Here is a 144,179-nt window from a genome sequence, read left to right as displayed (position 1 = left end):
AAAGAGAGCTTGGGAAACTGTGTTACTACTCTTCCTGTCTGTTAGTTGACGGGCCATGTTTCCTCTCTTGTGTGATAAATTATGTCTCTTTTTGACGTAGATCTGCTATGATCAGTTTTTTCCCCCCTCTTTGTAGTGCGTTATTAACACATCTTACCCCTCCCCTTATGGTTTTTCCTTACTGCTACACTGTGTGATCTGAGGCTTCCAGATGTGCTTTGCACTCTGGTGATCATTACTGTCATAACAGTAAAGGGCAGCATCATTAACCTCAGGCACACACACACACACAAAAAACACACTTCTCTCCCATGCCTCTCTCTCGCTCTCTCTGAGGAATTTATACTGAGGTACAGCTCAGCTTTGACACAGAAAGCAAGGACGCCATTTTTCTTCTGAAATTTTCATTAAGTGAGCAGTTGGAAATGATGAGTTTCTTGCTAGAGCCAGCACTCGCTAGCTCTAGCAAGAAACTAGCTCTGACTAGCTAGCTTTGCCTTGGAAGACAGGAAAGCAGCTGAAGTATTGCATGTTTTATTTAGAGCTGGAAAACTTTTAATGAGTGATGTTTGATTGTATTAGTAACACAAACTTTGCTGGAAAACTTGGATATTCTTAGTTAAGGTTATTCTTCTTGGGTGCTTGTTTCCAAGTTCATCCATCCATCCATCCATTCGCTACCGCTTATCCTTTTCAGGGTCGCGGGGGGCGCCGGAGCCTATCCCAGCTGTCATAGGGCGAGAGGCGGGGTACACCCTGGACAGGTCGCCAGTCTGTCGCAGGGCTAACACATAGGGACAGACAACCATTCACACTCAGATTCACTCGCACATTCACACCTAGTGGCAATTTGAATTATCCAATTAACCTATCCCCACAAGCTGCATGTCTTTGGACGGTGGGAGTTCCAAGTTCATATTTGAGCCAAATAGCAGTTTGGCAAGAATGAAGATGTTGACTTGGACAGCTTTTTCTCTCTCTCTTTCTCCCTTCTTGTAATTCTGAACTACAGGCCTTGTAATAGGATCACTGGATGTTAGGCAAAGGTCTCTTTGGCATCAGCTCACTCCTTAAAAGCACACATCCTGTGTGTAACAGATTTCTCCGACCACTCCAAAGGCGTCTTTTTGTGGCGTCTGCTGGGTTCAGCACTTGTGATGTTGTTATTGCTGCCGCTGTGTTTTCTGCAGCCCCCAAACCACTCAGTAGCATATGATGGAAAGAGCGATTATAGTCCCCTGCAGACAAAGAATCTCATTTAATAGATTTTAGAGCTTTTTGTCGTCTTTCTCCCCGCTTCGTCATCTCACAGAACATGTGTGCTTGTGGTTGTTGAGCAACTATTTTTTATTTTCGGCACAGTTTGTGTGTCTGTGTATGTGTGTGATTTATGCATATAAATTAGTGTGCAGTGGTTTGTTTTTCTATGCGTGACATATTGTACATTAAGTATCTATACGTTATCTCAGCAGCACAGATGCACATGGGAAAGGTGCAGCACCAATTAGTCTTCTTCTGGCTCATCAGAGCGAGGAGTTCCACACTGGGAACTGTTAAGTGCGTTCCAGCTTGTATTAATGATACCCTGTCTCAGTGATGACGCCCTCTGGACTAGTATTGAGAAATTCCTGTTTTTAATTGCATAAGCAATTACTATGGTTTGTGATTTTTACAGTGATTTGGTTAATATTAAATCATGCATTTAAATGTGAGCTCACTCTCTCTATTTAATATGTTTGGAGTTTTGCAACATAGTCATTTCAAAAGTACAGATAAATTAAGTCTGGAGTTTTTTGTGGCTTTGGAGACTTTTCATTAAAATTATGAAACAAAACAAGTTGGACACACTGCTCTTATGTTTTTATCTTCTATTATGGCATACCTGGTTGAACACCTTTTCACTACGATTTAGTTTCAGTTCATTGGTAGTAATTGGGCAAAACCTTAAAACTATGAGGCAACTCCTTTAGACTTAAGCCATAAAGGTTTCTGGACTGGTCATTGACCATCTGACAACCACCGGTCACTAGGGACAAATGTTAACCAGCGATTGGTTGCAAACTGGTTGCTGGAAATTGCTGCCAGCCACTGTAAATTCGATTGCTAAACCCCTATCAATGTAGGCCTAGAGACTAGTCAGTGGACCTCTTGGTAATCACTGGTCAAAGAAGTTTGTATTCCAGCTGGGGAGTGGTTGCTGATCGCAAAAAGGTAAACGGTACTGTACATTTGCTTCGGTTGCTAGTAGGTTGCCACAGTTACGAATAGTTTTCATCAAATATGCCAAGTTGACTGCAAACACTTGGCAGCTACTTGCCAAGCTATGGTAAAACTGTGAAAAATGCACAACAAATCGGAACTGGAGAACACTAACCTTCTGAGTTTAAATGTTTAGACCTAACACTCTCCATTTGCATGAGATGTTCATATTAGGGATATCTGCTCACACAGCCAAGATACCAAAAACAGTGAAATATCTTAGAGTAGTCTGGAGCCTCAGCTTTTGGCTAATAAGCATTACTTTGTGATCATTAGTATAAGTTTTATATGCACATCATGTTTAGGACAAGCAGGGGCCTAAATACTTAATACCTTAATTTAACCTTACTGTTCATTTTGGACTAGTATCAGTATGTTCATTGATGTCTGCATATCTGTATATCTTTAAGTGTGGTCTGTGTATCTGTACACTATGTCAAAGTACCTCACTTTTGCTTCTTTTTCTTTCTTTTTTCCTTTTTTCCACAGTACATAAATCCAGCGCAGACAGAATTAGATACTGCAAGTAGAGAAAGAAAGGCATGCAAAAATTGTAGGCTTTTACACTCATCGAGGATGTTGAATTTAGAGAAAACAGGTTTTACGCACACCCAGAAACTCCTCAGAGAAGATTGAATTCCCATCGCCGGGGTCTGTTGTCTACTTTTCAGCGGCAAGTGGAGTATCAAAATCCCAGCAGTGCTCTCAGCCTCGCCTCTCCTTATAGATGGAGTACTGTAATTAGATTTCTTTGCTCTCCTTCTTCTCTCTCCTCCTGCAAGGTTTATATTCTACATTAAGGATGAGCTCACTTACACACTGGGATGGATGAATGTACAGACACACTTCTCTGCTGCCTTTGTTCACCTCCAAACCTGTTTACGTGTAGAGGGGGAAAAAATAACCCAACAAAATTAAAATACAGAATTTCATTGGAATTCCCAGCATTACTAGCGGCTGAAGAGTTGTACAATAGGTAATTAGAAGCAAAGATAAGCAGTGTATTGCTCTGCATAGCCTCTCTGTCTTTCACAGTCTCTCTCTCTTGCCGTTGGTTGTCTTTATCAGCAAGGGTTTTACTCTGTTCAAAAGTGAAGACACATTTATCACCCACTGGGAATTTGATAAGAGGGCATGGTTAAGCCTTTAACCCCATTGTTTTAATCATGAGCCTGAGTAATGCTCTGCCTTTTCTGTTTCTTGCTCTCTTAGTCTGTCTTTGTCTCTTTTTCTAACGCATCCAAAGGTGGAAGTTGTTAAGGATGTAGCACTGGGATTTCAGAATGAATACCAGGGCTGCATAGGTCAAGATGTATCATTTCAGGTACTACTGCACTGAAACAGAATCCAGGAAAGGTAGTGCTAATAGCATAGTGAATGGTAGAACTACTAATAAAGGGCAGACTCTTTTGACTTGTCAGTGGACGCTTCAGCTAAAAATTGTGTTTAGCACTGATTATTTGTGCTGAGCTACCATAGGCTTTCATGTCACCCCAGTGCTGCTGCTCTGTGAAGCTGTGGGAAGTGAGTTCCCACTATTAAATTCCATTCTTTTGAATTCTTTTGGTGACAGAGAAAGACTGGACTCAGAGTGGTCAAGCTCATAAAATAATCTTTATTTTACATTTCCAGAAATGGAGGCCTGAACACACGAACACACACGCTCAGGTCTGAATTCTTGCCAGCTAAATCCGTATATATATTTCTGCACTGCGTCACACCGACACACAGATTACTTAGTTCCGCTTTTCTATACTTCCTGTTTCTGCACAAGACGTGCAGTCTACTCTGTGACTTTTGGCCTACATTCTAACTCACAAGGGCGCTTTCCTACACTGGGCTCTATAAAACAATATAAACAGAAAATAAGCATTAAGAATATATGTTTATTTCCCCCTTTTAGCTAATAAAATTAGTTAACCTAATTAACTGACTTCCTCAATAACTACTGTGAACTAAAAACAGATATAATTAGCTTTTTCTGGTAAAAGGTCCTAGATTATTTTTGTCAATCTTTGGAAACGGCCTCTATAGAGTTAACCCATTTCCTCTTTAAAACTTACTCCTGGTTTCTTCTCCCCCTTTAACGGGTAGAGCATATCCGGCCTGAACACTGTGTTTGGGCAATTTACATAACATAGAAATCCTGCAAACTATTACTAAAGTCCCTCTCATTACTCTTCATTACTTTTATACTCACATTATAACCTCTGTCTAACGAGCTTTTAATTTTCTATACAACCTAAACAACAAATTTTCTGAGAGGTTTCTCTGTGCTTCTTTTGACTTCCCCTTTCTGGTGGTTGGTTCCTGGATTCTCGCCAACCCCTCCGTGGTTTTGCTGTGGTTCTGGAATCAGGAGGACAGGAGAAAAAACACCTCTCTCTGCTACGCCTCAATAATCAAATATGTTCATCAATTGTTCTGTTAACTTTTCAAAGTGAGTTCAAAATATCATGTTCTGGGCTCTATCATTCATATATATATATATATATATATATATATATATATATATATATACACACACAGATGCAAAAGTTACAGTTAATGACAATGGACGGTTGAACAAATAACGGCTGGCTGCGTCCACTGTTGGTAGCTGATTTTTTTTTTTTCAAGTTTGGGTTTTATTTTATTAAGTTATTGCTCTCCCTCCTTGAGAATTGGCAGCATCAAAGTCTTTCAAGTGACTTTCATCAACCATTTAGCAATTCCTGCACCTAATCTGAAGCTGTCTGTGTTCACCCTGTGATAGACTAGCTACCTATTAAGGGTGTGCCCTACCTTCCTTTTGCCCTAAGAGAGGTGGGATAGACTCCATCCCCACTGAATTGGGGCAAGCAGTTAATAGGGAATATAGATGGATGGGTGAATGCATGCACTTGGGTCATAGAAACTGCACTTATAGACTCGGTCAAATCTCTTACAGGTTAAATTTGCCCCAAAAGCCATTTAAACCCCTTTTTGCCCAGCACGTTCTAATTTTATGTGCACAGTTTCAGTTCAGTTTAATTCAGTTTTATTTCTGTACCACAAACTCCCAAACACCGTCACCTTTAAGGGCTTTATTTGTCCGGTAATAACTCTACAACAATACATTGAAACCCCAACAATCACACTTGGTGATAATGGGAGGAAAAACTGCACCAGCGCAGCAATGCAAAACAAGACGTTCTCTTGTTTTTTGGCTGTCGATTGGCTCTTGAGTGACGGGGGTAGGACAGAGGTTTGCCATCAGTTTCTAACCAGGAACCAGGATCGATTGTCACACACATTGCATGTATAACAGCAATCGCTGATTAATGGTGACTGCGTGCCTCCAGTGTCACCAGGTCTACACTCTCCTCTGTGGTTGTGTCAGGGAGGACACCTGGGAGCTTTAGCTGATGGTGTCCAATTGAAAATGTAGATACATCAGCAAACCCAAATGTCTTGTCTCTAATCATGCTGTTCACCAAACCTTTGTTTATTGCATTCTCTTTCATTCACCACAAGTTTTCTTCTTCCTTGCATGCGTTTGCGTGTTCTTTTTCTTGTTTTGTTTTAATCCCGTGCCAGTGTGTAGCTGGAGGACACAGGGAAGGGGATGCTTCGTGGTGACTAATGGCTCAGAGTGATTTATGGGGAACCAGAGCTGTAAGATGCTTCTCCATGCTACATCATTTTGTATCCCTCTGTCATGCAAATTATCAACAGCTTCTGTTTCATGATGAATTATTTCCCAGACCTGCACTTTAATGACAACCGCCCTTCAATACAAGCGCGCATGTTGGATGTTCACTCCTACGCATTGCCATTCTCACAGATGTGCAGATGACAGCTTTGTTCAGAACTACATTCGGAGTTTGTGTCAAAAGAGAACGAAGGAGAAATGGGAGAAAGGTTGGAAGAAAAATGATTCTCTTGGAGGTTTTAACCAATGGGAGGCGATTGAGTGGCAAATGGGAACTTGGCTCGCAATTAGCGAATCCAATCTTGTAACCTGCAAATAACCAGTGATCAAGAGATGAAAGGGAGATGATGGAAAGCAAGAAGGGGATGAAGAGGAGGAGCGATTGATAGAAAGATCATAAACATCAAACCTAATTAGTGTGCACTGATGTTTCCTTACCTCTTTTATTCCATTATTACGCGGTCAGCATCTTATTAACATTTTAAAAGCACAAGGCTCTTCAGAATATTCAGATGGATCTAACCAAATAAGTAGCTCAGGTGATTACAGCATAGACGAGTCATAGCACAAAATACAGTGCATATTGGAATTCCAGTCTCCTTCCTGTGCATTTTTCTGCAACCCCTTCAAATTTGCATTCAATATGTTTTCATCACTCCGGCTGCTTACTCTGAGCATTTCCTGCACAGTCCATCCCCCACCTCTCTGTCTCCCCCCATCCTCCCCACACTCCCCACATCCGTCTGTCAAACCAGAGTCCAGTCTCCACACGGGAGTCTTTATCACAAAGAAAAGCACAAAAGACGTGGTGCTGTTTGAAGACTGACAGGTAAATGGGATTTCCACAGAGACCGAGACAAGACTTGAAATTATCAGCACAAAGAGCCTGTGTTTTCATGAGGGCACCCACTTAGCAAGAGAAGGAAAGAATGCAGCAAAGCATGGCAAACAGACAAAAAAAAAGTGGTGAAATTGGACCTAATGTTCCTATAGTAAATGCAATACTGCTATTTAACATCCTTTGAATGCTTACTGCTCTTCCTGTCACCATATAGCTTCACGGGAAACTCAAGACAATTCGACTGAGCACAGTTTTATGTTCTATTTGTGGCTGAATGGGTTTAGTGTGGTATTGTCAGTGGAAGAAGGAGGATTTTTGTTCCCAATATATCTCAATGCCTAGAGCCATGGCACCAGCTAAGGGTTTACATCCTACCAGGCCACCCACGCCAATTTAACTTCGAGGCACTTCGGATAACAATCAACAGAAGGTGATACGCAACTTTGATTGGAGTGAAAGGAAGTGGAATCAGTAGCGCATTGTATTTTGTCATTGTCAAATCAAGACCATTTGCTCAGAAGAGTGCCAGCTGTCATTATCCTGGAGACAGCAGTAGCCAAATGCAGTGTCTGGAAGTTCAAAAGCTCTCCAGTTTTTATTACAGCAGAGGATTGCGGCTCTTGTTTGCTATGGCGTCCCCATTCTGGTTGAAGGTGGACAATTCATGAAATCAACTGCTGTGTTATTTTTTAAGACTGCCTGTAAATTCATTGCTGGAGATTTGAAACACTGTAGCTTCCATTTCTGGAGTATGTTTTCAGGCATTATGTGGAGCTCCTATTTGGCCGTTGTAGAGACTATTCAATCTATCATTTTTATCTTTTTATCTGTGTAGGTTTGCAGTCATATAGGTCATGGTTGTCTCAAAAAATAAAAGAGAGATGGTTTCAGAAAGTATGAAAGGCTTTCTATGTCCACCTGGATAGGGCGTTATTAAACCTATAATAGTGGTGGCCTATGACACCATTATCAATTATAATGCAATCGCAGCAGGTAGCACGTCTTCAAGAAAGTTCTAAAGAAGTTAATTTATCTTCAACTTAAAAGCACTTGAAATCAACATGTAGGGTTGGTCAGACATGAATTGAAAACGGCTTGTCTTGTTGGCTTTGATCACTAAGAAAAAGGCATGTGAGGCAAGTTGTACAAGGGTAGTTCATGAACACTATTGCCTACCAAATCCACAAGTACACTAAGGTCTGAGGAGTGTAAATTTCATCATGGGACAGCAAGCATGAGCGTTCCTGCACATATCCATGTTCCTGCCTGACCGTGCACTCTCATCCACGGAGACTTTATTTTACAATTCAACAGCTACACATGCACCCCAGGCAATGAACTTCAAAGTTTAATAGGAATGACTAGTCGGTCATGGTTTCCCAGCTCTCCGTGGATGTGTCAGCGACAGAGTATAATTAAGGTTTAAATCAGGACTGGTAGTTGAGACATAACACACTCATAGTGGTAGAAGAAACTGTTGCCACATGTACACCATAGCCCTAAACCTTTCTCTCAGTCAGATTGGACATTTGCCAGCTTTAACTTGTCAGTTTCCTAGTATATCAAACCTCAGTTTGAGGGCTGGTTGTACAGCTAATAGTTCAGTGCATTTACCCACTAATGGATGGGCATCGTGTGTGGTGCTTCCCGAAGCTTTATCCAAGTAGTCTCCTAAACTACACATATTATTTACAGTAGTGTGAATATGTCTGAAGCAGACTATTTCCTGCTTCCAAAATTGTCTGAAGTTCAAATGTGAAAACTGCTTGATAGTCAGTGACTGAAGGAGGAATTCAGACAGGTTGTGTCAGGACAGAACTACTACTCACTACTATGACTTATTGGTGATGTTTAGTTTATTGGTTAACATGTTTTATACCAGTGGGATGAATGATTGGGTAACGAAGCAGAATGAATGGTTTATATGAAAGGAATCTTGTGAACTATTTTTAAAGAATTTGAAATAAAAAAGCTTAACTTTTCATCTAGCGCCATTACCATTTCATAACCCAGCCTGCAAGTACAAAAATACAGAAAAAAACAAACAAAACCTTTATTGGCAAATGTTAACTAGCATTTAGCTTGAAGCATGATATTTAGTGCCATTAATTGTTAATCATACCACAGAGAGCATTTCAACCAAGTTTTTAGTTGTATTTCTGAAAAAACAGATAATAGTACCATAGCTGTGTATGTCTAAATCGGCTTAAATGGTTGATATGACTGCAACTTCAGTACATTCTTGAAAAGCTGCTAACTTAGCTGTGAATTTGTGTCTCCACTGCTAATTTCACTGCTGTTGCTGGTGCTAAATGGGAACGTCATGCCCTTCAACTCAATCCTGAAGTGGTTAAATTGTTTTTGTTTTTTTTCCCACCTTCCAGACATTCACTTTTTGACAGACAATTTCAAAGGTCAGCTTCATCCTCTGACTGCATTACAGAGACATTTTCTCAACGCCTTTATTCTATTTTTTTTCCCCAGTTATTTATCTTTTATTCATACAGATAGTCTTTTAGAGATTGAAGATGCTTTTCTGTCTCAGACAGGCCATCTTTTTCTCTGAGTGTTTTTTTAGCAAACAAGGGCCCGAATGGAGTCTTTGACTTCTAAAACCACATAATGATAGTTCTGTGAAAGGGGTACACTCAAACGAATTCGGGTCAGGGTAGGTGACTGGGGCTTATCTAAATTGTTTCTATGAAATTGGTTTTCCTCTGTGAAAGCCACTGGAACAATCCCACAGGGTAGGCTGATCCATTTCCAAAACATCCATGTTTTCTATTGGACCACTTCACATCAAATCTCAGCTATTAAAAAACAGCTTTTTTTTAGTCTCAGCTTTTAAAAAAGAGCCTGTTGTATGTTGGTGTCCTAAAAGAGGTCTGATAGTCGTGCAAAAAGACTTGTGTGTTTCAGTGTGAGACTTGATCTAAGCGACTCGGACTGGGTGATCCATACCACGGTCAATCTCATTTGACCTCCAGAGCCCACTTTGCTTAATCAGTGTCACCACTTAACCGTACCCTGACCAGTTTAAAGGGATTCTCAGGAGTGCTTTAGTTGGACTAGAACAAGATATGCATCTAGCCTCAGTAGCCTCCATGACGCATTACTGAGAACTGTCTTGATGCATTCTCAATCATCCAGGAAAGTAAATCTCCAAAAGTTGATTCTGTTCATCTGGTCGTAGCGTTTTGTGAGAGAAACATTTCGTCACTCATCCAAGTGACTTCTTCAGTCTCAGCTGACTGCAGGTTTCCCCAAATCTTATAATTTGCATAATGACTGAAACCAGCCCACTGAAGGAACAATGGGCTGGGAGGTCAGTTCCTTAATCTTAATTATGCAAATTCTCATGACAATTGACCATTGATCAATGGCCATGAGTACCATTCACAGAGAGTTGGGGAATGGCTGCAATCACAGCATTGTAAGATGGCGAAAGATGTACCCTTAGCCCCCCTCCTCAATTCAGAGATGGTCTTTCCCTTTTCACGTAAATGGCCTCCTTGACTCCGCGCTCAAACCAGCGTTCCTCCCTGTCCAAGATGTGTACATCCTCATCATTGAAAGAGTGTCCACTGGCCTGTAGGTGTAAATAGACTGCAGAGTCCTGGCCTGACGAGGTAGCTCTTCTGTGTTGTGCCATCCGCTTCGCCAAAGGTTGTTTGGTTTCCCCGATGTATAAATCCTGGCAATCCTCCTGGCACTTAACAGCGTACACTATGTTACTCTGTTTGTGTCGGGGGACCCGATGCTTGGGGTGGACCAATTTTTGGCGCAGCGTGTTTTGGGGTTTAAAAGCCACAGGGACCCAGTGATTAGAAAAAATGTGTCTCAACTGCTCCGATACTCCTGACACATATGGGATCACTACAGGTTTTCACTTGGGCAGCGGTTGTTCTTCTCTCATGGATCGGCTGGAGCTTTCTTTAGGTGCCTTTCCAGCTTTGACAAAAGTCCAGCTGGGATAACCACATTTACTCAGGGCCTTCTTGATGTGCTGTTCTTCTGCCTCACTGGCCGCTGTGTCAGTGGGGATGGTGTTCGCTCTGTGTTGTAGCGTCCTGATGACACCCAGTTTGTGCTCCAGTGGATGATGAGAGTCAAACCTTAGATACTGATCCGTATGTGTAGGTTTACGGTACACGTCAGCTTTTAGATGTCCCCCATTACTGATGGAAATCTCACAGCCTAAGAAGGCTAACCTGCCACTTTTCATATCCTCCCTGGTGAATGTGAGGTGTCCGTCCACCGAGTTAATGTGATCCGTGAAATGTGGTACGTCCTGAGATTTGATTTTCACCCAGGTGTCATCCACATATCTGAACCAATAGCTTGGTGGTGTTCCAGGGTAGGATAGCAAAGCCCTCTTTTCCACTTCTTCCATGTACAGATTGGCCACGATGGGTGAAACTGGGGAGCCCATGGCACACCCATGTTTCTGCCTGTAGATCTGACCCTTGTATGTGAAGTAGGTGGAATGAAGACACAGTTCCAACAGCAAACACACTTGGTCGATGCTGAGAGTGGTCCTGTTGCTGAGGTTGGTGTCATCCTGTAATCTCTTACGGACTACCTCCAACGCTTCCGTGACTGGGATGCAAGTGAAGAGAGATGTAACGTCGTACGAGACCATGGTTTCATCTGCCTCCATAATGACATCTCTCACCTTCTCAACAAAATCCAGGATGTTCTGGATGTGGTGTTCAGAGCTGCCCACCAGCGGGTTGAGGATCGAAGCCAGAAACTTGGAGATGTTATAGGTGACAGAGTCGATCATGCAGACAATCGGTCTTAAAGGTGCTCCCTGTCCAGATGAACAGAATCAACTTTTGGAGATTTACTTTCCGGATGATTGAGAATGCATCAAGACGTTTTAACCCACTTTGGTGAGGACTGCCTAAAGGTTGTACGTCAGTATGAGCAAACAGCATGTAAATGGTAAATGGCCTGTATTTATATAGCGCTTTACTAGTCCCTAAGGACCCCAAAGCGCTTTACATATCCAGTCATCCACCCATTCACGCACACATTCACACACTGGTGATGGCAAGCTACATTGTAGCCACAGCCACCCTGGGGCGCACTGACAGAGGCGAGGCTGCCGGACACTGGCGCCACCGGGCCCTCTGACCACCACCAGTAGGCAACGGGTGAAGTGTCTTGCCCGTTGCCTGTAGTCCTGTAGTTCCTGTAGTCCGCCGTCTTACGGCGGACTACAGGAACCACCTGAGATTCAGCCTCAGATGCCGACAAAACAGGAGTACTCCTAAGGGTCTGCAAATGAGCTCTTCAGTTAAGGCTTCCGGGCAACAAAAATCCTCCAGAGGGCACAGCATCAGTTGCTTAATGAACGCGTGAGGCAAACAAATTTTACCATCGACATGGTAAAATCTCAAGAGAAGCGGATCCGACAGAGACTGAAAATGGTTTTAGATGAGAATAATAAAACTGTGTTAAATAATTGATACGTCACCACAAATGCAACACTAAAAAAAGCAGAGTGTAATAATAAGGAGCGATAATCTAAAATGAAGCACACTTGGGAAGCTTTAGGGTTAGGAGTAAAATTGGGCTTTGGCACAGAGCAAATGTGAGTAGGACCTTAAAGTCAATCATTTCTGAGATTTTTTAATAGAAAAATAGAAAAGAAAATACTATTCACAAATATACATGGGGTAGTCTGCATTTACATAATCCAGCAAGTTGATGCATTCTTATAAAGTTAAAATGACAAATACAAATACATAGGAGTCGGCACCGGTTTGTGGCAGCTACCATGTTTCCCAACCATATTTGAATAAAGTGGCGGGGAAAGACATCTCCTTTGACTAATTGTGTTATGTCTGTGGCCACATTTGTAGTAAACCAAAAGGTGGAGGAGAAGAGAAGTTATGAGTGTTTGCATGCTGTTGAGGTACATTTAAATTTGTGTCTGCACCTTCACACTCAAGATATGAAGGATCATACCTATGTTTTATCATCTCAGATGGGATTGATTCCCTTCACCAAAGAAATTGGCATCTTAATAAAAATCTCATTCTCTTCCTTCTACACCTCAAGCCTCATCTCCAAAAATGAAGTCAGGCCTATAATACACAAAAACCTGCAGACATGTGCTCATTTATTCCAGATATTTTTAGAATGACTTATTGTCAGCAGATTAGACACGTGACCCTCCCGTCTCCAGATAGCTGACAACAACAGCTGTTTATAAGCTAATATTGTGCCAGCTAATGTTAGGCTTGAGTTTTCTAAAAATCACAGTTTCCCCCTGATAAACAGTTTGATCACATTCTCACATCTTTTGAGCGTTTATTCATTAAGCATTAGAGCAAACAGTGTCCAATAGGGGTGGGCGATATAAACGATATACGATAGAAACGATATAAATTTGGCCAACGATAGAGATTTTGACTATATCACTGTACCGCGATAGCGCATGTTGATGATGTCATCAAGCTGCGCCTGTTTTGGTCGAAAGCATCGCAGCAGCTACAACCAATATCATCTGCAAATTATGCCGGGCGACAGTCATAGCAAAGAAATGAAGCACTTTTGAAATATGGGGAAAGCCAAAAACTGCGCTTCCTCCACTTCCGTAACATTGATTCATTAATGTTGAATTCTCTCACATCTGTTCTATTCCCATGTTGTTGCAGTATATTAATAACTAACCTCGTATTGTGGATGAATAATCTCAGTTCTCCTGACTGAAGTTTGGCCCGTGTATAGCATCCTGCTATGCGATTTGTCCCTAACCACCAGAATCCCTCACGTTAACTTTTATCAAGTGGAAAAAAGTTGGCGTTCATCCTCCAGCTTCACTGTGCTAATGTTATGCTAACATAGCTGTGTCGCTAGCAATCACGTAGCACAACATTATATACCAAGTAGTCAAACTTCAGTAACCCTGCAAACACCACTGCTGTTTAGTTTTCTGTCTTCATTTATGTTGGAAGTGATAGCAGAGCTGTACGTTTTAATTAGTTTCAAAAATTTCTGTCAGAACATGGTATGTCATGTTTACGTGCAAACTAGCGAGCTAACGTCCTGTTAACTTGTAACTCCGTTAAATTTAATAAATTCTATTTTCATGGATGCCTGGATGTTAAACTTGATTGTTGCACCCGATAAAGCAGCAACGCTGATGATTTAATTAAAGATGAAAGAATTTCGACCGTTTTTAACTCTGTGTTCGTTTGACTTTTGGACCCAGATTGCTCCGCGAAGCTCCTCACTACGGCAGCCGTAATGCTCTGACAATCCATCAAGCAGTGCGGCTTACCAAAGTTGTACTAAAACATTTTTAACAGATTTCTGCACGCCAAAATCGGTTCGAGGTCAGTAAGCACAACCAGAATTCATACATAAGGCACACTCTCGATTTTTGAGACAATTAAAGGATTTTAAGTGTGCCTTATAGTGTGGAAAATACGTTATACAGAAGAAAAGAATATATCGCGATATATATCGTTACCGCACGTGCTTCAAATTATATCGCGATATGGATTTTAGGCTATATCGCCCAGCCCTAGTGTCCAACAATTTCAGATCCACTTCAAAGATAATCTCACTAATATCAGCTATTAACAGCTAACAGAGTCTAACAGTAGCTAACAGCAGCACAGCAATAACAGCTTACCAACAGTTCAGCATATCCTCAATAACTCACCTCAGTATTGTCATTGGTTAGCTTCTCTGACTCATTGAACCTTGTCTCAGAGTTTTACATCCTCCTCCAGACTAAATAATAGTGCACTCCTATCACTCTGCATTCACAGCTGAGGTAAACAGCTTACATAAATAGGGAAAATTCCAGGGCAGATCTCTGGACTCTGGAGCAAACAGGAGCAGAAACAGACTGACCACCGCTGTACATTCTAAATGTAATGTTTTTGACTGCCATATTTTTTGGACCATGAGGCCCACTGTCTATGAACGGGTCTGTTTTCATACACAAGGCGCATCAGATTATAGGGCGCATTAACCTCCTACGACCTGGCGTCCACATATGTGGAAATCACATTTTCGGTTGTCTAGACCAAAATATAAGCTTTTGCTCTACAAGGGCCTGATATCCACTTACGAGGACGTTTTACTGCCACTGTTCTATCGAAATTTACAACGAATGTCCTCACCTCATTTTTCTCAAAAACAAAAATCAGGTAAAAAATAAAATCTGGTAATTCTTTGGTTTTACATTCATCAGGTCCCAAACAGCCCAAATAGCAAATAGAATTTAAAAATGCATGCCATGAAAGAGTTCGGATTTGAGGTTAATCGAAACAAAAGTCAAATGTTATTCAACTGATTCTTCTTGCTTCCTCCACTTCCGTACCATTGATTCATTAATGTTGAATTCTCTCGCAGCTTCCTCGTATTGTTCATGGATTATCTCAGGTGTTCTCCTGACTGAAGTTTGGTCCGTTTACAGCATCCTGCCATGTGATTGCATTTCTCACTAACCATCGGAAACCCTAGCGTTAACTTTTATTGAGTGGAAGAAAGTTAGCGTTTTGGACCCAGATTACTCCGAGTCAAAGAGGGTCCTGACTACGGTAGCCGTAATGCTCCGACAATCCATCAAGCGGTGCGGCTTCGTAGCTTTCCAAAGTCGTACTAGAACATTTTTTGACAGATTTTTTTAGTTCCGTGTACTACATACAATCAGTTCAAGGTCAGTAAGCACAACTAGAATTCATACATAAGGCGCACCGGATTATAAGGCGCTCTGTCGATTTTAAGCGTGACTTTATAGTGCGGAAAATACGGTACAATGTAACATAAATCAGTCATGAATCAGTCATCTAACTTTTACTAAGGTTTAATGCCTCTACAATGGTCTTACTATAGCTTTTGTAAAAAATGGCTTTTCTAATAGTAATGTGGACTACAGAACATCACTATATTAATATATCACAAATGTTTCACATACATGTGAAGGAAGCGCACTGCTGCTGCGTGGTGTTTTGCGGCATGTGTGGGATACGGATCATCAGCGATGTGGCGACAGAACTCAGACGCACTGACACATGTACATATGCACACTTACACGCTCCCACACACTTTATTTAGCAGCATTAATCATGGTATCTTTGGAAGTTTCAGAGGAGGTTCAGAGAAACCATTTCAGCTTCAAAAAGATTTTTTTTTTCTTCCCTGCTTTCTCCCGCTGGTTCATTCGTCATTATTATTACAGGATTAATCCTCGTCTCTCACTTCTTCACTATTGTCGTCTTAGCGTCTTCCTCCCACCATCTCATCTTTCTAAAGTCTTTTTTTTCTGAGGTGATGAAGAAGTCGCATCTCTCATGTGGATACTGTAGCAAATCCAGAATTTCCACAGTCGGCCTCGATAACTGAGTCATCAGGTGATGCAATCAAACATTTCCCCTGGTTCACACTTCTGTCACTTCTTCGCTTTGTTGTCATTCATGGGGTCTGAATAAATGTAGATGAACTGTATAATTTCTTGTGGGATAGATATACAAACACTAGCATGGGAAGCCTTCAGCACAGAGCACACACATACTGATAATCATACAGAATAATGAGTACATGCTTTGCCCTACAGTCAGAGAGGGCATTTATGGCCTTTCAGCTCTTATGTAAAACACATTAAATAAAATAACAAGGACACACACATTTGCAAACACAGGACTAGACAGTTCTGAGCCTGCTCAGTTAGTCGGTCACCTCAAGAAGTGGCAAGGTTACATGAAGGCTGGTATTCCTGGGCACACAGATATACACACATTCAATGAATCTGTGTGGTCCATGACGATGTAGCTGCAGGCCCACCCACAAGTCACTGAAGGGTTGGACACACACGACGCTGCTCCAGGTTTTTATTGGAAATGAATTTAGCCCAGGCATACACCCATACAAGCCTTAAATCATCCATTCTCATCTACGGCAGATTAATTATTTAATGGTCCATCATGTGCAACCGCTGTCCTCTCACAGCTCTGAATATTAATACAAATTTAGGTCACATTTGTATTCTGCTGCTGTTTGATTATGCAGAATGGCGGACTTGATGATTCAGGGCAATTTCACGGTGCCGACATCGAAGTAGTATCAGCGGTGGATACATGAGAGCTTTCTGGGAGGGATCTTCCTTGTCTTTGTTGTGCAGATTTCTGAGACAGACCGATGTCTTTCTCATGAACAGGCTGAAATTTATCCTCTTTTGTTGCCAGTTTTCATTATTTTTTTGGCCGGGTGTCTCTCCAGAGATGAGGCAGCGAGCAGCCAGACTTCCCTCCATGGAAACACTTGCCATTGGAAAATAGAGCAGCTCGCGTTTTCTGCCAAAAGGCGGCTGTAAACTAATTTCAACCCTCCCTCTCACCTACACGTACGTGTGCAACTTGCAAACACAAGTACATTTAGCTCCAGAAAATTAATTCAGGGGTTTGAAGTATTGAGTGAAACATTCAGGATTTACAACCATCGTTTTTTTCACAGTCCCCCATTTTAAAGTTTAATTTCACCTATTAACTTGACCACAAATTAGTTTTGAGTACTTTGAGGCTTCTTCACAGGCAACTAGTTTTGTGTCACTTAGCAAAATGTGATGAAGTGATTGATTTGACCCTGACAGAATGTTTCCTGCAACTCCTGTGTTGCTTTCGCTTTGGATCACTGTGCACTGTTACTATGGAGCATCTCCAATCACCTTAGCTGCGTTTGCTTAATCTGAGCAGACTGTATAACTCTAAAGCTGCTTGTGTCCTTGGAAACAGTTTTTATAGTTTGTACCACATCATCGATTATAAACTTTTGACAGATTCCCTTTGGAAACCACAAATACCAAAGTCGTCACACTTGCTTCTCAGTGTTTTACAGATGACGATTTATGGTTGCCATTGTAAGCCACTCCATGGAGTCTTCATACTTTCCTTGATCCTTGATCTTAGGCTGGTGTCACATACATCTAGAGACTGATTGGTGACTGGTTGGCGACTGGTTGGCATGGGCAGCATCTAATATGTCCTTTCTGAGCTCCATGTTGTGATCATTTTTGATCATACGCCACTGTGTTTGTCCACGGCCATCCAGCATTTTGTTTTCTTAGAATGTACTGTATTGTTAATGTGACCACTCCTAATCTTCTCTGTTTTCTCTGGTGGATTTCTGTTGTTTTTTTTAAGCCTAAGGATAGACTTTTTCACTTGTACTGAGAGCAGATTTCAAATGTAAATACTACATTTGGGATCCACTTACAACCTTTTAAGAGTTTTTGAATCAATAATCCAATTACCGCTGGTCCCCTGACCAAAAATAATTACTTCAAGCTCAGGTTAAGCCAGTATTCATTCTGAGTCTTTATTCGTTATAGAACTGTAGCTTAAATATTTTTGGAAATGTCTAAAAATTTGGGTACCTACTGTATTGGACCTTATTATATCCTAATATTAAAGCATTAATCCAGTGACAAGTGTCACCTTATCTTTTCTTATCTAAAATTCTCCCCCTCAAATTCACATTCTGACCTTGTGTTTACCCCTCGCTCAAGTGAAAATTGGCCAGAAATGAGAGGAGCTTGCTTAAAAGTCCAATTGTTTCTCCCCACAAACGAGAAACAAATTTGTAGACAAATACAACCTTCACACAGAAAAACAACTTATCTTGCACCCCTCATTCAAACTGAGGCTTGTTTGGCATGCCATTTTAAGTGTGCATTCATTTCAACTGAAGTGACACAGCATGACTGCCGCAGGGCCAAGCCAAACCCTCACCATTCTATATAATGATGCTGTTTGTAATTGAAATCAAATTGAAAATCGTAACCACCCTAATGAAAGTTTCCTATGTGACAAGTGGAAGCTTCCACAGTTTGCTTTTCCGTCTGTTCCTTTCTCTCATTTCCTTCCTCCCTTTGTAAATTTCCAGTTTTGAGTCTTTACATCATATCATATTTTTCCTTTTTTGCCCCTTTTTTCCTGCTGTCCATCACTGATTCTTTACCCGATTCATCTCACCTTTTAGATTATTCTGCTTTTATTCCCTTGCTTTTTTGTTTGTTTGTTTGATCATGCAACTACAGTGGATGATCGCAGAATTTTGTCGTTGGTTAAGAAAAATCCATTCACAATAACTAGCCAAGAGACACTGTCAGAAATGCAAATACAAAGGGTTTATATCTAGGTGCAAACCACTGGTTACACTCAAGAACAAGAAGACTAGATCAAATGTTTCCAGAAAACACATGAGAGCCTCCACAGTCCTGAAAAAACCCAGCTAGCACTGCACTATGAACGCATACTGCAAAAGCAACCCAAAGAGTTTATGAAGGCCAAGTCATTCGCATGATTTCAACGCAATAGAGCATCTTTTTCATTTATTAAAAACAAAACTGAATGTAGAAAGACCCAGAAACAAGCAGCAACTGAAGGCATCTGCAGCACACAGGCCAGAGAGGAAGCTAAAAAAAGTAGCAAGCAATCAGTCAAGAGATGTTGCTAAGTGGTATATAAAATACAATGCTGGGAAGCTATTAAACAGTGACTTTAAAATATATATATATATCATAGACCTAAATGATGCCACCCTATTCCTGCCTTTTCAGTGATCGACGCTCATGACACATTTGGCTGCTTGTGCTTGTTAAGGATTGACCATGCTAAATATGCCCTCAAAGACAATCTTCTACCAGCCATCCAGCAGTGATTCGGTGACAATCTGTGCATTTTCCAGCATGATGGAGCACCTTGTCACAACGCAAAGGAGATAACCAAGTGGCTCCATTTTGCATCCATGGCCAGAAAACTTTCCAGATCTTAATCAAATCTGTAGTCAATCCCCAGAAAGCAGGTGGGCAGGCAGAAGCCTACAAACTGATCTACTTCAAGCACTGATAAGGCAGGATTGGTTCATCTAGAATTTGACCCAGAAGCTAACGTTCTGCATCCCACAGAGAATTGTAAAAGTTATGAAGAAGAAGGATCGAGGCTGTAAATAGTGACTCTTTGGATAAATGTGATTTATTTGCCAATAAAACTCTAAAAGCTGTGAAATATTTGTAATTGTTTTTCACCATATCATAGAAAAATGTTTTTAAAAAATCTAAATAGAAATTCATAATTCAGTATCAGCCTGAAAAATCTAATATTGTTCTGCCTCCAATTTATTGTAAATTCAGCATCCCGTACCATTCACCACTACCTCTCTGTCCCTCCTCGCTGCAGGGGTGAAGGCGGTTTTCTCCGGTCATTATCACCGTAACGCCGGGGGCTGCCACGGTGGCCTGGACATGGTCGTAAGCTCGGCCATCGGCTGCCAGCTGGGAGAGGACACCCACGGAGTCAGGGTGGTGGTAGTGACTGCAGACAACGTCATCCATCGCTACTACAGCCTGGAGCAGCTGAGGGCTCGAGGCTTAGACGAGGACCTCAAGAAACTCCTGCAGGCCTGAGCGAACACTCAAACAACGATGAAGCTGGGTGTTTTGTTAACCGACTAGTATATTTTACATTCAGCACATTGTTGCAACGTGCTACAGTATTATGAGATCACTTGTTCTAATCAGACAGGAGATTTATTCTTATGGTCTACCAGACCCAGATTTGGGTTCTCCAACGACTGAATCATCAAAAACTCTGTTAATTTCATCAAAGTGAAAACAACATAATTTAAATAGTTATGAGAAGAAAAGCAGTGAATTCAAAGCCAGCAAAAATGTCAGTCACAGGTAGTCACGTGTACAGAATCTTCCAGTTTATGTTGTCTCGACTGAATGTTTTCTTGCAAGCATCTCTTGGAGGGTTAGATGTTATCTGTGCTTCCCACTCTCCTAAAAGCGCCACACAGATCTTTGAATGTGTTTTAAGACTCGTGGGTTCTTCTATTGACAAGTGCAGTCCTCCTGTATCTGAAGTAGCATCACATCCTCAGGCACTAGCTCAGTCTGTCTGTGCGGTCCAGTGCATGTGTTATGTGTGTGACTTTGTGCACATCCAGAGTTTTCCATTTTTAAAAGAAGATTCCAACTTAAAACAGTGAAGCGGGCTTGGGCTTTGTTTGCTCAGTTTCCCTTTGGAACATTCCAGAGGCATGATGGGAGATGTAGGACACAACAAGAGTATGTAAAAAGGATGAGACTGAGGGGGGGGAAAGGTCCACCTCAGCTCTTGTTTCTTTAATGTAATCAGTTCAAAATTGTGAAAAGTTGGAATTTTCCTTTTAATGTTCCTAAATTGTCTTCTTTGCTCTTCCTGCAGTCTGAAGCCTTTTTTGGACATCCTATGCAATCTTTAACATCACCTTATGATGTGTGTATGTGTTTTCTGTTTAATGTTGTACATCTGTCATCTCTTTGTTTGTAGCCCCCCCCCCCTCCCTCTTTTTAACAGTTATCAAGAGTCTTTTAATATAAGCTGACCTCACAGATTGTTCTTTATCATTGTCAACTACAACAAAACTGACAATCTTACTTTTAACTAAGACTAGTTTTAAGCTTACTGGTTTTTCATTGGCACAGTAAACAAATACACCACCATGTGACCACCTTAGAATAAAAAAAAAAACAGACTTGCCCATGTTTGAACATTTATACAGTTGAGCTGCAGCTCTGGCTCAGGTTTGGAGAGAAAGTAAACAGCGAGGTTGATATCTGTGTGATAAAATGGAAAAACTGCCAAACAAAGAAGATGTCCTGGCCAGGACTTCATGTTTCATGCTGTAGTCGTTGTTTACAAATGCAGAATTTAGATTGAAGCTTGATTTTCATTTTTAATTCCAGCATAAGCTCGCCACAGACATGCTAACTTGCAACCGAAACCTGCTCAGATGGGAGTGGACATTAAAGCTCCACTCTGCATATTCGCATTCATATTCATACGTCTGTACAGATTACACGCTGCGCTACTTCATGTGCTCATGAAGGCAATTTAAAGCCTAGCGTGGTGGAATGGTGGACCTGCCACTAACAAGGGAATCTAAATGAATAGGTGATTACACAATGTAAATAAATTGGATGGCAAAGGAATTGGGACCATAAATAGTTTCTATAATAACTCGTGATTTAATCAGAATCTCTCGAAAAATTTAAGATTGCTTCATATTACCCATGAATGACTCTGTAGTGCGAGTGCTGCAATATCCACCCGTGGCTCCCAGTTACGATTTTATTGAAGCATAGATCAAACTGACTGTGATTTTCTCACGCTGTGATGCGGCTCAGATGAAAATATTTCATCATTAGGCTGGAGCTTGAGTCGAAATTTAGGATGCGGCAGCTCACACTTCAAGCACACCTAGTTCGCTTTAATCCGCACACGTCAGCGTCTGCGCAGCAAACCAGACCCGGAGACGTAAATAAAGAAATGAAGTGCAATTGTCCGATGAAAGCCAAACTTAAGGAGGTGTCAGACCGATGATGTGACGGTGCTGCGGTGTGTCCGCGGGAGGAGGAGGACAGTATTTCCTGACCGTTTAGTCACAGCGTTAACGCTCGACTCCCTGCAGGCTTATTTGGGAGCCAACGGTCCTGGAATTGTCTTTTAAAATGGACGTTTCTGAAACTAAATGACTTTCTTTGTGAGCCCTAAATCACTCTACTCAATTACACTTTCCACACACAGACTCTCACACTCTCCCTGACCGACTGGGAACCTAACAGAGTTGTCATGGCAACCATTTAGCAACACATCTGTGTGTGTCTCGGAGAGAGACTGCAAGTGTCGGAGAGAAAGTCTACTTACTCCTCGTGTGTGTGTGTGTGTGTGTGTGGGTGTGTGTGTGTGTGTGGGTGTGTGTGTGTGTGTGTGTTCGTTCGTGTTCGGCCCTGGTCTGGTGGGTACTGTAGGTGATTTTCCATCGGCGATGTGATCACTGACCTCATTTCACACTGACGGATTCGGTCTCTTTTCCAAAAAGTCGGCGTGCGATAGAGGGAGGAGGCGGCATCTGAGAGGAATGGATAATGAGTGTGATGTGTGAAAGACGACTGAGTCTATCTCCTTCATTTCCTGTCTGAGAAGGAACCTTATGTCCTTATCTATTTTTATATCCTCCCCGGTAGACGAGCTCAGCCACTTTGTTCTTTTATCTGTTTTGAGGATGTGTGTCTAAATTTTGTTTTTGTGCATGTTTCTTCCATAAATGTGTGCGTGTGTGTGTATATATATATATATATATATATATATATATATATATATATATATATATATATATATATATATATATATATATATATATATATATATATATATATATATGTATGTGTTGGGGGATGGCATTACACAACTTTGACTTGTTCCTGTGTTAAATTCTAACGAATGACCATACTGAACAATATTACTGTGACAGCCAATTGTATTTTTATAATAAATGTTGATTTTTCTCTAACAGTGACTAACTCTGTGATTTATTTTTTTTGTGTGTTCATTCATTTGTAGCCGTTACCACTTTACAAGCTCAGCTCACACAAACAATTTCTCATGCATGTGTCTAAACGGCAGTGAGATGTAGTGTTAATTTGTATTATACAAGAACTTTGGACACTTCTGAAATCCGCTCCCAGGAAACAACGTTGAGCCATCTCTGAACTCCTCCTCTTATATTTTAGACTTTTATAACCAAGATAGGCCAGTTTCTTTTCGTAAACAAGGCGTATTTTTCTTTTTAGGAAGTAGAAATAGTACACGTAGAAAACGTTTTAAAGGTGCACAGTCGATGGCTACTTTGTTACACGTGTTCAAGTCCTAATATCAGCCAATCACATGGCGACAACTCAGTGCATTTAGCCACGTCAACATGGTCAACACGACCTGCAAACTTAAATTCCATTTATTCAGAAAGAGGAAGAAAGATAATTAAGTAGTTTTGAATGTGGCATGGTAGTTGACCCAGATGGTACCAGATGTTGATCTACTGGGATTGGAATGGACACAACCATCTCTAGGGTTTCTAGAGAATGGTCTGAAAAAGAGAAAATGTAGTGAGCAGCCATACTGTTTCAACCTGATAGGAATGCAAATAAGCACTCATTACAAACAAAGTATGCACAAGAGCATCTCTGAATGTGGAACATATGGGCTGCAACAGCAGAAGACCACATCGGATGTCACTCTTAGCTCAGAATCAGAATACTTTATTAACCCCTTAGGAAATTATGTCCTCACAGTTGCTACAAGACAGAACAGTAAGTAACTAAATTAAATGATACAAAATATTACAAAGTTACAAAAAGAACAAAATAGCTCCAATTATAAATATCCCAGTATCTTATGCAAAATTAAAAATATATGTAGTTGGCGCTGAGGGCTCCCTCTTATTAGATTGACTTTGTAATATGCGTTTTGCGCAAGTTTACAAATATCGAACAACAGCAGACTGGAAAACATTAACTGGTCTGATGAGTCTGGATTTCTTGTGCAACATTTGGATGGTAGGGTCAGAGTTTTGTGTAAACAATATAAAAGCATGGCTCCAACCTGCCTTACATCAACATTCAGGCTGGTGCTAGTGGTGAAAGGGTGTGGGGGATATTTTCTTTACACACTTTGAGCTCCTTCATACCAAGTGAGCGTGGATTAAAACCCACAGCCTACCCAAGTACTATTATTGACAATATCCATCCCTTTATGACTGCAGTTTCCTCATTTTGTCCTGGCTGCTACGAGCAGGATAATGTACCATGTGACAAAGCTCCAATCACTGGACTCTGATGGCCTCCACAGTTATCAGACCTCAATCCACCTTTGGAATACAGTGGAACATAATATTCACATCTGGATGTGCAGCTGACAAATCTGCATCAACTGTGCAACGCTATTGTGTCATCATGGACCAAAACCTCTGAAGAATGTTTACAGCACCTTGTTGCATGGATGAAACAAAGAATAAAGGCAGTTCAGAGGGCAAGAAGGGGTCCAACTTGGACTAACAATGTGTCCCTAATAAAGTGGGCGCTGAATGTATACTCCTATAAAACTGTAACGTTTAAGCAATGGTTCACTAAAGCAGATCTAGGTTCAGTCTAGAAGCAATGTTGGTTAAATTTGCCCCATGATGGAGTTGGACAGCAGGAAGCAGGTGCTATCTGCGCACTAATCCAAAAGGGAACGTCTCAGCTAGTGTTTTGATTTTCTGAGAACATCTCAGCTGGACGCCACCTGGTGACGTTCTCAGCATGCACATCTTTGAGGGACAGAGGATGTTACTTGGCAACTCTTCAGAGCAAATTGAGGATATTCTGAGAACCTCCAGAGGAAGTCATAAAGCAGAAAATTTATATCATAATCAAAAGAACACTTTTGATAAGAACTTCTCCAATAATCAGTGAAGACACAGGATGTCCATCACCTTTAGAAAACACCAGCTTCTTTATAGCGACTGAGATTGGTGCGGCTATATCGTATTTTTATCGCCATCACTGCCTGAAACACATTCTAAGAAACACTTTTCTTACCTTTTAATCCACAAAAACCTTGGAGTTGTACAGCTATGAACAAACTTTGATTACAGCACTGACCAATTCAATCCAGCATTCAAGATATTCCTCAGACTGTGCAGGCCTAACTGAGACTGAATACATGAACCACCTCAGAATATATTGATGACTATTCTTCTTCCTCTCCAGCAAAACTTCATCCAATATGACCTGCAAACAGTTGCACATTTTTAATCAATCAATAAAAAAGAAAGCGGAACAAAGGGATGAAAAGTTAAACTTTAGCGAGGGAAAGGTCAGCACAATAACATCAGCAAAGTCTTGTTTATTTTCCTTGTACTCCTTTTCATTAAAGTTTGCTTCTCTGCTGGTCGTCCATGCAACCCCCTGCGGCGGCTCTATGCACCACCAGGTGTGCCTTCCCCGCAGGTTGAGAGCCACGGCTCTGCAGGGTCTCTGCATGAGCACAATCGTGCCGTTCAGGTCGGAGCAAATGAATGTCCATTTCGGGCGGTCTGATTGATGTGAGATTGAACCCGCCTCGAGGACTGGTTATTTATGACATGGAAGAAAATAGAGACCCAGGGCGACATGATCGAGCAACGCCTCGATTCACATGAAAATGTATCAGACATATCGACTGTTCAAATTCTTTCTGAGTAAATATTAGAATCTGTTACTGCTGAAAAACAGACGTCATGATTGTGTGACAAGGTGGAAAACCACGCATATGAGCTTGAGCGACAACATTTTTTACATCCAGTGTTCTGTCGGGTTGAAGTCAGGACTCTGCGCAGGCCAGTCAAGTCCTTCCACACCGAACTTGCTCATCTACGTCTTTATGGGCCTTTGTTTGTGAACTGGTCATGTTGGGAAGGTGGGAAAGCGCCATCCCCAAAGTGTTCCCACCAAGTGTGGAGTATGAAATTGTCCAAAATGTCTTGCTATGCTGAAGCATTAAGAGTTCCTTTCACTGTAGCTAAGCGGCTGAGCCCAACTCCTGAAAACAACCCCACACCATAATCCTCCTCCACCAAACTTTACACATGGCCCTATGCAGTCTGAGAAGTATTGTTCCCCTAGCAATCGCCAAACCCAGACTCATCCATTGGTTTGCCAGACAAAGAAGCCACTCCAGAGGACATGTCAGCGTGCTTCACACCAATGCATTCTACGGCTCAGATCCAGCTGCTCAGCGATACACACTGTTCTTGTGCTAATCTGACGGCCACATGAAGTTTGGAGGTCTGTAGCAATTGACTTTGCAGAAAGTCGGTGATCTCTGCGCACTACACGCCTCAGCATCTGCTGTTTCCGCTCTGTAATTTTACATGACCTACAACTTCATGGCTGAGTTGCTGTCGTTCCCAATTGCTTCCACTTTGTTATCAAACCACTAACAGTGAACTGTGGAATATTTAATAGTGGATGCTCTAAATAAACCCCTAAATTCGATGTAAAGTCAAGTAAAAACTTTTGGCCATATAATGTATAAACAAGATTAAGGGATGTTATAAACCCCTATGCCATGTTACTTTAAAATACCCCTCATGGCAAAATGTAATCCATGTTTTTGTGATGTACACTGATCCAGTATTTAAGAGTACCATTTAAACATAAATACCCATTTTTAACCTTTCCACAAAGCAGAACCATGCCTGGCTCAAAGGGAAAGGTGAATAATGATGATTGTAATCCATCATTTTGTAGTTTAATCTCAAATCCGGGGGATCATAGACATACCACGTCAGCAGGGATTGTGCTAAAATGTGGTATTTTCACATGAAAGTACAGACACCTCAAACGTAAGTGGAATTCTAGTCAAATATTCCAAACATTCCTCACACAAAGCTTTTAGTCCAATACTTTTATTGCTTTTTTGTTGCTCAGTGTCATTTCTTTGAAATAATATAAAGACTTTTACACAGACACACAAAGTTCCCATAGGATGGCAGCTTTGTGTACAAATGTGCTTCCTGCTCAGTTCCTACACATTTGTTTTACTGTGACAGAGTGACAGATGAAAGCTAGTTCCTGTTTCTTGATGTAAAGTGCTGTCACAGTGTCTTGGAACGCTTACAGGTGTAGAAAAGAAACACACACGTACCTATAAAACAGACTACACGCTCATTGAAGCCTTTTCCACAACACTGTTTTTCTCACACGAAAGCATATCAGAAGTGGGCGTAGAGGACGCGGGTCATGGGTCACTTGCTTTCCAACACCCGTGAGAATCTTACATGCAGGGTGACAGCGTGAAATGGAGGGGTGGGGCTGACATTTCAAAAGTGAGAACAATAAATCACCAGGGGCACACTAAAGAGGTTATTTTATATTTTGGGTCCTAATGGAATCCAAGAAGTGATCATTACATGGTGGCAAGAATAATTTGGCCGTCCTCCGTGCTGTTGGATGCGCGAGGAAAATTACAAAGCAGACAGAGCATTAGGTGAAGCAACCAGTCGGCAAAGCAAAGAAACGACATTCAGCTCGGCACCCTTCATCACAGTTCTTACGCTCAAAGCGGTGACAGCCGAGGCAGTTAAATTACATGCTCCCATAGATAGGGCTCTCATTCCTATTGTTGTAATGAAAAAAACTAATTTCACAACACAAATCTTCTGAATTATAATACTCGAGGACTTAAATCCACGTTGTTTGGCTCTCTAAAATTACTTCATGCGCAAGTCTGAAGGGACTTGCAGTAAATGGGAGATTTGTGCTGTAAACAATGAGAGCACTGAGAGTTTTATCAAAAATTAGACCCAGACTGAGAATTGCTCTCTAAAAGGATTTGTCTGGTTGTGGCATACGTCCTGATAATTGTGTGATATGATTATTAGCTTAAAAGAAAGCGGTTTGTTTGAATTAAACATCTGGTCACGTCTGCTCTGCTCCCAGGAAGGAACCTTTTCATTAGAAACAGCTACGTATTACCCAGAAGCTCCAGTTTAACCACATAACTCAGCAGCTTTAAAGAGACAGCTACTAACGTTTTGGGTTTGAGAGTAAATATACATTGATTAGGGTGTAATTACATTTTTAACAAACTCATGTCTTCCATAAACTTAAAATTAATTAATTAAAAATAGATATGAGCCGGTTTCAGGTTGTGGATCCACTTAATGGTATTTCATGTATTTGGATAAAGATGGCCACATATATATTATTGCCAAAGGCAGAAGAGAAGAGAAGTCATAAGCATTCACGTGGTGCTTTATCACCTGATAAGGGTGCTCTTCACCACCAAAGCAAAAGCGTGAAGGAAAGAGACAATGTGACCGGCATCTGGATAAAACGTCATCCCCTCCTTCCTCACCTTGAGCCTCATCTCCTGAACTGAAGGCAGGGCTCTAACACACACAAACATACATAAAAAGGCTTTTTCTCTACGTCCAGCGAGAACCTCATAAATCTGGGAAAAAATTATGTTTTATTTTTATTGTAGAAACAGGTTTATTCCCAACATTCATTCTCCTTTCTGTGAATCAACACTTACCAGTGAGCTGATGGGAAATGTAGAGTTGATGTAAGATTTCAGGCCACATAGAATAATTTGTTTCACTGTTGCTGTGCAAATTGTGTCCACAGCAGCCCATGAATGTAGATGTGAACATCTACAACTGAATGACAATAACGTGCTCAGAAGATGGTGCAATATCATTAAACCTTGTGTATTTAATGTAAATTATCAGCCTACTTGCATCCTCCTGCTGCAAGTATGAGACTTGGCTCGGAAAAGGAGACGAGTACGAGAACAGAGATGCACACACTTGGCCGGGCTCCAGTATCGCCACCACTTCATTTCTCCACGCTGTCCACAGGTGTTGGGGGGCAGGAGCAAATGAAACTTGGCGTATCGAATCATGGCCTGACGTCAGGGTGCCACCCATTATGGCGGTGGGCCCGCTGACAGCGCGAGCCATCTGGGCAGCAGAGAAGCGGCGACAGGCCCATCCATTCCTGTGTCCTGCCCTCTGGGCCTGCAGCCAGTGAGACAGACTGGGAGAGCTGGCCGGGATCAGCGCTCCTCGCTCGCTCACCAAGCCGAGGCGTGTTTTGATGGTTCTACAAATCACTGGGGTCAAAAATGAGCACGATTCGCTTTATTTAATGCGACTGTTTGGTTTCACCCACTCAGTTTGACCGGTCACAGATGTATCCCAACTGTTGCATTAATGCCATAAATAATGTTACTCATATTCCTTGTTTTCTTATTTCTCTGATATCAGATGAGACACAGTAGTACAGAATGGCCTGCGCACTGCTTGATTGACCGCAGCTCCTCAAATTCAACATGAAAATGCTTTGATACACCTTAAAAGATATGCCACATTTGGCCTTATTACACGTCTACCCCGCAGTCACGGCAATGAAAGTCTGCGAGAGACCCCGATGGTGGAGCAGTGAAGCAGCAACAATAGCAAAGACAGTAAAGAAGTGTGCCAGCTTGGCTAATCATGGTCGACAGTGGTGTACGTGCACGTAACTTAGTGAGTTCTGTGGGTAATATTTGAGAGGTGGAGACCGGGTGTGATGAGAAAATTAAAATGATAATTGTCTTCCTTCCTGAACTAAAAGCTGCCGTTTTCTCATTCAAGTTCCAGAGAAACGTTTTTGAACCCAAATGACTCACTTGAAGCAGTCCATAGAGTATACTAAAAAGAATTATTTTTAAACCTTTGTGACATGTGCCCTGCTGGTAAGTCAGGGAGCGAGACGTCGAGATTTTTCCAAAGTCTCAAAGGTGCTGTGCTGTTGCCAGACAGCTGACAAAACCGGTATTAAACTAGAGTGTGCTCTAATTCAACTGTCAAACTTCGCAGCCGTGCCGACGGTGTGGTTCTAGGTATGGAGGTGTTGCCTCGTCACCGGCTTGTTTTTGGTTTCTCTGTCCAAAGCATAATTGTGGGGTAGTTAAGTCAAAAGTTGTTGTTTTTTTTAAAAAACTCTCTGCCTCATCGTCTAGCCGTAAGTTGGACTTAGAGATGTGGCTCAGTATACAAGTACATAAGTATAGTATCAGTATAAGTATGAAGTATCAGTATGAAGTTTCTAATGAAAGAGTATCAGTGGGGTGCAGTGGGGGGGACATTCAGTTCAATTAAATGTAGTTTTGTTTATATAGTCCCAAATCACAGCAAGAGTCATCTCAAAGTAAAAATCCTACAATGATACAGAGAAGACCCCTGTATGCCATCACTTGGCGACAGCTGAAAAGAAAAACTCCCTTTTAACAAGTAGAAACCTTCAGCAGAAGCAGGCTCAGGGAGGGGCAGGAATCCTCCATGACTAATGAGTAAATTCAGAGTGGTGTACAAACACACTGAGAGTGAACAGGAAATACTCAGTGCATGATGGGAAGCCCCCAGCAGCCTATGCCTAAGTGAGAATTCGGGGTCACCGGATCCAGCCCTAGCTGTAAGTTCTATCTAAAAGGGAAGTCTAATAACAGTAGAGAGGATGGGCCAAAATTAGCATTCAGCTGGCAGCTACACTGCGTCTGTACTGTCATGTTTTTTTGCACCCACTCATGGTCTTCATGTGTGCAACATGCACCTCAAGTGCTCCCCTGACTTCTGCTGCGTCTGTGCTTCATGCACTGATTTTGTAATTTTGTAAAATTCTGGGTTTCAAAGTGCAGATGTCTGGTTTCCAGGCAAGCTTTGCACTTCTACAGAAACCAAAAGTACTTCTTTAGACTAAGATTAATGCATGGATTTGTGCATGGGTACACCGTTAAAATCAGATCAGACAAGATCTGATCGTGTTTTGTGTCAGCTAATTGCTGAGTGATGTCGTGGCTGAAAGTCAGAGATGGAACAGGGGGCAACAGGGAGATGGTAACTGGCAGGGGTTAGCTGGATGAAGAACAGACTGGCTGAGGGAGCAGATTGGCAAGTCGGGGATGAGAGCACACAGGGGCATGCCGAGTGTGGAGCAGACGGGCTGGGGTCAGATGAAGCTGGGCTGACAGAGGATCAGGCTGGGTCACTACTGATCTTGAACATGAGCAACAGAGTTAAACTAATGCTGGGTTCAGAATATGTAGTATCATCCAACTTATAGACTGACACAGACAATGTGGGATTTTAGTTTAGGTCGGAAAAGACTACGTTTTGTTTATTTTGACCGGTGTGTCATAATGGGATGAAAACCGATGCTGAATCTGGGACACTTCCCAACAGAAAGACTAGCAAGTTCGAGTCTTTTGGGGTCATGTGACAGATCTGTCACTTCTGTGAAGCTGACCAATGTGAAAAGAGAGGCTCCGCTAACAGTCGACTGCCGCTCAGCTTTGTACAGCTGTAAATGTGGCAAAGCTAAAGAGGAATACTCTTTTGATTCCTTTCCTTTGAATCTCCATCCATATCTCAAGAGTCATGAAAGGGAGCAACGTGTGGTCAATCAGTCCCACAAAATGCAATATTTTTGAACGTTCGGTTAGTAGCCTAATCTGATGCACTGACCATATCTCTAATCTGACCTTGCTCTGAGACTCAGAATAATAATGGATTGGATTTATATAGTGCTTTTCAAGGCACCCAAAGCGCTTTACAATGCCACTATTCATTCACTCTCGCATTCATACACTGGTGGAGGCAAGCTACGGTTGTAGCCACAGCTGCCCTGGGGCAGACTGACAGAAGCGAGGCTGCCATATCGCGCCATCGGCCCCTCTGGCCAACACCAGTAGGCAAGTAGGGTAAAGTGTCTTGCCCAAGGACACAACGACCAGGACAGAAAGCCCAGGGATCGAACCGGCGACCTTCCGGTTACAGATATGCTTCCCAACCCCCTTCCCAACTATACACAGTTATAAAGGCTGAGGGCTAAAAAGAAGAAATAAATAAGTGATGAGTGTTTGAGAAGCTGGCGTTAGATATCATGAGCGAGAGAAGACAAGCAGAATGAAAGACAGAAAGGGCACGACCATAAACATAATGATGGAGTGGACCAAGGCTATTTTTCATAAACCACCCATTCTCTAGATGAATTCTTAACATTTCTTATATTAAGATAAGTCAACACAACGTACAAATTTTCATTTCAGTCTTTTAATTGTATTACAGGCACCGCAGTTGCAGTAGTGAACATTTTAGCAGCGCTGATAAACCTGTTTTTTTCCTCTTGCTGGTCATTTTTAAAAGGTCAAATCACCTCGCTGTTTCAAGTCCATACTTCAAGTTATTAAACCCGCTGTTGCTGTTTTAAAGTCAACCTCTGACAGGAAAAAGCATAGAGATGAGCATAGTCGTGGAGCAGTGTAACTACAGAGCGATAACAAAGTGCCAGCTGACCTGGGATCAGCACACTGCCAACTTCTGCGCATAATTCTAACATAACAGCGCTTGCAAGTTGTGAACATGAGAAACTTTCCATGTCTGCCCTCCATCCCACATGACATGAGTGCAGCACTAGACACAAAAACAGGAAGTGAGCCATATGTCTGCAACAGTCACTGGTTGGATGAGTCCTCAGTGTGCCTTCTGCATGTGCTCACAGCACAGAGGGGACATACTGTACAGTATGGAATGATGCTTAAGGCAAGAGGCAGGAGTCTATTTTCCCTAAAAAGATGTTTCCCACTAAACAATCAGCAGTTGCAGGTATGTGTTTGTTAAGTCAGCTTGTTGTCCTACTCATCAGCAGCTCTTTCTATCTGCCTGTTTTGTCATAGCCAACACAAAGTGTTTTTTTTCTCTTTCGTTCACTTAGTCAGATATGGAACAGAAGGCTCTCTGTGACATTTACCCACAATACTGTTCTTCGCACCACCACCAACTGGACTCCCACTCTCTTTCAAAGTGAAGAAGGAAGATTGTTTCAACTAGCCACCTGCTGACTAAAAATGTCTGAGTGCTGTTATTTACCAGCACACAGGATGTGAACGTAGTGGCTGCGAGGCGCACGGAGACAGCAGTGTTTCATCAGGACAATAAGGAGCACCTGCGCCCGCCTGGCTGCAGATCTCCGTACGTGTCGGAGTTGCACCGAGAGCGATGTTTGTGAGTCCGAGACAATGAATCGAAGCAGCTGCACGAAACTGAGAAACATCCACTTTAATTGCAGCGTAACGAGGGCAAATATTTCAAATGAAAACCAGAATTCATTAAAGCTTGGAAGGCATCCCAGAAGAGGGGTATGCTGGATCATTGAAACTACCGCTGCACCTAAATACCACAGTCGTGCAGAATTTGTGCCCATCTGATGTGCAAATCTGGCCCCGGCCTCCTGCGATTCCTGTGATCACAAAACCAAAGCTATATGTTAAAGTTAGCTCAGTCGCAAAGACCGGCCACCTGTTGAATAGCCATTGGAGCTAAGCAGCATTTTCACACATTAATGGACACATAAACTCCCAGAACTAGAAGAAAGCTTTTCAAAGTGTTGCTATACTGACGCCTGTGCATCAGTTTCAGAGGTAAAACCCACAGTGTTTCCTGTGAGGCTTGAATTATATGATCACTTTACCATTTAAGGTACTGTCAGACAGCTCGACAAGTCAAACTTTAAGTGTCCACAGCGTGTCTTTTATCCTGTCTCCTTCCCCTCACCCCCAGATGGCTGCCCCTACCTGAGCCTGGTTCTGCTAGAGGTTTCTTCCCACTGTCACCAAGGACTTGCTAGCATGCGGTCTTCTGATTGTGGGGTTTTTCTCTGTATTGTTGTAGGATCTTTACCATACAATATAAAGCGCCTTGAGGTGATGAGGCGCCATATAAATAAAATCTAACTGATTTGAAATGAATTGAATCAAGTACTCAAATTAGTCTACAGTATGTAGTAGCTCCTGTGTTGAAATGTGATCACTAACTGCAGCATGTATCTGCACAAGATCTTTATTACATAAAATATCTCAGTTTCAACTCAACTTGTTCCACTAATTTTCAGTTCTATGATTTTAATTCTTGGACTCAGCTAGAGTTAGTTGCAGGAGTCATGTTTTATTTACTTATTGAGCACCGATGTTGCACTGTCTTCGGGTGGCTGTAGCTCAGGAGGTAGAGCAGGTCACCTACTGATCGGAAGGTTGGTGGCTCGATCCCTGGATCCTCCAGTCTGCATGCCAAGTATTCTTGGGCAAGATACTCTCCGATGCATCGGTCGGAGTATGAATGTAGTTAGAAAGCACTACATATAGAGAAAGTGCTTGTGTGATTGGGTGAATGTGGCATGTTGTAAACAGTGCTTTGAGTACTCCGGGATATAAGAATCAGTCCATTTACCATGATGAAGATATAGATGTGCATGTTAAATACTTGTACATATATATACTGCTTTTTGTTACAAGCCTCAGTCACCCAGCCTCCTGCATTCATACAAGCACTTTTTTCTATACCTGCACACTCCATGGATACATCAAGGGAAACTGGGGGTTCCTTGTATTGCTCAAGGATAGTAGCTGGGGAATCAATCCACCAACCATATAATTGGGAGACAAACTGCCCAACCTCCTGAGCCACAGCTGGACTATTGTTAGGGAAGAGGGTAGATAGAGTATATGTGTGTTTGTGTAAATACTTATATCTAGATAGATACCCATATGGAAAAGATATATATAAATCTTATAAAGTTTGTATCTGTCTTGTGTGAAACTTGTATGAAAAGCATATAGGAGTGAAAACAGATATAAGATCCCTTGTAAAATTATATAATGAAACTTGTATGTTTTGGATACTTACTAAAACAATGTATGAAAGTAATGAGAAAGTGGCCACTTTCATGAGTAAATCATGTAAGCCTTATGTGATTTACTCATGAAAGTGGCCACTTTCATGAGTAATCACATATAAGTTTTTACTATTTCTTTTCCATATGGGTAGATACCCTTATGATCCTAAGTATCAGTGTCAGCAGTCTCAGAAGTCACATCATTTCTCACAAACAGCATTGTGCCTTGTTTCTCTCTTTTTTTCATCAGCATGCTGCAGTTGCAGAGGCAGATATATTTCACATCAAGTTCAGCGTTCCTTCAGGCCACTGCTAACTAACTTAAAGTTTCTTTTGCCAAGCAAAGCTATTTGTAGCATGGTGGCCATTTCGCACTGTCATCACAGCACTCTGCCTTCACTAGTGTGTCCCCCAAGGAGCGGCAGAGTGTAACAGCTGAATCGAGGTGAGCACGTCTCAAAACTGCCTACCATCCCCCAGGACGCACATATGGTCTCATACACACACACACACACACACACACACACACACACACACACACACACACACACACACACACAGTGTTAACACGCTTAATTATATTAAGAAGACACACACATGAAGGCTTTATGTGTACAAAAAGGCACACACATATAAAGCCAGGTAGACATTTTGACTTCGTGTCTATCAGTCATTCAACACCTTTAGCTGGTTTTAGCACATGGCAGCCCATCTGCCTACCATTATTGTGGCTTTTGACATTAATGGAGCCATTTCACTAAGCAATAAACTGTAGGGAACATTAACGCCCAAGATGCACACTAACAACACACTAAACTGACGGCTGCTGTCTTGCCGCGCATCGTTGAAAGCGCCTCTAGGGCGAGGCATTGAGAGGCGAGGTTACAATCATTCTAGATATTAATATACCTCAATTTCTCTGAGAAGGATGAAAAGAAGAAAAGGTCAGACCTAATGTACTTGCTCAGTCAGTCACATTTATCAACAGTAAAAGTAGTAGAGCCTGAGTCAATGGGAACATGTAGAAAGCATGGGGAGCAATGGGAATAATAAGGACATACACCCCAGGGAAACGCTGTACTTAATATCAAGCCTACAAGTTAGCCTGCTTTTCATTTTGTAATCCACAAATCTTCATGCATGGTTTCACTCTTATATTTGCTATTTTGTTGGCAATTTATATTAAATCACCAAGGACACATGTCTGAAAGACAAATGTGTCTGAAAGACTTCAAAGTAGCTAGTCCATCAATCAAAGTGACCACATTATTGCTATTTGGATAATCTGTTTAAAACACTATATCAGTCATTACTTGTTATTATGTTTTTATGATGATAATTCATCACTTGTAACTTTGCTTGAAATCAACAAGCTTATGAATTTGACATGAATCCACTGTGAGCTGTGTAAAAGTAATTGCTTAAGGACTCTTTATAACACCTTGATGGCCAAAGCAAATGTCCATATGTTTGTATTCAATTCAGTTTAATTCAGTTCTATTTATATAGTGCCAATTCATAACAGCAGTCACATCAAAGCACTTTATGTTGTAAGCCAAAGAGACCACAGTATTATAAAGAAGCCCAACAATCACATGACTCCCTATAAGTGGTCTATCTGATATCCCCATGTAGCTGTTGGTCCTGCATCATCATCATGTTTATCCAGGATCAACATTGCAATTTATCAGTCACATTGTTCTGATGTCATACAGTCCCAATTAAAAGTTTAAGACCAATGAAAACTCAAATAATCCTATTTTGCATTGTTGGCTCATCTGTAAAACAACCTGTTACAGTTTAAGCGTTGTTTTCAATAAATTGCATGTTTTGTCTCATTCCCAATTCTTCTTGTTGCACGTTGAAGCTCTACTTGGAACCTTGTTAAGATCCAACCATGCAAAACAGGATTTTTTGCCATTTTTCAAGTGGTCTTAAACTTTTGATCGGGACTGTATCTTTGAAATGTGGAGGAACAAGAAAAAAAGGATTAAAATGTTTCTATAAAATGCTCTTCTAGAACAAATTGAAAGCATTTCAGGTTTGTTCTTTATTAATTTATACAATATCATAACTATATTACCAAGTTAAGTTTCCTGTTTGTCAGATTTACATTACTGAGGTTTGATAGTGATAGCTATTAATAGCATCAGCTAACTTTTTGGCTAATGCTAACTGAATGCTCGGACAACATGATTGGTCAGTTGGAATATTGATCCTGGAACATTGTTATGATGGAACAACACAGGAGAGAAATTTTTACCCTATGAGCAAGGACTTGGTGAAAGTGGGAAGGAAGAGCTCTCTGTTAACAGGAAGAAACCTCTGATTGAACCATGCTGAAAGAGGAGTGGCCACCTGCCAAGACCAGCTGGAGTTAGGGTAAAAGAAGAGAGGAAAGAGAAATACAGAGAGTGAAAAAGATGAGTGAAGGAGAAATGCTCAGTGCATCAGTAGAGCATCCTATTACAATGAAATCTTTGTTGGGAAACTTTGATCCTGAAGTTCATCTGGGTTTTACTTTGATATGTGCCATCCACAACAACAAGCAGTTTCAGTGTTGTAGTTGATCTGTGCACACGTGCATGCAAGCGTGTGTTGTTTTCCATTTTAAACGATGCCTCTAGATCCCTCTGTGTTTACGGTGCTCATGGCGGTGATTGCATGCCTTTAACATGTTGCCATTTAAATTTAATCCATCCTTGTAATTACCGCTACCATAAGCAAAAATAGAGGCAGAGTGATTAAAACAAGAAAATCCAATCAAACATGCTTCTTATGACTGAACGTTCACTGATGAGGTGGCGGCTCCACACATAGGGATATAATACGGTAACAATTATCCTGTCAAATACACAAACACAGGTCTACGCGTATACACTGTTACACAGACACACCCCATACAAACAGCTGAACAATCAAACACACACAGATACATAAGCACTACAATACCAATTAATCCAGATATCTTTTCCCACACAGGATCTCCTTGGCTTTCATCCTTTTCTCAATTAGACTGAACTTCCTACTGTTATGTTAGTGTTTGGATTAAGAGGGATTATGGAGGAATGTTTGAAATCCTCCTTTGCCTTTGACTTACTGCATTGGACACTTGACAGCTATCTAGTTTTAATAAGTGTGTATTTCTGTGTGTTTTTAAATAATTCACATATACATCTTTCCTAAATCTTCCCTGCATGGTAGCACCTCGACTGACACATTAAATACACTTCATCCACACCTTGCACCATACTGCAGCCCTTCTTTTTAGCTGAGATATATCCAAATGAGAATATATGTTTGGTTTTTTTTTTAGATGTTTCTCATGTGAACTTTGTCCATAGTTTACCTCCTTTGAGACTCTAGAAATAGGTTTCAGTCTTGAAAATCCATATATATCTAAAGACATTTTCCCCATTATTTAGTTAGGCTTGGTGGCCTGAATTCAAATTAGACATACACTGCAGCTCTTTACATTACTGATAATGAGCAAGCCTGGTGGACTTCCAAAGTGATTTTGTGGATATGAATAAAAGATAAAGGTACCAATAAAATTAATAACTTCACTGGATGTTTGCCAGGGCATGCAGTTGACTCCCAATAGCTGTTAGTTTGCTATTCAAAAGGAAAGGAAAGCCACAAAGAAAAGCACAGGTGTTACAATTTACGAATGGCTTAAGTGCTAATAAACCTTGTGAGGCAGCTTGCACAATACTAGAGAAATAGTGTGTGCAAGTTAGATAAATGTATACCTATGCAGAACTTTTAAAGCCTTGAATTGGTATTTTGACTGTTTTGACCCTGTTGGATTCTTTTTTTAGACTAGGTATGACTGATCAAGCTAGAGAGTTATGATCTGAGGTTAGAAGTGACTAGCTCAGTAGTTCTCCAAAAGTTGATTCTGTTCATCTGGACGTAGCGTTTTGTGGGAGAAACGTTTCGTCACTCATCCAAATGACTTCTTCAGTCTCAGCTGACTGCAGTGTTCCCCAATCTTATAAATTTTGCATAATTTGCATAATTAAGATTAAGGAACTGCCCTCCCAGTCCATTGTTCCTTCAGTGGGCTGGTTTCAGTCATTATGCAAATATACTGTTTATAAGATTTGGGGAAACCTGCAGTCAGCTGAGACTGAAGAAGTCACTTGGATGAGTAACGAAACGTTTCTCCCACAAAACGCTACGTCCAGATGAACAGAATCAACTTTTGGAGATTTACTTTCCTGGATGATTGAGAATGCATCAAGACTAGCTAAGTAGGTTAGCAAGATGTATGCATAATTTATTCTGATTATAAATAGGATGATAATATTGTCTAGCAAAAACAAAGACCTATCAGTTGAACCTGTGAAGGAATGTTAATTGTTCCAGGATGCACAGTACTTGACCACCCAGTAACAGTTGTGATATGTGCCAGGTCCAGGCCACTTTACCAAGCCAAGTGGTAAGAAAATGCCTTTTGTCAGCCCTAGAGGATGCTGCATACTCCACCCCTAACTCTCGTGCCTCTTCACTGGGGCAATCAAGGCAAGCAGTGCTTGCCCTCTGAAATCAAAAATGTGAAATCTAAAACATGAAGTAAAACCTACCACAGTCAAAGTTAGTTCATCTAGTCATCTCCTATTGTCTGCTTGCTTCCATTCAGTAATTTACTGCCATCTTGTGGCTGCAGTTACCCATTGTCTCTGGAAGCAGGCTTGACTTTACGTGACTTTGAGACACTGCAATCTATTGTTCACATTGATTTCTTTGGTGTGTCTATATATCTGTTAGCCTGCTTCACAATGGCTTCTAATGTGGAAACATTCCTCTTTGCGATCATAGGACTGCTTACAGAGATTTCACACAGTAGGAATAAATAGTCAGTATGTCTTCATTTGAAAGACTTTTTGACCATAGATCATAAAACACACTGTAAAACAAATTAATTTTGTTAATTTTGATTATACTTTGGTTTAACAAGGTCTAGTGTTGTATCTATACTGGCTCTGATTTATTAATTTACTGTACCTGTGTTGCTTTTTCTTCTTCTTGTAAATAGAAGTAGTGTGAGAGAGATCAGGTCCAATCTGAGGGTATATACACAGTCCTAATGAGAGGTATAATTAGGCAAAATGAAAACATACTTGAAATGAGTTTTCAGATGTGATCTTTTAATGATGATTTATGATCACTATCACTTGTCCACAGATAAAAAGAGAGACTAATTGGTTTCTGCTTTATATCAAGAAGACACAAAACATTCACAATTAAAACTTGCTCAAAATACCTCAAAAAGTTTGATAACCTCTGACTTGTGTATTCATCTCTCAACCACTATAAATGTTGTAAGGTGAAACCGAGTTCAGAATAATTTTCTTTGAGATGGATGCAGTTCACCTGTGTATAATGGGCATCAAAACACCTACAACTTTTTGTAAAGTCCAGCACATCAGCAGCATACTGATGAACATTTTCATCTAAGAAGGTGGCAGTTGTATTCAATTCATTTTGTGGAAGATGTGTATGTGAATGTGATGAGACGCTACAGACGATAAAGCACAGCATCTGTATGCAGGCAAATTGGCAGATACAATACATGACAATTTTACTGAAGTTGCTACAAAATTACTAAAGCCATTAAGCCCAGATAGTGCATGTAGGCAATGATTTGATGTAAGCCGCAAATGGCCCACGTGTAAAATAGCAAATATGGTCTGAAACTCCCAAATATAATGGGGAGTGTTTTTAGCATGCAGTGCACTCTGCAATATATAATCTGGATGTCACCCTGAAGTGGCTCATGTGGTTATCAGTGATTTTTGCCCAATAATAACAAAACAAACATGGGCACCATTTGTCAGAGATGTGGCATAGTTGTTATATTTGAGTCACTTTTAGTTGACATGGGCGGCTAACCTTGACCAACCCATTGCCATTATTCCACATGGCGGGTGGACCGGATGAAAGTGTCTACTGTAAGTCAGCTATGAGTCAGCTATCTAGAAAAATTATGAGACTATAAAATGCTTTTAGATGTATTTTGTTAACATAAGCAGTTATGCTTGGGTTTTTCATTCCACGCAAGCATCCTCCTAACTTCTACCTACTCCTCGCCATCACAGAATTTAGCTGTTCGCCTCTCCAGGAAATCACCGGTAGAGATCAAATTAGCCTTTGAGCTACCTTGATCTCTGCTTCTCTCCTTTGGTGCTTTTTGTTCTTCCTCACATCTCTATATCTCGCCCAGGAAGTGTAGCATTGGGTCCACTGGTCGATAACAGTCCCCGGATTTGTTGGGATTTAAGACTTTATTGGTTTATGGATGAGAGAAAACGTGAGTCCACATCAACATCAAACAGAATGGTAGGGGTGGGGATGGTTTGCACACAGAGTTAGCTTCCCAATCCGTAGTGAGTGAGATATGCTAATAAATCTTGAAAACTCTGTGTGTGAGTCCCTCTGCAAGTGTGGGTATTTCTGTGTTTGTGCATGCTCCTCAATCTCACAAGCACACAACCCCTTCTTCACTATATGTGTCTCATGTTCTCACCAAACAAGTCTCATGTGTTTCCTCCTTTGTCTCTCCCTCACACACACACAGAAGCTATTCCCTTCAATGCGTCATTGACATCCACTCCAGCCTGTAACGTGGCTCCCCTGTCACCTCCTGACACCATCCTCCAAACATCCAGTCTACCAGCCGCCTTGAATTATTAATCTAATATGCCTATTTGACAAATTCAGCAGTTTCACTTAGTTCAGCAAACATTAGAAGCAGGAAATTTTTGTTTATGTTTTCTGGCTTTTTAACTTCCTGTCCCTCATCCCTCAGCTCTCACGCTACATTCCATTCCTCTTTATCAGCCGCCGTCACAGTGATTTGCTAAAGTGGATGTGAAAGGCAGCAAGTCTTGTTCACGCTTCTTTCTTATACAAGCCATACATTTGCTTCAGTAATGTTGAACTTTCTTCTGCTTTTGTACTCTTGGACCAAGAGAGGAATGTGTTGGGGTTTTTCTGCTTCTCTGCTCTTATGTCTATTCCTATGTTGTTGTTGTTTTCAGTGATAATATATGCAAATTGCAACCCTGGAAAAAAAAACGTAGGTCACTCTGCTTCTGATAATCAGCTCCCAGCATTACATAAACAAAGAAATTGCTTTTGTGCATGTCATTACATTTGAGCATCACAGGAGCTGCTTGACTGGTGCTGCTTGACCCAACTCTGAGTGCCAAAATGCTCCTCCACCTCATCTATATTTCAGCGCACCGAGGGTGTTCTGTAATAATCCCAATTTGCAAGTATGCAGTGGCGCCACTCTGCTACTTCCAAGCACCATAATCTTTAGTCACATTCTGCTAAGGGGCTGGAGGGAACAAGGGTCATGACAGCTTGAAAGCCTATACTGTACATGCACAGTCTGCAGCAGCTATTGCCTGTGCTGCTGGAGTACTTTTATTTCCTCTAAAAGCTCAGCTTAGCCTTCACAATTTCTGAAGCCGTGACTGCTCTTATTGCTGAAAGACTTTCAGTGAGTCATGTTACCAATATTATACAAAATTTTACAAAAACCTTATTAATGGCCCCCAAAAAATACGGACATTATTTTATGATTTTAATTTTTTCAAATTTTTTGTATTTTGCATTAACTGCAGGTGACTTAAACAGAATTCTTCTTCCCATGTGTTCCCATGTATGTGGCTAAAGACTGGCCATAGGAACTTGTATGTGTTTATGTGCTGTGAAAGCAAATTTTAATTTGTGTCTGCAGTTTCAGATTCAAGATACGATGATCATACCCATGCGTTATCCTCTACGAAGGAGTCCTCTTCACCAAAGAAGTGGTACTTCAAGTATCATCATGAAGTCAGGTTTCTAACAAATTAAAACTTACATAAACATGCTCATTTATTACCATTTTTATTAATATCAATGTATTTTCAGTTACTTATTACAGACATATTAGCTAAGCTAGCCAGGCTCTGTAAAAAGTAACAAATTACACTTACCATTGCTATTAACCCTGAACCACACAGGCCTAGTGACTGGTCGGCAACCACCTGACTTTAGGAAAAATGTGTTTCCCCTTACCGGTTAGTGAGTGGTTGCCGGAAGTTGCTGGCTGTTGCCAAGTGAAATAAGTTGCAGAGAGGGTAAGATTAAGAGAGCCTTATCACTGAAGCATGTTTCAAAAGGCACCATTTTTACTTTAAAGTTGAACCGTCTCTATTTGCGGTTTGCGTGTGCTCTTCACAAGGTGACTACTGCTAAGTGTGAGTACAAGAAAAATAATTATTAGAATACAATGTGTTAAATTTGCTTAGATAAGAGGGTCCAGCAGTAGATAGGAGGAATAGGGAAGGATTTGTCTGTCTGTTTCAGTTGGTTTAGCTATAGGCCTAAGAACGTGTGTAATTGTTTAGAGGGAAAGGAATTTATGGACACTGTCATTAAAGGAGACAGGAAGCTACAGTTGGGGATTGCTGATGCTGATGCTTGAACCTTTAATAAAAACTCATAATTGTTATAAACTTACAAGTAGGTTTGCAGGAGACTTTCCACCTTATCTGTAAATGTAAGATGCATGCTTAACTGAAGATGAATGAAGATGAATAAAGGTTTTTGTGAAAATGACTACTGAGTCCGGTGCCGTCTCTGGATGCCCGAGGAATAAAAAGAACCGGGGCGAAACTGGTTTCATAACATAAGTGAGTGTTTGTAGACAAGTCACTGTCTTCAGTGCAAACTACAGGTGACTATGGCAATATGCTAGTGACCAAAGCAATTACATGGACATTTTCAGTACAACACCATATCCCCCTCCCAGACCAATCTCAACAAGCAACCTCCATCAACCACCTACAAACAAGTCAGGGAAAATCTATTTTTTTTTACCTAGCAACCAGTGGTTACAAGATGGTCAAAGACTGGTCTTTAGGCCAGCGTGACTGGGGCTTTAGCAATCAATTCCAGAGTGGAAACTGTCATCAACTTTCAGCAACCACTCATAGAGGGTTGGCCAATTTTCCCCAGCAACCGACAGCTTTTTAGACCTAAAGGGCTGGAGCCAAAGTAGGATGTTATACACTGGTTCAAGAAAAAAATCTGGTTATACAGAAATGTACAAAGCTGACCCTTTGACCTAAGGATTTCATGGTTTCAATCGCTAGTTCCCAGTCTTGCAGAATAAACCATATATACTATAAAAGCACAACATTTTCACAAGCATTGAGCTTTAGAGAAAGTGTCTGTGCTTTTGCCATTTTCCCAGCATTTCTGATATTTATGCTAAACTAAGCAGCTGCTGACTCTACCAGCATATTTATTGTAGAAATAATACAGCAATGAATTGCATTTCTTCAGAAACTGAGTGTGTGTCTGTTAACATCCGGAGGCTTTGAGTTTGGACCTTAGAGCCCTGTTGACTCTCAGCCCCCCCCCCCCCAATTTACCTAACCCTGCTGTTTCTGTCTGTCTTTCCCTAATGAGAGCTGCAAGAATGCATCAGGCCTTTAGCCGTTTTCTCTTCTCTTTCTGTTTTCTCTCTCTCTGTTTTGCCTCCTACACTGCAGGCAGGCAGGCAGGCAGTGTTAAATATCTCATCTTATTTTATCCTCTGGGCTGCCATCAATTTCAAGCTGTTCTCTTCTCATTTACATCGGTGCCACACCAAGTACGATATCAGGATTTGCATCAGCTATGAAACGTACCCTTTCATTCATATGGCTTAGTGCAAAGAGAGGCAGATGAACAGTTTTCAGCACAATCGTTCACATGTGCCAGCTGACCTGACATTCCATGCGTGGAAACATGCTCATTCCTCCAAACACATTTATGGATCACTGGATTTAATTCCATGTGGCATGAAACAGAAGTGACAGCTGAATCAATTATGTTGCATTTTTTTGTCTTTCTCTTTCTCAACCACACTGCCACAGCTGCCTGCTTCATGTGTTCATACTGACATTGAGCTGTGGATCGTCTCCCTAAAAGAGGCTGGACAAACATGAACGTTCTCACTCACTGATCAGAGGAGATAGGCACGTCTTGGAAGATGTATTGCAAAAAAGATGTAGCGCAAAAGAAAGCGCTCCACTGCTCTCTATGGGCATTTTTGTGAAAGTGCAGTACTTCAATCTTCAGAGTATGGACAAACCAGTATCAATAATTTTGTGTTGTTTGGCTGCAATAGTGTAGTAGTACAGTTACCCTTGAACTGAAAGATTTCATTGTTTTAAGTTACCAGGGACTACTTTTGACAAGAGATGTAGCAGATCCTCTTTTTAATGTCTTATTTCCCCTTCAAGTTAAAGAAACTTGATCTAAAAATAACAATTTTTTTTAAAAAGTTTTTTCAGCTGGTTTTTTTTTTTTAAGTTTCTTTGGTTGATTTTATCCCCCTTTCTTTTAGGCATTTTATATGATTAAAAATTCAAATAATGTCCCCTTACATTAACATTTCTAGGCAATGAGCTCATTTAATTGGAGTCTGCATACTTTTCTTCTAATGCAGGATTCACTCTTCTTCACAAACATATTATGTTGTGCAAAAAACGTTGACTTGAATGTCGGGCAGTTTGTGTAATTGGAATAACTAGCTCATTAGCATGTGAAATAAAGATTCTACTGCAGTCAAAAGATCTCATTTATTTGAAAGACTGGTGATCAAAAAATGTAACACTATGCAATGTGGTGAATTAGCAAAAATACCTGCAAACCTATAAAACCAACATCAAAATTAAGTAAATGGTTAATAACACATTATGATGTAAATATGCAGCTAGCCTAGCTTCATTATTAGGTTTTTAAAACATTGAATTTATATACTTGATGCTGAATATAGCAGGCTACTGTTGGTATATTGTTGCCTAAATTTATAAATACTATCAACATTCTTTTAAGTTCACATAATGTGCTGGCTAGAATTGATTAAGATTTTAATAAAAATACGTAAATTAACGAATACGCTACCAGTTAGCTTAGCAGCAAGCTAACAGGCAGTTGTTTGTAAGGCCCTGAGGCTATTATAGTTAGCTAAATACACTACTACTAGCTAACATTAACTATGCCGTTCAATTCAAGACACCATTGTAGTTAAACAATGAGAATGTTGCACTTTCAGTTTACCCATTGTGTCATACATTGATAATTTGTTATTCAATTTCACAGCTAGGTTGAAGGTCTACAGACTAAACTGCAATGTGAATGGAATTCAAATCCAAAATAATCCTAAGTAAAAATGTACACTCACTGGCCACTTTGATAGACATGGTTAAGATGACCTGCTAAAGTTCAAACTGAGCTTCAGAATGGAAAAGAAAGGTGATTTAAGTGGCTTTGAATGTGGCACGGTTGGTGGTGCAGGTGGGTTGATCTGCGCATTTCAGAAATCAATCTAGTGGGATTTTTACCACAAAAAAATTTCTGTGGTTCACAGAGAATTATCTGAAAAAGAGAAAATACCCACTGAGATCTGGGCTGAAATGTCTTGTTGATGTCAGAGGTCAGAGGTTCAAGCTGTGCCCTATTTAGCAGAGCATAGCAGCTCCGTCACTTTCAAATTTAAATGATGAAAAAACCTGCAGAGTGTACTAGCTGGTGGAGGAGGCCGCCTACTGGCAATATGTCTAGGAGTGAAAACAACTGATGCGGGCCATTTAATAGGCTTCTAACATTCAAAACAGGTGCAAGAGCTCAGTTTCTGTTCAAAGCACAAACCTTCCCGGCAGCATTACTCTGTCCATGCAGCACAGGCTGAATGCTGTGTCCCCTTCTAGCACCAAAGATACCTGTGATGTTGGCTGGACTGCTGCAGCTCCCGATTTAATATTTTTCTCTCTCTACACAACATCTTCTTAGCCTTCAGTTTGAGAGAAATGTCAGCATTAGATTATATGTACAGACTACTAATAGACCTTGAGGTACAGACAGACTGTCATATACTTGCAGAGTGTGGTTTATGAATGGAATAGAAATTGTTACATTCACATCCAGTCTTGAGGAAAGGTTTTTAATAAGATTTTGGAAGTGTAATGATTCAATTCTATTAAACACAACAGCTTTGGTGGGGTTAGCAATAATGTAAGAGGTACTCTATACATGTAGCTATGGGTAAACTATGAAAAACATTAAATAATTATTTTCAAAAACCTGTAATTACACTTTTTCTGCATCTGTGATTAACTCTTTATTCTGCACGAACTCCAGACTTTTAGATAGTTGGCAGCAATGTCAATTTTTAAAGTAAACACTTTATTTTCTGCATTCTGGTGAAATTTGATGTGCAAATCTGTGTTTTTGTTTCACAGCTTGTGGCAGAAATATCCTTGTGTAAATACAAAATTCAGGCACAAGGTTAGAATTTCAAATGTAACCGCACATAATGCAGTAAGTTTTTCAGGCATACTGTTCTGCTTTCCAATATGCATTACTCTGAATTTATCGATTTAGCTGCTGAACCGACAAACACAGGACTGATGTACTGAGGCGCTCTTTTGTGTCTTTTGTTAGAGCAAGAAAACAGTTTCTATGCTGCGTATTTATTTAGAAGTCCTAATCATACTAGACAGCGGGTCTGTTTTCTAGTATGATTTTGAAGAATCACATACATATATGACTGTAGTAAATGGTAAATGGTAAATGGCCTGTATTTATATAGCGCTTTACTAGTCCCTAAGGACCCCAAAGCGCTTTACATATCCAGTCATCCACCCATTCACGCACACATTCACACACTGGTGATGGCAAGCTACATTGTAGCCACAGCCACCCTGGGGCGCACTGACAGAGGCGAGGCTGCCGGACACTGGCGCCACCGGGCCCTCTGACCACCACCAGTAGGCAACGGGTGAAGTGTCTTGCCCAAGGACACAACCTCCCAACTCTTGAGCCACGATCGCCCCACAGTGTACTGACTGATAACATATCGTACCTAAAGATGTGTCTACAAATTATTGAACAATTTCGGAATAACGGTGCACAACATAAAATAAAAAGACCTTGAATATCTCATCATTGACTGTACATAATATGTACAAAAGAGGACAAGAGAGAAGGCGAAACATTATTGTATGCCTGTGATCTTCAGGCTTATCAGTGTGCATCTCTGATAGTGCAGTGGTGCCTGCGGAAGTGTCAAGACAATGCTATTATTATGATTTGAACCTATGTTTAAGTAGAATCAGTTTATATTCAGTAAAAAGTTGTTATTGGTGAAAATTTTGAGAAGCACTGACTAAGATCATATCACTCATCCTTTACTTACCAACACCATTAATACCATCCTTTAGTGAACGTGGGTTTTAATTAGTGCTTAGTTAATGTTTGCAACAGCTCTTTATCGTTCATTTATTCAAAATCTGAATATTGGAAGATATTCTGTTTCCTGATGGAAAAGACAGAGAGTTAACAAACATGTAAGTTTTCTGCTTAAGCTTATAAATAACTTAACCTTATCATTAATCAAATACAACAGAACAGAGGAGAAAGAAAGAGAAGACCTGCAGAGATAATTCACAACAACTCCCTCGGAGTAGGTACATCGCAGCGTGAAAATCAAGGTGGCTAAATTAAAGCCTGAAGTCTCACAGGTATAAATGAGTATGTCTCCCTGAGTATAGCGGTGGTTGGCTTAGTATTATCATGTGGGCAAAGATCCTTTTTGGTCCCCTCTGCCTTCTCCTTAACAGAGACATGAGAGCTGGCACAACAGAGCTTTTTAAAGCCCATCCACCAGGTTTTGTTATGTAAGCACATTGCAGCTCTGTGTATGTTAGTCGATTGCAGGAATAATCAACCGCCAAATGCACTACAACTGCCACTAAAACAGCAATTGGTGATGACCAACACAAAAAAGCCAGACATTTTTTGCTTTATGTAGACTAATAAATAAGTTTAAATCTATGTGCTACATGTGCCAAACATCATGATATGTTTACCGAGAGCGAGAGAGAGTTATCCCTATAAAAACTTGCATTTAGACATGTAAATACTTTTGTGCAAATTGGTACTTAACTCTAAATCACACTGAGAGTCTCTCTGAACGGTCATCACTGCCTTTTTTATTGCATCACATTATCCTGATGATACCTGCTATAAACCTCCCTTTCACTAGATGGCGCTCTTGCCCGTAAACGTCACGCTTGCACTGACGTTTGTTTCCGCCTCACCGGAAATGCTGCTTCAAAACACTTCAATGGCTGTCTTGCAGTGACTTCGACCGCTTTGGGCAAATAGTTAGCTCTGAAAGTCGGGGATAATTTACTTACCTCCGCGCTTTGGGGACATTTTTAAGCTCAGACATGGCGGGGCCGCTGCTGGAGTTTGAGACCGAGATGTTCCTGAGTCTCTTCGGCAGTGACGGGCTGCTAGTAACGGCTGAAGGCTTGGGGATAGACCGAATCCTACTGCAGTTCTTGCGGGTTTACTCGGAACCGGGCAGCCTGGTTCTTCTGCTCAACACAACCACACCAGAACAGGTTAGGAGAGGCTGGATTAGCTAGAGGCACAGCTCATATGATTATCTCACACTTTACCCGGTGCGAGGTGATGTGCCCCAGCAAACTGACTTAACAGTGCCTTAACATGAACCATACATTTAAAAAAAAAATAAAAAGAAAGAAAGTGTTAGAAGTTAGAATTTGGAAGGGGCCACTTTTTTTGTCCATAGACATGGTGGCTAAAATAGATGAAGATAAAAGAGATGTGCACCTGCTAACAATTTTGGCGCCATCTCGGTTTCATACATTATTTCAGATGAAATTGTTGATACATTTTTTGATATATAAAGAATTTATTACAGTTTATTATTTTCATCTGAAAGTTGTTATAGAATCCCCTCTGTGATGGAGCTCGTCTAAGAAAATTTTAATAACAGTAACGTTAACTGCATGAGGAAGTCAGTAGTATCGTGCATGAGGACAGCGAGAAAGCAGTGAGATGTGAAAACCCCGTCTTTTTTATTGCAATGGTGATGGACAGATTGACAGATGAAGTCAGGCTGGAGTGTCTTTGGACATACGACATTACGATCTGTAGTGGGAGCAGGTGGAAGAAAGTCTGGAGAGGAGATGAAGTAAAGACAGAATATATGTGTGTGAATGAGAGGGAGACGGGTGTAGCAATGACGCTGCAAGGATTAGAGGTAGTGAATGTGGATGACTTTGAATACCTGGGGTTGACCATTTAAAGCAACTGATGGTGAAGCAGAGAGTGTCAGGGTGATTTGTGACAGAAGGATAACCGCAGGAGTGTCAGGGAGGGTATGCAAGGTGGTAGTCAGACCTGCTATGATTTGTGGTTTGGAGATGGGGCACTGACAAGAACACAGGAGGCCGAGCTAGAGGTGGCAGAGATGAAGATGCTCTGATTTTTATTGGGAGTGATGAAGATGGACAGGTTTCGAAATGAGTACTTCAGCAGTTTGGGTTAGAAATTTAGAAGGGAAAGGTTGAAAGAGTTTGGACATGTGCAGAGGAGTGGTTATACTGGACAAAAGATGTTGAATATAGAGCTGGAGGCAGGAGGAAAAGACGAAGACGTCAGAGGAGGTTCATGGGTGTAGTGAAGGAGGACATGGAGAGGGCTTGCGTGACAGAGGAGAATGTTGGGGATAGGGTGAGATGGAGGCACATGATCCTCCCGAAAAGGAACAGCTGAAACAGGAAGTATTGCATTTTAAAACACACAATTACAAAGTGGTTCAGTTGGTATAAAACCACACATTAAAGATAGAAGTGTAAATGTCCTTACATCAGTTACTACATAAACACTTGCATACACACATTAGAAGAACAGGAGCCAAAAATAATGGGTGAAAGACTAAGGAATAATTATTCTGTAAAAAACTTATTCAGCCAACCTGACAGGCTGAGGACTACAACCTCAGAAGCGTGATCGCCTCATTATTAAAATAAGAGTTAGAAGACCCTTTTCAGATAATCAGAGAGGCTGACCGCTGAGCTTTACCTCATGTTTGTGTGGAACATAGCGTACAGCTTTAACCAAAAGCTTGCTTCTTTTCATCCTGTCTTCTCAGGAATATTTCACAGAGCAGCTGCGAGTGGAGGGTGTGACCCACCTGCCCAGGACGGTGACCACTGATGTCCAGAGCACTGAGCGTTACAATGTTTACACCGAGGGAGGGGTGCTGTTTGTCACCAGCAGAATCCTGGTGGTGGACTTCCTCACGGACCGCATCCCTGCTCATCTAATAACAGGTCAGACTTGTACATAGCTAAATTCATATGAGAACATTTTATTCAGAATCAGAATCAGAATACTTTATTGATCCCTGGGGGAAATTATTTTTTGTTACAGTGCTCCATTTTAAACCAACATTAAGACAAGACAGACAATACACTAACTAAGAATAGTACAATATATACATATATAAACATACATACATACATAAGTCACTCATAAATAAATAGTTGGAAAAGAAACATGTGTAGTTGTAGCAGCAAACAGTGTGTTAAGTGGATGCGTTGTACAGGGAGATGGCCACAGGCAGGAAAAATTTCCTGTGTCGTTCAGTGGTGCTTTTCGGTAATCTCAGTCTCTCACTGAACGAGCTCCTGTGACTGACCAGCATGTCATGGAGTGGGTGGGAGGTGTTATCCAACATTGTCTTTATCTTGGACAGCATCCGCCTCTCCGACACCACCTTGAGGGAGTCCAGCTCCATCCCCACAACATTGCTGGCCTTACGGATCAGTTTATTAAGTCTGTTGGCATCTGCGACCCTCAGCCTGCTCCCCCAGCATGCAACAGCATAGAGGATCGCACTGGCCACAACAGACTCATAGAAAATCCTGAGCATTTTCTGGCAGATGTTGAAGGACCTCAGTCGCCTCAAAAAATAGAGACGACTCTGGCCCTTCCTGTAAAGTGCTGTGGTGTTTTTAGCCCAGTCCAGTTTATTGTCAATGTGTACTCCAAGGTATTTATAGTCCTCCACAATGTCAACACTGACCCCCTGGATTGAAACAGGGGTCAAGTGTTTCCTGGTCTTCCTGAAGTCCACGATCAGTTCCTTGGTCTTTGCCACGTTGAGCTGCAGATGATTCTGCTCACACCACGTGACAAAGGAGTCGACCACAGCCCGGTACTCTGTCTCATCATCCCTGCTGATGCATCCAACCACCGCAGAGTCATCAGAAAACTTCTGAAGATGGCAGGTCTCTGTGCAGTGGCTGAAGTCTGTGGTGTAGAGGGTGAAGAGGAAGGGGGAGAGGACAGTCCCCTGTGGTGCCCCTGTGTTGCTGATCACCTTGTCAGACACACACTGTGGGAGACGTACATATTGTGGTCTTCCTGTCAGGTAATCAACAATCCAGGACACCAGAGAAGCATCCACCTGCATCGCTGCTAACTTATCACCCAGGAGGGTCGGCCTGATGGTGTTGAAAGCACTGGAAAAGTCAACATGACCCTCACAGTGCTCGCCGGCTGGTCCAGATGGGTGTAGACACGATTGAGCAGGTAGATGATGGCGTCCTCTGTTCCGAGACGAGGCTGATAAGCGAACTGAAGGGGATCCAGGTGTGGTCTTACTATGGGTCGCAGCTGGTCCAGGATGAGCCTTTCCAGGGTCTTCATGATGTGGGAGGTCAGTGCCACGGGCCTGTAATCCTGGGGGCCACTGGGACGAGGCGTCTTTGGTACAGGGACGAGGCATGATGTCTTCCACATCACCGGGACCCTCTGCAGACTCAGACTCAGCATAAACAGTTTATGAAAGACTCCACACAGCTGGGGGGCACAGGTCTTGAGGACAAGGGGACTCACTCCGTCTGGTCCAGCAGACTTGCCTGAGTGAAGTCTCCTCATTTGTATCTCAACCTGGTATTGAGTGAAGGTGATGGGTGGGGGAGGGGTGTCAGGAATCTCACAGGAGGCAACATGTGAAGAGAGAGGCTGGCACAGTGGTGTGGCTCTGGATTCCAGGCTGACTACAGGTGAGGTTGTGGGGGTGGGAGCAGACACTGTGGTGTCGAATCTATTGAAAAACAGATTCAACTCATTGGCTCTATTCTCACCTCCCTCAGCTCCCCTGCTGTTGGTTGGCCTGAATCCAGTGATGGTCTTCATGCCCCTCCACACCTCTCTCATGCTGTTCTGCTGGAGTTTCCACTCCAGCTTCCTCCTGTAATTGTCCTTAGCCTCTCTGATCTTGTCCTTTAGTAACACCTGGATCTTCCTCACCTCCTCTTTGTTGCCCCCTCTGAAAGCCCTCTTCTTGTTGTTGAGGAGGGCTTTGATGTCCTTAGTCACCCACGGCTTGTTATTTGGGTAACAATGAACAGTCTGAGCTGGAACAATGGAGTCGGTGCAGAAAGTTATGTAGCCTGTGATACACTCAGTAAGCCCATTGATGTCCTCGGCGTGAGGCTCACAGAGTGTTTCCCAGTCGGTCACCTCGAAACAGCCCTGTAGTTCCGCTATTGCCTCCTCTGACCACCTCCTGACAGTCCTGGTGGTCACAGGTTCCCTCCTCACAATTGGCACATAGCGGGGGGTGAGGTGAATCAGGTTATGATCTGACCTACCAAGTGGGGGGAGGGAGGAGGAGCTGTATGCATCCTTGACGTTAGCATACAGTAAGTCTAAAGTTTTCTCTCCCCTGGTGGGACAGTCCACATATTGTTTGAATGTTGGTAGTGTATTGTCCAGTGATACATGGTTGAAGTCACCCGAGATCACAATAAAGGCACTCGGGTGCTGAGTCTGTAGCCGAGCTATGGCAGAGTGGATAGTGTCACATGCAGCTGTGGGGTTAGCAGAGGGGGGACATAGACAGCCACCAAGATGACGTGAGAGAATTCCCTGGGTAAATAATACGGCCTGAGTCCAACAGCACACAGTTCAGTGTCCGGGCAACAAATCCTTTCTTTGATTGTTATGTTGGCAGGGTTACACCACCGGTTGTTAACTAAAACAGCAATTCACAGCCGTATTTATCACTAGCAGTCCAAATTGGATTGCAATACTTGTTTGAGTACTTGTAGTTGCAACATATGGTTATGCATTTGAGTTATCAGTAAAATTCAGTGGCGGCATGTTGACTGAATGACATATAGTTAAACTAAACTCCTTCATGCAAAGGTTAGTCACTCCTAACAGCTAACTTTGGCCTTTCCCATGTAATGTTTTCTTGCATGCTGCTTTGTTACTTCGCAGCTGTTGCAGTCTTATGAGTTTCATGATGTCATTCAGCTCATTTGAGTTTCTTGCACTATTGTGGACTGCATTTGGCAACTGTAGTCTTGGTTCTGCTCCGCAGAGTCACTCTGAGCGGGTAGAGAATAGGCTGCAGTCTAAGGCTGGGAAGTTGGAGTCCATTCACAGGATGTGGAAGTTGGTGGACAGACAGCTGATGTCGTTATTGTGACGCAGTGTATTATTGTTATACCGTCAAGTATTTATAGTATTATTTCTTAACTGCTGAAAAAGTTTGAAAACATGCTCTGGCATACACATCCACCTCTTACTACTGCCACAGTTACAATCAATTTCTGTGGGAAAATAATAATAAGAGAAATATTTTATTTATCTCTATGTGGGTAAGTTATTGTGTTACAGTGCCGCAAATATGACAAAAACAACTTATCTCCAAAAAATAAATATGGCTCTTAAAGGGAAAAAAAAATTACACTTAAAAATGAGTGCAGTTAAAGCGAACAGCTTAATCAGAAATCGAAATGTGATACAGTAAGGAGATTAAACAGGTGTTGTGGTTTAAGTAGATAAAGATTTTCTGTATCTGTCTTTATGGCAGATGTTAGAGAACGCCTTCATCTACATCCGCATTTCACTATATCTACAGTCACTAGGATGACCTCTGTGTGAGCTAAAGGAGGAATCCAAACAGTGTTTTGATCTAAACTGGATTCAGACAACAACAACGATGTTGTTTGAATGATATGGATGCACTCCAGCAATGGATGACATCACTTTTCTATCACAACTTGTGCAGTCCCTTCACGTTTCTTCTTACCTGTCAGAGTCTCTACCTAAACCAGTGGTTCCCAAACTTTTTTTGCTGGGCCCCCCTTTGTTTTACAAGAAAAATGTTCAATGAGATGAATTGCAGAATGGCAGATAGAGACAAAATACTGTTACTGTTAATCTGACTATCTTCAGGTTTTACACGCTTACATAGACACAAGCCCGGAGGAGCGAACAAAATCTACCGCCTTGCCAGCAGCCGCCATCGAGCAACACAGGATATTGGCCAGGTCAAACACATCAAGGATGCCAACCATCAAACCCTCCGCGACCCGCCCGCCATCCTCAATCGCTGGAGCGAGTATTTCTCCGATATCTGCAACGTGGAGTTCCCTCACCAGCCAATCCACAGTGCCCCGCCCGTCCCAGGACCTGTCCCGCCAATCACCATCAAGGCAGTGGAAACAGCCGTTAAAAATATGAAGAATGGCAAAGCGACCGGACCAGACAACATACCAGCCGAAGTCTGGAAGCTGCTCGGGCGCCAAGGCGCCTTAGTCCTCGCCAGCCTGTTCAATAGCATCATCAGAGACGGGACCGTCCCAGCAGCCTGGTCAACCAGCATAACGGTGCCCATCTGGAAAGGGAAAGGCGATGTGGCTGAATGCTCTAACTACCGCCCGATCCGACTCCTAAGCCATACCATGAAGGTTTTCGAACGGATCATCGACGCCAGGATGCGAGAAATCGTCAACTTAACGCCCAACCAATGTGGCTTCATCAGGGGGCGTGGCACGACGGACGCCATCCATGCTGCCCGCCTGCTTTTGGAGAAGCACCGAGAGAAGTCCAAGACCATCCACATGGCCTTCCTCGACTTGGAAAAGGCATTTGACCGTGTCCCACACTCATCTGGCACTCCCTGCGATCACATGGAGTTCCTGAAGCCTACGTCAACTGGACAAAGCTCCTCTACCGACAAGTCACCAGCGTGGTCAGAAGCCCAGTGGGAACATCGCCGCCCTTTAACATCAATGTGGGCGTCCATCAAGGCTCGGCACTCTCCCCGCTGCTCTTCATCCTTTGCATGGACACTGCGACGGCGGATCTCCAGTCACCCCATCCCTGGACACTTCTCTACGCCGACGATGTCTTCCTGGCCGATGAATCGCGAATAGAACTGCAATACCAAACGCAGCAGTGGAAGACTCGCCTAGCTGACTTCGGCCTGAGGCTCAACACCAACAAGACCGAATACTTAGAGGCTGGCCCCCAGGCCGACGGCACGATCAGCGTCGATGGAGAAGATCTGGCGAAAGTACCTCATTTCAAATACCTCGGATCGATGATCAGCAATGACGGCGATATCCTACTAGATGTACGAGCCAGGATCAACGCAGCGTGGATGAAATGGCGCCAAGTCACTGGCGTCCTGTGTGACCGAAGAATGCCCAATCGCCTCAAGTCAAAGATCTACAAGAGTGTAGTGCGCCCCATCGCCCTCTATGGATCCGAGTGCTGGCCAGCCACCGCAAAGCACGAACAAGCCCTTCACACGATGGAAATGCGGATGCTGTGATGGTGCCTAGGCCTGACACGATGGGACCACGTCATGAACACCGACGTTAGAAAGAGGATGGGAATCGCGCCAATCACAGATAAGATGCAAGAAGCGAGGCTACGGTGGTACGGACATGTGGTACGGAGCGATGAGAACTCAGTGGTGAGAACAGCACTGCGGCTCAGCCCCCAAGGACGTCGACCTAGAGGCAGACCAAAGCGGAGATGGATGGACCGAATCAAGGACGACGTGAAGAAGATCGAAGCCGATCTGACCGACGCCCTTGACCGACCCAAGTGGAGACGACTTTGCAGAAAAGCGGACCCTGCAACCGAGCGGGAAAAACGCTAGGAGGAAGACATAGACACAAGCAGTTGCTGTCCCTCCATTTAGAAAGGCAGAAGCGTCACGGTGTAATTATTTTATGTGTTGTTGTTTTTTTCCCTGTGTAATAATATTCAACATTGCTGTCAATACATTTTTCAAAAAATGCCTCTCTGTGCAAAATGGGTTTAAAAACATAAACAACTGTGGGGAAACAAATCGTGGCAGGATCAGCCTGATATTATTTGTATCCCGCTGTAACTTTACTGTATAAAGAGCTAACATCTCCAAAATGTCTGGAGTAGTTAGTCATTACAAGAAGTGTTTGTGAACTAAAAATCAAGAATGTGGGATACTGTTTGTCGGTGATTTGGAGAGCCCAGCGCTTGCTCCTGATGCAAGGGAAGCTAATTCTGTCGCAGAGATCTACCTCGGCACTTGTGCAGGTGAAGCCAAAGGGAAGATATGCTTCACCATGTTTTCTAGTATTTGGCTTGGAATGAAGTTTGTTTGGAAACATATTTGGCGATGCTTCATCTCCTGCTTTGCGTTTGTGTGGGAACCCCGTCAAAAACCTGTCAATGATGTTAGCATTCTTTTTTTTTTTTTTTCTTTTCATACCACGCCCCCCCTGCAATGGCCCAGCATGTCCAGGAAGTGAGAGCGGTAACAGCTCAATGCAATCCTGCTTAAAGTGCATCTAACTACACAGTCATTCAGCTCCCTCCCCCTCTGGTGAACCACTCATTTGCTGGAACAGCTCCAGCACTGAAACACTGTTGTTTGCTCTGTAGCTGCTCCAGGATTACAGGCCTCACTCAGTAGAACAGTCAGCTCCATTAGTTGGTCTGTGAAGAAAACCAACTTGGAAAACTTGACTTTAGCCATTTCAGTTTTGCATAAACCACAATGAGCACGAAAAATCAAACTTATCAGGTGACAAAGTCACAAAAAAATCAAACAACTAACAGCCAGCTGATATATTATTCAGGCTCTACCTTCACTGTCTATTTGTTCCGCTCCCTTTAGGCATTCTGGTTTATCGTGCCCATAAAATCATTGAGTCATGCCAGGAGGCCTTCATCCTGCGACTGTTCAGACAAAAGAATAAGACAGGCTTCATTAAGGCCTTCACTGACAAGGCCACGGCTTTCTCCTCGGGCTTCTGCCAAGTGGAGCGTGTAATGAGAAACCTCTTTGTCAAGAAGCTCTACTTGTGGCCCAGGTACTGTCAAACTACTTCACTGTAGATGTTTTGTCTTGTGTATTTTGTTGTTGTAGTAACATTTATAATACTTCTTTTACTACTTTCTTTTTTTTTAACCTTTGCACTCAGGTTTCAAGCATCAGTGAACACAGCGCTGGACAGGCACAAACCAGAAGTGGTGGAGCTTCACGTGTCCTTAACTCCAGCTATGAGGGCCATCCAGAGCTCCATCCTGGACATCATGACCGCCTGTTTAAAGGAGCTGAAACGCTACAACCCCACTCTAGAGGCTGAGGACCTCTCACTGGAGAACACGCTGGGGAATTCTTTTGAAAAGGTTTCACAGTGTGTTACTAACATATACAACACATTTAAGCTGCCTTGACAAATTTTACCTCAGTGCGTGAAAACATTTTTGATTAAACTATTAAAGGAGGATTTTTTTGTTTTTTAAGAAGGCTTATGGTAATTGGACCGAGAAAAAAGCAGGTTGAGATGAGCCTCTTTAATTTGCATGTTAAATGTTATTACAGCGTTTATGAGAACCCAGTTTCTAAAAGAAAATTCAGGACACTGCAAAATGATTTGTAATCCATCTAAACCCTCTTAAATTTAAATTGAAAATAGTACAAATACAGTATGATCCCACAACTAATTAGGTCAATTGGCAACAGGTCAGTGGCATGATTGGATATGGAAAGAGCATCCGAGCGAGGCCGTGAGAGGTGAAGATGTTCACTGTTCTGTGAGGAACTGCGAGTTCTTTTATAATGAATGGTGCCGCGTGTGATGCTGAATAAGCTGGAGCACATCTGTGTGACTTCTCCTGCTAGAAGAGTTAGAAAAATACACCTCTGATTGTAGGTGAGTTCAATTGTATGCTTTGCCGTACTCCCATTCAGACTATCCGTCACTATCTGGACCCCTTGTGGCATCAGCTGGGAGCAAAGACCAAAGCACTGGTTCAGGATCTGAAGGTGCTGAGAGTCCTCCTGCTCTACCTAACCCAGTACGACTGCGTCACCTTCCTCAATCTCCTTGAGTCGTTGCACTCCAGCCAAAAGATCTTTGGCTCTAATTCGGGTAAACTACATTTATTTGACTGCCCTTAAATGCCAGATTGGAGGCCATTAAGAGTTTAAAATGTCTAAATTAATTGTAATTCTTTGCATTCAACCTCGCTCTTACCATCAGGTTGGCTCTTCCTGGACTCCAGTACATCCATGTTTGTGAACGCCAGGAGCAGAGTCTACCGTATTCCCGAGAGCAAAAAGAAACTTAAAGTGGGAGCAGAGGCAGAGAAACAGAAGCCATCCTCTGCCTCAGGTAACTGTGTAGTTGGCCAATCTCTGATACGGTGATATCAGAGTAGATATCCACAGAACTTGTCTGTGTATTCATGTTGGCATGACTAACTGCTCTGTCTGTGTGTGGGTTTCAGAGGTGAAGCGGGAGCTGGTGCTGGAGAGGAGCCCAAAGTGGGAGGCTCTGACTGAGGTCCTGGAGGAGATTGAGAGGGAGAACAAGAGCTCTCAGCATGAGCCAGGTTAGATCTCAGTGATGTTCAACTGTTACAATGTCATCATGAATGAGTCTGAAAATGATTTTCTATAATACGATCTGATTTTTATAAGTCATTTGTAAAGATCTAAAGATTTGTAAATTTTAGCTCACAGTTAAACTCCTCATTTGAAATCTAGACTGCCAAAAAAAGCAACACTTTGGAAACACATCAAAGCTCAATGGGGCAAAAAAATCATGCTCGAAATCTATACTGATACAGATTGGCTAATATGTTAAGAATGAAAGGATGCCATCGTTTGATGGAAATGTAAATTATCAGCCTACAGAGGGCTGAATTCAAACAAACCCTGAAAATCAAATGATGTTGCAGGCTAATGCAACTCAAAATAGTACTCAATAGTTTATATTGCCTCCACTTGCCAGTGGACCTGCCAATTCTGGTATTCTATGGCAAGTGCCAGGCAGTGACACGGAGCCCACTAAAGGGTGCCCTTAAGCTACATTTCGTAGCTCTGGCAGTTCTCCTCCTGTTTCTCCTTGCACAAAGGAGCAGATAATGGTCCTGCTGATGGGTTAAGGACCTTCTACGGCCCTGTCCAGCTCTCCTCCAGTAAGACTCCTGGAATCTCTTCCATGATCTTGAAACTGATTAACAACCCCCTCTGCTAATAAACTGAGCAGATCAATATCCCAGAAGTATAACTCACTCAGTGCTATATTAAAAAGTGTTCCTCTTATTTTTATTTATTTATTTATTTTTAGCAGCAAGAAAAGCATGAGCCACAGCTGGCATTTTACAAAGTCATCCTCGGGGTGGGCTGATTTGTCCTGCTTCACTGTGTTGTTGCTTTGAAGCTGCACAGTACTTGACAGTACACCTGTACACACTGAGGAAAAGTAGTCCACCAGAATTTGGGTCAATTGCAGAATATAGAGTAGGCCTCTTTATCCCCCGTGGACCCCCTGGCTTTCGAAGCAGGAAAATCTTTGGCCCCCGTGTTAGGATTCTGTGTGAGCTCACTTTAGGTGCACCAGTTCACGGCCTAAATATGCTGTCTTGGTGGCGTGGAAAGCACCTGTCAATATCCATATCTGTCATGTTATTTGTTATTTTATTATTACTTTAAATCAAAAAAGCTTCTCTTTTCATTGTCATTTTACATTAAAGTAGTTTTTAGTCTTTCAGGAGAATATTTTTTCCAAGTCCTTACATTTTTACATTACAATCTGACAATCTCTCTGTAAAGATCTATCTTTCTCTAACTGCCTTATGTTCCTCCCTCAGGTCGAGTCCTGATTTGTGCCAGTGACGACCGGACCTGTGCTCAGCTGCAGCAGTACATCAAGCACGGCTCTGACTGGCTGCTCAACCGGCTCTACCACCGCACGATTGGGAAACGGGACTCTGCTGCACTGGGCGCCTTAGAACTGGATTTGGAAAAAAAGGGAAAGGGTCCGGTCAGAAAAGGAACAAAGGGAAAGCAACCTGCGCAGAAAAAAAATGCAAAGACGACAAAAGGCAAAAGCAGACCGTCCTTGACTCTGACCCAGATGGTGGGGAAGGAGGAGACAGGCGAAGCGGCAGTCATGGGCAGCAGCGGAGATGAGGATGAACTGACGGATGAAGACGGAGGCGAGGAAGAGCAGCTCAAGCTAGACTTGCCATCAGATGCTTATTACGGCGTCCTGAAGGAACCGCTGACTGTCATTCACCCGCTGAAAGGCTGCACCGATCCCCACAGCTTGACCCGGGTTCTCCATGAGGTGGAGCCCAGCTTTGTGGTGCTTTATGATGCCGAGCTGAGTTTTGTGCGCCAGCTTGAGATCTACAAAGCTAACCGGCCTGGAAAGCAACTTAGGGTGTACTTCCTCATCTATGGTGGCTCGACCGAAGAACAGAAGTACCTGACAGCTCTGTCTAAGGAAAAGAAGGCTTTTGAACACCTCATCAGGTCAGAGCTGTTTCTCTCCCGTTAGCCACGTTAGGTGTATTTTGTTGAGGGTCATTTGCTCACCATTTCTTGTATTTGTGTTCTTGTTTAGGGAAAAAGCTACTATGGTGATCCCAGAGGAGAGAGAAGGGCGAGAAGACACCAACCTAGACCTTGCTAGGAATCTAGATCCCGCCAATGCCACCACCAACACCCGCAAAGCAGGCAAGTCTCTGTTGTTATGCATTTTTGATTTTTCTCTCCTTTGTGTGCTAAATCGTCTTCACTATGCATTGGACCAGTTTGTGTTTTTATATCCGTTTTCTGTCCAATAACCAGGTGGCCAGGAGCAGCCCACAGAGCCCTCACGAGTCATTGTGGACATGCGCGAGTTCCGGAGTGAGCTGCCATCCTTGCTCCACCGTCGCGGACTGGACATCGAGCCGGTCACCCTTGAAGTTGGCGACTACATTCTGACGCCGGACGCATGTGTCGAGCGCAAAAGCGTCAGCGACCTGATCGGCTCGCTTCAGAGCGGCCGCCTCTACACCCAGTGCCTCTCGATGACCCGCTACTACAAGAAACCTGTGCTGCTCATCGAGTTTGACCCAGCTAAGCCATTTTCCCTAACGGCCCGCTCGGATTTCCGTCACGAGATTTCATCAAATGATGTTTCTTCAAAGCTCACCTTGCTTACGTTACACTTCCCCCGGCTACGTATACTGTGGTGCCCCTCCCCACACGCCACAGCCGAGCTCTTCCTGGAACTAAAGCGAGGCCAGCCCGAACCTGACGCCGCAGCAGCTCAGGCGGTAACGGCCGAGTCAGACACTGTGGCTGAATCGGCAGACCTCTACAATCCCGGACCTTATGACTTCCTGATGAAAATGCCTGGGGTCAACACAAAAAACTACAGGGCTCTTATAAAAAACGCAGACAGCTTGGCCGACTTAGCCAAAATCAGCCAGGACAAGTTAGGGGAAATACTCGGAAACGCTAACAATGCCAAGCTGCTGTACGAGTTCCTGCATAATGTAGTTAATGTCCCTGCGCCCATACAGAAGACCAAACAGACATGACGAGCAGACTATATGGATATAGGAAGATTTTGCCACTGTGATTAAATTATTGCAGTAAGAGTATTTGACATATTCGGATACAAAATCAACTTTTTAAAAAATGCAGATGTTACGTTTAGATACACAGTTTTTGTGTGACTTTTATCGTTTTTCTGTTTTTATATTGTCGAAGAATAAAATCTGTCTTTTTATAATTAATAAAAAAAACTGTTATTTAACTTAAAAAAAAATAAAATGCACTTAATTTATTTTAAGCAAACCTTTAACGTGATTTTTTTCTTCCTTTGAGAGGAATGATAGAGTGAATTGTTAGTAATAACATACTGTTACAGTGGGGGATGCTCATATTTAATACAGCAAACATTTATTTAAAATGATATCAGTATATGTACAAGTAACCCCTCTATGCTAAATGCTGTTGGCTCTGTGTCATGTGAGTGATCAGAACTCGGGGACATGACTCTTTGAGCACAGATGCCCCACCCAATAGTTTATACACTTTCTGCTTGTGAGGGGCAGGAATCAGAATAAAGCTGGTTTTCCACGACAATGGGGCCATTCTAAATCATGTACAGTGATAATTATCTTGTGCCCATGACTTGTTTATTAAAAAAATATCACAATGTGCACTTCAGATCTGATTTCAGCTCTTCACAGTGCAGGTCTACACTGTGGAAAGTTATGCAACATATTCAAAACATACCAAAGGACTAAAGTCACGTTTTATGTTTGTTTCTTTTTCTTTTTGTTCGTTTTGCTCTTGTTGACATAGGTTTCCATTACGTATCCATTATATTGCAATCGTCTGTACTTTGAAGGAGAAATTCCGGTTTTTAAGGAGTGACCGTGCTGCCCAGTGAAGAGGACCACCCTTCTCCTCCCCTGCCGACCTCTCCCGAGCTTCCTGTCCGACAACGTCATTACGTCACTCTGCATCCGAACCTAGACCAGTCGCAGCCATTTTAGTCCGCGAAATAAACTTCAATCTCAGAGCTAGACGAATAAAAAAAAACTGAATACTTAGCATAATTCCGTTGACGCAATTTGGATACCTCGTTGCAGACCACGGCTCGGATGGATTCGCTTTTCAAGTCGTCATATTTCGGTAAGAGCACAAACCCGGGGCGGCGCTGTCTTGTTTTTAGCATGTTAGCCCATGTTAGCTGGAGCGAGCTAACTGGAGAAAATGTTAGGAGGTTGTTGTTGAGGAGCATTCGTGATGTGCAGACCTAGACAGCAGAGCGTGGCTTGGTAAGGAAAGCATGGACAAGGCTCATTTGACTGTAACTTGATGTGTATTTATTCCCTTTCCTAGAAATGACAGTCATGAAAGCGCTTCATTATATTTTATGTTCGTCGCTGTCTGTAACTCACTCCCCTGTCAGATTTAAAGTAGTTATCCAGCCTTAGCTTAACCCACACCCACTCGCCTCTGCGATAACAGCCCAGCCGTCTCACTCAATAACACTCCCTCGGGAAAATCTATTATTGCTGCTTAAACAGACTAGCCTTTTGTGAGTATGGTGTTTGTGCAAGGTGTGTGTTTATTTCAGCCATTTCCTTCTAGCTAACTGCGGATACTGTCTGAATTGCAAGGCATGGCATACAGTGTGTTAGTGAGCCGACAGGCCAATTTCTCAAGTAATACTGTCGCAGTGTACTGAGTCTCCTGGCTTACTGAAACACCGGCATGTTCTCTTCCAGCCTTCCTAGTCTAATGAAGTGAAAAAACAAATAGAAGTAAAATAAAAATGTCTAGAGGTTGTGGTGCAGCAAATCCAAACAGCCTGTGTGTGAGTCATGCAGACTGGCAGGAAGCGTTTATTCAGAGGCGGCTCTGTCGAGTCAGCGTGTCACTGTAAAGTGTGAATTATTCACGTTATCTTAAACATTGTGCATATGGTTGCATGGGAACGGAAATATACGGAGGCTGTAGGTTATTTTTTCTGCCTTTTAGTGTAGGGTTAGTTTGCAACAGTACTGCGGTTTCCAGTATTGCGGTGCTTGTCATGCAAAATAGAACAGGCCAAAGAAGCAGCCCAATGCGCTGGGAAATTAGGGGCTTTTATAAATCCTCCGAGTCGCAGTTTTAATTTTGCTTAGGTGTCACCACACTGAAACTTTTAGTGTGGTTTACCTGGTCTGTTTGTACGGGTTCTTTCTTATTTCTCTTCTTCTTTTGAAGGGGATCTTTTGAGCAAAGTCCCCTAAGGCAGCCAGGAAGGAAACGACACCACATGTGTGTCTGTGGGAAACAAGAGCAGAGCAGCGACTGTGGCTGAATGAGGCAGGGTGATGACATAATTCCTGTCTTATCTTTGGTTAAAAGCAGACATTTTTGTCCTGCAAGACCTGGTCTATTGAAGGCTCAGAAATCTGCAGACTCAAACTGCTCAAAAGCGGCTCTCATGTACGCCCTACACATTGTTCTGTTGTTTGAGCTGAAGCTGAGCTGTGTTTCATACTGAAGAATAGCATGCTGTGACTTAAAAAAAAAAAGAGTACTTGATTTTCTTTTTGTTGCTGTGCCATGCCAAACAGGCATGTCCTAAACAGGACTACATGACATGGCAGTTCATCAGAGGGGATGTTCAGTCTGTGCGTTTTTCTATGAAGACAGTGTGGACACTAGGTCTCAGAATTTCAGTTATCTCAGGCTGTTTAAGAGAATGGGTGTGTGTGGCTGCCTTATCACTGGGATTCTCTACAGGGCTATTTGTAAGGTGGCCCATGACCTTCTCTTCAGACATGTTTGCAACGGCTGTGGGTACATATCTCTGTGGCTGCAGCGATGCCTGCAAAGCTATTGTGATTGTAAACCACTTTCCATTGCTTTTAATATTGTATAAATTGTTTTATTGTTTTACCTCTAGAATCCTGCTCTCTGCTTAAGAAATGTTGTCCTTTTTTTTTTCTATATAGGCCTTTTTCTCTCAAGACAATCAAGACACTGTTCCCGGTAAAATGCCATAAATTATGTCACCTGTATGGCACGAGTGTAGCCTGTTTTTTTTATTTTTATTTTTTTATAAGGCAGTGAAAGAGAAAGAAGAGCCTAAGGCAGCAGGCACACCCACATTCTGTCATCAGCCTGGACACCTTTGTTGACTTGACTGATCTTCCTTTGTCACGCTGCAGATAATCGGACACAGATAAAACCTGAAGCCAGTGTTAGTTTAGTTAATCTTAAAATCCTCTGTGGCTCGTTTGGCTTTAGCTGAGAACACCGCACTGTGCTAACATCTCCAGTCAGCATTGATAATGTAGAGAAATGCCTCCGAATCACCATCTGAAATCTGTTTGACTTTTCAGAAGTCTCACCAGGAGGACGTTTATTTTTAGCTCTAGTTTAGCAAGCGCAATGATCTAAGGATGGCATAGTCATTCATAGTAGGGCTGGGCCATATTATACCGTTCACGGTAATACCGGTATAATGTTAGGCAACGATAGGAAAATGAAATATCGCGATAGAATATGAGTAAAACGCGCATGCGCAGTGCCTTTGTTTTCATACGCACATGGCCGATTGTTGAGTGAAACAGATGAACCAGAATTGGTTTGTAAAAATGGTGCAACTTCAGTGATGTGGAACTGGTTTGGTGTTTGTCCGTCAGATACACGACAAAGCACATTTTTTTGCAGAACATGCAAGCGGCCGTCGTTATTGTCGTATTTGTCGGACTAAGATGCTCTTAAATCTGGGAGTAATCTGGGTCCTAAACTCCGTATTCTTCAGGTCAAACGAACACTGCAGCATCACTGAGAGTTAAAAACTGTCTAAATTCTTTCATCTTTAATAAAACAATCAGCATTGCTGCTTTACCAGGTGTAATTATGAAGTTTAACTTCCAGGCATCCATGAAAACAGAATTTATTACATTTAACGGAGTTAGAAGTTAGCAGGAAGCTAGCGGAAGTTAGCTCGCTAGTTTCGGTAGTTACCTAAGCATGATATAGCACGTTCTGACTGAGAGATTTCTGAAAAAATTCAAACTTACAGCTCTGCTATCACTTCCAACATAAATGAAGACAGGAAACTAAACAGCAGTGACGTTTGTAGGGTTACTGAAGTTGGGCTAGTTGGTATATAATGATGTGCTACGTGATCGCTAGCGACACAGCTATATTAGCATAACATAAACAGTGAAGCTGGAGGACGAACACTAACACTTTTCCTAGAGCTGGGCGATATGAGATTTTTTCATATCACGATATGTTTTTTTCATTTCAGGCGATAACGATATCTATCACGATATAAGCCAAATAACTATATTTGTAAGATTTAAATGTGCCGTTGCTCACAAGTAAAATGTGAAATAATCAGCAGCTTGTTTTTATTTAAATATTTATTTCCCATAATAAGTTCAACAGGGTAGATGTACTTAAGGAACATGAGACTTTTTCAGATAAATAAAGGCAAATATTGCAAACTACACAAAAGGCAGCCGCTAAAGCGTTTAAGTTTCAAAATAGAACAAACGAAACAGACTAAATTGTCAATTCCACTTAGAAACAAAATATTAATTCTAAAAATAAATCTTAGTTTGTTTTACAGAAGAACAGACAAAACTGACTAACTTTTGTCAGTATCAAATAAACTGAGAACTAAAAGGAAATTCTCAATCTCTCCTTGTTGTATAGCTGAGCTTTTCAAACAGTTACTTTAGTCTGACAAAAGCCAAATGACGAATTAGCGCTTCCAGTCAGAGACTGAGGCTACGTCCACACGTACACGGGTATTTTTGAAAACTGAGATTTTCCGTTTTCGCTTTAAAAAATAATCCCGTCCACACATAAAGGCAGAAATGAAGGAAAACACTGCTATGAACATGCCAAAGCAGCAGGTGGTGCTAGATTCTTAACCGTGCAGAAATGTTGGCCAATCAGAAGTCTAGAAGCCTCGGTGGGAAAAAGTAAACAAAGCTGGGGCATAGAAGCAGAACTGAGTCGTATGTGTGGACGGACAGTAACTGTGTGTATATGTAAGCATTTAAACACTGCAGAGAGTAGAAGTTAGGGCTGCTCGATTATGGCAAAAATGATAATCACGATTATTTTCACTGAAATTGAGATCACGATTATTTGACGATATTTATTTAACCCTTTAAGACCTACTATAGAACCAAGTCCACCAGAGCTTATATTTATTTTTTTTACATGCTGTAGTGCCATTTGTGGGAGCATTTCAAGTTGCTATACATCAATACAACTGTTATAGCCCATATTTTAATAATATGTATGCATTAAGTCCATAGTAATTACATAAATTGCAAAAAAGTGCAATAAACTACAAAAAAAATTGAAAATCGCTTTTGTTTTGTTTACATATATTTCTACTTGGAGAAATTTAAGAGGTTTATCCCTCAAAACTTTAAATACAATAAAGTTGCAAAAAATAGTTTCCCACCACAGGAAATTTATTTTGAGTGTCTTCATAGTTTTATTTTGGAGATACAGCAATTTTTATATACTGCAGGAAAAACAAAAAACAATCCTATGATGCAAATTTGCAAAGAAAACAGCATGTGCATCACTTCACTGTGGGAAGTGTTACGAACAGCTGATAGGAACGGCAAAGCGTGTTTCTGGAATATTATGTTTTTGTTCCTGCAAGCGCTTTTTATGCAATTTTTGCAAAGCTATATGTGGAACGAAACCGTGACCGAGGACAAGCTGATGGCATAAGATGTAAGTACAACTCCTCTGGTTTCATATGCAAAACAAATTATTGCGCTAGCTTACGCGGTTCAGGTTCTACAGGGATTTAAAAATAGTTACGCAAAACGGAACGTGCGGCTCTGACCGGCTTTAAAGGGTTAACAATGACTTTAAAAAATAATATAAAATGGTGTGCAACACCACTGAAGTTTTTTTTTTTTTTTAAACTCTCTTTTCAACCAACGGCAGTCACTCTCCAAATAACTTCTGCTTAGCTTTCCGAGCTTCCCTCGGGTCCTCTTAATCAGCGGTCTCCGACCTTTTTTGCGCCACGGACCGGTTTATGCCCGACAATATTTTCACGGACCAGCCTTTAAGGTGTCGCGGATAAATGAGGGAGGGGCTAATAATCGGCTCAGTCATTTTTAATGATCGTTGAAAGCCCAGATCGTAATCGTGATTAAAATTCAATTAATTGAGCAGCCCTAGTAGAAGTAACAGTAACAGTATTCATTTCACCGAAACAATAACGTGGCGCACAGTGTGACGCATGCACCAGTTTATTGTATTTCCAGACTTGCTTTCGGCACAATTTACAGTGCGCGCTACTCTGTTTTTTGTCAGACTTGAAATAGCCAAAATACCTTCACACTACGGAACTTCTATGGCTCTTCCGTTCGACAATCTCTCCGGCGTTGGAACCATCATCTGTTTTCTCTTCGGTCACGCTCATTTCCTCCATTATGCGCTGGCTCCATTACCCGCTGGCTGCTTCCCAAACAAACACATGCGGCTTGGCACTTGCGCTGTACGTAACAAGTCACGCGACGTGACGCTGCGGCTGTGATTGGTTCGGCTCTGCGCTACTTAGTTTGGATCGGCTGACCCTTTTTTTTTTCTTTTTTCTTTTTTTTAAAGAGGACAAGAGCGGCGAGGTCTATCGCGATAGCTTAATTTCTCTATCGAGTAAAAGTTATATCGCGATACATATCGTTATCGTTCTATCGCCCAGCTCTAACTTTTCCACTTATAAAAGTTAACGTTAAGGTTCCTGATAGTTAGAGACAAATGCAATCGCATGGCAGGATGCTGTAAACGGACCAAACTTCAGTCAGGAGAACAACTGAGATAATCCATCCACAATACGAGGTCAGTCATTAATATACTGCAACAACATGGGAATAGAGCAGCTGCCAGAGAATTCAACATTAATGAATCAATGGTACAGAAGTGGCGGAAGCAAGAAGAATGAGTTTAATAAAGTTTGATTTATCTGACTGCTTTGTTTCGCTTAATGTGCCTTATAATCCCGTGCACCTTATGGTCCGAAAAATGCGTACTGCACACTGCAGTTTAATGTTGCAAAGCACCTCTTTTTAACTTCAGTGGATATTATACATGGTTATGCTCAGGATATGTCAGCCCATTTCTACTGGAAATGCCTTTTGGTTAAACTTTCAGCAAGGAATTTGCATTTGCACTGTTACATTTTTATAAAGCTTTAATGTACATAAAAACCAGCTTCTTGTTTAAGTGAAAATAAATGGAAGGTTGTATTTTGCGCTAGTAATGTTGTGGAGTTGTATTTTGTCTCGCATCAATTATATCGTCAGTTATATCGTTATCGCAAATTTTCAAATATATATCGTGATAAATATTTTTGGCCATATCGCCCTGCTCTAATTCATAGGCTGTTATTTCCATGGTACCTCGGCTGAGCTCCAAATACTTTGAAAACCCCTTTCGCTGTCTTCATCCCTACCTATGCAAATACTTAAAGTTAACTTGACTGTGTTCGTCGTCATCGCCCTGTACAGGCATTTTTTTTTTAAAATTTTGTCGTTGAAAGGGAAATTCCTCAAAATAAGACATTGTAACAATAATTGTATCTGAACTGGTTTGAAATGGATGTTTGCACATGTGCGCCGCAGCCCTGAACGTTCGTAAATACTGCATAATGGTGCTGCGTGTGAGAAGAGAAAAATCTGATGCAGGCAAATCAACCATTAAATGGTCTTTGTCCAAAACAAATGCAAAGTTAAAGTACACGTGAGCACGGCAGTGGTAGTTGTTCGGTGAATTCCCGCCTGCTCATGTCTTACCCGGGCAGCTCCCTCCTGTACTTGTCTTGAGGTGACCATCTCGTGTTGTGCGCTACATATGAAGACGACAGCAGTCGGTGTGCTAACCCGGTTCTTGCATCATTGTTCAGAATTCCCGTGTGAAAAGTGTTTATCTTTTCAGCCACTGCCATCTGTAAATATCAACGAGCCTAGCATTAACTCAAACTGATGTATTGTACATTCGTAGTCTGTACAGTGTTTGTGCAGGATCCAAAGAAGAGCTTTGAGTGTCCTTCAAGAAGCCTGGAGAACTGTTCCTGGAAAAAGAGAGTTCGGCCTGTGCAGTAGAACAAATATTGACTTTCAAGCTCACTGGAATTTTAAAAATAGTTTTAGCCTCCTATAATCTATTTCCATGTGTGTTTGCACACATTTCAATTTGTTACTGCACCCATTTCCCATTTTCCTATCATGATATAGAGAAGTGAGGCGTTGCTCAAGATCTTATTTTGCACATTACAGTAGAGAAAACTGGATGACAAATGTGTGCTGACAGGGAAGCGAAGGGTGTCCTTGTTTATGTGTTTGTGATTGCACCGAACAGTGGTCTGTGTCTGTAACACGCCCACGGGCAGAATCATAAACAGTAAAATATACATGCAGCTTCTGCATCTGGAAGGTGAAGCCAGTCGTGCGGCACATCTATTACCTGTGTGAATGAGTAGCGACCGCTCACTCGCTAATGTTAAGCACCCTTTTGTTTCTAGAGGTGTGTTTGTGCGCATTACCCTTTGATGAGGAATGTGCGGCTTGTTGCCTCGTGCCATTAAAAGAACAGAGGGCACAGCAACATGCTGCGCCTGCCGTCTGGATCTGCTCTTTGATTCTGCGAGGGGGACCACCGATGTTTATCCCACAAAACCTCTTCAGCTGCGACAGTTGTTGGGCCCTTCCTCTCTCTTTCACTTCCTCCTTTCTCGCACTCACTTGTTCGCTCAACATGTACTCGCACATGTCACGGAGGTCTGGCTGCTGGAATGCTGCACTGCTGTTCTCTCCTGCCGTTCACTCTTGTGATACGAAATCCATCTAGCTTCATTTTTATAGTCTGACCGATGTGAGTTTTTGAAGTGAAGTTGTTGAACAGGCTAAAATATGCTAAACTGCATTTGTTACTGCTGTTAGGGAGGAACCCGCATCAACAAGATAACTGGCAATCTTACTGTAATGCACAAACGTGATGTGGCACACAGGTGCTTAAAGGTTGTTGTATTAAGATCTTGTCATACTGCTTAGCAGCCACACAGCAATAGGCTAAAATAACCAACTTTTAGCATTTATGCACGTAGAATACCTTTTTATAAAAGCTTCATTTTCACTGCACAAACACTCCATACAGAAGCACGGGTATGTACATGGGCATGCAGTATGAGAAATGTGGCACAAGGCCATTATCTTTCCAGAGTGTCAGTGAATTGATGCATGAGTCTTATCCTAATTAAGTTATCTACTTTGCACACATCTCAGAGAGGATTAAAAGCTTCTTTGTGTGGCTGATTGATTCCTTTTCTCTGCCTCATGCTGCAGTATGATGCTGCACTACAGCTGCAGTTTCTGTTGTCTTTGTATAGACGATCATAGTGTGCATGTTTTCCGTGCAACCTTTGAACGTGATTTTTCAGACCCAGATGAAGCTTTGAGTGTCGGCCGCATCCATTGCAGCATTTTGAAGTGGTGCTTACTACTTTTATTCGCCGCACCTTTTAAAGCAGCATCACAGTGGCACCATGTTTTGCAGATCGGATTTCTCATTAGGTTCAAGTAGTTGTTTCTCATTGTGGTTTCTCTTGCCCCTCTATTATGTTAAACTCTGGTTTGGTGGTCTGAAAACACGCTAATATTCAGCCACCGCTTTTCAGAAATAAAGGAAAATAAAGCTTACTGCTTTTTTTTTTCTTCTTTAAATGTAACAGCCATTATGACTAGACAGAAACAGAAGAGACTTTTAGTGAAACAGGCTTAGCACTGAATGTGGTGTAGGATTATACACTGACTGTCCAGTGTCACTGAGTCATCTGAAAAAAAGGAAAACATGCTGCACTTGTGAGTTTCATTCTCATGATGTTTGTTTTTCTCTCTCCTTCCAGATTCGACTCAATGGCTTAGTGTGACTCTTCACAGCAACTAGCCAAGACTTCTTTCTCCGTCCCTTGTCTGCTGCTTCCTCAGGTAGGAATGGTCCCATCAACAGCTCATATACAGTTACCACCCAAGGCGATGGTTTTCTTTGCATCGGCGTCCCAGCTGTGTGCCAGCAAGCTAACAGACAAACTGCATTTGTTTTAACGTAGTGTGGGAACAAGCATCCATCCATCCATTTTTCTTGATCACTTCTCTATTTCAAGGCTGTTTTTGTTTACGTGGCAGTTTTTGCGTTTAAGTCTGGTCTTTTGGACAGACTGGAGGGATAACCGGTCCAGGAGTGTGTCGTCCATCCAGAGGATGAGACTCACTGGAAATGCACTGGAGTATGTCGCCCTGTTGCTTTTTGTTCCAAAGTACTTGGTAATTTAAATTGCAAACTTAAAAAAGTAGGCTTGTGTCTCTCTTTAGACGCATGCACCCTTCTTAGAAAATGTCTGACCTCTACAGTCACTGTGTGAAACACTGTTTCTGCAGTTTTACCACAGAAAGCCATTGAGGTTACACTGCTGAACTTCAAGGCCCGAATTGTCGCTGAACCAGGTTGTTTTAATAGCACATAATCATCATATAAGAGGCAGTGAGTGGTGATGGATTAGAAACCAAAGTTTTGGCGACTGGGGTGAATTTTGTAGTGGTTGCAGCAGTTAACATGGACCAACTGAGAATAAATGTCAAGTTAACTGGCAATGACTCCCCTGTTAGTACTTAATGCCAGATTAATGGAGCTGCAGACTCTTGATGTTGGTCTGTGAAACTGGCACAGATCTTAAAGGAAAACAGTGTAGTGGAGCGCTGCGAGAGCAGAGACTTATAAATGAAAACTGATTTCAAGTCCAAGCATTTGTTGCATGTCTTATGGTGCTGCAGACTCTGTGGTCTGTGTGATGCCTTTGACACTTGAGGGGAGAAAAGAAAGATGCAATAGGAACAGGGTGCTTCTCAGCCAAAAGCAGCACATCAGGATGGTTATTAAAGAGTGCTTAGGTCCAGGAATGGATAGATTTGGGTGCTGCTGGAGAGCGATAAATGGCTCAGACCGAGCAGACTGTTGGGACGCCATGGATACTAAACTGTTTGTGTTGCTCCCCGAAATGTTTCCGTTCCCTCCGTTTGAAACCACCACAACGACGTCATGCTCCGGATTATGAAGCCTGTCGGAACAGAGAGAACATTCATGCACAAATTGGCGTTGTTTCTCTTGAGCAGCGGTTTGAAGTGATTATTCAGTATAATAGCCAACCCAGCTGGCTTAATGAATAATTTGGGCTGCGACTGAGCTGTTCCAGATGGCTGAAATGAAATGCCACCCTTAGCATTTCACCAGTTGGGTGAAGCAGTCATACCAACAGGATGATGATGCTCATTATTCTGAATTAGCGTTATTTTCGAGGAGCCCACAAAGTATCGTTGAGTGACGCATTCCTCCTGTTGAGGAAGGATTTTAACTGATACTCCTCTTTCTCTTCTTTCCTGTTGCTCTTACACAGGTAGCAGGGAGACATTACACACAGGGACGGTGATCCGTTGGTTGCCTCAGAGCCTCCCCAACCTCCTGAGGCAGGATGGAGCCCCAGGCTTCCCAGAGGCAGTTAGGAGCAGAGGGGGATTGCGAGATGTCAAATCTACTGGTGCCCAGTCCCCAGAGCGAGGCTGTGACCCATGAGATGGAGGAGCTGTCGCTGCAGCCCACACAGAGCCTGCCTCCGCTCAGTGAACGCAAAAATGGTGAGGATACACTGCTGCCACACAACCTCCACAGTTCATCTCTGTTGGCTTCCCACACTTCCTGTCTCTGCTGCAGCACAAACTGAGTGACATTATTTAAAAAGCAGTGAAAAACGGAGAAAAGTGATATGTGTAAATCCCTCTTTCTGTGTTATTCTCTAAGGTGTTAGAGAATAACAAGCATTATTATCAGCTACATGCATACAGATAAAACACAGACAAAATAGTTTCGTAGATAAAATCAGCAGAAACCGTGTAAACTGAAGATGCCAAATACTGTATTTGAAGATTGCATGCGTTGATAGCGCACACACTGTCCAATAATGTAAATACAAAGATGTGCAGTCACTAACTGCCACTCTATTAGCCAATCACGCTTCAGTCCTCAACTCCTGATTCCTCCACCAGCTCTGCTTCTAAATCCTCATAGTGTCAGTGTTGTTTTGGCATCCACATGGGACTGAATATGACACTGATGGATGGCTATGCAAATACCAGGCTTTGGGAGCGGGTTCGGTTCACCGCCAGCTTCTAATCGTGGCTTAGACTGGCGTATGGAGACCAGTTAAGCCATTCAGTCCAGTCACTGCGGTATTGATCATGATTCCCAAGAAAATCTTAATTCGTCAGATGCAAGTCAACAAATGCTGCAGTGGGTTTTAATCAAAGCTGCTCCAGACTGGATTTAACACGTTCTGGGTGACTGTAGGATTTCGCAGGAGAAACGGCTTGACTGCGGAAAATTTCTGTGGAATGTCAACAGTAGTAGCACCCACTCATCATCTCGGCTTTTGTCATTTCCCCTCCAGTGAGAAAACATACCTCATACTTTCCACCCTCTGAGCCCTCCACAGCACTTTGCCAACCGCAGAGTCCCTCCTCTCATATTGGCTTTTATCATGCAGGTGTTAATCTGTCTGCCATCAGACGGCTCTGAGTCTTAAGCTGTGGCGAGCTCAGAGTCTGGAGGGAGAGGAGGAGAATTACAGCACCACTATCAGCAGGATGGAGTTTGGAGATTAAGGGTTTTGAGGTTGTTTTGACAAAGATTAGGAGTCTGAAAAGGAAGTAGCCTAAAAATTGAAGTTGGTAAGCAGAAGTTTATATGCAAACAAATAATAAGAATAAAACGAATCTCCACCAAGCTGTTGATTTTCTTTTTATGTTTGCAAATTGTGAGTTCTACCTATAATTAGCTTTGAGTAACTGACTTCTCTGAACAGGAAGTCCATCTCACTTGAGGTGTTTATTTTTGGAATTCGCGGTTTTAAGAAATGGACCAGAACGGGTGATAGACGCGTATCGCACGTGTTCTCTAGCCAAGTGTAGCGCTGGCTGATCTCTTGCAACTCACAAACTTTTCTGTCTCTGTTTGGATGTCACATGACAGGCTGACGTGCCTAAGCATGAGTAATACAGAAATGCACGACTGTTTCATGGCTGGATGGTCTGTCACGTGGGCAGCTCACAAGCCTCTCAGAAACAGGGTAACAGTGTGTTAATCAGTGTCAGATTTCAGGCCCTCTGCTGTGGAACCAGTTTGGATACAGGAAACAGACACCAGCTCTACTTTTTTTGATAAAGCTTATAATTAGGCCTGTTTCGGGTGACTCTGAACCCTCCCTTAGTTGTTCTGAAAAAGGCCTGGGCTGCTGGGGACTTCCCATAATGCACTGAGTGTTTCTTCTCAAGTTACCTTTTCACACTCTGTGTTTATCAGTAGTTATTATTGATCTCCGGCTCTCTTCTAAGATGTGAAGTTTGTCCTGCCACCCTGTACAGGGTTTTGGTAGAAGAGATGGTGTGGACGTGTCTGACTGATTTTAATCGAGTATTTTATGAAATTATTGTTTATCAGACTGAGAGCAAGTAAAGAAATAAATACAGGCCACGTTTCCACAAATACAAATGACTTCTCTCTTTTAGGATCACATGTCGAAGCTTAGATATAGATCATGTAAAATAGTTTGAAGCCCACAGGGAGGGAAACTTGTAAATAACTCATGAAAGAATGAAGTTACGTTGAAACCAAGCACACCATTGTTTTTCTTGTGACATTGCCAATAAGTTTGATGTGTCACATGACCCTCTTCCTATTGGAAAAAAACAAAAGTTGTATCCAAGATGGCCGACTTCTAAACCACCCATCTTGAGGAGTTTGCCCCCTCACATATACTAATGTGCCACAAACAGGACTTTAATATCACCAACCATTCCCATGTTATTACGTGTATCCATATAAATGGCCCACCCTGTATAATCTTTATTTATGATGGGTTTCATTAGGATGTTATCATTACTCATTTAATACTGTCCAAATAAATACACAGCGGTGGTTAGGAGTGCTTTTGACAAACTGCTGAGCTCACCAGCAACACTTTCCATTTCAGCGTCATATTAAGCAGCTGTCAGGGTGTTTGCTAATGTGCGCCTCTGCCAGCGGCTGTGTAATCTCCCTACTGTTAAATTTATTAACAACTGTGAGCAATTAATTGTCTCAGGACGGCTCACACTAACTCAAAGACACTCCGAGCAGGCTGCACTGTTACACAGCCACAAAGGACCAAAGTGCTATACAGAATAATACACGAAAGACGTAAAACGAGAAGGACAATAGAACAAAAGTAAAATTAAAACATCTCACAAGGTGTCAAAGGTGGGTTTAAAAAACTATTGAGAGGAGGCCCGTCTAATGTGCAAAGGCAAATTGTTCCACATTTTAGGAGCTGCAGCCAGGAAGCAATCAGTATGCCTGATTCATACAGAATACTGGAACTTAGCAGAGACTCTGTGATAAAGACCTTATCTTTTACTCCACCCTGGTTGTCTCCACTTCCTCCGTACTCTGAAACACTTGCACTGTCCAGCATTCAAATATTTTAACAGTAACCATGCTGTTTTTTTCCTGTCTCATTTCTCCTTATCTCACAAGTTTGCTTTCAGTGTCTGATTGCTGCAGATTGTTATTAGGAAAACTTTAAAGAAGGGCTTAAAATCAAAAGGTGTCCTGAGTTGTAAACGTTTAAGTAGTTATCTTTTAATTTCTTTTAGTTTAGCAAATCTGAGCAGAGAGGCTGCACTGAAGGCGCAGGCAAAGCAAACGCTTTACAAAGACAGTCAAACCTGCTGTGTCTCCAAAGTGTTTTTTCGTTAGTCTGCTTACACATAATCTCTAATATATATTGTGTGTGGTACTGGTACTGGTTTAACAACACTCATTTCTTTTACTTCCTTATTTCTGTGTGAGCGCATAAACGCCTCATTCATATCCACAGTTTCCCTTCACACTGCTGAGGTCACAGGTCATCGTGTGTTTGTCAGTCTGAGCGCCGTTTCCCGGAGGAATTCGGGGACGTTGTTTACTGGAAGTCTTAACTGAATCACCTTAAGCATACATGTCTCCACCGAAACCTGGCTCGCAGTGTTTACAGAGCGCAGCGAGAGTCCACGTTACTGATTTTTTTTTTTTTTTTCTTTTTTTGAATCGGCAATTATTTCTGTAAATTTTTGACCGGAGCTGCGTTGCCTTTAATACCAGTTTCGTCTGTAAAATGGGCATCAGTTATGAAAGCGATTGGCGGTAAACAGATGGGAAAGACAAAATATTGGTGAGGCAGCTGTTTCCTGTTGTGTTGTAGGAGTTTGTATTTCACAGTAATTTTGACGTGTCCCTTCCTGTGAATACAGAAGTAACTGTACTTGTGCCCGGTGCTTAATCTGTGGGCATTTGCAACTCCCACTCAGTGTATACGTCCCTGTGTGACTGTCTCTTAATGAAATCCCATTAAAGCTGTGTGCTGGTGTTTCTGAGAGAAGCGGTTTCTGCTGAGCATGCAGTTGTTGCTGCCTTTTTACGTTCAGTGTCTTGCAGCGCTGAGTCAGCAACTGCTTTGAAACTCTAAGAAACAGTGCAGTCTGGTGTAGGGTTCCAACTAAACGTTATTTTTAAGACCGGCTAATCTGCAAATTTTCTTCAATTAGTCGACGATTATCTCAATAACTCTAATCTCTGCTCCCTTTGGGCAAACCTCCTGTTCCAGGCTCCACCTGCTGAAGTCTGCCCACCTGTGAAATCACCCTGTTGTCTCGTCTCACAGCAAATTCAAATAATGACCCAGGAAACATGAATTTTAAAATAATCAGCTGTGTTTTTAACATTGCTCGATAAGACCGTCAGAATAAAAATGAAATGGCTAATATTTTTATTTAATACAAATTAAAGTCCTCATAGTATTTAAACAAAAAATAATGTGCAGATAGGAAAGTAAAAATGGCTGCTGCCCATAAGCTCAAATAAAGCTTCCAATTCAATCAAAAAGATTTTATTTTCTAGTCCAAAATAACAAGTTTCCAAAGTTTACAGATGATTAATTGGACGTGCTCTGGAGTGAGGCCTGCTCTTATCTTTGAGACGATGTTCCCAGCTGCTGATAACAATGCTCTCTGTCGTGACTTCAGCCATTTGAGAGGTGCAGATTCTTTTCGAGTGCCCCTGTTTAATGCTTTACTATCATATTTCACTCATTAGCTAACAAAACTGACTCGTGTTGGCTTAGCAAACATTCTGAGAAGCTTCCTACAGGTAAGCTAACATAAACATTACTGTACAAACAGCAGCATAAACGAGGTATCAACGCTGCGCGCTCTAAAACTGCGCCGTTCAGTGATGACATCACAGCCCCAGTATGCGGCATTTAAATGCTTGTAATGAAGCAGCATCAATGCTTTGCACTCTGCATTTAACTTTGTTTTCTGTGCTTCTACATGGGGGGGGGAGAAACCAAACTTTTATTTTTTATTTTTAACATTTTCTTCCATCCTCCTGTTTCGCGCTCCGTTCTTCTTCATTAGTGTTGAGTGCAGTCTTAGCAGGCGATATAGGTGATACTGCTCCTGTAGTGTATTGCAGTTACAAAAACACTTTTACGTCTTATGATGTGTCGACGATACAGACGAGGCAAACAAACTCATCTCAAATTGGTTTCAGTGAAAATGGGAGTAGTGGGAGTAGAGGTGGAGGAGAGGTTAAAGGCTCTGTAGCATAAACATCCCACTGTGGGAGGACAAGCTCTTTGGATGGTCTTATTACTCCGTGGTCGAGAGGATTTGACTGGCTTTCAGCTTTTAAACAAAGGTGAATAAATGGTTGATAGAATATCTCTAAACACATGATGCCATTATTAATATTCCTGTCCATGATTTTTCATGTAGTTTAGAACATTTCAACAAAATAATGAAACAAAATGTTGTGTATTGAGTCGTGAGTGTCTTTGCTTAGCTAAGAGATAGCTGTGCTTTAGATCTTCACACTGCAGGCTGTCAGTGATGAGTTATGACAGGGCAATTTTTATTGCCTCCCATCCCTCAGCAGCGACTGTTACAGTCACGATTTGAGTCTTACCAGGCAGATTTGAGGAGTGAAGTAACAAAACAATAACAGGGTTTTAGGTTCAATCGCCTAAAACGGCAGAATTCTAATACCTGGGAGAGACTCGCCACGCTAGCGTGCACCTCTTTGTTTAACCCCGTTTGTAAAGATGTGATCAGCTGCAGAGCATTTAGCGTGAAAGTCTGCACAGTCATCCTAAACATGAAAATATACGTAACGTCAGCACGATGAGTACACTATGAGTTGCATTAGTGAGACATTTTTCTCGTCATCTTTTGGGTTTTCTGTGTTTGTCTTCCCTATTTTATTTCCTCGCTTTCGTAGTTCTCATTAAGCATCAAGCAAGGTTTCTCATCTTTTTCTCTACATAGCAGTTAAATTTGCTTTTCCATGTTTGCTTTCAGTGCTGCAGCTGAGACTCCAGCAGAGGCGAACCCGGGAGCAGCTGGTGGACCAGGGCATTATGCCACGTGAGTAACTGCAACAGCTATTGTGGCGTGGGTGGGAAATAATAACAAAGTGGTACCCTGGTTCATACTGATAACTCAGGAGACATTTAAAAAAATTATGATAATAATTTGTGAATAAAGTAGATGAAAATGTTTTGTATTGCAGCTTTGAAGAGTCCGGCAGCTTTCCACGGGCAGATTCGCAGCTTGGAGAGAGCCCGGGTAAGTTTATGGGGAAAAAACTACATAAATGTAAACTTGAGTTGTTAGTAACAGTAAAATTTAAGTAATTAACTGATCTGTGTCTGCCTTCCTCTCCAGACTGAGAATTTTCTCAAACATAAGATCCGCAGTCGTCCAGAAAGAGCAGAGCTGGTCAGGATGCACATCCTGCAAGGTTCTAATAATTGCCTATTTCACAATGCACAAACTTCTTTTTTTTAACAATGCTTTAAGTATTGTTTCCTGTGGTGCTTTAAAGTGTTGAAATAGAAAGACTGATGTCATATTTAAGCAAGAAAGGATGTATTTTTAACTTGATGTTAGAGCATTTAGCTGATTTGATTTATGACTGATTGTATAACAATTTTTATTGTCGTCCCCAGAGACCGGAGCAGAACCTTCACTACAGGCCACTCAGATGAAACTGAAGAGAGCCCGACTAGCAGACAACCTCAACGAGAAGATCGCCCAGCGACCAGGCCCAATGGAGCTGGTGGAGAAAAACATTTTGCCGGTGGATTCCAGCGTTAAACAAGCCATCATCGGTGAGAACACATGATTTTAGTTTACGTTTAAATTCATCGGTACAAAAAGATGTCTTTGTTTGATCCTTTGAATAATGATAAAAGATTTGTAATTTTTACTATCTTTCAGTGGGCCAGGTGAATTATCCAAAGGTTCTTGAGGAAGACAGCAACGACGCTTTGTCCCCGGAGCAACCGGCCAGCCAGGAGTCCCAGAGCTCTGCACCCTCACCGGTGGAGAGCAGAGCACCAGAGACGCCCTCTCCAGTAGCACTGCCCAGCACCATCCTGCAGGTCAGCTGGAGGCCCAGACTGTTGTTATTTAACGACAGTGACATTGGAGGTTTTAAGTGTGTCCCCCTCCACCCATTATTTCTTTGCAGCCCGTCCCAAAAACAGACTTCATGAAAGTAATCGCCACCAATGAGCCGCCTGCCAGCCACCCAGCTGTCACCCTCACTCATCCAGTCGCTACAGTTGTACCTCCAAAACCAGCCCCAACACTGGTGAAAGTAAGCACAACGCATCTGTTTCCATTTTCTGCTTTTCTAAGATAAGATAAGAGATAAGATAGAACTTTATTAATCCCTCGGGTGGGTTCCTCTGGGAAATTCGATTTCCAAAAAAAGCACAGCAACGACCGAAGTTACAGTTACAGAATTGTTATATATATATATACACACACACACACACATATATATATATATATATATATATATATATATATATATATATATATATATATATATATATATATATATATATATATATATATATATATATATATATATATAAATAAATACAGAAACAAATATAAATAAAATATACAAAGGGGATAAATAGGAATAAAAAATAAAAATACAAGTGAATTGCACATTTCAAGTATTGAGTCTATTGCACTGTTGACTATTTACAAAAAGTATTGCACAAGGTATTGTACAGTGAGGTGAAGAGGCACTACAGCTTAGTTGTTCCCCCCTCCTTTGTCCTCCTGTTTCCCCTCCCTCTCCCCTCCAGAGAGGAGGGGAGAGACTGTTGTTGAGTTTAACACATGTTAATACTTTTTCCCTCCACGTTTGCTTCCACCAAAGCAAAGTCAGCAGAAAGCTCCCTCAGAGAAGAGTCGCAGTAAGAAGGGCAAGGAGCCGAAGCCGAGGGTGAAAAAGCTTAAGTACCACCAGTATGTTCCCCCAGACCAGAAGCAGGAGGCCAGCGAAGCACCCATGGACTCCTCATACGCCCGGTTACTGCAGCAACAGCAGCTGTTTCTCCAGCTGCAGATCCTCAGCCAGCAGCAGCAGCATTACAACTACCAAACTATATTACCAGCACCGCTCAAGTACGTGTGCAAAGCAAATTACAAATACTAGCCCCCCCCCCGTGTTAACATTGAAACCAGTGTTATTCTGCAGTTTTATTTCTACCTGTACTTCAGACGGGTTTCTTTCTATTTTTGTGTTTCTAAACTAGTTTGGCTTGCTTGACATTTGATTTTTAATTATGAAACAAAGCCAAATATTGTTGTTTTCAACAACACAGAGAGGCAGAGCGCCAATAACAGGCTTGTGCCTAATCATATTGATAACTAACAGGATGTTGATGAACCAGCTGCTGTTTTCGTGAAAGTCCTGGCAGCAGCGGTGTAGCAAAGCTGTCTTTGAAATCGCTGTTGGCCTGTGATTTGGTTGACTGGTGTTGTTAGTGAGGCAAGAGGAACAGGATGGATGGACTGTTTGAACCCATTTCCTCTCCTTGTTTTCTTCTTTCTGCCTTTCTTCTCTCTATAACAACACCGTCCCTCTCTCCCACCTCCACTTCCTCTTTTTTTGTTTCATATTCCTGTAATTCAGAAAGGATTTCCTTAAAAAAACAATCACCTCATCTTTGTTTGTCTTTTCCCCTCCCCCCTCTGCTGCAGACCTGTGGCAGAGGGTCAGAATAACGGTGGGAGTACACTGCCAACTTCTATTGTGGTGTCTTTGCCCACTGCACCTCCCCCTGCTGCTCTGCCTTCAGCAATGGCCCGGCCAAACAACTCGCTGTCCAACCGCAAACCCGGTGTCCTGCCTGCCAACCTGGAAGAGATGAAGGTATTTGTTCAAAATCACATTCCCAGGCACTTTGGAAATTTCTGTTTAACTGACCCAGAGAAAAATAACATAGACAAAAGTACTGGATGACTACTCCTTAATCTTTGAATTCTTTTTTTTTTTTCAGTCCCATTGCTGCAGGTGTCACCTAGCTATGCATTTAGCCTTTATAGATGTTTGTGAAAAAACTGGGCCTTCTAAAGAACTGACTGAATTGAAGTGTTTTGCTATAATAAGATGCAACCCTGCAACAAGCCACAAAGTGTCAGACCATGTAAAGTTACAGAGCAGATGTAAAAGTCTGGCTTGTTTGGCAGAGGAAGTCCTAGCCTCCTCTGGCATTAACATCAGCACAAAAACGGTGCACCGTGAGCTTCCTGACACAGGTTTGCTTGGCAGCTCCTGTGGGTGCGATCTTTGTTGAATCGTTAAAAACTTAACATCATGTAAAGTTGCAGAGTGCCGATGCACAAAGTGTGTAAAGTTGTGCTCTGCTGACTCAGTAACTACAGCGTTCCAAACATTAACATCAGCACAAAAACTGTACACTGCAGTTTCACAGCTCCTGTAGGTGTCCGTGCCACAGTACTTACGTCTGTAGGAAAGACTCTGTGCTGAAGTGTGGTATTTGCTTTATTACAGTGTTATTAGAGAAGATTAATGGCACTATGTTGCCTGCGCACTAAATCAGAAACTCCAACCTGAAGCAGCGTGTCTTCGCACAAAGCCTGAAAACTGCAGCACGTATGAAGTCAGGTGTTTGTGGCTGGTATTTGTTGGTTTTATGATGGCTCATCATGAGTCATACAAGATATGATGTGCTTTAGACGTGCTGTTTGGTGGATTGTTGTCCCTTTAAGCACAGCCAACATGTTTCCACATTTTTCCGCGTCTTAATGCAAAGCCAACCATCTGCTGTCTCCAGCTACAAATTTAACAAACACACATAAATTATGTTAATCTTTTTTTCTCTTCTAATTCTTGGCAATAAAATGAGCACATTTCCAAAGAGAGTGAACTGCTCCTGTAAAAATAGACTACTAAAATCTAAAATCTGATGCTGACGTGATCCTCCTTTTGTCTTCCCAGGTGGCCGAGCTGAAACTAGAGCTGAAGCTTCGTGGCCTCCCAGTGTCGGGAACAAAGACGGATCTGATAGAAAGACTGAAGCCTTTCCAGGACAATCCCAGCACCACTGCTGCTGCCAGCATCCCCACTCCTGCCACTACTACCCTATCTGCCATCCCCATGGAGGTTACCACAACTACCACACCTGCTGTAGTCCCAGTCCAGCAGGTGGCTCCAGAGAGCATGAGCTCTACGCCGCCTGTCTCACCTGTTCCTTTTGATCTCTCCGCCCTCCAGCAGGATGTAGGGATGTCTGAAATTCAAATGCTGACCTCGTTAGGGCCACAGTCCTCACAGTCTTTCAAAGTCCCAGAGGAAAAGGACAGAAGGCTCCACGAGAAGGAGCGGCAGATAGAAGAGCTGATGAGGAAGCTGGAGCAGGAGCAGAAGCTGGTGGAGGTGCTGAAGATGCAACTGGAAGTGGAGAAGAGAGGTCAGGGTGACTCTGCCTCTATGTCCCCCAAGATCGCTCCAGGAGCTGCTGTGAACTCTGTTCCTCCTGTCCTCAACTCTAACCTGGTGAAAGTCGAAGGTGCAGTCCTGTCAAATTGTTCATCGACTGCTGCTATCCCAAGCTCAATCCTGGGTTCACAGGCACTCTCAGCACCCGTGGCAGGAGTGGTGAAGTTGGAGGATGTGACCGTTTCTTCTGGCAAGCCGCTGCAGACCCAAACCAAGCTCATCACACAAATCCAGGCCCCAGGTCAGCCTCAAGTAACCAGCAGCCCACAGCTCCTCTCGCAGTCCCAGAAAAGTCCCAAACTCCGAGCCCAGCCACAGTCCCAGCCCACACCCCCCAGCCTGCAGCAGTTCTTCATCAGCCACTCGGGTGGTGTTTCCCAGGTGTTGGGTCAGCCTCGGACTTTGTTGACAGCAACTGGCCAAGCTGGAACACAGATCCTCCTTCCAGTGTCACTGCCCAACAACGCTGCTGCAATCCAGCTGCCAAGCACCACCGTCAGCCTGCAGGTGAGTGAGCCAGTGGCGTAGCATGGCAGAGGGTGTCACAGAGTAAGTGCGTGTTGATCTACTATAAACTCATCTTGGCATTATTAATGATAATCTTAATATAAAACCTAGAAAGAACCATCTCGACTCATCCTCTGTAAAGTTGAGGTCTTAAGGTCTCGCATGTCTTTCCTCTGCACTAGCCTGTTCTCCAGGCCACAGTCTCAAACCCAGGCCTGGTCCATTCCTCAGTCCCTCAGCTGCAGACCACCAAGGTGGAGATGGCACCCAGCCAGCAGCCGCTGCTACAAGTGAGTCACGTCTCATTAGTAGTTCCAGTTAGCTCTACACAAAAGCCTCAAAGACCTGTGATGCACAGAGGTCTGATGTCAGACTCTCTCATGTCTTGGCAGACTCTGACTATGTGCAATAACACTGCTGGCTTGGAGAACCAGAGTAGACCTGAGATGAATCCCCAGTGCTTTTTGAGAAGCTCCCCAGAGAATAAGCTCTCTCCACGAGCATCACCCAACCATCAAATCTCCAACGGGCCCCTCAATAAGGTGTCTGTCAGGAATTCAGCATTTTTCTGAACTTAACTCTTCAGATCTTCACATATTTCTCTGATTTGATCTTTTCTCTGTCATCTTTGCAGCCTTCCTCTCCTCAGCCCACCTTCATCTTCCAGCCCACCTCCCTGGTTCCCCAGCCTCCTAAGACCAGAGAGCCTCCCCGCTATGAGGAGGCCATCAAACAGAGCCGCAGTCTTCACATCAACAACGTTTCACAGGTTAGATGAAAACAAGCCACAGCTGACACACACACTACTGAAACTGATGTGTGCAGAGTACAGAGAAGCATAAAAAACGTAGGCGTATACTTCCAGTTTTTCCAGCCTTGAGCAGCTTTTTCGTTTTTGGTTACAAAGCGTCGAGTCTCTTAACGTCCTTAAATGTCTTTTCAGGTTCCCACAGCAACCAGCCAGCAAATGGACGACCTGTTTGACATCCTTATAGAGAGCGGAGGTAAGTTGGTGCACACTGACGGTGCAAAGAAAAACGTTCTGTTCAGTGTGAAGAAGTTTAAAAAGCCCCAAGTGTCAGAGAAACGGTGAATAAGCTGCTGTGTGGGCAGATTCGAGCTGATTGTGGCTGATCTGATATCAGCCTTTTGGATATTATGTATAACAGAGACCATGTACCGTGTAAACTGCAGACTGCCAAAAGGGGTTACTTTTACTCAAGTAATTTGGAAATGTGAATTTGACTTTTTCTGCATTGATGAGTCATAAAATGCTCCGATCGTCCTCACACTGCCGACTAATAAAAAGCGAGAGACTCTGAATTCACCATGACAGGGACTTCTATAAAAGCTTCTAGGAGTTGTTTTTAAGGTTAATGAGACGAGATTAGAAGGGACCTTCGTGGAGGCTTTCCTCCTTTAAAAATAAACCTCCTCAATAAATTAGAGATGCACATCCCTAAAAACCCACTTCACAAAGCACCACTGCTATTCTGCTTGTGAGTGACACACAATCTTGAAAGAAGTGAAGAAGAACCTAAAGAGAGCACTAACGCAGCCACACCCACCTCCATAACTTCTCTGAAATCTTTGTTGGCGTGTCCAACTAAAAACTCTGTGCAAGTGTTCAAAGCTGACAACTCCAGAACAAAGTTGTGTGACATGTGAGAGTCACATGTTACTCTTTTAACTGTGAAGCGCTCGTTTTCAGAGGGGCAAAGGCTCGGTGCTGCTTTGCTACATGAGTGTGTGGATGCCTTGTGAGCATTAAAGGAACAAATCATTTAAAACTGTAATTTGAGGGAGAGGATCAGGGAAAGAGTCTGTATCCTGAAGCTTAGGAGAGATTGACTGATGCAATAAGACGATAACTTAAAGCACACGAGCTGATCAATGATCAAAGAAGGAAACTCATCCTTTGAAATGGCTGTTTTTTTTTTTTCAGCAAGTTATTGACCCATAAGTAAGCCTCATAACTGGCTTAAAGGATGTGATTTATTTCTACAGCCTGAACTCTTTTTAAAAACCGATACGATCTAAGATCACTTTATAAATGAGTTCTTTTTTTAGATCCACTGTGGACAAACTAACATGTTTAAATATGTCAGTTTTTAATCTGCATCCTTATTTGATCTTTGTTTTCCCGCCTGCAGAAATCACTCCATTTATCCATCAGAACTCACCGGTGTCTCACCCCAAGACTCTCCCTGTCACAGCCAGCATCACCACCCTTCCAGTCAACACCGTCCTGTCCAGACCGCCCCCGCAGGTCCAGGTAGCCCCTCCTTCCATGCTTGTGAACCCGTGCTTGCCCGGTCTATCGTCCCTGGCCACAGACAATCAGCTGGAAGCCTTTCTAGAGGGGACGCTGGCCGAGACGCCGTCTGCGTCAGACCCTCGCACGCAGGGCCTGATGGAGGAGCTGCAGGCCCAGCTCATGGACCAGCAGCCCTTCTCACCCATGGACACGTCAGAGCTGTCTTTCTGCGATTCCTCCTCGTCCTCACTCAACATGGGCCTGTCAGACCCGGCCCTGGACAACATGGAGTGGCTGGACCTCACCATGCCGCCGGGTCCTGGCGGGATGCTGACACCACTGGGGATCCCAACGGACTTCCTGGATACACATGACCTGCACTGGGACTGATGGAGGCTTTGATGATGAAGATGGAGAAGTGTGAAAGATGGATGGATGGATGAAGGGAAAGCTTCAGAGATTTTAAATAAAAAAAGAATAGTAATAATAATACATAAAAGGAGAAAACATGGCCTTTAAGTGCCATACCACTCTTACCAGTACATCCATACCATCTGTAATATTCCCACTACTCTAGAGGAAGAGAGGCTGATCCGAGCAGAACTACAAGCAGGAGTTTGCACAGCTTTAGGAGAGAGTCCCGTAACGGCTCGGCGGCCTGGAAAGCGTCCGCCGAAAGGTGACTGCGGTCACGCTGCGCTGCAATAAAGGGATTTTTAATCAGAATAGACTTTTTAGTGTCTGATGTCATGATTTTAGCAATCATAAACAGAGCCAAGGAGACAGAGCCAAATGCTAAATGGAAGAACAGACTGTTTGTAAATAGTTTAAACCACACTAAGAAAACTGAGCTGAGGGGATCATTTCTAGTAGAGGAAAACGGCATCTGTTTTACTCATCGTGATAGATCAACGTGTCAGACAGTTCCTGAAGGTCTGATATGAATTACACTCGTGAGTGCTGTCACATGCTAGGTTAGAAAAGCTGGTGATTACAACATGACTGGAGGCTCAGACTAAAGTAAAAGGAGACTCGAGTCTCTATAACGACGCACCCAATGCTAAGCCCGGGGTTATACACTCAGCTAGCTGCCAGACTGAGGTGTGAAGGAATGTCTGAATGAAGTCGAGCCTCTGTTCGCACTGGTCCGTGATTTGTTTGTAACAGATGTGACTGTTTTCTCCTGACCTATCGTTGACTCCCATCAGTCAAGCTGATCAACCAATGACTCTAAAGAACAACACGACGACGAGAGGAGGCGGCGGCGGCTCCTCCCGTCGACGTGAGAGCTATGCACTAAAGAGGCGCACAAATCTGACGACGCACCTCGCTGACCTCAGAACAAGGAAATGTGAACACTGCATATCCAAGGCGATCGTCACGACTGTGACATAAGATCACGTTGCCACTGGCTGCGCAGATACTGCAGTTGTCCAAGTCGCGAATTGTGAATGTACTTTTAAAAAGTGGGACTTAACTCTAAAAAAAAGTTGGCAGCTTTTTTTTTCTCCTTCTTCTTCTGATTAGCGAAACAGGAAAGGGAACAAGTATCAATTTGCAGACACACATCTGTAATAGGTGTGCTGCCAGTTATCGGAAGATGTCTTTGAGCTTTAAATCTGGGTGTCCCGCAGTATGCCTGCACTTTGTGTGTGTGAGACAGGAGAGGAAATTGCTCTAGTTTTTAAAAAAGAGATGGGTTGCTTTGGTTCACAAGCCTTTTCAATACGGGATCGACTGCTCATTGGAGGAATCGGAATACTCTAAAATCATACTCCGCTGGTTTAAGGGCGATACATCAGCTGCTGTGGCTTGTAGACAAAGTCAGTTTCCGGGCAGTGTGTGAGAGAAGCATGCCCCTCTGTGTGTGTGTGTGTGTGTGTGTGTGTGTGTGTGTGTGTGTGTGTGACTGTGTTTGTTTGTCTTTGTCTTTCCGTCTCTTGCATGTACAGCCGTGTCTCCGTGTGCATGATCGTACTCGTGTTTAGTCTATGGCTGCTTCAAACTCTGCTGCCGCCCTGAAGTTGTCTAAAGGAATTTGCAAAACATCTCCCAACTCCAATCATTTGCAACCTGCTTTGAATATTCCAAATTTGTCTCTTTGTAAGGCTCCCGATGACTGTTTTACTGTTTTTTTTCTTGTATCTGTGTCGTTCATTCGGAGTAAAGTTTTTAAAAAAAGAGAAACGTAGACACCTTTACAGTGTGATGCACAGCAGGAAGTAGTCAGTGAAGGCTGCCTTTTAATTGAAGGCATCAAAGTTCACTCACCTGAATATTAATTCTTTGTATTTGTTTATGTTTTTGGGACAGATGCAGTGTAACTGTGTGGGACTTTTTTATATTTTAAGACTTTTTTTTAATGTTCTTTTTATATCAGTCAGTGAAATCACGTTTACATTTTAACCACTTTATCCTGTTATTATGGTCGCAGGCAGTAGAGGGCGATGTTTCACTTCTCTTGTGGCTTCACGGCACATCTTCAACAGCAGCTGTTGATACTTCAGGGTAACAGAAACAGGGAAAAAAACTAGCAAATTAGGCAAAAATGTTTAGATTTCTTCTTTTTTTTGCCTGTAAAAGCAGTGATGTGGAGGCCCGAGCGGACTCTCTTCCTGCTGCGGTCCCACATTGTATCACCTGATCAGGCCAGGACTCGCAGATGTGCTCGGATCCCAAACGAAAAGCGAAACGCCAAATGCTGCACACACTTCCTTCTCAGCTTCTGCTGCGTCGTCTTTCAGCTTGTTTTAACAAACTCTCGTCAATCCCACGCTCCTTCAGAGACGAGCTCGTATTCTCGTTTACCTCTGCTTCGTGGAGCGCACTGCGACGAGTAAAACGTACGGTGAAAGTCACTGGCTGATTCATGTTCAACGCGTTTTTCCTCCTTCTGATTGTCAGCGTTAAAGGCTGTCACGTTCGATACGTTGTTGCCAAAAAGGCAGTGAAACATTATATTTCTCACTCTCATTTTTTTATCTTTTGTATCTCTTTTCTCTTTGTAGAATTAAAGTAAAAGATTCAACATTTAATCTTGTTTTATGTGTATATTTTTGTTTTTCTAAGACAAAATCTTTCATATCAGATAAACATAAATCTCTTTGCTGGAGTAAATCCACACGTTTGTGATGCGACGCAACTCCCAGCTCGCTATTGTGGCTGCTGACTGGCCCAGGCAAGGACAGCTAAAAGCAATAATAGCTGCTCTCCCTCGACATATGCTGTACTGTGTGTCAGATCCTGCCTTGATTTTATTCGTGTAAGAGCCTTTACTACAGAGTAATACAGTTCAGACGCACTTCATTACCCGCGAGGGGGAGGGAGGGGTGTGTGTCAGGATTGAAATAACTCATTTTTCTCGTGGAAGAATTCCTGCAGGTTTTCTGAACATTGCTGTTTGCTTGTTAGACTTCAGCTGCCTGCTCCTGCTCTCTTTATTCACCTGCACTGTTTATCATCCTGTGAACACTGTATATTTGTTGGTGGAACAAAGCTCTGTGGAGGATATTTAATTTACAAATGAGGCACTGAGAGGCTCCATCCTCAATCGCAGATTGACGCTGAAAGGTTAAAAACTAAGGCTTCGCATTGTTAGTAGTTCCAGTCCCCTCTCTTTATCGCCGCCTCCCATGCCATGCCTCTTGTTGTTTGTAACGCCATATGTTTTGCACATTGTGTACATATTTATATAGATGTAATGCATATTTTTATACATGTGTAACATCCATGGGCTCTCTATTTTGTAAATACTCAAAAAGATGTATATAAGTACTGTATGCTTTTATGTGTCAATAAAGATTTGGTGTACTGTGAAAACCTTTTGGTCCATATTGAGATTTGTCGACATTATCTGAACTATTTGACTCTACATCACATCCCAAAGATGGTCTGTTGGACTGAGATCTGCTGACTGTGAAGGCCGTTTGAGGACAGTAACCTCTGTCATGTTTACAGAGCCTGTTTGAGCTTTGTGACATTTAAATGACGTCATTGCATTTTACCCAGAGAAATGACGCTCAATGGATATTTTCTCTGTATTGAAAAATATTTTGTCTGTGAACACTAATGATGGTTGTGTGGGGAAAATCCCAGCTCGTCAGCAGTTTGTCAGATACTCAGATCAGCCTGTCTGGCACCAACAACTACGTCACACTCATTTACCTTACTAACTCATTCTGGTGCTCAGGTTAAACTTCAGCAGTTTTTTCCCCCCCCAAATGTCTGTTTGGCTAAATCAGGGGTCGGCGACCTTTCTGATGATGAGTGCCATCTAAACTTTCCTCAGAAGTCAATGTGCCATATGATTGCATTAGCAATAACGCTCTATATTAACAGTTACACACTATATAGAACTTTATAGAATTATATTTGTTTGCAGATGTTGGCAGTTATCAGCGAATAGTTATCAGCTATTTTGAAACAAACAAAAAAAAGACACTTTTTATCCATAACAGCAAATGAACTGTACAACAGAAAATGCAAATGCTATTTATGGTCTCCTCACAACAATGATAAGAAAAATAAACTGAGCCAATATGGCATGTTTGTTAATACACTCTGATCTCTGGTCTCCCACTCAGAGACACAAGTCTCCGAGTGTCCAGCATTCAGACGGCTACCTGAGGACACTCATGTGAGAGAAAATCTGCTCACACAGATATGTAGAGCCAACTACTGTCAATAAGGCCTCTGCAGTGTTCTGAAGACAGTTAAACTTGGCAGGTAGTGATGTCCATCAGGTGAAAATACAAGCTCCATGAACACGCACAGCTATGCACCAGCTGCGTCTGTAGTTCTGCAAACTTTGACCCCCACAGACTCGAGCTTTTCAGTTCAATCAGCTGCATTTCGATGTCCTCTGTGTCCAGCCAGTTAATGCGAGACAAACCCAGCTGCTCATTAAAGCTTTCTGGTTTGATCAGAAAATAAAACATTGGTCCATACATCTGAAAGTCCCGAAAATGCATTCTGTCTCGAGTCTACAGATGTATCCGTGTATTTCCGTGGTGCTGATGCTGCGCTGAGCGGACAGCTCCTGAAACTTTTGAAGTGTCGGAATGTGGAAATTTCAACATCGCTTGAAAAAACTGACAGCTAGCAACGTCCCTCTCACCGGTAGGCGAGTTATTTTTAGCCAATTACAAGTTGAATCTGGTAGTTGGGGTTATTAGCTAAGATAGCGTCATCAAGAAGTGGCACAACTAATGTGTCTATGCGAGGTGATTTGTGATGTGCATCGCTGGCCCTGGTTTCATCCTCATGTTTCCCTCTCACCACATATCCAAACCAATATCATGACCAGCAGCTTTACAGCTGTAGAAGAAGCAGCTGTGCAGCAAAGACACAGAGTAACTCCAGCTTTGTGTCTTTTTCATTGTAGCTGAAGTCCGGGACAAACTGTGTTTCTTTTCACCTAAATACGAAACGCGTAATATTTTCTCTGAATACGAGACGATTCCGTTTTTTAAGGGGTGGTTGGCAACTCTACTAACCTTATGAATAAAATAAAGTTCACTATCAGTAACATCAAAGCACCCACCCAGCTGTATATAAACTCCATCATGCTAGCTAGCACGCAGTACAAGTTATACACCTAAACTTGGTTTATATCTGACCCAGATAGACTGCAGGTCATACCTTCTTACCTGAAGTTCAGTTCACCTGATACTCCTCCTCCTGCCTCCCCTTTCCCTCATCCACCTGCTGGCCTCGGTGGAAGCTCCGCCATAGCCACCACCAAACAACTGAGTCATTTTTACACATCTGCCAGCACCTGGTCAATCCTCCACCTTTCATTGTTTATACTGTTACAGAAATAAAAATAAAAAAAATCATCGGGCACATATGGTCGTGCCATCAGTTAACCCTTTGCGTGCCCAGAGTTGCCGACCCCTGGGCTAAATGAATTGGGTTTCTGCAATGTGATTGGCCGATTAAATCTCCTATATCTTAACAAGCAGTTGAACAGGTGTATCAAAGTGGATGATTTCAAAGTGCATTTGTTTGCATCAAGAGTAACAATTATGAACACACACACGGATGGTCAGCTTCATCAATATACAGTATTGTATATAGTGTCGTCAATAAAAAGTATTTTTACTTCCTGATATTATTATTTTTTGTATATTTCTCACACTTCATGCTCCAGATCATAAAAACAGATTTTAATATTCAAGGAAGATAACCCAACTATATAGAAAGTTCAGTTTTTAGAAGATTATTTAATTTATTAAGGTATAAAAAGTTATCCAAACCTTCCTGGCCCTGTGTGAAAAAGTATTACCTCTAAACCTAATGACTGGTTGTGCCACCCTTGGCACCAAGAACTGCAGTAAAGCATTTGTAATCACTAGTAATGAATCTTTCACATCGCTGTGGAGGAATTTTGGCCCACTCTTCTTTCAACAGTTGTTGTTATTCAGCCATATTTGAACATTTTTGAACATTAATGTCCTCTTTATGATCTGTACAAAGTCTGTCAGTTGGATTTGAGTCCTTACTAGTAATTGGAGCCATTCAGAGGTGGACTTACTGGTTTATTTACGATTGTCCTGCTGCATAAACCAAGTCTGCTTAGGCTTCAGGGCACAAACTAATGGAGGGATATTCTCCTGGGAGCAGAATTCATGGTTCCGTCACTTACAGCAAGTCATCCAGGTCCCAAAGCAGCAAAGCAGCCCCGGACCATCACACAACACCTCCATGTTTGACTGTTGGTTTGGTGTTTTATGAAATGCCGTGATGGTTTTGCGTCAGATGTAATGGGACTCCAATCCTGTCTCATCAAGCCAGAGAATTTTTCATCAAAAGTCTTGGGGATCATCAAAACATTTGATGAAGCCTTTTGCCCCCCGTTTTGCTCAGCAGTGGATTCCATTTTTCAATCATGAACCTCCTTGGAAGGTTCACCACTTTTCCAGTGGTGATCCAGTGTAGCGATCCATCCATCCATTCGCTTTTGCTTATCCTTTTCAGGGTCGCTGGGGGTGCTGGAGCCTATTCCAGCTGTCATAGGGCAGCCACCGTGCTGCCCTCCAGTGTAGCTAGACAAACTGAAATCAGCTAAAAATGTAGTTAATTTATGATTTAAAAACTGGGGGGCAATCAGTTTTTCACATTGTGCCAGCCTGGTTGGGTTAGCCCTTTTCCCTTTTTGAATGAAATCATAAAAAAATTGCATTTTGTAATTATTCTGGTTATTTTTGACTACTATTAAAATTTACTTGTGTGACAAATATGTGTAAAAAGAAAAGAAATCAGAGAAAATACTTTTTCACAATAAAAGAGGGTTCTTCCTCCCTACTATCACCAAGTGCCTGGTGTAATAGGAGATCATTCAGTCACTGAGTTGGAGTGATTATCTCATAGCAAACAGCATTTTGTGAAGCTGTTGTGGCACTGCGTGAATCATTTGCATCTGTACAGAACTGTATGTACAACAAATACACTTCATCAAGGAAACCGGTCAGATAATTGATCAAAAAATAGCAGCATGAAGATCTTGATCCTAGATTTGAGTTTGCTCAAAGTTATTTCTGGCTAAGAGGAACAAACATGTAGCCGTCAAACTGTTGAAGGGAGTAATATTTGAATACCACTATTTGCATCTGCTTACTGGAAGATAGAATAAGCAGATAACATACATCCTTTAGCTATATCTCACTGAATTATGAGCAGATTTTCAGAGGGAGAGGAACTATTTACAGCAGCTCTGCTATCCTGAGCCTTTGGACAGTACAGATGTAGCATCAATGCCAAAAAAAAGTTCTAAAGTTCTCCAGGTGTTGTGCACAGTCCCATATTATTCCAGCTCGCAGGTCAAAGTTTGACAGCAATACTGCAGGGCAGCAAAGGCTGTTTGGACCCAAGCAGCTCCAAGACGCAGGAAAAGTCTCTCAAGTGCAGGAAGTGAGGATTGTATTGTTGTTACTCCAGTAATCTTGTTGTCAGAATGGCTTGAAGGTGTGTATTGTGGACTGACAGTGTGGACACTGGTGAAGAACGTCCTTGAAGTTTTTCATGCAGAAAGGGATTATACAGCAGCCGCCAACACAGCTGTTAGAAAGAGAAGGAAAGGTCACAGATCATTCTGAGGCGACTGTTTTTGGTGCTATTAGTTAGTGCTACAGTGTGCCTTGTATCATGTGCATGCGTTCTTAACGAATGAATTTTTTGACATCATCCTGGTCAGGTAGAAGACGTACCCTAACATGGAGCACAAGCAGCACGCTAACCAAGTTGTCTCGCCCACTTTCCTTTGGGTTTGTGTGATGATGAGCTCTTTGCAGGTCGGACACTGGGTGAGCCCGGCGTCTCTGCACAGAGTTTCAACTTTGCCGGGGAAAGAGACAAAAAGAGAGAAAAACTGGAATGAGCTTAATTAAAAACCAAAAACAGCCCCCTGGTTTTATTCAAATGCAGGTGTCGGCGTGTTCATACAGTACAGCTAGTAAACAGATGCATTCAGTATACAAGGAAATATTTCATTGCAGCAATATCTGTCCAAAAAGTTACACAATATTCAAAGAAAGAGGGAACCATGTGTCGACATATATAAACACTAGTTTGTGTCGTAGAGGAAAAGTGTAACACACCTGGAGCGATGTCATCTTCTGGTGTTTCTATTGGTATTTCAGGTTCAGTTTCTACAGGTTCTACAGGTTCTTCAGGGTCTTCAAGGTCTTCGGGGTCTTCGGGTTCTATGCTCTCCTCCTGGGTCACCTCTGCAGGCGGCAGCGTGTAGATCCCTCCCCAGGGTGTTTCATTTTTATAAAAACTGGGGTCTGCTTGATGAACTTGGTGATTAAAAAAGAATAAAACAAAAGCAGTTCAAACTTTAGCTTTAAATGGGCCATGTTTAAAAGAAAATCTCATTCTGTCTATTTCACTTCAGCCATGAACGCATTACTCTATGAAGCCCCTCCCCTAAAATGCCATTATCTCCATTTCAGATTACCTTTACATCACTTTCACTGATTATTTTAATATGTTTAACATGAAAATCTGACAGTGTATCATTATATATTAAACACAGACGGACACAAAAAGGGAAAAGAATATTATTTTCTTTATAAACTGGTAACAGTATGAAAGTTTTCATACTTTTAAATCCATTCAATTTAGTTTTGTTTATATGCCTCAAGTCGCTTTACATTGTAAGGTAAAGATCCTAAAATAACACAAAGAAAATAATCATATGACCCTCTATGAGCAGGAACTTTGATGAAAGTGGGAAGAAAAAACTCCCTTTTAAGAGGAAGAAACGTCCAGCAGAACCAGGCTTGGGGAGGGGCAGTCGTTTCTAAAGGGACAGTTTAATCCAACATTTTTCATCTGTGGTTTTCAGTACTAATTATACATCCGTGTGCCTCTCGCTTCCTGTGAGTTACCCAATTTTGAAGATATAAATATGTAAGGAATTCTGAATATACTGTGCAAAAGTCTTGAGCCACCGCTAATTTCTTTATATTTTGCAAAATGGGAAATTAAAGCAATGATTTACTGAAACATGCAAATAACCATGTATATGAGGCAAAAACAGAGTATGGCGAGCTCATTTTAATGAGCTTGAAAGTCAGTCTTTGGCATGAGTGCCTTTATTCTTCAGCACAACCTTCTTCTAAGCAGCTTTCATTTCATTTTTTTAAGTAGTCTTCAGGAATAGTCCTCCAGGTTTCTTGAAGGAAATTCAAAGCTCTTCTTTGTTCTGTTTTCTGTCAAGATGATCCTAAGCTGCTTCAATAATATTTATGATGACTTCAAAGATTCATCACTCCAAAACACCCAATAGCTTTCATTTCCAGTCCAGTCCTTGTGTAATTTGCCATATCTCAGCCTTTTTTCCCTGTTTCTCTTCTTTTTCTGATCAAGTGAAGGGTCAAATCTATCTCTCAGGCTCAAATTCTTTTCTGTTTCTTCCAGTTACCGTTCATTTCCTGTGGATAGTTTTTACCCATGCCACATCTTCTTTTGTCGAAGACATCTCCAGTTGTTTCAAATCTTTTAAATGCGCACTGCACACCAAAAGAGATAGCCCAAGTTTTTGTTATTTTCTGCAGATTCAAGTAAAGTAATAGGAATGACTTATGTACTAGTAACAAAGTCCCTAAAGATCCTGTTTTGAATTGGTTCTGTACTAAGTTGTCTGTTATAGTTAGGTGTCTTTTTATACTTGAATGTTTGATGTGTTAGTATTAAGTGACTTCTTTCTTATAGAAATGGTCAAATAAAAAGAACTGGGCTAAAAATGAATGAAAAAGCAGCCAATGTCCAAAGAAAAGCGTTGAAAGACCTTCAGAAAGCCATCAAGTCTATACCTCAAGAAAAGCTTACAGGGGCTCCAGTGGCGCAATCGGTCAGCGCGCGGTACTTATAAGACAGTAACCTGCAGAGTGATGCCGAGGTTGTGAGTTCGAGCCTCACCTGGAGCACAAACTTATGACAGGCAAAGGTTGTTGTGATTTTGTGCAAATAACATTGGATTTAAAAAAAATTGCTGAAGGCCGCCTCCCAAAAAAGTTGATTCTGTTCATCTGGAACGAATGTTTTCACTGGGAGGGACGTTTCGTCAGTCATCCAAGTGAGAAAACGTTTCCCAGCCTTATAAACAGTACATTTGCATAATGACTGAAAGTGGCAAGCAACAGGCTTTGGTGTCAGTTTCTTGATCATTAATATTCAAATTTGATTTCAGGGTGCTTTAAATAAAAAACAAAAACAAAAAAGGTGAGATGAGAAAGTGTGGAAATTAAGCGTACCTCCGTTTTCTGTGGGTGTGGCAGTCTCTTCCTCTTTCGACAGCTCCTCCTTTTTAAGCAGCAGCACATTCAGCTCTTTCTGAATGGTCTCCAGCTCGTCTTCGCTGTCATCGTCATCCTCGATGTTTGCTGATGACATCATACAAAGTACCCCAAAGGTTAAACTGACGCACAGTAAGCTGCTTGGTCCATTAACTCAGTGATTACTGCATTAGATTGCTTGTTTTATGAGCTAACACAAGTCACAGAATCGGCTGTAAGTTACAGCCACACTAGTTTTAGATTCTTAGCTTTTTGTGTATGAAGTAAAGTTGCTGTTTAAGTCAACTGCTGATGAATATATGTCAACATGCACCCTAACAATGGTTTCCTTTTATAGGAACAACCACCAACTGTCGGGTTTTTTTAATCTGACTCACTTTGCTTTGGAGCGCTGTCCATCTTTTGCTCTGACTTTTTGGTAAATTCCCTCATCTTCTGCAGGAGGAAACGGCGGTTCTGAAGCTGCTGAATGCGGAACTCAATGACAGCCAGCGGTGGAGGGCCGCTTCTCGTCTGCATTGTCTCCTGACTAGATTCAGGTTGGGGATCAGGGTCAGCTTCGTCCTGCTGCTCCTCCTCTGGCTTTTGCATCTCGCCTGCGTCTGGCTCCATGTTTGGAAGCTCCTCTAAATTCTGATCAGACACCATGTCCAGGATTTGATTCTCCATCCTGGGACAGAGATCTGAATATATAGTCCTCAAACCGATGGAGGTGTAAAAACAAAAGAAAATCCACAGAGAACGCAGCTCAAACCCACGATCCTAATCCAAATTCAAGCCAGCCTGTGGCAAGGTTAGGTTCCAGACTTCCCCTTCTGGTTTTTCTCAGAGATCGGGGAGAGCTGCTTGAAGACAAACATTTCTTCTGTAAAAAGAATTAGTCCACCTTCTGAATGTTTCAAAAAAAGACTCATCAGATGGAAATATTTTCATCATCTGTCCATTCTCACCTCAGAGGGCTCATAGCAGCTTTGCACAAACGTCAGCATGGCTGATAGCTCCGCTGAAATGAAGTAAACAGTGTGCACAAACAAATGAGGATCCAAACGTCCGTAATCCATGCAAATGCCACTAGCTTGGAGCATGTGCAGGTCATATGCTGAAAGGAAAAGTGTGATCATAAGAGATGTTAGAAGATGGAAACAGAGGCTAAAAGCAATGGCTTGCTGGAACTATTCCAGCTAAGCACTGTTCCTCCACATTACTGGAAAACTAAGCGTTTAAATGCAATGCACTGAAGTTGGAAGGTATATTTACCTGCCCCAAAAGTCAGGGTTCCATTTGCTGCATCCCCAGAGTGCTTTAATATGTGTTTATTTTAAACTTTAGGCTTTCTTTGAATAAATGTAAATAAAGTTTACTTATCATAATTTTACTGAAGTAAATATGAAAATAATCTCATTAAAAGATTTGCTTTTGTTATCACATACAAAACGCATTATAACAGACCTGTGTGTGGCAATTTAAGAGTTCTTTCAATTCAATTCTGGTTTTTACAACGCTAAAACACCCAAGGAAGTTTAAATATTGTAAGGTAAAGACTCTACAATAATACAGAGAAAACTCCAACAATCAAAAGCTCTCCTATCCAAATTTCCCACGTGTGGGACTAATAAAGGTTATCTTATCTTATGAGCAAGCATTTGGCGACAGTGGGAAGGAAAAACTGCCTTTTAACAGGAAGGAACCTGTACATCATCTCAACATAGCAGCAGATCAGCTATAATCTGGTGGACAGTTCAGTTATCAAGCCTGTGGCAAAGGCTCAGTTGTTTTGTAGTAAAGCAAATAAGACGAGAAACATGCACAACATTTTTCAGTTTCATTTTTCTGTAAGCCACGAAAATAGCACAATTCAGTACTGACATAAAAAACAATAAACAAGCAAACACAAAAACACTCACACTCCATATACGTGCACAGAAAGCAAACTGGTAATGGAGTTGCTTTTGCATTAAAATTTGAAATTCATATAACCTCTCCCTTAGTGTATAGAATTACACAGGATATCACAATATCAGATCTTTGACTGCATGTCTGTTCTTATCGGTTTCTTTTTGAGCTTTTGCTACTTTTGCTATCTTCATCCTGCTCTCTCTCCTTCTCACCCTCTCTATCCTCCTCTCTCGGGCTTCATGCTGTTACCAAAATGTAAATGTGACAGTGAAACAGAATTTACAACCCAATAAAAGGGCTGAATTACATCATTTTATGATACTATTCTAAGTAAATATAGGCTTCCACTGGCCATTGATCGTTAACATCCTTCTGACTAGCTCTGGAGTCCTGTTGTGCTGTAAACAAATGATGAAGCCCAGTTCGAGCAGGAACTCATTATGAGGTGTACTTTATTACATTAGGTATGTAATAAAGTTGGCTAGTCATTCATATGTAAATTAGGTTGTTACCTGGGAATTCTGGAGGGAGGGGAGTGGGGGTGTGTGGATGAGGGGGTGGGCGAGCTGCTAAAAGCTGTGAACTTCCTTTTGTGTTCGTCTTGATGCATTCTCAATCATCCAGGGAAATAAATCTCCAAAAGTCACCAACTTGGAGTGTTTCAGTTTGCCATCTTAGGGAGAAATCAACACACATGGGTGTATGTCCTTTGTTGCTGAGATTTATTGATAAAAACAGTACAAAAAACCAACCATTTGTACACATATTTACAAATGGCCTGCTGAGTGGTGCACGGAGCATGTTCATTGGTTCATGGACCTCCCTGAACTAATGGCATTTATTGCAATTGTCATCTTGCGGGGGGTTAACAGGGTTCCATCTCTAAATGACTGCTGGTCAGCAAACCTGGGAAACCCACAGATAATTGGAACTATGGCACGAAACCGCTTCCAAGACATCATGCAACACCTACGCTTTGATGACAAGTCCACCCACAGTGATCGAGCAAAGACTGATAAGTTCGCTGTTCATCAACGGTGATATGTAGACCAGGGTTGTAGCACGTGATGCAGTTGGTGACAAATGATCCCCACACACTGGAAATTGCAGGGAACTCCACCCACCGAATCACTCCATGTAAGCACTCTAGTAAGGTTAAAAGGTTAAAGCCATAAAGGGTTTTCTCATAAACCTTCTCCATGATCTCATTTTCACTTCCCGCTTTGCGGTGGGATAAGGCGTCATCATTTACTTGTTTTTCTTAGTTGACACTCGGGAAGCTATTTGGGTCACCAGGCTTTGCCTGAATAAACAGCAACACACAACAATACATTATATTACTTACCAAATGATGGAGCTCATCCTCTGAATGTTGTTCTATGATTTGACCACTAGATGTCAGGATAGAACAAGGAGCTGGACAGGCTCACAGAGGATTAAGTCTTTAGTTTACAGCTTGACGTCACTGGTTCGGCACTTGCAAGCCTCTATATATCCATCCCTCCACCTCCTCTTTCATTTCACAGGACCTTTATGCACAGTGTTTCCTTTTTCTTCTTTCATTTGGTCAGACTTACCTTTTATCCACTTTACACACACGCACTTACCTACCTTCTCAATTGACTTTTTGCTCTGTGTGTGCATGTGTGTGTAAGGGAGATACACACAGATCAAGTAACAGTAAAGCGTGTGTGAGCACCACCTGTCAGGGTATTAGTCATCCAGAGAAGGATACACAGACTCATTGATGGTTAATGAGCTTCATTATACAACAACCAAAACTCCTCGTGTGTCACTTGACAGTCGTGTTGCAGTCAAAGCGCAAATGTTAAATAATTGGACCCTAAATGCTTCAAAGTAGGTCTTTCAGGTATTATCTGGAGATGAAAGCATCTCCTGCCAGGTCTTAAACATGAGCAGCTAGCTATTGGTCACAGCGGACCATTTAGGTGCTAAAAAGCGAAATAATTTTCTCAAAACTGGAGACCAAAAATAGACCTAAAAATGAGTGACTTTCATGCCAAACTAATTTCCAGATTCTCATCTTTGCTACTCCAACTTTCTGTTTCAACAAATGTTCATGGCTTGCCTGGTATCAGTCAGAATGGCCTGCTTTTTGCACTCTCTTTCCATTTTAACTCTCACACTGTCTCCACTCTAATGCATTACTATGGAGCAGAGGCTAGTCACGATTTGTCAATAGCTAATCAGTAGAAACCCAGGGGCAACCTTTGGAGCTTAACGATGAAGCCAACACGAGTTCCTCTAGGAACTGCAGTTCCTCAAGGTCCCACAGGAAGCTGGCTCCAAAAGGAAATCAGTCTGCCATGTTAAATCAGGTTACAGCAATACAAAGGATATTTTTTGTTTAAAAAAAAACAAGAAAAAAACCCATTTGTCCACTACAGGCACTTTCCCTTCTTCTATATATATTGTAAGAAATCATCCTTGAGATTAGAGCCACCACCATATTGACTGACAGGTTTTCCAATGCAGGCAGCTGATCAGTGCTAGTAATGCATTAGCTTTGTGCACTGATCAGCTTGTTATCCTGCCCCCAAGTGTCCAAATAAAAATGGATTACTGCAAATCTAAAAAACAAACAAACAAACAAAGATTCAGTTTGACAAAAGGACAATCACGACAGCTACGGAGTAAGCGGCAGGTATTTATTTCCAAAGTAGCATGGCTTAAATGTTTCAAAGCAGCAAGAGTATAGTAAAGAACACTATAATTAGTAAAAGGCTCAACACAGACATTAGCAAGAAAAACCAGAGTAACTCTTTCCATAGTGCTAGAACAGTCCTCTGTAATTACCGGCCCTGGCAGAGGACTGTTGCATAACAGACAGACAGAGGTGGCACATAAATCAACTTAAACTATCACTGTAATAACACTGTGGTAGTTCAAAGCAGTTAAACAGGACAGTATATATATATATATATATGTGTGTGTGTGTGTGTGTCAGCTGTGCCATCATTGTATTGTAATGGAGATTATTGTAGCAAACACTTTATCCTTTAGTATTCAGTGTGATGGACTGGCCTGCTCCCTCCCAGAGGACGTCACTGAGGATGACGTAGAGTTGCTTAGAGGGTTGCGTCATGCCTGGATTAGTGTGTGTGTGTGTGTGTATTTCTGTACTTATGAAGACCAAAACAAAGCTTCCTAGAAAAAAAAAGACCCAGAAACTATTTGCCATCATTTCATATTATAGCAGGAGTGAGTCAATGTGCGGATGTTCCTCTTCTCTTTGTCTGAATGAAAAACCATGCTAAGAACCGTTTCCTGTGCAGCAGCTCGCAGCTGGACTCTCACACTGACTAATGGGAAGAGAATTTGAATACACACGCTCTCACGGTCACAGCAGTTGGTTCTCATCACGGTCTTGAGCATGCTGACTGAAGGCGAGTGGCAGCAATGATGTCACAAAAATGGGCCATCAGTCACCCACCAGCCCCCACCTTTTCTTTTTGGGAGGTTGGTGGCAGACAGGCGAGATCTCTGCAACACTCAGATGAAGGAGGTGCGGTGTGTTTGTGTAAAGTAAGTGAGGGAGGAGAGAAATATAAAGGGATGTGAGAGGAGGGTGAAAATGAGGGAGGAAAGACAGAGAGAGAGAGACAGAGAGAAAGGAGGGCATGAGAGAGGGTGTCAGGCACGCTGCCAGCCATGCAGGTCTGATGTGAAAAACGATGTCTGCGGCTGCAGCGACAGGCGAGCGAGGATGGATCCTGTTCTGCATCGAAGACACTATATCACAGACACGCAACTTATGCTCACACTCATAGCGCCGCTGTAAATCGTCTGGTGGAACGAGAGGGTTGCGTAACAAGGCATCTCTCCAAATCTATGTGCGGCATCCCTCAGCAGTGACGTTCAGAGATTAAAACCATGCAGCACCTCATTGTTATAGCTCGAACATATAACAGCGGCGATAAATCTCTGTAACAAATCACAAGCTTTGGTTACCACGCTGTCCCGCCCTCAGACGTCACCCCCCACCCCGAGGTGGATTGACTTGTCTACACATCTGCAGTCAGTTGTGTGCAAATGGCCCGCAGACGCTGTTAAACAAGACAAATATCTCATTTTAACATGAAAGCATGGCTGACATGTTGGATTTGAGATGTGCAATGAACATGGACATTCAACAGTTCTAAGTAGATGCTTCCACTTGGTTGCAGTAGGAAAGATAAAAAAGAGGAAGAAGTATTTTGTGGGATCTGTTCATCTGGTGTATCTGAAAGGATAAGGCTGGATTATATGATATGAGGAGTGACAGTGTCGGTCTATTGGTTGGTTAGCCTTAGTGTCCGGCGGCCTCGCCTCTGTCAGTGCGCCCCAGTGTGGCTGTGGCTACAATGTAGCTTGCCATCACCAGTGTGTGAATGTGTGTGTGAATGGGTGGATGATAGGTTGTGTAAAGCGCTTTGGGGTCCTTAGGGACTAGTAAAGCGCTATACAAATACAGGCCATACAGCCCATTTAGCTTTTCTCTAGATCCATGATGAGTTCCACATTTACCATGAACTTAAACTTCAAATTTAATGTGTTCTCCTGAAGATAAACCTTGAATAATTTGGTGATCTTGCTATTTAGCACAGTCACCAAATCAACAGTTTAATTGATCTAGTGCAGCGGTCTCCAACCTTTTTTGCGCCACGGACCGGTTTATGCCCGACAGTATTTTCACGGACCGGCCTTTAAGGTGTCGCGGATAAATACAACAAAATAAAACTAGTACCGGTACCGAAAAAAATAAGATTTATTCATAACACACGTGAAAAGACCCAGGAAAACCGAGTTAACGATAAAAACGATAACAAATTAACGCTGAAAACCGATAAAAACCCTGAAAACCATACATTTCACACCTGAGCCTCAACTCTCGCAGCCCGGTACCAAACGACTCACGGACCGGTACCGGTCTGAGGCCCGGGGGTTGGGGACCGCTGATCTAGTGTTTTGGTAACAGGGGCAGGGCTAAAGAGGGGAGCTAGGGAGGCACTGGCCCACTCTGACATTTGATTATGGGCCATAATTTACCACGACTTTGGCATCACATCTTATACTTCATTGTACCCTCTATGCCTGCTGTGGCCTTTTAAAAACATTCTGGAAACAATAGCTGGACCCTCTCTTAAAAATTGCACATTAGCAATTTTCAGGGTACTATTTGCTAGCCAAGGCCCTGGTCACACAGGCTGGGAACCACCAGTCGTAAGGGGAAAAGCTGGTTGGCAAGTGGTTACAAGAAGTTGCTAGCTTGGTGAAATTGGTCACAAAGCTGTACCAAAAACCTCCTTGTGACTACTTTGGTTGCTAGCTTGTTGCCATGTTCACCCATAGCTGGAATCTAAGACTGCAACCTCTCGCTACCACTCGTAATTGAAATTGCAATGCAGACTTGAAACAGAAAGCATTTGCTTAAAAATTAAAGTGAAGTAAAAGTTGCACATTTTGAAACATGCTGCTTTTATCTAGACTAGGCTAGCATCGTTATGGTGGCTACAAAATACGCAATGTCAATGAAACTCACAACAATGACAAATAAAATAACAGTTAAGCTAAACCAAATTAAGCTAGCATTAACTTTGAAGCAAATAATTAAGGCAACTACCTGAAAAAGAGGCGGGGCCACAGGTAACGCATTTTAAATGTGGACAGCCCTTAAGCCGCACGCAGCTATTATTAGCTGATTAGCAAAGGTTTTGAGATAAACTAGCGGAGGAGCACTGCCGTAAGACCAGCTTGGGTCTGGTCTTACGGCAAGTTTTCAAAAATGTTTTAGGAATTAACTTTGTAGAAATTTAAAAAAAGGACTCTTAATAATGCATTTATTCTCATTTTACTGCTGTTATGTGACAAGTCTTGCTACATATATATAAACATGTAATTGCTGGTGATATTACTCCAGTCTGTATGTATATATACCTGATTTGCTGTCTGTCTGTTTGCACCCTCTTTAACTTTGATGTATGCTGTCTGTGTTGGCTTGTTGCAATGGCCTGATTCACCAGAGAAATCATTAAAGTTTCATCTGATCTAATCGAACCCCTGCTGTCACCACAGAGCTCCCTCACAGTCAAGATAAAATAAAAGCACTGCAGAGTCACTGAGCAAGGACTGTAACAGAAAATCGTATTGGAAAAGCTCAAATTCAGTTGTATGTTTCACACAACCGCGAAACAGATGTGTGGCACTGCAGGTTACAAGTGACATTCACTCTTTTACGTGTGAAAACCTTCTGGCTGCGATATCCTGCAGCGTAACAACTGGCTAATTCACCTTTTAAATGAGGTTTATGACTTGTTTCCATCCTCTTGTGTCTTCAAAATGTCTCCCTCCACATTTATTGGTCTCTGCCCGTCTGTGAAGGAGTCAAAGAAGAATGAGTGTCCACCACATGCAAGGAATGACAGTGGAGGTGATTTCTAGGGAAGTGAAAAAGAAAGAAAGAAACTGAAAGGAACACTTTAATACACAGCCCTGTTGTAAAGCTGGCACGTTGAGGTGTGGCGTCCGCTTGCATGGACAGATTGTACATCATGTTACTTCATGTTTTTTCTCCAACTACAACCGCACAACACCGGAACTGAAACAGCACATGTCCATGTCTGTCTCTTCCCCTGGCGGTCAGGGCTCTGGTGTTATTCCCACACATGCTCACGTGTGAGCACAAAGAACTTCCCCTGCTTCCATTCTAAGTGTAATGTATTGTTTTAGTGCTCATGTGTGTACGCGTGTGTGTGTGTGTGTGTGTGTGTGTGTGTGTGTGTGTGTGTGTGTGTGTGTGTGTGTGGCTGCTAATTCTGGTGCTTATGCATCCAGCCAGGCAGCACTGATACAACACTGAGAGCAGGGATAAAGCCGGCTTTGTGTCCAACTCAGGATCTCGGGCACAGAGTGGCTGAAATGGCACGGAGCCATTGTCACAGGTTCATTGCGGTCATATACACAGAGACAGAGAGAGAGCTGGCGACACTAGTGCTGGTTGAAACCATAGATATTAAAGGTGCAATTGCTACACTGTTTGAGACAATTACTATAAATAAATACAACCATCATTTGACTTAATGGCTTTTTAAAAAAACATGTTACTGCAACTGTTTGCAGAGGAAATATGAAAGATTGTGTGATAAAGCACAAAGAGTGCTGTTCTTCAAGTGAGACTGTTGCCTACTGACGCACAAGGACAAAACAGATCCGATTTTATACTGTACGCCAAATATGGAATATGGAGTTGATATTTAATTGTTGCTAAAGTAGCTCCTCAGTGTTCTCCAGCTAGCTGCTAACTTTGCCATTTGGTGATGGGGTGTGTGTTTATTGGAGGTTTTTGGCAGAAAACGGCTGCGTGCTGCATCTGGAAACAGGGCCGATGAGAGATTTTTGGCAGCAGGAAAACGGTAACACTGCAGGCTACATAACCAGAACTATGAGCTGACACAAAGTTACTAAAACTGTTAATGCTTATTGCAGCTTTTTACTTTGGTATCGAGTGCACTTTGGTAGGAGGACCCATGATAGTGTATAAAAAAACCCTCTTTCAATAAGTTTTCCATCTTAAAGAAAGATTTCTACAAACAATTGCAAGCAAGAGTGCACTAAAATGCAAAAGTGTCCTCAAGGCAGACTTGAAAAGGAGACAGTGAGAACAACAACACATAAGAGACCTTTGAGAAGTCTTTGTGCATGTCTCTGGTAATTAAATGTAGAGGTGGGTAGATAGTAGGGGTGCAACGATACACAAAATTCACGGTTCGGTTCGGTTCGATACTTTGGTGTCACGGTTCGGTTCGATACTTTGGTGTCACGGTTCGATATTTTTTCGATACAAAAAAATGTTCAAGCATTTTTAATTTGTCATTTATTAAAATTATAAATATATATTTTAACTCAAAAGTACAGTTTTTAAATTTAACCCTAACCCTTGTGCGTGTTTTTTATTTTGACAGCGAATGCGCACCTGCGGACCACTTATGTGCAGCCCTGGTTATTTAGCTCATCATATGGCAGCCACAGAAATTATTTTGTCCATGAAACCATAAAGCTGCACTTTCTTTTTGCCTTATAGTCTGATTTGTCATAACTTCTCCGTTTTGTGGTAAGCTTTTCTTTGGCTGTCACTTCTTCACCCTGACCTGTCTTATTTGGCTCAGCAGAACTGAAATGCTTTTACACATGCACTCACATAAGCTCAGCGATTCTCTGCGCGATCAACCTCTCACATGTTTAAGCTGCGGGAGATTTCACTTGTCATGTTTGCATAGTAAGCTAACGATTGATAAGACGATGTCAGAGGAATTGGTGCACAAATTATCATCACTCACAGATCAGTGCTGTCGCTCTCTATACACAGTTCGCACGATTGCAAAGTGAAAGCAAAAAAACAAGCGCAAATTCAAACGCGATTTCAATATGTCACATATTGACAGTGGCTCACCGATGCCAATGACATAATTACCCAGCTACATTTCTGAAAGAATGCAAAAGCATTGACATATATTTTTCCTTCCTACAATAGCCCGACGGGCAGGGAAGAGATAGATTTTGGTAGCCCGACTGAAAAAATCGCTAGCCCCAGGACGTCGGGCTAGCGATATTGCAAGCCCTGTATCTGATTGAGGAATCACTCATCTTTGGAAAAGAGAGTTTATTACAGAGAAATGGCTCTTTCCAAAATAAAAGCTATACTATCCGCTTCTTCTGGGCTATATTCTCAGCAGCATAAGGAGAATCATGTGCTAACAGCGGTCTAAATGACTCGGCTAAAGTTAGTAGCATGCTTGTTGTTTTTGTCTTTGCACTAGGATGATGTCGGCGTAAATGTGCAGTCATATTCGTTGTGTTCCCACTAGTGCTTTCAGGTTAATCTCGTTGAAATGACCTTAACGCCACAACACGGCAAATCTCCGTTAACGAGCTACCGCCGATCGCTCCGTGCATGGGGCTAGACGGCCAACACGTTAACGAGCTAACTGCGCTAACACACTAGTTCACACCAATGTAATTGAGCATTGCATGGCACATCCAACATACTGTTTTACTTTAGTCCATGACGCGCTTACCTTCAGGGTCATACGTCACATGAAAACCAAAATAATTCCAAACGCCAGATCTGAATGAGAGTGGGGGAGGTCCATGTTAAAAGGAGAGCTTAACTTCTGTCTCGCTAGCTTGCCCTGCGCTCTTCCTTCTGATGCTGTCTGTGTTGAGCGCTCAGTGGATCTGCGCTGGACAGTGCAGCCTAGGCGGAGTAGTCGAACGCAGATTCACTGAGCGCTCAACACAGACAGCATCTTCAGAAGGAAAATTGATAAAATAAATTACAAATGTTGTATTGTTCGATACATATGCGTACCGAACCGAAAGCACTGTATCGAACGGTTCAATATCGATACGAATATCGTTGCACCCCTAGTAGATAGATCCAAGTATCAACTGTATCAATACCAAGACTGGTATAAAGCATTCAAGAGCTACATTTAAAGAAGTATGGAATACAATTTCAAATTAAATTAATTCATTTTCAAAATATAAGATTACATTTCAATTTAGTGACTATCATTTTCAAACCAATCCGTTCTTTAAGTCTGACGTCATTAGCCATGTCTGGGCCCAAACTCTGCTGCAGGTCCCAAAGTCAAACGATCACTGCAGCATTACTGAGAGTTGAAAAACTGTCTAAAATTCTTTCATCTGTAATAAAATGATCAGTGTGGCTGCTCTACAAGGTGTAACAATTAAGTAAAACATCCATGCATCCATGAAAACAGAAATTATGGAATTTATGGGGTTAGAAGTTAGCAGGGAGCTAGCTCGCTAGTTTCCATCATAACTTTTTAAAAAGTTAACGTGACGTAACGTTAACGGTTTCCCGATGGTTAAGGACAAATGCAATCGCATGGCAGGATTCTTTAAACGGACCAAACTTCAGTGAGGAGAACAACTGCAAAATAAGGTTAGTCATTAATATACTGCTGCACGGGCTGGGCTGTAGTTACATCGTAAGGTTTTAAAAACTGAGCTTTAAGATGAATAGCGGTAATAGAAACCGAGACAAGCCGACAGTGATCACTGACTGTTTTTAGGGGCGTGTGGAGATTAAGTAGAACAAGATACAAAGTATTAAAACATGTTAAAAACACAGCAGCCTTATTAAATGCAGAGTCATTCTTCACGTCATGACTTAAAGACTGGATACATTGGATTTCAAATTACGCTAATTCAAATTCAGTTTTAGAAGCTTTTATTCAAGTTGATATTTATGGATTGTCACTATTGATTTTATAAGCATAAGCAAACTAGTTTAAATATCTAAATTTGTTCATGGAGGAAGGCCTTTGAGGCCACGAGGACAGCCCAGATGAAGCCCATATCTGCAGTTTTCTCCACACAAGTAGCCAGCCACTGACTTTGGCTACTTTAACTCAACCATACAGCCACCTAGATGTTGCCAGATGTCACGTTGTGACATTTGTGCCATTTCTGGCCAGCAGCCCAGTCCTTGGGGTCACTCATGTCCAGCCCAGCCTGTGACTTGTAGACCACATGTGCAGCTTCACAGAACACTGGCCAGAGCCATAACTGCTGAAAGCGGGCCAGACACCGTGTGGGCAGGGTAGCCACAGTTACCATATTTGCTATAGCTGTGTAACTTTGTAGCAGTATCTCAATGTGTTAGTAAGTTTTAGTAGGAGGCTTCAAGGTGACTTCTAAATACTGTAATACCGGAGCGAATGCTATTTTTCTTAGAGAACAAAGACGACAGGCTGAGTGATCACTGTGGCAACATCAAGACACAGATGCTCATTTTTTCCAAGTCATTTCTATCGGTGCTGAACTGTGACTGCTGCCAACCAGACAGCATGATGCATTGCTCCTGCAGTGGATCTATGAGCCTTCTTGTTTGTTTTTATCTCTCAAGCTATCACCCTATACCCCTTCGATTTACTTTTTTCAGTATTCCTTTGTTTTTAGTTCCCTTTTTGGAGAGAACACCACCAGTAGGTATGAAATATTTTTCTCATTCTGAACTTTCTTCACCCAGTTTTTGTTAGACACTGTGTATTCACTCTGTATGTATCCTGTGTGTGTGTCACCTTTCCCCCACTTCCTGCTGCAGTTCGTCCAGTGTTGAGCTGGAGCCTCCACCTGTAGGGAGAACAGGGGATGGTGAGGTGCCAGGTTACAAATGCACCCAATGTCACTCTGTTCATTCTTCTCCCCTGCCCTCCTCCACAGACTGCACAGTGTCCTCTGCCTTCCCCATGTCTGCATACCTCACAGGCATCCTGCCCATTTCTATATCTCTAATCTTTTAACAGTATACCTAATACATGATATATGACACAATATGAGCTTAAAATACATGATTACTTTGTAAAAGTCGTGATTCACCGCTCACATTATGCTTCTAAGGAGCCAGACTTTCTCATCATTTTTTAAAGTGGTCTTAAAGCAATAGCTCTCCAGGCTTTTTACAGAGTGGCTCCTTTTTCAGGTGAGTCCTTGAACATGAGTCCTTGCAACACGTCACTAAAACACAACACCAAAGATAACACAGTTTGACGGGCATAAAAGAATAGTTTTGCAACAACAAGGTGACTTTGATTCAGACCATTATGAATGCGTACAGCAGAGGTCAGGATGGAGGTACAACAGTGAGTGTCTCCAGCTATCTCTAAAACAAGGTGGAGGCTCTGTCATGGTGTAGACAGCATTTCAGCCAGTTGTGTTCAGGATCTTATCAAAACAGATGGAATAATAAATAGAGGAAAGTACCATTAGACTTTGATCCACCACGCAATACCATCTGGAAAACATCTGACTGGCAGCCACTTCGTTTTGTCAGCATGACAATGATCACACATTGCCAAACAGTAAAAGCATATGTGGATAGAAAAACACAATGGAACATGGTCAGTCATGGATTGGCCTCCCCAGAGCCAGTATTTCAACATCATAGAAGCAGTGTGGGATCAGAACCAAAAGTCATCCAAGAAGAGCTTTGAATGTCCTTCAAGAAGTCTGAAGAACTATTTCTGAGGACTACTTAAAAATGGTTAGAAAGCTGCCTAAGAGAGATCAGGCTGTGCTGAAGAATAAAGGGAGTCAGCGTTCAACAATAATCATTATTTAACTTTTACTTTATTATCGATTATCTTAATCAAGCAGCCTTTAACATTCTAATTAGCTGAATCTGCCATTGGCACCCTTCATATCAATTACAACGTAACTACTTCTGACTCAGCAGTGATAAATGGTATTTGTCCACATGACTCAAATTAGCCGGCAAAGACTTAAACAATTCCAAAAGCCGCTTCTCTGTTCCTTTTCGCAATGGCAAACACAAGGGCGCTGTCAGAGAACGCCGGATCGCTAAACGGTACGAGGTCATCTTCAAAAACCTCGGTATTTGAATTATTAAGAAGTTTGTAACTAACTTGCAACTGCCGAGAACCCCACCTAGAGACGGAGGAAGAGGAAAATAGAATAGAGAAAAAACCACTACCTAAGACACCCAGGGAGCTGAGGTCTGACCTGGAAGAGTCTGGTGTGCTGATTGAAACACTTACAATATGAAGCATGCTGAACCAAGAAGGGTTTTATAAGAAACAAAAGACACAAAATAAGGAACAATCAATCTTCGATTACTCAGACAAACCACAGTTCTTCTGGGCAAATGTTCCGTGGATGCCACAAACCAAAAGAAAGCTTAAAGCAATTTATCTACTGTGAAATGAAGCTTAGAAGGAGAGGAACACCTTAGACTGTTAACACATTTTAGCATGTCTAAACAAGGCTGATTTGCTGTCTCTTGAGCTCCACCACTGAGGTCTTGAAATTGGAGGATTAGCAGGAGGTTTTAGACCAAGATTTATTACCCAGTGTACACATCTGACACACAAAAATACCCGTGGAAACAGAAACAAAACCCGTTTCTGTTTAGGCTCACTGCTTCTCACATACAAAATTCCTTATAAAACATTCACAAAGCTGATCTTAAACACCTTGTTGCATTTACTGCAATGACCAGGAGAAGCTACTCAAGTCTAGCCTCAATTAATTTACAGAAAATAGACAAACCAATAAATTTACCAACAGCAAAATCTTAATTTCCTTCCAGCAGCGTGGTAATATGGTGATGTTTGCACATGAGACAAGACAGGTGCTGGTGGTGTGCCATCTGTGTTACTGTGTTTAGTCCACAACATTCAGTGACCCAGAAAACAGCAGCCTGCTGTGTGTATGAAAGACAGATAAAACGAACTGTGCTGTATTACTCTGTTATGCTAACAAGAGGTAATGTGCATATACTCAAGGGCATAGGTTTCCTTTGAGCAAGTTGAGGGGGGATTTGTGGCTCCTCCTTCCAGGCTGGGTCGCCTCCAGAATCTTTTTCATAGGGGTGGCCACATGTGGGCCACTAAACGCATTGGGCGGCACACCACAAAAACAGAATGTCCACCTTTATTATGCTGTTGTCAAATATAGGTTACGTGAGAAATATGGCAAAAAAGAGAAATGAAAGAATTTTATGCCTAGTTAATGTCCTACAATTAAAGTTGATATCTCTGAAAACAGATACATATGAAAAAGTTCCAGGAAGTCACAACCACTGCTTAAATGATTCTCAGCAGAGCTGAGCAGACGCAGGATTCATTCTCACAGAATGAAGTTAATTTTAAGAGCAAACTTGTTCAGGAAAGACAAATAAGTATGAGATCATGTAAGAATGGGAACTGTTGCCTGTCTCTATGTCGGCCCTGAGAAGCACCAATAATCTGTTCAGGGATTGGCACTAGCTCTACTGCAACCTTATTACATTATTACCAACAAAGGGCAGTCTTCCCAGAGGGGGCCACTGTGGCGAGTGCCCCCACAGGCCCCCCCTTGGAGGCTCCCCTGTTCCCAGGAAATTTATTTATGTATCTGTGTTTAATATTTGCAGACATGATTTACATCTTTTGTGTATGTTTGTGTTTACTGGTGTCCAGGCCTAACTGTCAGACACTGATGTGTAGACAATGCTTGCAACTTTTGCTTTTTAAATGTGCAAGTAAGTTATCAACCAATGGATTTAAAGAGCTGTGCATGAAATGTGTAAGTGGGCTTTGCAAAAAGTCAATCAGCATTTCACACTTTTTAAGATACACCTTTACCATTTCCAGCCAGGCGCTGCAAATCAAATACGCTTGATTAACTGACCATCAGTTTGCTGGCCTGGAGCATCCGTGTGTGTTTGTTAACACAGTGTCACAGGGGTGGGTATCCAAGCAAGACCCATTGTGCAATGCTCAGAGCAGTTGCACAAAGCCTAAGGGCTATATCTAAGAATCTACAGGTCTCAGTTAGCATGTTAAATGTTAAAGTACAATTAGAAAAAGACTGAACAAGTATGGTTTGTTTAAAAAGGTTGCCAGGAAAAAGTTTTTTCTCTCTGAAAAGAACATGGCAGCATGGTTTAGCTTTGCACAGTTGCATCTTACACAACTCCAAGACTTCTGGAACAATGTCCTGTGGACAGAATCGACCAAAATAGAGATGTTTGGCCATAATACACAGCTCCATATTTGGAGGAAAAAACAAACAAATGCAGGATATCAGCACAAACACTTACTGCCAAGCACAGCGGTGCAGGGGTGATAATTTGGGCTTGTTTTGCAGCCACAGGGACTGGGCACCTCGCAGCCACGGAGTCAAACGTCAACTCCTCTGTATGCAAGAGTATCGTAGAGGAAGGCACAGACGCTTTACCGGAAAAACAGAAAATATCTACATCGGCGCTTGCTTCGGTTGCTTCCTACATCATAGATAAATTGGTGTGGTTTTGTTTCAGTTTTAAAACCACACCAACCAGACGATATTTTCCATGATACTGATGTTTAAAGTTGGTTATACAAAGAAAACAAACGATTTGTGACACTTGGTGGTTGTGAAATTGATATTGTTTAAGTCATTTTAAAATGTTATGTTTTTTAGGAGGCAAATAAAGAACATAAAATATCAACCCGCCCTCATTTTATCACGATTGTCACGTACAATTGCCACATTAAATATACTAGCAATTAAATATACTAAAGTTTCTGTACATTAAAAAAAGGAGCTGATTCTAAGGTTGTCAGGTTGGAAATAGAATAAATAATAATATAAAAAAATAAAAAGATAGAACTCTATTGCTATGACATATCTTTAAAAAGATAAATATAGCTCCTGCTGTGGTGGCAAGAATAAAATGCATTGTATTGTGCAGTTTGTTTGGGGGTAAACAGAAGAAGAACCGGGTACTTGGCATGAGCAGCTAAACAGTAACCACAATTGTTTTGTGGAAAAACACTGGCTAAAGATCCCACTGAACTACAAAGGTACATGTAAACCGAGCAAAGCCCCGTCTGAACAGATAGCTGTTCATTTATGACATGATGGTTATAGTGGCCTCACACCCTCATGTTTTGTGTTACACAGGGCGATTCTGTGCTGCTGTTGGACAGAGTGTGTTTATTGCCATGTTTATTACTGTTCCCAGCCCGATACCAAGTTGCTGACACTCATGCAAGCTCATGTGACCCTCTCAGAAAGCCTGGCACAGACAGTCAGCATGGAGGAATCTTTCAAATCCAGCAGAGGAGGCAAATCAGGAGGTGAAGTAAGGACACGGAGGCCTCCCTGACCCCTCGTTTACCACCACCAACACCACTATACCACTGGCATGCGTGGGTGTGTGGTGTTTACGTATGGCCGATTGCGTGTGTGTGGACAGCTGGTATTTGTTTGTGTTTACATCCACAGAGCTGTGGATTGAAGGAGGTGAAGACAGCGAAGGGGCCGCTTTCAAAAGCTTTCCTTTCCCCTTCTCTCCGTTTTAGCTTTCATCTCCTGCCCGTTCATGTTTCGCTGCAGAGTGTCAGGCAGATTGTTTAGCTGTCACATAGAGAGAAAGACAGACAGAGGAGCAGAAAATGAGGTTTGTAGAACATGATTGTGTAGTCTGGCTGGGCGACTGTATTAAATCCAGCTGACTGAGAAGTAGCCAAGTGTGAGATTATGATGCATCCATCTTCTTACTGTCATTATTTAACACACAATCACACACACACAAACAGGGACTGACAAGTTATACAAGAGGCCTGTATTACAAAGATGGATTTCATCTTGTCCAAGTTTTCTGTACTACAACGATGGCTCACTTTTTCCCCACTGTATAGATCACCATAGTAACAAGATTCCAGATTAGAGGTCAACAGATACAAATTAACTGCCTGCTGACCAATCAGTTCTTTAGAAAGTAACGTCAGTATTGCCGAGGGTTCCTCTGACCTATGTTTGAGAATAGCAGGAGGGTCTAAAGCAGGAGTGTCAAACATGAAGCCTTGGGGTCCTGAATCGGCCCAGTGAAGACTGGACAGCTTTGAAAATGTTAAGGAGTGCAGTTTGTTAGTGTATTTTCCTAAATCTTTCCTAAACCCCCCCCCCCCCCCCACAGCCATTCATACCACGTCATTACTAATTACTAAGTAATTAACTAACAGATTAACACTTAAATGAAAGAAAGTTTTCTGTTTATATTCTTCCTGGTTTCACTGGTCACTTAAGATATGCGGCCCATGATGTAAAATGACTCATCTCTGATCTAAAATGTTTAAGTAGCATTTATAATGTCAGCGATGGAGTCTTAGACAACTTGTTTTTCCCATGATGGGCTACAAATGGTCAGTGCTCTATAAACAAGGATAGAAAATCCAGAGTGCTTAAATTGCACACTTATAACACAGAGAGCTTTTCCTCTCTCACACACACTCCTGCTGCTGCTTTGTCTGTTACTACAAGTCTGTATTATGCACGTAACCCTTGTCATATTTTAAATGATTCTCATAGTTTTACCCCCTAATGGAAGACGAGCTGCTCTGCTGACAATTTTATTTGTATAGCACCAAATTACAATATCAGTAGCTTAAAGGCGCTTTGTATTTTAAGGTACAGACCCTACAATAATACAGAGAAAACACCAGCAATCAGAGGACCATCCCCCATGAGCAAGCACTAGGCGAGTGGGAAGGAAAAACTCCCTTTTAACAGGAAAGCACCAGCAGAAACAGGCCTGAGGCGCGGCCATCTTTCATGACAGTAGATTTATCTGTGGTTGTGATTGGTCAAATGCTTCTAGTGCCTTCTAGTGCATAGCAACACACACTGGAAACCCTGGGTTAACTTACTGAGTTGACGTCCAGCTTCCTCCGACCGCTTATCCTGATCACTGATGTTAGGCTAAGTAAATCCAGATATCCTGGTTATGCTGAATACTTAACAGGCCTCAGGTCCATTTCTCTCAGCTTTCATGCACACAAAAGTAAACCATCCCAAATAGGTTGACATACAATATTTATTTAGGTTCACAAAAATGATAAGTTAATTATCAGGTAGTCCACAAATATTGTGGGAATGGTCTCATACAGTCATACAAGGGGCAGGGGGGAACATACATGAGAAACCATTTAGGAACAGGCCCACCCAGAAACGCTCTGATATTACCAAATAAAGTATGAAGCATGGAGAAAGGATGAACTTAAAAATTGGTTTAGTCTACGAAAAAAAAATGGAAGTTGGTTACTTTTTTTCATTATTATAGCCATTATTTTCCAAATGAGTTTTTTTAAGCCTTTAAAAACACAAGTCCCTCAGCTATTCAAAATATTTCTTCTTACTTATCTTTAATGAATGTAAAAAATAATCCGAAAAAAAAAGAAAAAGGGGCAGACCCTGCATTTAAAATATTGCCGTATATCAGGGTCATCCCTGAAGTGTCCCCCTCAGCAGTATCAATGGACCGAAACTGGTCAAAACTAGAAACCTAAATATTGTAAAAACCCCTCCACAGTACAGTATCTGAGGGTATGTATATATATTTATATATACTGTATATCTCAAAGTAGTCTGTAGTGTCCCCATATTGCCCGTGGTGGGCTTCCTGACGCTGTCTCACACCCATTTCGTTTTCCTCCTCGCATCTAAGACCTTTGTCCAATTCTGCCTTTACAGCAAGACATCTATTGCATTTCAGTTACCTTTGGGAATCCCACCGTCACCTTTCCGTCCACCCCTCTCCCCGAAACATGTCTCGACCTCATGTATGTTTGCTACAAAAGATGTTACACATTATGAACACATCATGCAAAGTGGCAATTCGGTTTACAAAGATGGAGTAGTCATGTGTGTGTGTTTGTTTTAAATCTGTAGCCATTTTAGCTGCATTTGATTCAACCACCCTCCCCCAAAAAAGAAAAATCTACCTGAAATCCCACCCATTTCTGAAGCCACCTCTCCCTTTACCCATTAACAAAACATAACAATCAGCATTAGAAACGATATTAAACCATGATTTTTTTTTCCTTTTGTACTAACCAGAATCTCCAGGAAAAAAAAGGGAAAAACCCCAAAACAAAACAAATGTATACAGTGGACAGTTGGGCGTCTGAGTCCAGGTCTTAAATCTGTGTCTGGAAAAGCCATTGTAGCGAGGATCAGTGAGCATAAACCAGAGCGGCTGCTGCCTTTAAGAAGAAAACCTTTTAAAAACATGTCCTGCGGCAGCGGTGGCAACAGTTGGTTTAAGAAGAATCCCTGATTGGCTGAAAGAAGTCAGGTGACCACCAGGTGAGGTAAGAGAAGTCCCACCTTCACGATGGGGATGATAGTATGGAGGTGTTTCCTCTAAAAGCCTAAAGTGTGTGTGTGTGTACATTTCTGATTACAAACTGAACATCTGCTCACATGCGTCCACGCTCACACTCAAGTGCGTGATGGTTTCTGAGTCAATCTAAAAAAAACTAAAAAAAACAACTGCATCGCACGTCCCGTCTCCTCATGCAGCAAAGACTGTTGCGGAAACACAAACACCAGTGGCTGAAAAACACCGGCAGAAAAGATAAAAAAAAGAAGAAGAAACTAAATGAAAAACTGATGTTTGCTGCCTCGAATGTCCTTGAACTGCACATAGATTCCTTGGGCGTGACGATTTTTTTTTTTTTCCATTTCTCATTTTTTAGTTCAATAATATTTCTTTTATCTATGCATTTACTTAGGAAAAACTAACAAAGATCTCAGTTGCTCTCTTATTACTATGTGTGCGTATCTTTTTTTTATTCTTTTTTTTCTGTATTGACGTTTGCATTGGTTTTCTCCTCTTCAAATTGTCCACGTTGAGTTTTTCTTGGTTTGCGTAGAATCTGTCTCTTTCAATATCATCAGTTTTTTTTGTTTTGTTTTGTTTTTTGGGAGGTGGGGGGAAATCCCAAACCCACTTCTAGCCATTTACCCCCCTCCCCCCCTTCCCACATTCATTTCCCGTTTCCCTCCCCTCTCCAACATGGGAGTGTGGGGGGGGGGGGGGGCTCTTCAGTCCCATGCGGCCTTCATCTCTCTGCCTCCATTGCTACACTAGCCTTCTGCTCTGCGCCCGTATGCGGGTTCACTCCCGTCGGCCAGGCTGGGCAGGGCTGTGTGGGGGGCTGCCCCTGAGTCCAGAGTCCCTGTGGAGGCTGCGGCACATTAGGTACATTTGATGAGACCCCCCAGCCGCCAACCTGGTGGGGTGGAGGTGAGGTGGCCATGGCGGCGGCCATGGGGCTTCCGCCACTGCCGCTGTTGAAGCTCTCGGAGGCCTTCAGCCGGGAGAACATAGTCAACGCGTCAGGGAAGTTGGGGGGCGTCGCTGGTGTGTTGGCTGGGGTGCACATCTGAGGATGAAGAGGGAAAAAACACAACAACAATCAATGCAGGAGTCCAAAACAGGAGTACACACATCCTCACAGAGCTGTTGTGGTTTATTAATAAATGACATTTCAGGCAGAAACCAACTGGATGGGGGGTGGGGCAGCAAACGAATTTTATTTATAAGGGGTAACACGTCAGAAAAAAAAATAAAATAACAATCACACTGCACTGCAATACAATAACCTGTGAGACATCATGTTATTTGTGGAACTGACATTATCACTAAAAGGCTAAAGCAGGAATGATATATGTAGTCTCTGCACTGTGGTGTCAGTTTATATGTGAATTTTCACTGTTACTGAACTTTAATATCTCCATTTATTTCTTGTGCAGTCACTTATTTCCCAGCTCTCAGTTCCTCTGTATTTACTGCAAATCAGTAAACGTGGCATTCATTTGATAGGTGTCACACACACAAAAAACAAAAAACAGAAGTCATCAGTAAAGTCACATTGTGCCTTCAGGTTTTATGATTTTTCAAATTGGGTTCCAGTGCATCAGTAACTGAATTGCAGGAGAATTTCAACATTGCTTTATCACCCTGTCACACTGCAAAACTGTATAATAACTGTATAACGTATAACCAACTGCAAGCAAGGACAAACTGTCCTGGCATTAGTAGCAGACCTCAAAAGGTAATAAATCATTCAGTTAAACAGCAGATAATATATTATTGTAATACTGTTAGTTAACAGTTTTGATTATTTCAAGGCAACAGCCAGAGAAAGCACCACTCCAACCTCTCACGTGTAAATCTGTGCTTCTCTTCTTTGAAACACAACATCACTACTTTCTAATGTTCTACACTTAATGACTGAATATAGTAAAGAACAAAAACAACAAACAAACTGCAGTTTAGTCTGCTGAGAGAGTGACACAATTTGAGTTGTGACACTATAACTTGTGCTTTAGTATTAACACTACTTCCAGTGTTTCCACAAGTGTCTAATGATTTCTTCTACAAAACTCTGCCAAAGGAGGACCAGAGAGAGGCTTTCCCTTTCATATTATAACTGAACTCGTGTACCCAGTTCGCTGTACACCAGTGCAGCTGTGGTGCAGAAAAATGTAGCTGCACATGCCAGTTATAGTTTAAAAAAAATAATAAAAATAAGCCCTATTCCATAAATGTACATAAGAAGTGGCCTTTAACAGCACTTAAAGGCAGTTATTCCTCCAAGAGAGGCAGACTGTTTTACATAACTGAAAGGGAATTTAGGGGGAATCCCAGCCACTCGCTGCTTCCTGCCGAGGGTCCTAATGATAACATAACGGCCTGCTGTTTAGGTCCACTTCCTGTTTCATCTCTAGAAGGGCCTCCAATTTGATTTAGCAGACCAAATAAACTTGGTTAGGTTGCTGATCTTGCTTTGTGGACGCATACAAAAAAAGCATACAAGTGCACATGATGTTCTCATTTTGAACTCTGTGTGTTTATTACTTCATGATTCACAGTTCAAAATTATCGTTATTCATCTTATACCAGGCCCCAGTACAGGCCTTTCAGTTCTTCCGCTGTCTGAAAAGAACAATCTCCATTTCCCTTTATGGCAACTTGCTTCTGATAGGTTGCCCCTCACAAACTACAGGTTTAAACCAGGGGTCCCCGATCCCAGTCCACGAGGGCCGGTGTCCCTGCAGGTTTTAGATGTGTCCTTGAATGGATAAATTACCTTCTCAACATGTCTTGAAGTTCTCCAGAGGCCTGGTAATGAACTACTCATATGATTCAGGTGTGTTGACCCAGGTGAGATCTAAAACCAGCAGGGACACCGGCCCTCGTGGACTGGGATTGGGGACCCCTGGTTTAAACAGTAGATTAGAGGGGTTACTGTGATCAGACTGTGTGCCTGAGAAGACCATTTTAAGAATATCTTCTCTATCTGATGTCACACAGACTCAACAGGTGGGAAAAAAGTCAGAGCTTAGAGCAGACCTGAGCTTTTGGCTCACAGTAATCAGCATGCATATAACTAGGAGATGGGGTCTTTTTTTAGTTATTGTTAATGTCTTAAAAGCTTTACTTAAATACCCCACTTGAACCTGTAAAAGCATTTACAGGTGCTAATAAAAACTGTTTGCTACAATATACCTTTATATAAAAGACACACACAGTCTACCTGACTTTATTATACTCCTGAGCTCTGACCCTCCTCTGTGTCAGCACTGTTATTGTTTTAGTGACACAAGAGCTGTTTCAGTGGCCACCCAGAGTGTGCGCACACTCACACACACTACACCCATGTGCCAACCAGCTTGCAGTTACCAGGCCATGTAAACAACATGTTTGGCAGATCAAAAATAGAAAGCCTTTATCATCCTCGCTAACGCAGCTTCTCGCGTACTGCTTCATGACCTGCTTCCTACTCACTGTCCCAGCCTCAGTTTATGACCGGAAAAACAACAACCTACTGTTCCTCGGGAGAAGCAGAGGTGGAGCCCTGTTTAGGCAGGAGCGTCGCCACCTAAAAATAAGAGCCAGGGCTGGGAGGGCAGGGCGAGCATCTGCTTGACTAAATAACCCTAAATCATCGTGCCTGAACAATGGAAGAAAACAGCTTGGCAACACAGAGGAGCGGCGTTATATAACACCGGATTTATTTAAGTATGACTGAGCTGGGATGGGCATCTCGAGGAAAATTACTGTTTGATATATGCTAGGAACTGACCACTCTTCAAATTAACCAGCTTTATAAAAACATCTTTCGTTCCCTTTTTCATTCTTCATGGTGTTACTGGAACTTTGAATACAAACTTCCAGTTTTCCCATAATCATCCTCCAAGCCTTTTCCCCCCCTTAACACTTACAAACAAAATATCCAACATTTTTGGCTCTTTCATATTTAACTGGAAGTTGTTTTAGAAGTTTCCCAGAATGTAGAGTCACAGGCTCCATGAATCAGCTATGAGGAATAACAGCTGCAGTGACACATGGATATCAGACAAAACAAAAATGCTAACAAGACAAAGGTGGGAAAAAAATGTTTTCCTTGCTGATGACCAGAACTCAGGGCAGCTTGTGGTATCTAATCAGCCCTGAGCTCCACCACCCAGGATGTGCAGACTGTGACACATAGTCTTGGCACACAAACAGCCATCATAGGGAAAAGTAAAAGAAAACAGTGACAGGAACACCATTATTCCCCTTGGGACTGTAATCAAACCACCTTGCCCCCTAAAAGTGCTGTAGCTTGCAGGTTAGTCCTGTGAATGTGCAGGTTCCAGGCCGGGACGGGCCAACCTGAGCATGAGGTTCTCTGAGAGGCAAACCGCTATGAAAGGTGAGTGCGTCCACTGTGCCGACAGGAAACGCTGGCTCATGTCTCCGAGGCCGCTTCCTGCAGTAAAAAGACACCCTGGAATGCTGAAGTGACCTCTGCGATCCTTCCTGTGCTACCGGGATTTCTTAAGCCTCACGGTGAGCGTGTGAACTCAGGTAAAAAACAATGCCTCCTTTTCCTTCTTCTCAGGAATGAAAAATGAGGATTAAAATGCTGACACGTGACCTTTGCGCTTGTCTGCTGAGACCATTGCAACTGACTCACTCATCCATAAACACACACATAAGCAGGTACAAATATACACCTGCAGTTAGCAATGCGACAATACATTTCACCAGCTATAAACAGAAAGCCTCAAACATCGCGCGTCGTCCTTGCAGGAGACCTTGGACATAGACGATATCGACCCACAGGCATGGGGATCTGCTTCAAAATCACAGCAGCTGTCTTCTCTGCCAGGATGTCTCAGTTTGGATCTGATGGATTATTAAACACCTTCACACTTACAAAAGCTGTCAGTGTCACTACTGCTACAGTGGAACACACAATCACCCATCTATATACACACACAGAAGTCTTCCATACCAAATTTGGGATATACCATATGATATTAGCACAGCTAGGCTTTGTTTTGTCTCCAGACAACAAGTGGTATGCTTTATGTGTAGAGCATTAGAGTGGGGAGAAAAAAGAAAACATCAGACCTGCCACCTGCAGAGGTAAACTCTCACACATCCTACAGAGATTAAAGGCATGGCTCGGGTGAAGCGTACTGAGGCAACAGATTAATGTGTGTTTTCTCTTCATGTGTATTAAGTAGCAGATTAACTCAAGGACAGACTAACACTGCAAGACCTGCAGAGACCGGAGTCTTTAGGCCAGGGTTCAAATCCAGCTGGTCCTTGAACAAGCAACGGGCGCACACAGTAAGCATATGCTAAGTTAAAAATGCAACAAAAGGTGAATAAATGTAACTAAAAAAATCCATACACCTCTGATTTCCATGAATATGGTTATAAACTAATCTATACAACCTTTTAGGCCTTTTGACCTGTGGCTCATATGACATACATCTGCAGAGATCCCATTAAATGGAATTTTTTCCTTCTCACTGTTGCCAAATGCAATGGAGTCATCTGATTGTTGGATTTTCTCTGTGTTATTGTAGTGTCTTAACTTACAAACTTAAATACCTTGTGATAGGTGATTGTTGTTGCGGTTTGGCAGTATATAAACAAAACTAAACTGAATCAAATAACTGTTTTTCTCTTGTTAGAGAGACAAAAAAACTAAACTAAAAAACAACCCCTATCTATGGATGAATGAAATCTCTTGGTAAGTTCCACAACAGCAAAGGTGGCAGATAATAAGGTAATGGTAAATAAAATATTATAATTTTATAATTATAATTTTATGCATTTCTTTGCATTTCTTGGTGATTATTAAAATGAAAATTAATTAAGATGAGATGCAAGTATAACTGCACAGGTTAACACAGTCACCTGATATTAAAAAGGAAAAAAAAATCCCTGGTTTGAAACTGTGACGAAACACAACCCAGCGTAATCCCAATGCTGGTTCCAAGCCCGGATAAACAGGAGCGTTCCATCATAAAGGGCATCCAGTGCCAAATCAAATGTGTGGATCATTTCTTGCGCTAACCCCTTGGAAAATAAGGGAGCGGCCGAAAGTGTCTTTTCTTTGTGAAGGAGCTGCTTGCACATGTGCAAACAGCTTGCACAGTTGCTCTTGTGCTTTTCAGGCAACAGTCATTGTACAACAATTTAACATTTAAGTGAGACCGCACAGGGGGTGCGTGTTGTCACACACACATGTTGACATAAAATGTGTCTGCATGGGAGGTTTGCAGTTGTGTCATGCGCATTTAAGTAAAGTAGGATGGGAATCATTCGAGTATTCGAATGGCTCAGTTAGGGATAGTAATACTTGTTAGATATCTAAGAATATGAGATACTTAACTTAGTTCTATGAGGTAAACTTGCTAAGATAAGTGAAACTACTTGAATGGGTTAAGAAGCTAGGGGGGAAAAAAATCAGTAACCCAAAATAAAAAGAGTAAAATACTAGCTTATATTCCTGCAAGTCGAATCTGTTCAGACAGCCAATGTTTCGAAACAGAAGCACATGTTACTGCTGCATTAAAGCGACAACCTTCAAGACAGCAGACTGTGTGTTTAAGTGAAAGTAGCAGCATAAGAAGTGCTACAGCACAGAGGTCTGGCTATTGGTAGCAGATATACAGATGGAGAGACGGGGAGGAATAACAGACAGCGAGAAGCAGTTTGTGTTCAAAACAGAGCCAACAGAAAGAGGTTGCCATGGGGACGGTTGTTATGAGGAAGCAGTACAGATCTCCCGTTGATGGGACGGGACTGAGGCAGACTCTGTGGTCACAGCAGCCCGGCCTCGTCCACTCTCGCTCTCTTCAAGACCGTTTGAGGAGAAACGTATGGCTTACTGGCAGCGACCGCTCGAAAGACGCCTGGGCTGAGCCTGCGCTGGAGCTACGTAAACCTCCTCATTTTGTGCATGTGTGTGTCCACAAACACAGATGAGCTGAAGTTATTTCCAGTCTAACCAAAGACATTCCTCAGAAATATCAAGTGTGTGCGTGTGTCTGAGTGCCATGCAGGCAGGCTGAAAGCTAGGACATGCTTATCCTCTTTCAAAGCTGTGCTCAAGGTCTGGTTACATTTTGCAAGTGGCGACCCTAACCGACCACCTCCATGTAACATTAACCTTTTACACTTACACACATACACACACGCACAGCCCCTTTTCAGCCTCTCTGGATTTTTCCGCCCAGCCGACTGATTTTAAGCCAAATTCTGCAACGGATGAAACGTCATCCGTTTGTTTCCATTAATCTAACCGAGGCAAACAAACACTCCTTTGATGAGACAATGTCTCATATTCATGTACAGCAAATAATACTCGTCTATTTCCTTCAAACATGAACATACACGTACAGAGACATCTAAACATGGAAGAAACCAAATTAAAGCCTGCGCAAACACACCGCCCGACAGCAACACATGACATGTAATCCTAGTTTCTTTTTCTCCATGGTTTTCCACTGAAGTGAATATTAGTGCAAGTCTATGACATATCCGTTTTCTCTCACCTCTTTTTCTCTCACTTCCTTCTTCCCGTCTCCCTTCTGTCTACGACCTGTTGGATACACTTCACGCATTCTATGTCAGCCCTCGCATCAAACTCAGCTGTGAGATCTGAGAGACACACGAATAGTGAGAGCTGACGTGCAAATCCTCTCTGCTCAAATCCTCTTTGCCATATATATGTGAACGCACAGTTCTAACCTAAAAACAAATTACTTCTGAGTGCATCACGTCCAAAAATGAATTTTTAAAATCAGCTTTTTGTTTCAGATAACTTCTTACATTTTTAGATAATTAGGATTTATGAATGTATCTGTTGCACATTAATATTTACAGCAAGTGTTCAGTTTCATAGTCAAAAAATGTTATATCACGTCAAGTCTGAGGGCTATTTTGAAAGCTGACAACAGTATCTTAATGAGGGCAGTGAAGTGGATTGATTCCTATGGCACAGCCTAAACTGTACCCTCTGAAAGGGTGAGAAGCTCAGACAGTTGGAGTTAGCTTGAAGTGGAGTCACTGCTCCTTTGTAGCATGAAAAGAAGTCAAATTAAGTGATTCAGACATCTACTTGTAATGGCTCCTGGGAGTGGGAGGGGGCACTAGGGTAGACTGGAGACTCGATCTCCAGCGAGTCTCTTTTTGCAAGCCACACTGAGCTGAAAGGCGGTGTAGCGCTGGTTCACGTGTGGCTGCACCAAGGAAAACAGCACAAGGACTTCCATCTCCAGCTACAGTCTAAGATGGTGGAGTTCATCTGCATGCTGAGAAACTCAATGGAGAGACAGCTGACTCCACTAAAGTGTAATTTAGCTGTCACCAAGTTTTTTGGCTTAAACTTGCAGAGGAGCACCTTAAACTGTATTGCTTGTCAATTCATTTAATAATGCACACATGCATGTCTGCATACTGTACTGTAATAGCAGCTAATCCTTAGGAAACACCGAGTCAAAATATATCTACAAACATTGAGACAAAGGTACGCTAAATTTAACTTCCTTTACAAATGATCCCAAACACTTGTGTAGGATTCCTTGGATCATTTTGGCATTCCTTTCCTTACGACAGGCTATTCCTGCATGCTCCTATCAGACTCATGTTTAGGAGCATCTTATTCAGGGTCCATGGGTTTGGCTGTTTGTCTTCAAACAATGCCATTATAAAAAAGGTGCTTAGCCTTAATTCAACTGTTTCACAGCTTCCAGTTACAGATCTTAAATGTGCTCTTCTGGATCTGCAGAAAAGAAAACAGCAGGATGTGCATGAGTGCTCTAAGGCGCTGGATGTGTGGGAAGATGTGCGATTCCCAGCAACACCAGGTCAGGACTAGTCTTAGGTTTATTTACATTACACAAGTTTGGAGAAGTGTGTATGCTTTGTGAAACATTCGCTTTAATTGTATTGTGTTTGTTTGGACTTGTAAGGGAAAAAATGCCGCTTTAAACTACACAGATCTGTGTCCGTTCGTGAGGAACACTGCAGCACTGTGAGAGACCGCGCACACTACTGCAAAAGAGGATGGATATTAATCTCTGACATGAAGTATTTATAACTTGAAAGCCAAGAACAACAACATGACATGAAATGCCTCCTTAATTTATTAAACTGCTGGCAGAGTGTGGAGACTGGGAGCTGGAATTAGTGTTGACTATAGCATGCTTTTAAAACACGGGGTAACCTCAACATGACGACAGTTTAACAAAAGTATGCCCAATTTAAAACAAAAAACAACAACAGCAAAAATTAAAAAAAAAATAAAATCACTGTTTTTAAGTTCATTTAATTACTGATGTTCGACACCAGATTTACTTGTAATTTGACATTGCAAACCATAAACACAAACAGATGGATCAACATAAATCTTGAAGAGAAATTATAGAGAGGAAGAAATGGCTAAAAGGCTAATGGCAGCAGGAGGAGCTCTGGCAAGACAAAGCTGAAACAAAATGGAAAGGAGGGCAGACAGAAAAAAGCAGAAAACGCTGAATAGCCCATTGCTGCATTAAGAGTACATGATTCTGCCTGCCTGCCTTTTAAATGTTTAAATAGGGAGTGTTCTTATGTGTGAGCCATTACTGTTTTTTGTTTTGAAGCTGCAGCTCAGTAGTTAGGTCCCAGTGCCGTTATTATGAAGAAGAAAAATGAATAAACGGGCATTTCATTTTAAAATCAGCTTCTTCTGGTTCTGATGCTAAATCAGTAAATATAAAATAGCTGCTTTGTTCATGTTTGTAGAAATGCTAATGAGGATTTTATGTTAATTGAAAAGCCGTGTGATTAAAACTGCTATTTAACAAACATGCAGGCTGCCTGTTTAAACAGAGGATGTGACCATTTAGACACAATAGTCTTTATGAAACCAAGGATAGCACAAAAACTGTTTGCTTGTCACACCTGACACATTTATAATACTCCTACAAATGCTTCTCAAAGTTCAGGTATCGCTTGCACCTAGTGGAGAAACTCCAAACAACTGGATTTCCATTCATCCATTTGCTAACTCAAAGAAACTGTAGATTCTTTTAGTATTCGAGGTCTGACATCCTATCGACACTATCGCAGTAAACTAAACCAGGCGAGGCAGCTTCTCTCTGTTTTTATCATCCCAGCGCACAGCTTACCAACAATGAGGTGACAGTTGGGGTTTCTGGGAGTAGCTGGACGTCAGATCTGGCCGTTTTTTTTGCTGAACTAAATAAAGGAAGCAAAACAGGTGCCGCTGAACGTTTCAAGTGACCATCGCCTCCCCTCAGTTTCTAGCAGCTGAGTCCCGCTGACTCTTTGAACATATGCATGTGAGCTAATACTGTACACACACTCGCACAGAGCTCTGTCTGGAATGTGCTCCAGAGAAATTCCGTTGATCATTAGCTCGGATGTTCTGTTTTGGTGTGCATGTGTTATGACGCTGTTAAATAAGGAAGGAGAATGAGAAAGAGAAACAAAGAAGTGAGAAGCAATGAAAGTCAGATAACAGCAACAGAAATACAAATACGGGAGAACTGGGAGTGTGACCAGCTGCACACACTGTGCCCCTTACAACAGGCTAACAATAGGTGTTCAGTGGAACTCATATCTAGAAAAAGGAGTTTGGCAAGGAAACAATTAGGCCAAAGGTCATCGTGACAGAGAACCAATCACAGGTGCACTCGGATTCAGCCTGCCTAAAAGACACCCTTCTTAAAGCTGTGCATACTCAGATACATCACAATTAGCTTTTGTTTTACCTCAAAAACACACATGTCAGATCTTTGTTATCAGTATTGATGCAAACCAATAACGCCAACTACAAGTGTAAAAAAGACATCAGTATGCTGAAGTTAAAAGCCTTTGTACATATTAAGACACAAAAAAAATGCTCAATGTTCAAATGTTCAAAGTGTTGGCTCCATACAAAACACAAAGTGTATCTTCCATCCAAAATTCCTGTTCACAATACTACCAAAAAAATTAATGCATTAAATTATTGCAAATCAAGTATCATCAAAATTTGTTAACTTTTCAATTAAATCCAAGACTGCTAGCTAGCAAAAGAGATCAGAGACTGGTGATGAGTTCAAGGTCAGGAATGTGAGTCGGGAAAGCAGGAAAGGGATGGATATGGCCCGGAAAGAACCCCGCTGGAATAGCAGGACTAAGTACCAGCGATACATGGCTGAGAATCAGCTGACCGCAGCCTGATTGCAGTGCTGCAGCCACCTGAGCAAAACAGGGCAGACACAATGTGGCAACACTGCCTTCATTCAACACACAAGGGTGCTATGTGCTGCTTGTGTTTTCTGAGCCATATGCCTAACTTGTGTGTGTGTGTGTGTGTACCCTGTGACTCTTAGAAACAGTGAAACCCAATCTAACTCGACCGCTCATAAACACATCTGGTCCTCACAACCATCCCACATGGATTCCCATTCCCTGAGTCCCTTGAGCCAAAGTTCCTGTGTCTTTGGGTGTGTGTAGCTGCATGCATGTCTTTCTGTGTGTGTTTGTGGGTCTGTGTGTGTGGTAAGGGTTCTGGGAAGTTGTTCTCCTGGAAACATGCAGGGCAACATGCTGGAGCATGCAGAGCACAGGCCAAGCCTCTTCTGATGTGGTTAGGTGCTTGGCATGGCTATGTGAGACACACACACACACACACACACACACACACACACACACACACACACACACACACACACACACACACACACAACATTAGCAGATCTAGACACGATTAACTCTGCAATCTGAGACACTGATGCATGCACACCCATGGGATTACATAGCATGAACACATGACATCACAAAACGCTGTGAGAAAACAAACTGGATTTAAAATTAATGCACTTCTGTAAGTAATGTCTGTAACAGGACAGAGGACACTCTGTTTTGATTGTGACGGAGACACAAAGCAGCTTTGTGTTAACTCTGTTATTGTATCTTCCACCCAAATACCTGGCATTGCCATGCCATTTCCTCATTTCAGCCCAAAGCTAAACACCCAGCGTTGCTCGTTTTCATTCATTCCTCACTGGCATTAAAGAGACAGTCCAAGCATCCTTGATTAACTTTGGTTAGCCTTTCCTGATGAGCGGATACAGGTTGAGATACTGAGAGGGAGAGAAATGGGAGCAGACAGTCGTCCATGTTGTCACACAGTGATTTATGGAGGTAATTATACCTCTGCTCTTCTGCATGAGCACACCGCACACTTCTCAGGAATTAGCTCTTACATGGATGAGGAAAAGTTGGGATTTCGAAAAAAATCTTGTTTTTAAAGCCACACCCAGACACCGAAAACCCACTGTTTGTAGTTACAAAAAAAAAAAACCCCACCTCAAACACACAATCACACACAGAACCTTCCTCTTTTCTCCTGCTGAGTGTTCATATTGCTGGGAAACAGCCTTTAAACAACCTCACACCTACTTTTATCACTGCCCAGCAGTGCTCTAGACTGTTTTTCTACATCACTGCACGCAGCCAGTCTGCGCTGAACGTTGCCCTTCATAAAATCGGTTCCATCCACCTCACGCGTGATGCTTGCAACAAAAGGCAACAATAAAAATGTGATCATTCAAACTATATAGCACATTGTTTTGGACTGCATCGTGTTGCCAGTATGTAAGCCAGGATGAGTTGGTCTTAGGAGCAGAATTATTCAAAGGCCTTTAAAATCATGTTTTGAAGGTTACTTTGTTTGTATTTAACCATTACACTCAGAAACAATCGGAAAGAGACAAGGCCCGATCCACAGGACATGAACAGGGGACAGTCACAAAGGACGTGACTTTAGATGTGTTCAAAGGGGAAAAGGGAGGGTGAAATATTTCCTGAGGACCTTTTTTTTTTTTTTTAATCCTGACCTACTAAGCCAACATGGTTTTTAACACCACAGCCCTGACTTCATTCAATAGGACCTCAGTAGACTTCCTTTAACAGCAGTGAGTGACAAAAAACATACTCATATAAACCAGGCTCTGTGGCTTAGTTAGTTTGCGCTGGGCTTAGTCACATGATGGGGGTCACATGTGGAAGTCATCCTGTTGGGCTACTTCCTCATCTGTGGTCACATGAGTATTCATTCACTTTATTGTGGCTGTATGTGTGTTTGTGCATGCCCTACATTGAGAAATATTAATCATGGAAAACAGTGATACTAGTGTGAACACACAGCATCAGTGTTTGCCCTACAAAGACACACAAAGAACCACATGGAGACGGGGAGTTACACCGTCTAGACAACAATAATCAGAAAACATGATGACTGAATTGATGATGAGGTTTTCGCAGACTTGCTCGTGTACATTTTTCCCATGAAATCATTTGTTTTGTTTTTTTCAAACAAATGACTAATCATTTTCTGTTAATTACAGTCATGAGACAAGACAATGAAAAGGGTGAGGATTTACTGACCGCTGATGTGGCAGATTTTTAACAGGACAAACGATACAGTAAATGAGAAATAGCTCAAAATTTTAAACCTTCAATTAATTTTTATAAAATCCCTGGAAAAATAAGCTCAGAACGGCTCTTAAATACATATGAAACGGGCAGAGGTGCTACAGAATTTGCATAATATTTGATATGAGGAATTAGCATCAAAACAGCCCGCAGCAACAGACGTACAACCCAGAAAACACACGTTCCAAGTGTGAATGAAACGAAACGATATGTTGTTGTAGGGCTGCTGAAAAGAGGATGGTTATAAAACAGGAAATACAGAATCATTTCTAGAACTGTTGTGTGTTGGATCTGTAAAAAAGCCAACATAGTGAGCCGTGCACACTGAGCACCAGGAGCAGTTGCTACGGTCAATGTGAAAGGGTCCATTTTGGGTTAGTGCAAGCATTGCATCCTGCAGGAATGTAATGTGGTTGCAGTGTTTGTATGTACAGTGTGTGTGCGCTTGGAGGAGAAATCTGGGAGTAGACTGGGAGGAGGTTACACAAAACAGAGCAGATTAGGCTGTGATTAGGCCATGTGAAGTAGGTGCAAGCTTTGATGACTTCATTCAAAAACACAAAAATGAATGGACAATCTGGTGCAGATAGCATCCACATGTGGTTGTGTACTCTGTGAGTCATGCAGCAACGTATGTAGAAACAAACAGGAGGTAAATGCATGTCTGTGCAGAAATTGCAGCTCTTTAACATGATACACCAACACCCAGGCCCTCCTGTGAGTCAGTAAAAGAAAATTATAATGACAAGAGCTTTAGCCAACTCCTCCAGCATTCACAGCATTACATAAGATTGTACTGGTGAGTGGACCCAGTAACCCCACTATTTGATATGGGCTATAACCCTCTGACAGAAGGCACAAATGATTCATTACCAAAGCGCAGATAAACAAAAATCAGGCTCAAGCTAGCTTATAAATCCTTATCGGCCAGCACTTTGTTTAGAGATAATACACATGTTCTTAAACAACAGCACTTTTGAACTTGAGGTGATTTCAATTTCAGGACGCCAAATTTAGATAGGAACATGATTCGCCAAACCTTACTCTGGCTCACACATTGTCTTTGGGACTTTAACCCCCCTCAAAAAACAAACAAACAACCCCCAAACAAAAACCCACAAAGGCACAAATCAGTTCACCGAATGGCATCTGTAAACCAACTGATCTATGTGGCGTCCTAGTGTTGCTCCGCTGCCAACAAACCCATGCCTGTGCGTGGGTTAAAGGCTTCAGTTTGTATTGCGACACAAAAAAAACGACCGTATTTAAAACACAAATCTGGCTGAAGAGAGACAGCATGGCAGAGAGAGTGTGTGCTGGAGTTAGGAGTGAGAGCAAAGTGGATTAGGTGTGTATACCAACGAACGCTGTGGCACGATAAGCTGCAGCAAGGTTGGACACGCTGCCCTGCTGTAGTACTGTTGTGACTCACACAAAAACACCCACACTTGTGCATGCACAAAATACAAATCTGTGTATGAAAAAAGTGTGCGAGCGCAAATAGATATGCAAAAGGAAAAAAAGAGGAACGTGAACCTGTGATTATGCAAGATCACATCCATAACAACAACACAACAGACACACAGGTGAGCCGCATTCTGACTTTCCTCATCCGGTCTCTGCAGCATGCTCAGCTCCCGTTTGGCACACAGCACAGGGCAGCTCTTGGCAAAGTGTTTACTCGCAAATTAAAGTGAGACATTTCATGAGCTAAATGGAAGCCTGAGATGCTCTTATTGAGTGATCAGATGATAAAGGAGGCCTGTCGTGCTCTCTTACGAAAATGCTGATTTACTTAAAAACAAAAAGAAGAAAAAAGACTGCGATCAATGTGAACACGTACCACCCAAAAGCACAGAAATGCACACGAGCGCACACTAAAACACAATGCAATAAAAAAAATATCAAATCCTCTTTTTTTCTTTTATCCCTCCTCCATATACTTGAGGCTAAAACGATCAGCAGTTTAATGACTTTGAGAGAATGCGAAAACATAATGGCGGACAATTTTGTCCAAAATAAATAACATAAAAACAATACTCTCACGTTTACGTCAGGCTCTTCCAGCTGCCATGCACTGCAGCTGAAAACAAAGGCATGTGTGCTGCCAAAGTGCACTGCTGCAAAGAGCCCAAATACTGCTCATGTTTCATAATATTCAACCCCTGTGTGTGTGTGTGTGTGTGTGTGTGTGTGTGTGTGTGTGTGTGTGTGTGTGTGTGTGTGTGCGTGTGTGCGTCTGTGTATACAGAGTCTCCTACAGCACAAACGCCTTCCTGTTAACTGTGCTCTGATTCGTCTCCCCCGTAACGTGCACTGTGTTGGAGGGGGGAGCAGCTACAACGCAATGAGACAAAAACGGGTGAATTACTGACGGCAAATGCAGCAGCAGCACGAGGGTCTATTTGAGAGAGGCAGCTGTCTTCCTGGAAAGAGGTTTTTTTTTTCCTCTTCTCGCTTACTCAGAAACAGAGGCCCTTCCTTCCGTTATGCAGTCCAGCTAATACAATGAAAAATGAGGTGTTTTTTTAATCCAACATTCAACATTCTTCCTCCTTTGTGTACACACACAATCTCTCTTCCTCTCTCTCTTCTGCTTTGTGTGTGTAGCTGCTGCATGCCTGCTAGTGTGTTTATTTCTGGAAGCTCACAACATGGCCGACATGTGCTTTGTTATTGTTAGTACAACATCATATCTCTAGGCCTATAAGGGCTGTTCCCCTGCCCCCATCCCACCCAAAACAAGCAGAGCAGGTAGCCTTAAAGAGACACCAGCCTAAACAACATTCTGTGTCTAAAGAGAAGAAGGAAGGGTATGTATTTAGAAGAACTAGATTGTCATCAACCCCCTCCTCCTCTTCATCCTCCTCACACTCACCATTTGATGATGATGGCCATATGGAATATTTGTTTCTTGAAAAAAGGCACTGAGGGCAGTCTAAAACGAAACACAGAAAACAAATGACATTTTTTAACCAGCAGCCAGAAGCAAGAAACACAGCTACCGGGCAATTTCTGCTGTAATGCGCGTTTTTATGACACAATACAACGAGCGTGTTGTGAAGAGAAAAAAGAAAAGTACAGCTTGATCTATGGCCGACTGAGCGCAGACTATAATGTACCAAAGTAGTCCTTTGTAGGCTAGTCGATACAACACGGCGGTCATCTTTATTGCGTAATAGTACTCTAGCCTCGCCTGTTCACTGCTGTCATGTATCGGATTATAGTATTTAATCTAGAGTGAGGTCTAATTGGATAGCTGTACTGCGTTACTGTGTACTCTCAACGGATTTACTTCAGCTAAAGCACAGATAGCTCTACTTTAAATACAGCCAAAGTTATAGCATGAAAGTAGCCACATTAAAAAAGAGGGAGGGGGTAACACTAGCGCTTTGTTTAGTTTTAAAAAGCTTAAAAGACATAAAAAATTAAAAAATAAATATGGGTAAGGGTATGCAGACACGCTTAAATGAAAGCTAGCAGTGGGTGAGACGTAAACATTAGCCGTGTGGCTGCTAACGTTAAGCCGCTCGAGCTTTATTTTCTTTTCTGGCTCCCCCCCACACTCCTTTACCTCGAACTGCCAATGTGCCGCTTGCAAAAGCTGCTTCGCTTGGTCTGCCGCACAACCCGCCGTCAGGACGAACTGGTTAATCATGACTTGATGTTTGAGTTCATCCATTTTCGACGAAGCCCGTGTCCTACTCGCGGCGGCTGGCTCTGAAGCAGACTTTCGACCGTTTTTTCCTCTTTCTTCACTCGAGTTGTATTCCGTTCCCTCTGCCTCAGTCGTCCACCATTACAGCCGGTTGAGCAAACACAAATATTTACTGTAGGAGCGGTAGTGGAAGGAACCAGACTTGATTGACAAAAGCACGCAGCCAATCACGTGAGAGCACCGCCGGTGGGACTTGTATGCCGCAAGGGAAGGGTCTCGTTTCGGCGTGTGTTTATCCGGCTGCTTCCGGTTAATTTTGACACCTACGCGCACATTAAACGAAAACAGTTCACATTTGTAAAAAGGTTTGAAAACACGGCACACCCACAGTGCGAAATTCGTCGCGAACGGGGGTTAACCTCACACCGCAGGAATCTCAGAAAGGGTTTGTTTTGGACTACAAATCCCGTGAGCACGCGCTTTGTTTGTAAAGTTCCAGAAGGCGAGGCTTTTTGTGAATGACGGCCGCTCTCGTCCAATTCCCAGGCTCGCTGTGTCGCTACCTCGCCAAATATGGTAAACAAATCCACCATCGCCAATTACATCGCTCCGAGTTAAATTCGGGACAGTCGACAGCCGTGGGTGAATAGCGTCGTGTCTGCTCTGGGCAGTTTCTCACAAAACTACCTCTCACGTTTGTGTGTTTGTGTGTGTGTGTGTCATATCAGTGCCGCAGCGTATCAGTGCGGACTGCGGCGGTACTACAGCCTTTCGCATCCTCATTTCTCCTTTGTTGAAATAACAGTCTCTGTTTACATTGATGGGTTGCAGGGCAAATTCCCCTTTTTTCCCTTTCACTTGCCCAAGGACTTGCCAACAGGTTAGTTAATCGGTAGCATTTCATTATTTTTAGTAAACAGGACACTGTGTTTTGTTTTGTTTTTTAAATCCACATGTAGTTATTCAGTAGATATCCGTTACCACAATAATGAGGGTATAATTTCAAATCTCTAAACAAATGAAATTAATATGAAATAATGTGAGAACGCAGTCGAGTCCTGGTTTCTGTGACAATGAATAAACAATAGATTATTAGGGTAGTTACACTGGGCCGATTAAATGACTGGAAACACTCCCGTCTGGTTTGCGCTCAGCATTTAAGTCAAAGGCAATAAATGAGCAACTACGTGGGCGGATTAGAGTGTGCAAAGGCAGCATACTTCTAAAACATCAGATTTAGTGCAGACTGTGTGTAAAACAAGCTTTCGGATATCACACACGGCGCTTGGAATTGTGGGTAAGTGTAAACTGTAAGGGCAGCACGGTGCCTCACAGTAAGAAGGTCCTGAGCTCAATTCCACCATCAAGCGGGGTCTTTCTGTGTGGAGTTTGCATGTTCTCTCCCCAGCTTCCTCTCACAGTCCAAAGAATTGGAAACTCTAAATTGCCCAAAGAGAGTGAATGTGAGTACATATGGTTGTCTGTGTATATGTGTTAGCCCTGCTGCGACAGACTGGCGACCTGTCCACGGTGTACCCTGCCTCTCGCACTAAGACAGCTGGCATAGGCTCCAGCGCCCCCCACGGACCTGAAAAACGATAAGCGGAAGCGAATGGATGGATGTAAACTGTAAACATTTGTTTGTAGCAGCTGTGGCTGTTTGATGGAGCAAAGAGTGGAAACAGAGACACCTTCTGGTCAAAGGAAGTTTTAAAAAAAGAAACTGAAGTTAAAGTACAGCTACAGTACTGAGATCCTTTGTTATCATTTCTAAATATTTTTATCCTTAGATTGTTTGTGTGATTCACACATGAAAATGATCCTTATTTATATTATGCTGGGCAGTGCAGTGATGCAGCACTTCTGTCTGTCCACTGTCTGAAACTGGAAGTTTTAGCATGGCATAGATTAAATGGGTAGAAAACTGACTATTACTGACTATTTAAAGCTTAAGCCATGTTTAATATGTGTATATGTAGACTTATGTTCCATACTACTACAGGACATAAGAAGATGGACAACAGGTCCTCTTTAAGGATACAGGAAGACCTGCAGTGTTAAAAACAAAATGTTGGTAATGTTAGGTTGTTGAGTCAAAGTGGGGGACTTCAGTTCAGGGAATTACTGAACTCAGCACACATCTCAGCCCTTGAGATGTGTGCTTTGGTTCTGCTGAGGGACAGTGGGAATCCTGGCAACAATAAGGACAGCTGTACAAACATTTCCCTGTCTCACCAGCAAGCCCTTTGTCAAGATCCTAAATAAACCTGAAACATTATAGAAATCAGGCTTCCTTGAAGAGATGTGACACCTGGCCTACATGCACAGGCTCTACAAGCTTTGTAGAGCCTGAAGGGCTTGCTGGTGCAGTGCGATGAAAAGCTAGCTCTTGTCGGCCTCTGGACTCCAAATGTTCAAGCTTCACGCAGATGTGTTGCTAAAGTAAGTCAGAGGAGGAGGAGGAAGAGATTTAGCTAGCTCTGCATACTGTTGAAAATATTCCCAGGATTTAAGGAAAATCATTAATGCATGCAGGCCACAGCAGTGGTAAAATTGCCTCTGTTGACCATTAATCATGCAATATGCCATTAATGATGTAACATGCAAGGTTTAATTACAGTTTTTTTTCCCTCACATTCCCAGGTACTTGCATCCAATGTTTCAAGAGAAAGATACGTTGCCAACCCTGTCCCAGTCTTTCACACATTTTGCAAAACAGTTTTGCATGATACTCCGTGAGCCTGTGACAATAAAAAAGGGGAAGAAAAGTGTACCCCAACAGAAAGTGATCAGTGCTTGCTTTCTTCCATTCATTCTACCTGTATTTGGTTTGTAGGTGCAATGCAGAATTGGTCCACGGGGAGGCAGTGCTTCCTCATGATTCAAATATGCTCTTCTGCATACAGTTGAAAAACATTGGTCTCTAATGTTTTTTAACCTGCGCAGAATGTGACTACAGCACACACACACACACACACATATTTTAAAATATTCACAGTGTGTGTGAAAGCTCTATGCACCTTACTCTAAACATATGCATGCATAAAATGATACAGTAATCAATGAATATCACTTTAGGCTTTACAGATCTAGGTTTATACTGCCACTTGATTAAAGTATTAAAATATTTTGTGCATATTTTGCAGAACCTTTTAGAAATAATTTTAAACTCCCTGGAGGGCAAAACAAAACCTGCAGAAAAACAACCATCCATTCATTTTTTCTGTCTGATGAGAGTCCAGTGAATACTCTGAACCTGTGGTGATGCATCACTGAGCAGAACACCAGAAAACAAACAGTGGCAGTTGACAGATACACATATCAATAGTATCGATATTAACACGGTATTGGATCGATACTAGCATGATACCTTGTTTCTATCCACTAAATTCAGTATGCAGCCCACTGAACTGCGTTAAATAAAATATTTTTTTCTTTTTCTTGGGGGAAGGTTTGAAAAAGTATACCTCAAACATGCACTATGAGAAATGTCTGATCCTTTTTATGCTGTAATATCTATTTGATTTATAGTCCACATCACAATTAAACAACAGAAGCTGACCCAAACTGCTTCTATATTTACATTTTAGATATCCAAAAAACCTAGTTTCAAAATACACGAAGAGCTAAAAGGTGTGTTTTGTTGTATTAACAAATTATTGTGGAAAGTAAAACTCACAGTCATTTAATGGTGCTTAAAATGTACTCAGAATTTGAAAAACTGATTATGATTCATCTGGCAAGTCATGCAGCACCGCTCTCCCGTAGGTAAGCTGCCATCGGTTAGAAGTATCGGTATCTGTATTGCAATATTTGCTCTGTATTTACTCGACATGTTGATCGATATCAACATTTCCAGTAACACACATCAGGTTAAAGCCAGATTAAACAGTGTCCTTTTCAAACTTGACAGCACCACAGTATCAGCTGTAATTTAAAAAGCTACGTGAAGCTGAGCTTATCAGTTAACTGCTGCTTTCTTTGCAGGTGCAAACTGCGCGCGGGACCTGTGGCGCGCCTCTTTCAGCGCCGGCGGGGATGCTGTGTGTGAGGCGCGCGCAGGAGGTGGAGGTGGGGGGTGTCACAGTTTTAGCCTGCTTCCTAGAATAAAGACAAACAGGAAACCACTAAACTGACCTTATTGCACCGCAGCCTGCGTGCACCAACCCCACTCGTGTTCTGACAGTCATTGCTGGGGACGTCTTTAGAGGGAGAGGGAGAGAGAGAGACCTGAAGTAAAGGCGAGAAGCCATGATATACAGCCAACCAATCAGAAATCTCTCCCCGAGACCGCATTTAAAGGGATAGTGAGCAGTCCCTGGAGATTTTACGGAGACTTATTTCACAACCGCTACACCTCCTCACGTCTTTGACCTCCCTCCACACTCCAGTAGTGCCGAGCGGTCGAATCGGTAGCATGGATCTGTCCTAAGTGCCGCCTCTCTTCTGTATGTTTTTTTTTTTTTGCCTCCATGTGAGCTTGCCTCAGCTGCTGGATGCTCTTCGCCCCCACCCTCCCCGCCGCACTTGTTGCGCAGAGAGTGGATGCGCCGCTGAGTCCTTGGAGAGGAGAGGCAGGGACTCACTGCAACAGGTGCACACACGGAGCATCTCCTCCAGCGAGGCTACATCGCAGGTAGGTCAAACGGGCATCTTTAGCACATTTATTGATCGCATTCTGAGTGTTATGCTCGCAAATATCTAATTGCTGATTATCCATTCGACACCTTTACGCGAGGCACGGTTTGATCCGTTTATCTGACCGTGTTTGCGCTCTTTTCCTTTACTTTTCCTCTCGCCTTGAGACAGCGCTGAACTTTAAATGCCAGTTTTAAGGAGCCTCTGACAGTCTTCAGCCTCTGCCGCGTGTACAAAGCCAGGATGCCGGTGTTGACGAGCCCCGACATCGCCAACAAGTTTAAGGAGAGATGGCTGGCGGCTTACCCGGAAGATCACGTCTCTGGGTCTGAGTCTGCCCCCCTTGACGACAGCCTCACCAGCCTCCACTGGCTCCAGAATTTCTCCATCCTCAGCGCAGACCCGGAGCGTCCCAGCGGCGCGGGACTCGAGTGTCCGTCCTCGCAGCAGCACCTCTTCATCAAACGCCTCGCCTTCCCCGGACCGGGCACCGACTCTCCTTCCAGCCCCCCAGCCGGGGACACCGCCGCAACCGGGATGCCTCTGTATCTCGGGAGCCCCGTCACCTCTGGCAGCGACTCCACCGCGGCGGCTCCGCGGTTTCCCTGCGGCGCGCACCCCACGCCCGCCTACCCGCAGATCCCGATTCAGCCGAGCCCGCCGGTGGAGATCGACTACAAAACCAACCCCAAAGTCAAGCCGCCCTATTCCTACGCCTCTCTCATCTGCATGGCCATGCAGGCCAGCAAGCAGCCCAAAGTGACTCTGTCCACCATTTATAACTGGATCACGGAGAATTTCTGCTACTACAGACACGCGGAGCCCAGCTGGCAGGTAACAGAGACCGGATAACTCTTCTTCTATTATTTATGAATCTGCTAAATGGTGGAGTGAGGGAGAGAAGGGCCAGCAATTTGACTTCAGTGTCACCACCATACACGGCATATTCAGGCCACAGGAGATCAGACGAGGCCTTTGTTTTATCAGTGTGTGTGGGGGGAACTTAAATTATAATAATTGAAAACCTCAGACCCCCCTTCTCTGTCTCTTTGCAGGATTAGTGTCTCATTTCTGCCTTTGATGAGTTCCATGACAAGTGTTTTTAATCCATCTGAAATTTCCATCCTCCTAGACAGTGCTCTTCGCAGGGTTTTTGTCTGAAGGGAACGGTGATGGGGTGGAGAAAGCACTCCAATCTGTGTGTGTGTGTGCGTGCGTGTTAATGAGGGCTCCTGAGAGAGATGGCAGCTAAGCACAGCTGATCATGTTTGAAATGCACAGAGCTGCCTGTTACTAGAAAGCCTCATTAGGTACATTTGCTTCCCCATACAAACAACAACAATGCCCACCCCCGCTGCCCCACCTCCCCAACACCCACCTGCCCATCTCCCTCTCAAAGTGGCATGTTCAGTTTTTTTTGCATGACTGACTTAAATTTGCTCAAAGCCGATGGGGTCCACGCTAAATCACGTTGTGTTCCTGTGTGTGTGTTACAGAACTCGATTCGTCACAACCTGTCCCTCAACAAGTGTTTCAAGAAGGTCCCCAGACAGAAGGACGAGCCAGGAAAGGGAGGCTTCTGGCAGATTGATCCTCAGTATGCTGACATGTTTGTCAATGGCATCTTCAAGCGCAGGAGGATGTCTGCCAACCACTACAGCAGCGGCAGCGGAACCAACAGCGGTGCCCACAGGCAGAGCAAACTAGTTCAGAGTTACCACGCCAGCCAAAACGGCTGCCCCTACCAGGGCGCGGGAGGCAAACGGAAGCACCTGCCCTCAAAAAACAGCAACAGTAAGGTTATGAGGGCCACGGAGTCCCCTCTGCTAGCCACAGAGGCCAACAAGGCAGACGTCCTGAGAGGGGACTTTGACCTGTCCTCCGTGTTTGACGACGTCCTCGGCGGTAGCTGCAGCACCTTCGAAGATCTGGACATCAACACGGCGCTGAGCTCCCTGGGCTGCGAGATGGAGCTCGCTGGGCCGGGCAGGCAGGGGAGATGGTGTGGAGGAGTGGACGTTATGGGTCAGAGCCAGCACATGAACCTTCATCACCAATCCTATGGCTACATGGACCTAAGCGCTGCTTCCATGGAGTGTACGGTCAGCATGGGAGAGCTCCACGTGCCTCACGCACATCCGCAGCCACAGCAGCAGCAGCTGGACCCAGATCGCTTGCTCCAGAGCCACCACCAACACCACCACCACCATCAGCTGCAGCTGCAGCATTTCGACGAGCCCTCCATCCTCTTCCCGGAGCAGCCAGAAGAAGCGATGCTGCAAACATGGGAGGAGATAAAAGAGGAGGCACAGGCTATTCCGCTGACTCTGGATCAGGGCTTCAGCCTGTGCGAGGGCTTCTTCACAGAGATGCAGCCATGGGAACGAGTGGAGAGCTACCTGTGACCTTTGACCCTAACCACACTGACTTCTATTTGATATTTTGGTGTTTTTTGTTTTGTTTTTTTACATTCAATGACCTCTCTGATTGCTGGTCCATGTGGTCTGTATTATCTTTAAGGATAAAAGTTAGAGCTACAGCCCCATTTTACAATCATATCCCATCCCTCAGTTCTACTGCAGTGCACTCTGCATTTTTAATTTGTCACTTTTTCTTCCCTTAAAAAGACTTTAAAGCTTGTTGGATGATTATTGATCATTACCTGGCATAGACTTCCATTGTCTTCCCTGTCAGTTTACAGGGAGCAGCATGCAGCATGACGGAGCACTGATACTCAAACAATAAGAGAACTGACAAAAAGAACAGAAAGACTTTTACGTACCAAATTCAATTTTCAGATGTACTCATATCACAGCGTAGAAGGAATAGAAGGAGGAAGGATAATGAAGAAGAGACAAATGCTCACCCTTTAAATTGGATTTGGTGGAGGTTGAATACAAGGATGAGCGTTGAACCCGGCCGGACTGCAGCTTCTCGTCCCTCTGAGCTTATTGAGAAAGCACTGTCACTACAGGACTGACATACTGGATTCTATTGTGCTACATTAGCATTAACTCTTTTTTTAACTAACATGCAGTGAAATCAGCCATTCATCTCAATTGTTCATGTTGTGTGATAATGTAGGATGAAGGAGCAAAAATGGAGACAGAAGGAAAAAAAAAATCGTTGTAAGAGATTAGAACTCATTCATTTAAGATGCTGTTATATAGTCAATTTAATATATATATATCTATATATACATATAGATATATAAGTATATAGCATGAAGCTAGGCAAGATCATTTGCCATTTGTCTACAGTTATGTATTGCAATGCTAAAACCGGAGCAGTTGGTGGGTCATGAAATGGGACATTATGCACTTTGATAGGCAGCAGTTCTTAGGAAAGAAAGACAGCTTATGTTCAAGATGTTTAGTTTAATTTTTTACGGTATTAAAGTCATACTTTCGAACATTTACTGACCACATGATTAAAACAATGCACATGTGTTGCAAATGAACTCGACACTGCAATAAGTCAAACTGGCAAGCGCTTGTTTGTTGTTCTCTTTTCCTTCATATATATATATATATATATATATATATATATATATATATATATATATATATATATATAGGGATTTTTTATAAAACAATATTCCGCCAAATTTGTTGATATGCAGCTTATTGGAGTTTCTGTGACGATTAACCCTTCCCACCACTACCGGGCCGTCTCTGTTATTAAAAAGCAGCCAAGCCGCCATTTTTGAAAGGCTGCCAAGCACATACGGCGAAGAGGCCGCCTACCACCAGGATTAAAATGGATGTAGCATTTGTTGTGCTTCAGTTCTGTTGCGCCACATTTGGCAGAGTTGCAGCTGAGATTGTTTTAAGGAGCAGATTTAATAACATCAGTGTCACTGGCATTGTTAGAACGCTGGTGTTTGCTTTCTAATGTACTTTTTTTTTTTTTGTAAATCAGGTGGGAACGAGCACATTGTGCTGACGATTTGA

At 42.3% G+C, this 144,179-nt stretch overlaps 6 protein-coding genes and 1 non-coding gene across 10 annotated transcripts in view; 5 read left to right on the top strand and 2 right to left on the bottom strand.

Annotated features, from left to right (window-relative positions):
- The window catches only part of cpped1 (calcineurin-like phosphoesterase domain containing 1), a 59,884-nt gene extending 38,710 nt beyond the window's left edge, over positions 1 to 21,174 (top strand). Inside the window, exon 6 of the mRNA XM_026179077.2 lies at positions 19,976 to 21,174. Coding sequence (XP_026034862.1) covers positions 19,976 to 20,202 — 227 coding nt within the window. The 3' untranslated portion in view covers positions 20,203 to 21,174. The remainder of the gene's footprint in view (positions 1 to 19,975) is intronic.
- A 27,836-nt stretch (positions 21,175 to 49,010) lies between these two features.
- Positions 49,011 to 62,671, top strand: ercc4 (excision repair cross-complementation group 4). Its single transcript, XM_026179076.2, has 10 exons — positions 49,011 to 49,316; positions 50,876 to 51,056; positions 57,701 to 57,896; positions 58,008 to 58,215; positions 58,781 to 58,961; positions 59,073 to 59,204; positions 59,320 to 59,424; positions 60,688 to 61,354; positions 61,446 to 61,558; positions 61,673 to 62,671. Exons 1-10 carry the CDS (start codon positions 49,140 to 49,142, stop codon positions 62,410 to 62,412), a joined length of 2,700 nt encoding a protein of 899 aa, XP_026034861.2. The 5' UTR covers positions 49,011 to 49,139; the 3' UTR covers positions 62,413 to 62,671.
- A 657-nt stretch (positions 62,672 to 63,328) lies between these two features.
- Positions 63,329 to 87,822, top strand: mrtfba (myocardin related transcription factor Ba). 3 transcript variants are annotated; one of them, XM_026179071.2, is made up of 17 exons: positions 63,329 to 63,517; positions 72,282 to 72,363; positions 73,827 to 74,064; positions 79,858 to 79,923; positions 80,069 to 80,124; positions 80,224 to 80,299; positions 80,508 to 80,669; positions 80,779 to 80,942; positions 81,032 to 81,160; positions 81,740 to 81,987; positions 82,567 to 82,738; positions 83,828 to 84,835; positions 85,018 to 85,125; positions 85,228 to 85,377; positions 85,470 to 85,604; positions 85,779 to 85,839; positions 86,989 to 87,822. In XM_026179071.2, exons 3-17 carry the CDS (start codon positions 73,902 to 73,904, stop codon positions 87,480 to 87,482), a joined length of 3,192 nt encoding a protein of 1,063 aa, XP_026034856.2. In that variant the 5' UTR covers positions 63,329 to 63,517; positions 72,282 to 72,363; positions 73,827 to 73,901; the 3' UTR covers positions 87,483 to 87,822. The 3 variants fall into 3 exon arrangements, with proteins under 3 accessions (XP_026034856.2, XP_026034857.2, XP_026034858.2); XM_026179072.2 differs by having other exon boundaries at positions 63,362 to 63,517; positions 73,831 to 74,064; positions 86,989 to 87,660; XM_026179073.2 differs by lacking the exon at positions 63,329 to 63,517 and adding an exon at positions 63,605 to 63,663 and having other exon boundaries at positions 86,989 to 87,660.
- Positions 87,823 to 94,893: 7,071 nt separating this feature from the next.
- On the bottom strand, positions 94,894 to 98,707 carry LOC113028624 (uncharacterized). Its single transcript, XM_026179070.2, has 5 exons — positions 98,272 to 98,707; positions 97,853 to 97,981; positions 95,690 to 95,890; positions 95,300 to 95,426; positions 94,894 to 95,150 (listed from the first exon to the last, which is right to left on the bottom strand). The coding sequence occupies exons 1-5, from the start codon at positions 98,561 to 98,563 to the stop codon at positions 95,042 to 95,044; spliced, it is 858 nt and encodes a 285-aa protein (XP_026034855.2). The 5' UTR covers positions 98,564 to 98,707; the 3' UTR covers positions 94,894 to 95,041.
- trnai-uau (transfer RNA isoleucine (anticodon UAU)) lies at positions 97,432 to 97,525 on the top strand. Its single transcript has 2 exons — positions 97,432 to 97,469; positions 97,490 to 97,525. It is a non-coding gene; the product is annotated as a tRNA-Ile (tRNA).
- Positions 98,708 to 117,161: 18,454 nt separating the features above from the next.
- Positions 117,162 to 136,050, bottom strand: ubald1a (UBA-like domain containing 1a). The gene is made up of 3 exons (XM_026179067.2): positions 135,505 to 136,050; positions 134,809 to 134,868; positions 117,162 to 119,532 (listed from the first exon to the last, which is right to left on the bottom strand). The coding sequence occupies exons 1-3, from the start codon at positions 135,610 to 135,612 to the stop codon at positions 119,209 to 119,211; spliced, it is 492 nt and encodes a 163-aa protein (XP_026034852.1). The 5' UTR covers positions 135,613 to 136,050; the 3' UTR covers positions 117,162 to 119,208.
- Positions 136,051 to 139,568: 3,518 nt separating this feature from the next.
- On the top strand, positions 139,569 to 143,326 carry foxj1b (forkhead box J1b). Of its 2 annotated transcripts, XM_026177672.2 has the most exons (3): positions 139,569 to 140,224; positions 140,398 to 141,060; positions 141,723 to 143,326. In XM_026177672.2, exons 2-3 carry the CDS (start codon positions 140,470 to 140,472, stop codon positions 142,629 to 142,631), a joined length of 1,500 nt encoding a protein of 499 aa, XP_026033457.1. In that variant the 5' UTR covers positions 139,569 to 140,224; positions 140,398 to 140,469; the 3' UTR covers positions 142,632 to 143,326. The 2 variants fall into 2 exon arrangements, with proteins under 2 accessions (XP_026033457.1, XP_080161342.1); XM_080305216.1 differs by having other exon boundaries at positions 139,569 to 141,060.
- Positions 143,327 to 144,179: the final 853 nt, after the last annotated feature.

Source organism: Astatotilapia calliptera, chromosome 8 (genome assembly GCF_964374335.1).
Source record: "Astatotilapia calliptera chromosome 8, fAstCal68.1, whole genome shotgun sequence".
NCBI lineage: Eukaryota > Metazoa > Chordata > Actinopteri > Cichliformes > Cichlidae > Astatotilapia > Astatotilapia calliptera.
Note: the sequence above shows the minus strand (reverse complement) of the source record. Positions and strands in the feature narration are given on the sequence as shown.

Excerpts from the sequence above, each read along its gene's own strand:
- ercc4 (XM_026179076.2), top strand. The coding sequence starts at position 49,140 with ATGGCGGGGCCGCTGCTGGAGTTTGAGACCGAGATGTTCCTGAGTCTC. Across the intron at positions 59,425-60,687 it reads GAGCTCTCAGCATGAGCCAG|GTCGAGTCCTGATTTGTGCC; the intron begins GTTAGATCTCAG and ends TTCCTCCCTCAG. Across the intron at positions 61,559-61,672 it reads CACCAACACCCGCAAAGCAG|GTGGCCAGGAGCAGCCCACA; the intron begins GCAAGTCTCTGT and ends TCCAATAACCAG.
- mrtfba (XM_026179071.2), top strand. The coding sequence starts at position 73,902 with ATGGAGCCCCAGGCTTCCCAGAGGCAGTTAGGAGCAGAGGGGGATTGC. Across the intron at positions 81,161-81,739 it reads CAGCCCCAACACTGGTGAAA|CAAAGTCAGCAGAAAGCTCC; the intron begins GTAAGCACAACG and ends CTTCCACCAAAG. Across the intron at positions 84,836-85,017 it reads GCACCACCGTCAGCCTGCAG|CCTGTTCTCCAGGCCACAGT; the intron begins GTGAGTGAGCCA and ends CCTCTGCACTAG.
- LOC113028624 (XM_026179070.2), bottom strand. The coding sequence starts at position 98,563 with ATGGAGAATCAAATCCTGGACATGGTGTCTGATCAGAATTTAGAGGAG. Across the intron at positions 97,982-98,271 it reads GGACAGCGCTCCAAAGCAAA|CAAACATCGAGGATGACGAT; the intron begins GTGAGTCAGATT and ends TGATGTCATCAG. Across the intron at positions 95,427-95,689 it reads AGAAGATGACATCGCTCCAG|TTGAAACTCTGTGCAGAGAC; the intron begins GTGTGTTACACT and ends TCCCCGGCAAAG.
- ubald1a (XM_026179067.2), bottom strand. The coding sequence starts at position 135,612 with ATGGATGAACTCAAACATCAAGTCATGATTAACCAGTTCGTCCTGACG. Across the intron at positions 134,869-135,504 it reads CGGCACATTGGCAGTTCGAG|ACTGCCCTCAGTGCCTTTTT; the intron begins GTAAAGGAGTGT and ends GTTTCGTTTTAG. Across the intron at positions 119,533-134,808 it reads ATGGCCATCATCATCAAATG|ATGTGCACCCCAGCCAACAC; the intron begins GTGAGTGTGAGG and ends CTTCATCCTCAG.
- foxj1b (XM_026177672.2), top strand. The coding sequence starts at position 140,470 with ATGCCGGTGTTGACGAGCCCCGACATCGCCAACAAGTTTAAGGAGAGA. Across the intron at positions 141,061-141,722 it reads ACGCGGAGCCCAGCTGGCAG|AACTCGATTCGTCACAACCT; the intron begins GTAACAGAGACC and ends TGTGTGTTACAG.